This window comes from Maylandia zebra, linkage group LG18 (assembly GCF_041146795.1).
Source record: "Maylandia zebra isolate NMK-2024a linkage group LG18, Mzebra_GT3a, whole genome shotgun sequence".
NCBI lineage: Eukaryota > Metazoa > Chordata > Actinopteri > Cichliformes > Cichlidae > Maylandia > Maylandia zebra.
In genome coordinates this window covers 29,614,850-29,736,745 of record NC_135184.1, presented here as the reverse complement: position 1 = coordinate 29,736,745, position 121,896 = coordinate 29,614,850, and the positions used below count along the sequence as shown (strand labels likewise).

The 121,896-nt window shown below is 40.7% G+C and overlaps 7 protein-coding genes across 9 annotated transcripts; 2 read left to right on the top strand and 5 right to left on the bottom strand.

Annotated features, from left to right (window-relative positions):
* Positions 1 to 8,046: 8,046 nt before the first annotated feature.
* LOC101478728 (gastrotropin) lies at positions 8,047 to 29,937 on the bottom strand. Of its 2 annotated transcripts, none has more exons than XM_076876748.1 (5): positions 29,884 to 29,937; positions 9,275 to 9,390; positions 8,991 to 9,166; positions 8,797 to 8,886; positions 8,047 to 8,180 (listed from the first exon to the last, which is right to left on the bottom strand). In XM_076876748.1, the coding sequence occupies exons 2-5, from the start codon at positions 9,339 to 9,341 to the stop codon at positions 8,130 to 8,132; spliced, it is 384 nt and encodes a 127-aa protein (XP_076732863.1). In that variant the 5' UTR covers positions 9,342 to 9,390; positions 29,884 to 29,937; the 3' UTR covers positions 8,047 to 8,129. The 2 variants fall into 2 exon arrangements, with proteins under 2 accessions (XP_076732863.1, XP_004565376.2); XM_004565319.4 differs by lacking the exon at positions 29,884 to 29,937 and adding an exon at positions 22,553 to 23,189.
* Positions 27,194 to 35,352, bottom strand: elovl8a (ELOVL fatty acid elongase 8a). The gene is made up of 8 exons (XM_012923015.2): positions 35,272 to 35,352; positions 32,217 to 32,283; positions 31,932 to 32,119; positions 31,081 to 31,161; positions 30,333 to 30,389; positions 30,129 to 30,243; positions 29,884 to 30,011; positions 27,194 to 28,151 (listed from the first exon to the last, which is right to left on the bottom strand). Exons 1-8 carry the CDS (start codon positions 35,275 to 35,277, stop codon positions 27,984 to 27,986), a joined length of 810 nt encoding a protein of 269 aa, XP_012778469.2. The 5' UTR covers positions 35,278 to 35,352; the 3' UTR covers positions 27,194 to 27,983.
* A 319-nt stretch (positions 35,353 to 35,671) lies between these two features.
* selenop2 (selenoprotein P2) lies at positions 35,672 to 40,158 on the bottom strand. Of its 2 annotated transcripts, none has more exons than XM_023153304.2 (5): positions 40,048 to 40,158; positions 39,177 to 39,435; positions 38,263 to 38,475; positions 37,836 to 37,944; positions 35,672 to 36,680 (listed from the first exon to the last, which is right to left on the bottom strand). In XM_023153304.2, exons 2-5 carry the CDS (start codon positions 39,401 to 39,403, stop codon positions 36,402 to 36,404), a joined length of 828 nt encoding a protein of 275 aa, XP_023009072.1. In that variant the 5' UTR covers positions 39,404 to 39,435; positions 40,048 to 40,158; the 3' UTR covers positions 35,672 to 36,401. The 2 variants fall into 2 exon arrangements, with proteins under 2 accessions (XP_023009072.1, XP_024661944.1); XM_024806176.2 differs by having other exon boundaries at positions 39,177 to 39,431; positions 40,048 to 40,138.
* A 3,291-nt stretch (positions 40,159 to 43,449) lies between these two features.
* On the bottom strand, positions 43,450 to 46,644 carry si:ch73-382f3.1 (uncharacterized). Its single transcript, XM_004565322.5, has 4 exons — positions 46,195 to 46,644; positions 45,795 to 45,954; positions 45,179 to 45,354; positions 43,450 to 44,994 (listed from the first exon to the last, which is right to left on the bottom strand). The coding sequence occupies exons 1-4, from the start codon at positions 46,342 to 46,344 to the stop codon at positions 44,611 to 44,613; spliced, it is 870 nt and encodes a 289-aa protein (XP_004565379.1). The 5' UTR covers positions 46,345 to 46,644; the 3' UTR covers positions 43,450 to 44,610.
* A 185-nt stretch (positions 46,645 to 46,829) lies between these two features.
* Positions 46,830 to 50,631, top strand: toe1 (target of EGR1, exonuclease). Its single transcript, XM_004565324.5, has 9 exons — positions 46,830 to 46,975; positions 47,055 to 47,202; positions 47,320 to 47,360; positions 47,462 to 47,558; positions 47,781 to 47,939; positions 48,283 to 48,396; positions 48,742 to 48,890; positions 49,306 to 49,468; positions 49,664 to 50,631. The coding sequence occupies exons 2-9, from the start codon at positions 47,089 to 47,091 to the stop codon at positions 50,417 to 50,419; spliced, it is 1,593 nt and encodes a 530-aa protein (XP_004565381.1). The 5' UTR covers positions 46,830 to 46,975; positions 47,055 to 47,088; the 3' UTR covers positions 50,420 to 50,631.
* Positions 50,632 to 51,853: 1,222 nt separating this feature from the next.
* tmem53 (transmembrane protein 53) lies at positions 51,854 to 54,019 on the top strand. Its single transcript, XM_004565325.6, has 3 exons — positions 51,854 to 52,179; positions 52,408 to 52,511; positions 52,658 to 54,019. Exons 1-3 carry the CDS (start codon positions 52,125 to 52,127, stop codon positions 53,357 to 53,359), a joined length of 861 nt encoding a protein of 286 aa, XP_004565382.1. The 5' UTR covers positions 51,854 to 52,124; the 3' UTR covers positions 53,360 to 54,019.
* Positions 54,020 to 90,761: 36,742 nt separating this feature from the next.
* Positions 90,762 to 95,491, bottom strand: LOC143413643 (uncharacterized). The gene is made up of 2 exons (XM_076876946.1): positions 91,206 to 95,491; positions 90,762 to 90,884 (listed from the first exon to the last, which is right to left on the bottom strand). The coding sequence occupies exon 1, from the start codon at positions 95,339 to 95,341 to the stop codon at positions 91,439 to 91,441; it is 3,903 nt and encodes a 1,300-aa protein (XP_076733061.1). The 5' UTR covers positions 95,342 to 95,491; the 3' UTR covers positions 90,762 to 90,884; positions 91,206 to 91,438.
* Between the last annotated feature and the right edge of the window lie 26,405 nt (positions 95,492 to 121,896).

Sequence of the window (121,896 nt, the reverse complement as noted above, 5' to 3'; positions counted from 1 at the left end):
CATTGGCAGCAAACAGAAAATCTTGTTGAAGAGACTGAAAAAGAAACACAAACATATTTGGATCCACCTTGCTTTAAGTTTACTAGTTAGGGTTAATCTCAGGAATACAAAGGTCAATCAAATGGACCAATATGGCAAGGCCATGATGATCCACTTGGTAAAATAAATCCGCTTGGCATCTTTCTTGGCCTTAAGACAACAATTCTGATGGGTAAAGATCCAAACGGGACACAAAAAAGAAAAAAAAAAGGAATACAAAGGGTGCTTTATGTTCTGCCAAAAGTAGCCATGACAACAAACCATCCAATGTTGGTTTTGCTGTTTGTGATATATGCATGTGTGTGTGTGTGTGTGTGTGTAATGTAGCCTCCCTTCAAAAATTCTACACAAATCCTACAAAGAAAAAAATAAAAATTGTTTGATTCTTTGTGTCTTAGGGGATCCAAGTAAACCTTAATGTGAAGCCATTTTTATAGCAGGGATGAAATTTCGCTTCTCTGGAGTCAATGTAGAAATAATACAAAGGACAAAAACTTATGCAAAGTAGCCTGAAAGGGTTAAATCCTGTGAGGCTACCCAAATTTCAACGTGCCCAAGCTGATACCAGGTATTTATGTTCTAGAATCAATTCTCATAGAAAAGAATATCAATATTTTAGTCATTTTGGATCAATTTGTAGTTTGTCATTTCCAGGAACACAGTGGAGAGTAACTATACTACTACTATACTACTACTACTACTACTACTACTGAGACTGTCTAAATGATTGGTAGGAACTACTTCTTCTTTCGCCTGCCATGGGGATATATGAAATGTATAAATACGTCACGTGTGCTCACTCACTTAGTTGAGCTATTTCAGCTACATAAACAGCTAAGACGCAGTTTGTGACACATGCGCCAAGGCTACAAACCTTGTCAAACATAAACAAAAGTAAATCATTACACAGAATGTGATGAGTTTATGATGAGGAGTTTATGATGTGGAGCTCCTACTCTCCTTTGCCTTTATCAGTTCCTCGTTAGCTTCTCTTGTTGCTTATGGGATTTCTACTATTCCTGTTGTTGGATTTTTCTTGTAAAGAGGAGTGAGACAGGTGTCGCTCATGGAGTTCTTTGGTGCTGCATGCAGGCACTATCCTGGTACAGAGGGTGAAAATGCCAAGCTGTTAGCGACATGTAGCACTGTTGCTAAACTTTGGAAAGTTACTTGGTTTTTGTGTTGATGTTTAAAGGTCAGGAATTCCCTGCATCCTTAAAACTATGTTATCCCATTTGTTTAAATTTACATACGTAAATATGTTTATAAAATAAGTAATGAAATAAATACATGCTACGTTAAATAGTATGTATGTATGAGTTTAGCTTTAAGTAATGTGTGTGTCCCCGAGATCACCTGACAGCAATTCAGTTGGCCTGATTTAGTCAGGTAAGGTTGTACAGCAGAGCATTTGAAGTAGATTAACATAGGCTAGGAATCATTAAAATATATAGTGTACTTGCAGTACTATCTATAAAATGTTTCGCAGCTGTATTATTATTTTTAATCAGTCATATTTGTTTTGAGTGATGGTTAATAGAATATTAAAAATAAAATGTAGGTATTGACTTTTAAGGGTTTCTTTTTTATTTCTTGCATGATAATTCTTCATAATTAAGCAATTACAACAAGTAGTCTGATGTCTTGTATTCATTATGAAAGTATAATCTGAAATACACAGCTTTTAATTTAGATTTTCCAAACACGTTTTTGTACCACGTATCGCCGACACCAGCCTGAGTTTTACTTGGTTTTAGATCGGAATGGAAATCAGGGGTATCGCACGTTGCTATCAAACAGTTCCTCCACATGAATGAATTTGTTGTACAAGGTGCAGGAAAGGTAGGGCAGGGCTGGTTGTATCATGAGATTTGATTGGGCAACATGAGTGGGTCAGCCCACTGGGTATGGCAGATTACCAGTGCAGCTGTGAAGACATGTGTAGCACACGTGAACAAAGCAGAAGAAGTAGAAGTGCTTCTTGAGTCACTCATTTGCTTCTTGTTTGTAGTTCAACTGCTCCTTTCATTTTATGCCAGGTTCTTCTGTTATGGAGAAACCAAAAATTCTCTTTTTCTTTTTCCCATCCAACCAGCCATTAGTTTCCTTCTGCTTAGTCAATTCAGGGGTGAATTGGGCTAGAGGCTATCTTAGCAGTCGAAGGGCGGGAGCAAGCTCAACATCTGTATGCAAAAGATGAAATTAGGGAGTGTCTACGTCTATACTTGGTAAAAAAGAAGTAAGTGAAAATCAGGTTGTACACGTGGCTTTTTAATTACGACTCTGATGTTTAATGCCACCACAACCAGTAATAGCAGTGATAGCAAAGGGGTTTTTTTTGTTTTGTTTTTCGCCTTTGCATTTGTGCAAATGCCTCCTCCAGTTTGTCACAAGTTAATCCTACCACGTGATTTTCACAAATGCACATCCTGGGACACAACAGCACAGAATACATGTCAGCTTGTTTGGTCTCGGTGTTTTTCAGGATCCATCCATCCATTCGCTTCCGCTTATCCTTTTCAGGGTCATGGGGGGTGCTGGAGCCTATCCCAGCTGTCAAAGGGCGAGAGGCGGGGTACACGCTGGACAGGTCGCCAGTCTGTCGCAGGGCTAACACACAGGGACAGACAACCATTCGCACTCACATTCACTCCTGCATTCACACCTGTGGGCAATTAAGATTTTTCAATTAAACTATCCCCACAAAGTGCATGTCTTTGGACTGTGGGCAGAAGCCGGAGTACCCGGAGAGAACCCACGCAAACACGGGGAGAACATGCATACTCCACACAGAAAGACCCCATCCTGATGGTGGAATTGAACTCTTGCTGTGCAGCAACAGTGTTAACCGCCGTGCCACCGTGCTGACCTGTTTTTCAGGATGTTATCCAAAAACTCGCTGTTGAGAGGCTGTCCATCCGTCTGTGTGTAGAGAATAAGATGAACGTGCTCCTTAGAGACAAGTCGCAATATGTCACGATCCTTAACTAGTAAACTGTCTCTGGGCCTGAAAACTGAATATGTTTACTCTCTGCAGTATTTTTAGGGGCACAGTGCTAATTACTAACATCCACAATGCTTGGTGATGCTTGTTCATACTTGAATAACACGTTGCCAGCTTAGGTAGAAACACAACACTGTGTTGACAGTCTGCGTCACGGACATGCAAGTACATATTGCGACTTGTCTCCAAGAGCACTTGAAGGTGCAGATCACAAAAACAGAAAGAGAAACACAATATGGAGATGTTAACAAGCCATTTTCTCTCCACTTCTGGTTGCAGAGATGGAGGCCAATCAGAAAAAGGCAGAATGGCCAATCAGAAACAGTAGCCTTGGAAATAGCCAATTAGGCCTGTTTGTCTGTGAGGACAAAGGAAGCGATATTGCAGAGTGATTGCGCCAGCGCTGAGCTACACAAACACGCTCAAATGACACCTTGCTTGTTGCCTTCCAACCCTAATTTCACAGGAGTGCGAGATCTTGATTGCATCTGTGCTGGCGAGAGAGGACGTCTCATTATTACACCAAAACAATCGCCACCTCAGAGGCAAAAAACAGAGATTTTGTTTTCATTAGGGAGCTATTGAGTCACCGGCTCTCGAGTCAAGGCCATCAGACGCACACGCACTCACACACATGTACATGCACCGAGGGTGTAGTCTGGCAATTTTACTCAAAAGATTTGTACCTTACTCCAGTCCACTTAATGAAGCTGTAAATTTAGAGACGTGAGGGCCTTTACAGTGCTCCTTTGAGAGCTGCTACAATGATCCTGGGACTGAGCTGGTTAATTAACTGATTGTTTGCTTGGCTTGGAGCCACAGAGAAAATGGGTGGATGTGGAGCGAGACAAGGAGATGAAAAGAGGGTGCATGAGGGGAGAGGATGGAAAAGAATGGCTGTGAAAGGGAGAAGAGAGCACAGAAGTGGTCAGGGGGCAGTAAGAGAGAATCAAAGAATAGAACAGAAAACGGGGGGAGAGGATAGAAAAGCACAGGAAACAAGCTTCAAGGGCAGCATCTCATATTTCAACTAACATGTGGATGCTGAACAGATAAGCGCCTTGAGGCGACTTTTGTTGTGATTTGGCGCTATATAAATAAAATTGAATTGAATTGAATTGAATAACTGTCTTTTGTGCTTGCGATTGCTAATTGAAGGTACAGCTGAGGCTGAGAGAAACAACATTAATACAAATGTCTGTACCAAATTTCATGGCTGTGAATCATTTTACATTTCAATTTCATGGTGATGCTATGGGAAAAACTGGGGGATCACCAAAGTTAGGAGGGCTTACTACCAGACACCAAAAACACACGTCTGACCTCGGAAACATGTGATCCTCTTTGAAACGTTGCCTGTAGGCAAAGGTTGGGTGTTTCAAACAAGGACCTTTTCTAAAAAATTAAAAATAAATAAAATAATATTATTCATTCCAAAAAACAGACCTTCAGCGGGAGATGCTAGTATTACCTCCTTTATCAGAAGTAACTTCTTGGGTGTTTTGAGACTGAAATCTTTAAAGACGAGAACTTCTCTATAAATGAAAACTTTAAAATCATAAAAACTGGACACCCAGAAGTCCCATGTCCGTGACCTGATGGTTCAGAGCTTTTATAGTGACCTAACCTTAGATGGTTCCAGTGTTATGGCGGTTTTATTGTTGTTTGCTGGCGAGCTGTTCTTTCCAGACAGCACTCTCTTTCTAATCGTGGATATATGCATGAAGTGTCACATAAACAGTTAAAAGACCTGCAGACCCTATGTCATCATTTCTTGGTTCTTCAAGACTTTTATTTTTTTACATGAACATGTTGTGCTCAATAGCTATCTGTAACAAACCCACGACAGACCTGACCACATCTCACCACTTTTGAGCATTGTTTCTTTATTACGGTTGCTTGTTTACATGCGGCTCAGGACCCAGTTTAGCTGGCGAGGAGTGATTGCAGATGTCACTCAGGTGCGTCCCCCTCCCCCTGGACGAACCTACCCCGTCAGAATCAAACCAGACCGTCGGCATCCCCAGCCCATGGCCCAGTGGTGGGGATGTGTTGGTTCTGGGGGTTGGCCACTTGTACCGCAGTGACGATGATGCTGGTCTGCAGGCCGCAGTGGCGTAGCAGTCGAGCCCATGATCCGAGGCTCCCAGGCGGCTTGGTAAGCGGCCCACGGACAGGACCACACACCGGCCTCACTTCCACCTGAGGCTGGTGCGCTGTGTGGTCGGTCCGGTCCCACAGTTCTCCCCATTGGTGGCGTGCCTCCGCTGCCTGCTCCTTCTGCGTGGCCGCAAGCTCAGCCACCATTTGGGCCAGCGCCTTCCCTGGCTGGCCCGGTCCTGGGTCTGCCGTTCCCCCATACTGGGTTTTGGCACCAGTGTAGCAAACCCACGACAGACCCAACCACAGCTCACTGCTTTTCAGCATACTTTCTTTATTACCGTTGCTTGTTTACAAGCGGCTGCAGCATTTCAGCCACCAGCACACACCACCAACAACAAAGCTCAACAACAAAACCGGTGTTCTGACAAAACGTCCTACTTTGTCAAAACATCCTACCGTAGCGTAAATTTATAGTCGTGTCTATCAATCCATGCGATCTTATCAGAATATACTACCTTACTTAGTGGATGCCATCATCATACATATCTATAGGTAGGATGTTCTGATGGCCAAATCACGCTATCAAAACATGCTTCCAACACACATTCATCTAATGTTAACACAGAATACAAGGAGAAATGGGATCCATTATGTAAGATGCAACGCACATACAGTAAATAAAATGACCAATGTCAAGGTTCTTACAAATTAAACAATGTTATCACTCAGTTAACAAGTATGTAGTGCAATATTACTTTCTTTAACATAACAACGGAGCGTGGTGTCCACTAACTTCAGGAGGACTAAAATTAATTGACAAGGTTTACGCTGTACGCCAGTTAACGGATGTTTATGAGTACTAAATCAAGACTTGAAATATGACTTTAATTGAGACACCAAATTGGAGTATCTTTGCACAAAAAAACAAAACGCATGTTAGCTTGAAAAGTTAACAAATTGACAACAGCTTAAGGAAAAAAGTATCAACTGTAATAAAGAAGTAAAACATATAATACTAACCTTTTTTCGCACGCACAAGATCGGGGTAGGATCAAATAATATGCGTGTACTATTCACACCGAAAACACACCATTTTGAGTTGTGCGCATGCGCAGTAACAACATGTAGGACAGTTTTGTCAGAACGCCGGCAAGGCGTGATTGCAGATGCTGCTCAGCTGCGGCGCCAACCACGCCCTGCCACACTATCCTAAAAAAATATGCAGTTATTTGGAAACAATGGAATTCTTACAATGAAATGGGCCACTTGTGGAGAACCTTATATATACCACACCAGACTCAGAGGCATCCTTCATCATTTTTGATGGGTGAGCTCTTTAATCTTAGATTGATGGCACCGCACACTTAGATAACAAAAAGAAAAGCAAACCTGAGATGTCAGAGATTTAAATCTGATATACAGGACAAACTTGCCCCTGCCTTGGGAAGTCAATAATCATCATCTAATCACCCAATTACCTCCGCACAGGTAATGGATAAATTCTGATAAAACGATGTACTTTGTCACAAACTATATTTACATCTGCACCATGAGCACATCACAGATTTAAGGTGTAATGTTAACAATCCATTCAAATTTGCTTCAAGGTCAGGGTTTAATGATTTATAGATCGAGAATTGACAAAAAGCCTGATTCATACAAGCATGATGTGTATTGCTAACATGTACCAAAAACCTATAAATAGAAAATAATTAAAGGTAGTCAAGACAAAGCGAATGAGTTGCCTAGTTAGACATACACCTACATACTGTTTGTATAATCAAAGTAAATATGTGTCATGCTACTCTAATCTGATTTTTACTGCACTACAAACTTCCTTAAGTATGTTTTAAACGAACAAAGAAAACAAAATCAGTATAAAGAAAATACAATACTGTTCCATCCATCCAGCCATTCATCCATTCTCCTCCACTTACCCTTATCAGGATCACAGGGCAATACAATTACCTTCAAAGTAAATACTGCCCACAGAGCGACCTGCATTTGCTTTACAAATCTTGTTTACCTTGATTCTAGTTCAGTGAATTTAAAGAGGTGGGATACATGTAGGAGAGTGTTGTTTGAGTACATCATCTTCTTTTTGTAGGCCCTCTTTCAATGCTTCAGTGCTTCTCTGACTGTGCTACTGAAAAGTTGTACTTGTTACTTGTTAAATTAAAACTCAGCATCACTGTACATGAAATAATTCATCTTCTGGGAACCAAGAATTTCACAGTGATCCAATACTTATTCAAATTGTTGAGATATTTCAGTCCAGACCAGTATGACTGATCACCATGTGTATTGATAAAGTCAGCCCAGGCCATGTGTGCAGAAGATAGATGAGTGTTTACTGCACCCTGGCTTTGAGCCACCACTGGTTGCAATATAAACATTGCAGCTGAGAGGCATGGCACTTAGTCAGACTTCAGTTTTTCTTTGTCTGAGATAAAAGTTTAAATTATCCCCTTCCTCCAGTTTCTAAGAGAAATGACAGCAAGTAGGTATTTTTCTTAGAAACACTTATATGAGAGCAATTTCAATGCAAGCACTTGCAATTTACAGAAACATCTACTACCTGTAGCTGAGAAAAGTTCAGATCTTTTTTAGTGTTTTTGTCAGTCAGCTGTCAAACTGTCACTGTTCTGCTTAAACTCCCATCTCTGTCAATCTGGCAAATGCTCTTTTCTTATAGAAAACTAACAAACTAATAGATGTGTTTAAAGGTCACGCCGCTGCTATCCCCTGCAAAGTCTGAAGCCACAGTTGTGTCTTTATCGTACCCTGATTCTTTGTCATCAACTCTTGTAGTTTGAAAAAAAAAAAGCATGAGTTTAAACTTATATAATCTAGAAGTCACATCGTATCCCCAGAGTAGAAAACATAGACAGAAACACAGGTTCAAGTTGGCACAATCACCATAGTTTATTAATTAACACAAATATTGTTCCGAGGTCTCCATTGTAACTGTTAAAGATGAGAGTTAGATCTTCTTGCTGATTCTCTTCAGCACTACAGAGCCAGCTTTGGAGGTCTGCAGAAAGACAGGAAATGACTTCAATTAGCTTTTGCAGTGCTTCTTTACATCTGGTTTTATTCTGTAAAAATTTTTTTTTGAAGTGTCAGACAAATGAAAAAATACCACTGTAACAGTAACTTTATACTTGTCCGCTTCTGACCAACCCTGACACCTGAAAACTGCAGACTTTAGCAAATTAAGTAATTATAAATTAAGCAATTGTGTCAGTCAGCTGAAACAGTCTTCATTTTGAATTTTCCACTGTGTTTGGCTTCCTTTTAACTGGATACATTTTTGCTGTTTTTCTCAAAATGAAAGTGTGAAGTGTTGAAAATTTCTGAAAAGCAGACTATAAAATGGAAACCAAAAAGAGATAACCTGCAAAGAGAGAAGTGTCTCGTATAAATTCTCAGGATTAAAAGGTTAAATATGGGAATGAATTGGTTGTTAAAGTGCATTCAGTAGCAATACTCTGTGTTTCAGAGAGTTTTTTTCTTATTAGCTGTTCCTGGTCTCCAGCTGCAGAAGTATAACTTTGATGACTCTAATGATCCCTGCGGGGAGATGAGTGTAATAACTGCTGTCACTGCCCAACGTTCGCACCTCTAAAAGCCTAAGTGAGTGTGTTTACCTCGATGAGTTTGCCACCACTGATCTCAGAGGTGTGGTGGTAGTTGGGGAAGGTCACACTTAGCTTGCCTCCTTCCATTTGTACTGTAGCCTGTAAACAAAATTGTGATATAACCAGTTAGGAGAGTAGCATTCATAGCTTTATGCTTCTGCTAGCTATAGCTAAAGTGAAGCTTTGGATCATTTCCTCCCAACCTTGAATTTCTTTCCTCCAATGGTCTCCATGTCGGCCTCCTTTCCGATAGTGAACTTGTTGGTGACCTTGGCATTGGCAGGATATAAGAGGGTCCAGGTGAAATCTTTGCCATCCTGGGTGACCTCTGTGATCAACTTGTAGTCACGGCCCCTCTCGATGACATCATCTGGAATGCCTATAGTGGGACGGGAAGAGGATGCAAGGTCAAAAAAGGCCAAAGATGTGCAGAAAACAATGGAGTTCAGAAGCAGAGGAAGTGGAAAATTTGAGCCTGCGTTCTCACCTAGCACCTTGCAGAAGGCTTCGTATCCCTCCTGGGTCTCGGTTTCCCATCTTCCAGCGAATGCCATTTTGGTAATGTTGAGGGTAGAGGAGTGAGATCAGAGATGCTGAGGCAAGCTGAGGAAAGAGCAAGGTACTGAGACCAAGAATATTCCCCGTTTATATACTTTAGATCTCTTGCCACCTCCTTCATTTGCATGTGATGACACAAGAGAGCAATTACAACTGAATAGGATGAGTTCAACAGGCTACGAGGGAGAGGCCAATAAAAAGCATAAACAGGTGTTCATGGAGTTCACAGGCAGGGAGTAAAACGCTGACTGCTCTCTGGGTGAGCTGCAAGCTCACCTCTAGGTCAGTGAACTCACCTGCAATGGCTTTACGGACATACCCTCCACTTTTACTGCTGCTGATTCGAAAAGTAAATAAAAAGACAATAAAGGCTCCATTTCAAGATACGATCCATCTTTTTCAGAGTACACTGTTATGTCCAAAATGGAAACTGTCTGGGGTGTAATCAGGTCATCATTTACCTATAAAAAGGCTATAATCATTGTCTGGCACCGGGAAGGCTCGAGATGATCTAATGTAATTGGAGCCATTTCACTATTTTAAAGGTGTCATTTTTACAGAGTCATCGCATTAGTATAAAGTCTGAAGACATTAAGACAGAATTTTACACACAATCAATTATAACATCTTGCATGTAAATTCAAATGCTTTATACTGTAATCCTTTCATCTAGCAGATGAGCTCCTTTACCAAATGTAAAATGTATCAGCACATTTCCTCAGTTCCTTTCTTTGTAATTCAGACCCAAACCCAGGGCTACCAAAGTACAGACAAAACACGCAATAAACACAGTTAATGATGTAGTTATTAACCTGTTCTTGTGAATAAAACCTAGTCACCAAGTATAGCATCTTGACTTAAAGGTAAGATTTGAATCATCTTGTGTTAATAAGGAAGCTGTACAGTATGGAAGCTAATTTCCATGTAGTTATCAAATACTTTTGTGTAAATAAGTGCATTTAATTTGTTTTTATTTTTTTGATGAATTATTGATAAATATGTGATGCATCTTTGCTTTTTTGGATAAGAAAAACAAAAAGAAAAACATATTTAGTCATAAAAATGTCATCTCGTTGTCAGTGTAGGATGTGACTTAATCTCATTATAGGAGATATGTTGATTTATTAGTGGAATATTACTCCATATAGATGACTGAAAGGCTTCTGACAGATGTGTGACAGCAAAACAGATGAAAGCAGTAAACCAGTGACAAAAAACACTTCCTGAATCTTTCTTAAAGAAAAAAAAGTACATAGCCACAGTGCTAACACAATTACAGTAAAGTGTTGCTTATGCTGTTGGTGGCTGAAAATTGTCCATTATGGTGACTATATGACTGAAGCACACTGGGCTTTCAGTTCTGACAAACTGAATAGGTAAAAGCTTTTGACGCTGCACTTTGATCTCACACAATGCAGCCATTTCCACAGATCGCTGATAGCGTTTTTTAAACCATGAAAAGTCAACTTGGCCTTGGAGCTCTTTATAGATACATAAAACATCATATTGGCCAACATCCTATAAAAGACACCCACTATCTCTTTCTTTTATTTCACTGTCACTCTCTGCCCTTTCTCACACACACACACACACACACACACACACACACACACACACACACACACACACACACACACACACACACACACACACACACACACACACACACACATTAATCAGTGTGCAAAAGCAGATCAAATCCAGATAAAAAAAAAGGGAAAACACACACGTGTCGATATTTGTCATGAGAATTTAACCTGCTGAATCTTTATCATTACAAATGCATATTTATAAGTGAATAGTCATCATAAATGTATAACATCATTACACACTTTAAACACACTGAAGAGGAGGCATGATCGAGAGCTTGCTTTGACTTATAAGTGTGACATTAGAAAGAAAAAAAATATGAGTTCAGGAAACGGAGAAAGTGGCAGTTCAGTCCCTCCCTGCCCGATTGCACTAATCTGCACCCTAAGCACTGCACAATGGGACTGCACTCCATGGTCTTTGATAGGCGTTTTAATAGCCTACAATACACTTGAATTCGGGGTTTTAGTATCAGTGTGGAAGATTTTACAATATAGAATATATGGCTTGGTCATAAGCTGAACATGTACCACCATGTAACACTGTGTAAGTGCTGGTGTGGATCCAGTTCTACCCTGGTGCTTTCTGAGAACCAGCTCAAGTCTTTAAGAACCAACTATTAAGAAATATGTCTGTGTAGGTTCTCAGTCATCAAGGTCATGGTAGTCTATGGAGCTTGGAAAGAAAGCAACTGGACTTCTTTAGTAAGTTTCACCTCTCGCCGAAGAGGCTTCTTCAGTTCTAAAACCAAACGGTGAAGAGTCCCGGGGACTCTACCAATTGCTGGGACTCTCCACCATTTAGTTTTAGAACTGAAGAAGCCTCTTGGATGAGAGGTGAAACGTCTTCATGAAACTGTCGCTCTTTAGACAACTATTAAGAAACACAGAAAATCACGATGAGTTTCTCTACTTTAGCCCCTCTAATAGCCACTAGCAAGAATGGTTCCAACTTTGGTAAAGTAGTTTTTTTGATGGCGCACTGGTGATGGAAATGTGTGTAAATAGTTCCAGATTGAGAACCAGCAGCACGTTGGTGGAAAAGGACTAGAAATCTGTGAGAAGTTGTTAAGTTCTCTGATTTTGGATAACTGCTATCAGATCAAAGTCTCTGGATTTTCTTTGGATTTAAATTCACACACAAAAATTCAAATAAAGAAATAAACCATCACGATGTTCACATTATTATACTGAATACATTACATGGTGTAGCATTAGATATAGCCATTTATTATCTGCAGACGCCATGCTAGACACATAAATCTTAAATATATTTTTGAGTCATCGCAGTGATTCAGTGTGGCGAGCAGTGAGAAACTGCAATGTCAGGTACTAATTTTTCCTGCCACTAAAATCTGATGTTATGCAGAACATGCCAGACAAAACAAAGATTTCAGCCGGTTTCTGCCCGTCTGTCTCGAGGTCAAACTTATTCTCAATTCACAGTGAATAGTGAGCAAAGTGCACTTGTCTCTCGAGTTTATTGTCGGTGTTGCAATTGTGTTGGTTACATTTTAATAGTTGGCTGTAATTTCAACTTTTGCCTAAACTTTTTTTTCCACTCTCCTCCCTAATTCCCCCAAGTGCGATTCCAACTAGATAATAAGTAACTAGGATTACTGGCCATTACGTTATTATGTCCAATCACATGTCGATGAAGTCATGCTTTACTTTTTCCCTCTCCTCTTGTCTTATGAAAGGCATCTTTCGATATACACAAGAAAGGGGCACATATAAAGGCGACTTAAAGGAAATGATGAATACTAAATGCAAGAAGAGAAAAAAACAAGGATATGAACAAACGAACAAGTAGTTAATGAAGAACAAGAAGGGGGAGGGGAGGAAAGGAAGAAAAGATTCTAAAGAAAGATACATATAGATAGATTCCTTTTATCTACAGCTCTAAAGAGGGGATTTGCGATGGAGGAATTAAAGGAGGGGAGGCCTTGATATGCAAATGAAGCCCCTGCTAATCAAAGCAATAAGATTAGCCTTCCAAATTGAGATGAAGAAAGGCTCCATTATCTGGGCCGAGTGTCATGTTTAATAACGCGGAACGGCATGGTAATTCACTAGTGATGCAACTGGAGCCTATGTGCGTGAGTGTGTGCGTTTATGTGTAATGCGAGTAAAGTGGCGGTCTGCAATTGTTCGATGTGAAAATAGGAAAAATAGACAAAGATGGTTATATAGATATATATGCATATATATATATATATATATAGAGAGAGAGAGAATTAAACTTTTGAAAGACAATTCATGAACTTGTCTGCATGTCATCCAGTGTGAGATGAATAGGAAGAGTAAATGCGGCAGGCATGAGAGGAGAAAGTGTGTGAGTGCGTGCGTGTGCTTGGCTTTGATGCTAAAGTTTTGTGCTATGTTGTACAGGGAAATGAAAACTCTGTGAAAAATGCTTCTGTAGAGGAACACTGGTGTATGCTCACACATTATCAGATAACACTGAGCCACGTGGTTTGATCAGGTACACATTTACTCAAAGAAGGAGTGCAACGCTTTACCCAGAATCCCATCCCAACGTACACACTGCCAAAATAATGTCTGCTTTCTCAAACCACAGTGTGACTATAGCATAAGGTTTGCTCACTGCTGCAGCAGGAGGAATATTTGGTTATAAAATGCACATAAACAAAAATGTGAGATGTGTTTTGCAGTTACCAACCAGCAGTCTCTAACTAGTAGAGCATGTGGAAGCTTACAAGCTCTCCCAGGAGTTGGTGAAAATCAAAACAGCCCAATTGGAGAGGGAATATTGAGTTGATAGATGTGCAAATAGGATGCTGTTTGTATGATATCACATGGTAACATGTCAATATGGTATTTACACAATAAACAAGAAGCGCTGTGAGAGTGCAAAACTCCACCAATGCAGCTCACTCTCTGGGCAGTACTTGGACTGAAACCCATTTTATTATACATGAAATAATCTTGAATATTTTTTTAAATGTGTACATGGTGTAGTACATGTGGAGCATTGATTTCATCTTTTAGTTCAATTCGTCCAAATGTTTAGTGATTATAACTCGTGTTCAGGTTATCGAGGAACATTTCACACGTGTTCAAATTGTTATTTATTTAAATGGTTATAACCTGGCACTGTACTGCACTCTACAGCCCTACAAAGTTTTATCAGAATTTATGCAAAACTTTTTGAGATGTCGTGTCGTGTCGTGCAAAAACATGACCGAATTTATGTTATAGTGGGGCAAAAAAGTATTTAGTCAGCCACCGATTGTGCAAGTTCCCCCACTTAAAATGATGACAGAGGTCAGTAATTTGCACCAGAGGTACACTTCAACTGTGAGAGACAGAATGTGAAAAAAAAATCCATGAATTCACATGGTAGGATTTGTAAAGAATTTATTCGTAAATCAGGGTGGAAAATAAGTATTTGGTCACCTCAAACAAGGAAAATCTCTGGCTCTCACAGACCTGTAACGTCTCCTGTAAGAAGCTTTTCTGTCCCCCACTCGTTACCTGTATGAATGGCACCTGTTTGAACTCATCATCTGTATAAAAGACACCTGTCCACAGCCTTAAACAGTCAGACTCCAAACTCCGCCATAGCCAAGACCAAAGAGCTTTCGAAGGACACCAGGAAAAGTATTGTAGACCTGCACCAGACTGGGAAGAGTGAATCTACAATAGGCAAGCAGCTTGGTGTGAAAAAAATCAACTGTGGGAGCAATCATCAGAAAATGGAAGACATACAAGACCACTGATAATCTCCCTCGATCTGGGGCTCCACGCAAGATCTCATCCCGTGGGGTCAAAATGATCATGAGAACGGTGAGCAAAGATCCCAGAACCACACGGGGGCACCTGGTGCATGACCTGCAGAGAGCTGGGACCAAAGTAACAAAGGTCACCATCAGTAACACACTACAACGGCAGGGAATCAAATCCCGCAGTGCCAGGCGTGTTCCGCTGCTGAAGCCAGTGCATGTCCAGGCCCGTCTGAAGTTTGCCAGAGAGCACATGGATGATACAGCAGAGGATTGGGAGAATGTCATGTGGTCAGATGAAACCAAAGTAGAACTTTTTGGTATAAACTCAACTCGTCGTGTTTGGAGGAAGAAGAATACTGAGTTGCATCCCAAGAACACCATACCTACTGTGAAGCATGGGGATGGAAACATCATGCTATGGGGCTGTTTTTCTGCCAAGGGGACAGGACGACTGATCCGTGTTAAGGACAGAATGAATGGGGCCATGTATCGTGAGATTTTGAGCCAAAACCTCCTTCCATCAGTGAGAACTTTGAAGATGAAACGAGGCTGGGTCTTCCAACATGACAATGATCCAAAACAAACCGCCCGGGCAACAAAGGAGTGGCTCCGTAAGAAGCATTTGAAAGTCCTGGAGTGGCCTAGCCAGTCTCCAGACCTCAACCCCATAGAAAATCTGTGGCGGGAGTTGAAAGTCCGTGTTGCTCGGCGACAGCCCCAAAACATCACTGCTCTCGAGAAGATCTGCATGGAGGAATGGGCCAAAATACCAGCTACTGTGTGTGCAAACCTGGTAAAGACCTATAGTAAATGTTTGACCTCTGTTATTGCCAACAAAGGTTATGTTACAAAGTATTGAGTTGTATTTTTGTTATTGACCAAATACTTATTTTCCACCCTGATTTACGAATAAATTCTTTACAAATCCTACCATGTGAATTCATGGATTTTTTTTTCACATTCTGTCTCTCACAGTTGAAGTGTACCTCTGGTGCAAATTACTGACCTCTGTCATCATTTTAGGTGGGGGAACTTGCACAATCGGTGGCTGACTAAATACTTTTTTGCCCCACTGTATATAAGCCAAAAATGTAATGTCATTATGGTCTTATATGTCAATAAAAGGGTGTTAATCCACATGCACCTTGCAGACATTTCTTTCTTATTTTGGGATGTAAACAATCCTGCTCAGTGTTATCATCAAACCCGGTATCACTAAGGGTGTAGAGACAGAAAATAACACAAACACATTTGCTTACGTTGGAATTTACAAAAACTGAGGGGAAAATGCAAAACAGTTGAATTGTGAATTTATGTCTGTTTTACAGTGTTTGTTTTTGTAATCAAATTTACATAAGTGATATTTATCTCTTCAGTATCAAAAATTAACAAAATTTATGGCTTCAGCCTAAACCCACACAAAGGGGATCATCTCGTCGACTGTACAGTTTTAAAAAGGCAACCCTTTAAAAATGAAAGCTGAATGGATCAGTGAAAACTTCTGTTTGGAAATGCAAAAGCATAATAGTGGGGTTCCACTAAATTAGAAGAATTTCACCTAGCTTTAAAACATAGCCTAATAACCTGCTCCAGCCGAGGCAGAGGGCTGGCCTCAGTGAGCTTGGTTCTGTTGGAGGATTCTTCCTGTTAAAGGAACTGTTTTACTTCTTTCTATCATCCAGTCAAAATCTTTACATTACAATATAAACTAAAACTGGGGTGAATCACATACTGTTCAGTGGTTTGATCACTGCATGCTAAAATCATATATATATAATAGGGGTGCAACGATATTCGTATCGATATTGAACCGTTCGATACAGTGCTTTCGGTTCGGTACGCATATGTATCGAACAATACAAAATTTGTAATTTATTTTATCAACTTTCCTTCTGACGATGCTGTCTGTGTTGAGCGCTCAGTGAATCTGCGTTCGACTACTCCGCCTAGGCTCGACAGTGCAGGAGGAAGGAAAAATATATGTCAATGCTTTTGCATTCTTTCAGAAATGTAGCTGGGTAATTATGTCATTGGCATCGGTGAGCCACTGTCAATATGTGACATATTGAAGTCGCGTTTGAATTTGCGCTTGTTTTTTTGCTTTCACTTTGCAATCGTGCGAACTGTGTATAGAGAGCGACAGTACTGATCTGTGAGTGATGATAATTTGCGCACCAATTCCTCTGACATCGTCTTATTAATCGTTAGCTTACTATGCAAACATGACAAGTGAAATCTCCCGCAGCAAGCTTAAACATGTGAGAGGTTGATCGCAGAGAATCACTGAGCGTTATGTGAGTGCGTGTGTAAAAGCAGCAGGATATATATTTGACTACGATGACCTGGATGACTGAGAACCTTCACAGACAGATATATATTTTAGTTCTGCTGAGCCAAATAAGACAGGTCAGGGTGAAGAAGTGACAGCCAAAGAAAAGCTTACCACAAAACGGAGAAGTTATGACAAATCAGACTATAAGGCAAAAAGAAAGTGCAGCTTTATGGTTTCATGGACAAAATAATTTCTGTGGCTGCAATATGACGAGCTAAATAACCAGGGCTGCACATAAGTGGTCCGCAGGTGCGCATTCGCTGTCAAAATAAAAAACATGCACAAGGGTTAGGGTTAAATTTAAAAACTGTACTTTTGAGTTAAAATATATATTTATAATTTTAATAAATGACAAATTAAAAAAGGCATGAACATTTTTTTGTATCGAAAAAATATCGAACCGTGACACCAAAGTATCGAACCGAACCGAACCGTGAATTTTGTGTATCGTTGCAATCCTAATATATAACTATATGTAATATAGAGGGGTAAAAAGGTACAATATTTCCATTTGAAATGCATTTGTGTAGTAGTTTATATTCTAGTGTAGCACTAAATATACTTATATGTTTTCCACCTTCTACTGCTTTATATAACAGAACAGCATCTCACAAGGACACAGGGTAGATTTAGTAAGTCAATAAAGTTTTTTTATCCTCAGGAAAACAAGTGAAGCAAACAGAAGGGAGTGAGGAACAAGCAGAAACAGCTTCTCTGAAGCAAACGTGTTTGTGAGAAGCAGGACTAGCAATATCACTGGTGCGCAAGAGAGACTACCAATTGTTTATGGTAATTATACCAGTCTATCACCACTAATTTGAGCATGACCACTGATGGTTGAAAATGCTGCACATGGCACCTTTAACTCTGAAAAGCCTGAGAGGGAGAGCTGCCTCAGTAACTCAGGCAATGAGCCAATATAACCATTAAACACCAGGACAGAAATAGGCCACAGTAGCCGCCAACACTTAGCATTCTGTTGTTGTTATCTTTGCTGTTTCTCAATCCTTCCTGACAGCCTTACCATCCTTTGGGGAAGGAAACAGCAGTCACTGGTGATTATGGAGAGCCCACCACCCCCACCTCCACCCCTCACCCAGGGAGCCAAATTATGCCTGCATTAATATTTCATATTACACAAGAGAAACCACATGTGTACTCAGCCCTTTGTCTTTATGTCAAATGAAATGTGCTCGGCAATCATCAGAGGGCGAACCGACGTGGAGGGAGGAGGGGTGAGAGCAGGAGAGGAAGAGGAGGAGAAAAGGAGGAGATGAGGGAGAAGGAGGAGGACAAGAAGTGAGGCAAGTCAGGCAAGAAGCGGAGAGCCGAGGGAAAAGATGAGGCGAGACCAGGTGAGATGAGCAAAGGGATGGGGAAGGGAGGATATGTGGATGCCAACAAAGATGAGGCAGGAAGAGGAGCAAGAAGACATGAAAGTGGTGGAGAGTCTGGAGATAAGGGATTAGGAGAATAGATGAAAGTACAGGAGAGGAAGGAAAAAGTAAAGGGAAAGAGGAGAAGGGAGGAGAAGAAAGGGGGTAAGGGAAATACCTTTGTGCTTTAAATAATGCAGAGAGGTGAAGAAGTAAGCCAGGCTTTGCCAATGGACAAAGAGCCTAATTTGACATTTTGTCTCCATAGTAGAAGGAATGCCTTTGAAATACAATGTCAAGCATGCACAGAAACGAGTATTAAAAATATTAATTTGGAAGTTTACAACAGTAACTCCCCCCTCATTTGCTTCATAATAGTTTTATCCAGCAAATACCTTTCAAATGTTCAAATTTCCCAATTAGATTCTTGCAAATCTCACACAATACCACGTGATGAGGGTTGATATGGATCCAAGAAGCTAGTTTTACAATGGAAGTGTGGTTGCACGCGGGCCATTTTTCAGTACAAACCAAAAATTTCATTTTAAAATCTAATTTTGAGTAAAAACAATATTTTCATCCTAACGGTTTGATTCAGTTATTGCCATAATTACTGAAACCCTTTACACACCATTGCTGTGACAAATGCAGCAATGATGTAGCTCATTGGCTTTTGTGTCTTGCAGAATTAATGAATTATGGCTTAATGAATCATCTAACTCAAGTTTAATGCGAGAGGCCTCAGAGATGTGAACTCTTCTTTGGTTGGTGACAAACCACAGTTTGTTTTATAGTCAGTATGGTTTGTGTAAGTATGGTTTGTGTGTTGCAACTGTGTGTGACACCTGTTTCCACCTCCCCTTTTTTGAATGTGGATAGATGTGATTAAAGAATCATATCACAAGTTTGGAAGAGTAATTGGACTGGTGATTGATTCAAGGCTTTCTTCTAAAATGTCTTGCACTTCATAGTTTTCAGTGTCATATGTACTAAATTTAACTTGTTTGACCTCCAACATTTACTGAAAAAGTACAAAGAAAAAAATAAAATATGAAATGCTTCAAATACCTAATATCAAACCTCAGGCGTAAATGTAAATGTAATTTGTGCTTAAGGTGGTACACACCCTAACCTTGGCTATTGTGTTGCCCATCTTAAAATAATCAACTATGAATGAAACAGAGTAAACAGTGAAGGTGCTCAAATCAGTTTGAATTTGCAATCAAACTGCAGAGCTGAATCCCTTATCCATGATTAATGTGAGTTCACATCACCTGTCATTCATTTCACCATTATGCCTTCTGTTTGTTCTCTCCAGTTTTGAAAATGGGAAACAGCATGTAACGAGTAGACACACACACACTCAGGCATAATATTATAAACACCAGCTAATATTGTGTTGGTCCCCTTTTTGCTGCCATAACAGCCCTGACCCATCCAGGCATGGACTCCACTAGATTCCTGAAGCTGTGCTGTGTATCTGCACCAAGATGTTAGCAACAGATCCTTTAAATCCTGTAAGTTGTGAGGCGGGGCCTCCGTGAATCAGACTTGTTTGTCTGGAAATCCCACGGATGCTTGATTGAACTGAGATTTGTGTGAATCTGGAGGCCAAGTCAACACCTCTAACTCAATGTTGCACTCCTCAAACCCTTCCTGAAACATTTTTGCTTTGTGGCAGGGCTGGAAGAGACCACAGACATCAGGGAATACCATTTCCATGAAAGGATCTATATGATACTCAAATGCTTTGGTAGGTGGTACATGTCGATGCGACATCCACATGAATGGCAGGACTCAAAGTTTTGCATTCGGTTTGCATTCTTCCTATAGTGCATCAGGATGCACACACCTGGCCATCCATGCAATCCAAAAGAAAACATGATTCTGACCAGGCCACCATCTTCCTTTTCCCTGTGGTTTAGTTCTGATGCTCACTTGCCCGTTGTTGGCGCTTTCTGCAGTGGACAGAGGTTCAGCATGGGCACCCTAGCTGGTCTGCAGCTATTCAGCCCCATACACAACAAAGTGTGATGCACTGTGTGTTTTGAGACTTTTTTTTATCAGAACCAGCATTCATTTATTCCACAACTTAAGCTTCAATATCTCATCTGTTGGATCGGACCACTCAGAGCAGTCTTCACTCACCATGTGCATCAGTGATCCTCGGCCATCCATGACCTTGTCTCTGGTTCACCACTGTTCCTTCCTTGCACTGCTTTTAATAAATCCTGATCACTGCAGACCAAAATGCAGCTCTTGTGGGGTACAAGAGCTGCATTTTGGAGATGTTTTGACCCAGCCGCCTAGTTGTGTGTATATGTGTGTGTATTGCCTCATCTTAAATGTTAAAGGACTTGTATATGCATTGATTTTATAGACCAGAACTATAATACATGTATATAAAAGTCAAGATGCCCCATCCACTTGCTGTTCAAACCTTTTGTTTTTGAGGGGCAGCCAATGTGAAAGACAAAAATATGGATGGACATTAAAGCAGCTCATGTTCAACTGTGGATGAAATGAGCAGTTTCAATAAGGCCCAGTATACAAAGGAGGGTTCTTTTTGGCAGTTAGGCTTAGATAACCTGCCCAAAAGTAATGGACACACAACACAAGAGTTTACCTCCCTAAACATATAAAAAAACAGGAGAAAGTGGTTACAGAAGGAAGCGGCAACTCATCTCTACTTACTCATTCTAAATACAGATCAAAATTCAGCTAATACAAGCACTTATGTGGCTGTTTGGTTGAAAGGGAAGCAAATGATCCTCAGCAGGTATATAAGGAGCCATCTTGGCTCCTTATATAGGCTGTAGTCCTTGAGCTGGAGCCAGTCATGTGTACGCTGTAGTCTTTCCATCCAGGCGGCCACCTGCACAGTGCAATTAGCATGCTTTCTCCCCACAATACAGACGTCTTCATGGCAGGAAACACATAATGAAACAAACACGACTGTAGTCGTAACGCCACAAGTGGGGTTTCTCTTGTTGTTAAAAAAGATGTGTACACACACACAAGCTGTCCATCCAGCGCCTTTTAAAAGACAGGGTTTATTCTAGAGGTTCAAAATTTGGAGGAAAAACAGCTTCTTTTCTCAAAAATCTACTTTTTAAGATTTTCACGGTTGCTCATTACATGCACACTCTTAACACAGGGCTATTAGCTGGTTGGTTGGCTGATTAAGGCTATCTTGCTTGTAGCTGAGTGTGTTCCCATCAAGCTGAGATTGCTACAGCCTCTTGTTAACCCTCGTTGTATGAAACTACCCAGTGGCCCACCTTCAAGCACACTTACCAGCCTCCTCTTCCCAAACCACTCTTGCTACCAACAATTATGTCAGCATGTGTGTGCGTGCACAACAGTGTATTTGTGTGTCTGTGACTGTGTGTGTCTTAGTCCCTCTCACTAGCTAGGAAGTTAGCAGCAGCCACTCTGAGAGCGCTTCAATATCCTCTCACTGTAACCTGATTATTAATTACAGTCTGCCTCTAGCTGACCGCGGCCCAAACACTGTCTGGCACAGTTACCAAGGAGACAAAGTCATTCACAAACAAGATTCAGCAAAAACACATTTGAGTGCATTCACGGCAATGCGGTTTCACAGTCCTCCTGTCTATTCGCGTCTTTCTGAACGGTGGCGGTTAAAGTATTTTAATTAAGAGCCATGCCGATCAAAAGTTATGCAATCAGGCCATATATAAGTGAAAAGTGTTAACGACCAGTTGACACCTCTTATTTTAGTTTGGCATAATCTCAGAAGTGCCATAACTCCTGAAACACTCAAGATGAAACCCATCATCTGCTCGCAAAACTGCAAGTTGATCAAAGCGACTGCATGCCAGAAAGTCAGTCATGCCTGAGCTGTACAGCACTCAGCAGTAATCAACCTGGAGCTATGCCTGCAGCGAGGCCGGGGGACATCAGTCTTTAAATGGGCTGCTGGCAATCAGCTGAGTGTGTGTGTGTGTGTGTGTGTGTGTGTGTGTGTGTGTGTGTGTGTGTGTGTGTGTGTGTGTGTGTGTGTGTGTGCAGTGCTGTTGACACTCATATTCACGTGCATATGCACATCAATAACATGCTTATAGTCTGTCACACCGTAGTAGACAAAATGTGCAATGAAAATTAAATCAAACATATAACACCAAGAAGTTAGCATACCTGTGTGCAAACAGAGTTTGATCTCCAGCCTGCAACTTCATACCGCAAATATGATGCGTGTAAAATTAGGGAGCGGCGAGTAAACGTCCCTTTGGACCCTGCTAGTGGACGTTGTGGTGGTGGAGGGGCTGGAATAGCAGACAGCAATGCTGGGTAGCAGAAGTACTGGCATGTCAGAGGAAGAGATTTTGCAGCTTAAAGAAAATGCCAAATTGGGAGAGTGAGACATGTTAGTGTGCATGATGTAATGCATCTCAAATTGTCTGCCTGAACTAGCTCGCAGGCTACTCCGTCCTTTCTAAGTCACAGAACAGAGCATTTGCTACTGTATGAAATAAGAATAAAGAATCTACAGTAAAGTCTGCCAAATACAATACACAGGCTCCACAGTAACATTTCAATGCAGCAAAAGCAGCCTATTCATAGTGAGATCCAAATATGCTTTTTCTCCCAATACTTAATATGTGCAAATTTAATGATAGAATCGATCTTTGTCAGAATGGAAGAGAAATTGTGCAAATTCTTCAAAAACCTTTTATATCTGCTCTCTTTAAATTACACTGAAGGTGTTGTATGGGATTCAAATCAGCGATATACTTGGCCAGGTCATAGTTTCACTTTTTTCTTCTGTAGCTTTGGCTATGGCTCATTGTAATGTCTCACTATTCCCCTTCTTCCAGGCATCTGCTACTGGGAGTCGTCTCATCACCCAGTATTCGGTATATCCACAGGCAACAGTTATGAATGTCATTTGCCCAGAAGTTTCTGCTCTCAAGCCTCATTACACACCAGTTTCCCATTTTCATTGGTACTGTGCTCTTGACTATTCCCTTTCACTATGGACTTGTTCAGGTTCATGCTGAACATGCTGAGCTCCCTCTGACCTGGGCCCACTTCCATGAGTAAGTGATTGTATGAGACATAAGTCATATATGAAACAAAAACATTAACCACTGGAAGAAATGGGGATTTCTCTTTCCCTGATTTCTCATTTGGGTCATAAGACCCAAGAATGTGCTCCTGATATTCAACAGGCTTCTCTTCATGTTATTTTGCAAAGTTTAACCTTCAGGTTTTGTGGAGCAACCACAGGTTTTTTTTTCTTGGACATCGTCCAAATCATTGATATATTGCAATGTCCTTCAGACAATCTGAGCTCTCAGACAAACTCTGATTTCCAATGATAACCCCTGTGCCAAGTCTGCAGCACTCGTCCATCTGCAAGATTGTGCATGTAGAGAACTGCCAGTGTTGTGATTTTAAAACTGCTGTGACTCTGATTAGTGGTACTGCAGCTTTTGCCTATCCTTTTCCAGTTTTTTTAAATTCCTGTGGAGACCTTTTTCCACATGAAACCTTATTGCAGACCTCCAGCATCAAGTTTCTGTTTCACAGTCTATATTTTCAGTAGATTCATTAGTTTTTCTTAAAGCATTGGTTTGATTGTTCAGAAAACAAAACCTGCGTGTTTTATGATACTGTGGTTGTGTCACTTTACATAGGTATTTGCCTTCAGAGGGCCTACAGAGAGGGGTTTTCAGCCTACACAAACGTGCTTCTATGCAGTCGTCCAATAAATACATCAGCATGTAGCTCAACATGGATGACCCTCTGCATAGGCTGAATGCTGATTGCTTGACAAGTGGGCTGGAACAGAAAGGCAGTGACAGCAGAAGAGCATGAAAAGCACAGACTGTTGCTGCAGTGGATACTTTTCATTGTTTTTCACACTTGGCTTCACTTCAGTTCTTTGTGTGTTCTTTCTGTGGTTGTCTGAAGGACCAATGACAACACAAGCAAACGTAGCCCACAGAACGGTTGTACCATATACTTTGGACGCTGTTTCTATCTGGCAACAGATGCTCTCTGCAGTCCACTATAGTCTGCCAACTGCCAATGGAGAACCACACTCAGTTCAGTACTGTGCTTGTCAGATATTAGAAATCATACAACTGTTGAAAGGTTATACAAACTTAAAACATTTGTCATTAGAATAGTTTTGGTGATACACTCTTAAGTAGGTGAGATTAGTCTGTTATATCTTCAGATGTCTTGAAACACATTTTCTTCCCGATCAAACAATAGCAAAACCAATTTTCCATAATTTATTGTTTAAATGCAGGTGATTTATTAACAGCCATTTGCCATTAGCTCTTAGTTCTAAACTTTCCACTGACTTATTTTAACTTTCATGTTCTTGGCTAAATTAAAAGCATACCACTGCAAGACGAGTGATGGAAGTCGCCACTTGTCTTGTCACCGCTTAAGCTAGCAAAGAAGATGGAGCAACTACATCAGGGCAAAGTCTGGAGGTCCTGGTCACATCAGTCCCCGGGTGCTGAAGTTGCCCAGCTGTCTGGCAGATGCTGCAGGATGCCAGACAGCTGGGCAGCACAGGTATGGAAGACATCATGTTTAGTGCCGGTACCAAAGAAAACCACCCCACCAGTTACCTTGATGTCAAAGGTCATGAAGGTCAAGAGACTGGTTCTTGCCAGACTTAACTTACAAGTGAAACATCCTCTCGACCTGCTTCAGTTTGCATCTTGTAGGGATGAACAGCAATGTTATTTACCCTTTGCAGCATACTTACTTTCACCACTGGTGGTACTGGTGCCATTGTGAGAATTATGTTTTGTTTTTGTTTTTTTCCAGTGTCTTTAATACCACCCAATTTGAATGTGTGCTTTCTGTCTGTAGTCTTCTTTTCAGCTTCGGTCAATCAGTGTAGGAACAAATGCATTGCACGTGCATCACACAAACAATGCCCCATAAGACTTCTGCATTTTAAAAGCTCCTACCTTTGAAGCACACAATGATCGCCACTGTGATTATTTAGGATTTCTGAAACGATTATGTAGTGTTTTAATTTCATGTAAACTTATTGACATTTGAACTTGACTTATTGGGCTCTGCTTTGAACATAAGCACAGGTTTTTGACAGTTCCAGTGAAATATACAGTGGCCCTGAGAGGCCAAACGGACTGCAACTTAAGAAAACACCAGTAATAAGCAAAATGCTGCAAAAGCACACTAAACACAACACAACAACGGAAATAGGAATCCACCAGCTCGATAGCTACCCAGGAGCTCGAGGGTCACTGGAGCCGCCGAGAACGGCACAACTCCCAGCACATCATTTTCAGATCACCGCGGTCTTTCACTACTCAGGTTAAACGTAATATATAAGTCACTTAGATAACCTAAAAATGTTATTGTTTGGCTTTTTCAGTGTTTTATTTGTTCGTGAGTAAATCAGTTTGGCTGAGATTAAAATAATTAGATTATTAGATTAAATAGAACTTAATTAATCCATTGGGTGGGTTCCTCCGGGATTTTCACACAGCTGAATAAACGTCAAACAGAAAACTGATTAAACAGAAGTGTGAGAGGGTCGAGAATTTACGCCAGTGTCCTGTTATATTTTAGATAGCAAGGAGCAGACAGCCGAGTTTATTAAACCCCACCGAGACAGCGCTGACGCAAATCTGAAGGCTAGACTGTCCAATTTCACAGCCGTTTACTTCCGGTCTACCCGACCTTCTGAGGAACCCACGTAGACCGCGAAGGCTGGGTCCTCAGGAGGATGCAGCCCATGAATTTGGACACGACCTAGGTGTGTTTTATCATGATTCATATAATACTGATGACGGATTTTTAGGCTAATAGTTAGGCTAACACACTTACCTCCCATCTTTTCTTTCCTCACAAAACCGATAGATCCTCCACTTCTTTTAAGTGTCTCCCAGCGCAATTCTTAGCATATTTTGGTTCCTGCAACTGATCCGTTGGGTTATTGTCTCCCCAGAAACACTTCCCTTGTGCTCTTGGGAATCTGTTTTTTCCTATTTCCGTTGTCATTTTTCCTATTTCCGTTGTGTTTTGTGTGCTTTGGCAGCGTTTTTCTTATTGCTGGTGTTTTCTTAAGTTGCAGTCCGTTTGGCCTCTCAGAGGAACCGTAGAAATACACCATAAGAACTTCAGCAAAATGCTCCACATTAATGCACTTTACACTAATACTTTTGGCAATCTAATCATGCATTCACAATTAATGTAACAGGTGCAGGACCTTGCCAAGGAGCCACCTCTCCCCATCCTTCTAGAAATGTGTGCGTGCATGTTTAATCAGATGGAAAAGCCTGTTGTTCTTTGAAGGATCAAGGGGTTATCTGCAGCACTTACCATAATGCTGCAGCAACGTTTCAGTGGGCCAAGTGAAAAGTTTGAATTCATGCTGCTGGTGTACAGTTAAGAGTATGATCAACAGTCTGCATCACCACCTTAGTTTTTGGTAGTTTTTGTAGGAATGATACCATCATCAGATGGTAATATATGTACTGAAACTGCACCATACTTGGACATAAATAGGCGTTTAATTGTGAAAATGTAAAGCTGATAACAGAGGCATGTGGAGAAACGATGGTGCAACTAAAAGCATCATTTGTTCTTTCATTAAAGTGTTTAGAGCTGCGGCTAGATCATTTTTAAAAAGCCTGTGATCAATTGCTGCCTAATGCAATTTTGTGGCTATAATAATTTCTAATTTTTAATATTGATCGGGGATCAGCTTTGCATTTTAAAACTCTCCTTTGTAGCAAGCAATTGTTTCCCTTCTGCTTCTTTTCTGTTATATTCCTTTGAAAAACACAAAAAATGTGAGATTCTATATCACTAATAACAAGCTAAGATGTTGCCTTTGTAATGTTGATTTAGCAACTTTTTCATGTTCATTGTCATCTCTATTGAGTTTAAACATAGGAGAGTCAAAACTGATATGCTAGTCTGAGAATTTATTATAAGGTATTGCATATTTGGCTAATCTATTTCTTCCTTTAATGGTCCTTTCATTACTGTCTGCAAAGGTTACTGTCTGTCTCGCTTGTCTGCCCAGTTATATTTTTACATCATGACAGATGGGGTGGATAAGTAGGTGGTGGGTGTGGTGTCTCCCCATCGGTAAGAGAGGATTATGTGCTGGGAACTTTGGAGGCAAACACAAGTAGAATAAATATATAGAGAGCATGGAGTGCCATTCTGTATGGACAACAACTGTATGGACTGCCATCCAGTGGGTGTAAAACCTCGAATGGAGATTAAAAGTATTTTTCTAATAGCAGCTGGGGGAGGAAACACAGTTAACGTGTATTAAGTGTGTTTGGGATCTTGCTAGATGAAAAAATAGGACTATTCACTGCACATGAATGTAACCAGCACTGTTGTGAAGCAAACATCTCTTTATGGGGGTAAATATGCTTCACCTGTCTGGTGTTACATTATATTGTAAGTTTATATCCCGTTTTTCATACATAATAAGAATTACCATCCAAACAGTCGCTAAAATTAAATGATCAGGATAGCAAACAAACAGAGATGGATTTTTGTTTCTTTTTATTTACTTTTTTCCCTCTCTCATAACAGTTTTGAGTTTGAGTTAAGTTTTCTTGTTCTTTTTGACGAGGTAGCTTCTGTAGTAGAAGTTACTGAAGAGAATGATGAGGCTGAGAGAATATGCCAAAACAGTGATGTTCATATAGTCAGGGAAGTCACAGTCAGCAAACAGATTGTAGCTGGTATGGATAGTCACTATGAAAAACTGGAGCTGTAAAGAGAAACAATAGCATGATGGTAGACTTCCAGGGCACTGAGTACAAGAAAATTACAAGAGGATGGTCACGTAAGAGATGAAAGCAGTAGGGGATAACAGTTAGGCAATTTTCATACTTGCTATATGAGCTATAAGGCTTGAACACTTTCAGCAAGTTCCTCTGTATATTTGGTGTAGAGTGGTTGGAGAAATATCCACAGTCTTGTATATAGAAAATGGACAAAGCCATGTTGATGTTACCAAGTTATTTGTGAATAATGAATAATGAATTAGTGAATGGTTGTCTTGAAGGGGCTCTTTTACCTTTCTGTTTTCAAACGACAAGAAAGGAGTGAAACAGAGGGGCACTACTTGCTTATAGGGTAGTGACATGCCAGACACATGGGCAAGCTTACTCTCTCACTGGACCATAAGTTACAATTTTATATATAATATTATATTTTATATAAAAAAAAACCTGAGTTAAAATTGAGTTGTCTTCAGTGTGACTGGAAATCAGTGGTTAAGACCATAAACTGTCCCAGAAAAGACAAGCAAGAGTTATTTTCCCACTGACCTTTACAGAAACCAGAGAAGTTTGCCCTCTGCTGGCCATTAAAAAGAATGCTTACTTAAGCCCATCTTTTACATACAGTCTATGGAAATGACTCCAAAGTTATTCTTTAGTTACTCGTAAAAAGGAATGAAATTATATGTAATATTGATAATGTCATTATTAATCTTACACCCAGTGATGCTCACATGGAAACAAAAATAGTAAAGATTAGTTATCTTGCAGTATGTGGTGATTTTTTGGTCGTTTCTCAGTAACATATGTTGATATTTCTTGTGTAACCATATACATATCATTTAGATACTATGCAATATGACTGTTTTTTTCTTTCTCTTTTATAAAAACAGAGTAGGGTTGTCAGCAGAGAGTAACACGGGCAAAAGTACTCATTAAAAAAAGAAAATAAGTCACCATGTGAAGGTGTCCATTGGATTCATAAAGCTAGTCACGAGTGAACTACCTCAGCTTCAGTTAACTAAATTGTAAAGACAAGTGTTAATGATGGCTTGGGGGTCGTTTTGAAGGTCAGTGCAATTCATGTCACAGAATGGCAGTCAGGCACCATACTGACCTATATAAGCTGAAGCCATAAGGGAAAGAAAAAAATACAGGATGCATTGTCTTTTCATTAGACTATAAGTAGAAAACAGATGGTCCAGTAGTTAGCTGAGGAGCATCAGTGCTGCTAATCTGTCTCGTTTTGCCAGCAGTCAGTCAGAACAATGACAAACCAATCAGGAAGCCTACACGTTAAGCTCATCAAAACCAAATTATTAAGCCTCTGAGATCTAAGTCGTCGTTGGTGATGACTAAGCCTATCAGAATAAGGACTTTTTGGTCTTATTTAAGTGTGAGAGAACAAAGAAAATATTTCTAACTGACAAACATCCACCACTTTTTATATTTTTTCCCCATAAAGCCAGTTCTGGCTTTTTCAGGATTATCAACTTTGATGGCTTAGTAGTTGTTGTTATTGTACAAGCTTCTAAAGTACACATAGCAGAATCAGGAAGGTGACTGCCTTTATGCTACAGATAGAAATACAGACTGACGGCTTAATGAATCATAATGAACTATCCAAAAACATAAAAGGGAGCTAAAAATTAAGAGGAGATCATTTTTAAGTTAGAGGATGATCACTGTAAAATGAATGTGAATGAGATGCATACAGACCAGCTGTAGGGTGGTGAGGTAACGTTTCCACCACAAGTATTTGGTCATGCTTGGTCCCACAGCTGCCAGGCCGTAATACATGTACATCACTATATGGACGAGGGAGTTAATCAGACCTATCAGGAAAGCTGTAGACAGACACTCTGAATGAGAACCATATATTATCTTCTTGAATATTTCTGTTTGCTGCTCAAAGACTCTTATTCACAACATTTTGTAAAACTGGACTAGTGGGTTGTACTCACACTGTCCACCAGCCACATATTTAACCCCAGCCCACCAGTTGAAGATCATTGTGGCGTGGTGGTAGACATGGAGGAAGGTCAGTTGACTGTTCTTCTTCCTTAGGATAAAAAATATCTGAATCACAGAATCACACAAAGACAGTTAGGCAGAAGCATCTTGCAGCCATGAAAACACATGCTCGTATAAGCTTGCTTGAAACTCACAGTGTCACAGAGCTCTATAACTTTGGAGAAGTAGAACCACCAGCACACTCTGGCCATCTGTCCAAAATTATAAAAAGTACATTATTAACCTTCGTGCACTGCAGTTCAAACAATTTTAAATATATATATATATATATATACACAGTTCTGTAAAAAATATTGAGCCATGAGCATTCTTTACAGTTCTCTATGAAAATTGGAAATGCAGAGATTTACTGAAATATGCAAACATAAATGGAAACAATTCTGTACAATTCCAATGAGCTGCAAAGTCCAACTTTATGAACACCTTTATTCTTAAACACAGCCTCAACTCTCTTAGGATACTTTCTTATAATGTTTCCTACTTCTCAAAGACAGGACTGTCAAATGCTGTTTATCTGATGTAGACAGCATTTTAGGCCTGCCACCTCTTCTATTATGACATGATGTCAGTAACAAAGGATCCAATTTAAAATTGGCTCTTTGCTAAATTGTCTATTATGTGTAGACAAAACACTGTCTCATCAGTTGGCGTTAAGTGGGTTAAAAAAACAAAAAAACTTTCTTTTGAAAATGGTCAGGTACAAGGACTGGACTGAAAATAAGTGAAAAAGCAGCCAATGTTCAAAGATAAACTTCAGAAAGCCTGGAGAGCTATTGCTCTGCAAAACAGTCTGGCTGCTCAGAAACAAAATCCAAAGAAATGGCTCGACAGTTTTTTCACAGTAGTGTACATGTCAAAATTAATTTAGTGAAAAACATTTACCCTCATGGCCAATGGGCTGTCACTGTAGTCCACTGGCTGGCACAGCAGACTGTATCCTGCCAACCAGGAAGAGGTTGTAAACTGTAAAGAGAAAAGATGCTCTCATCACTGCTTGTTTTTTCTTTCATTTAGCAAAATGACGTTTCATTAAATAGGTAAAAATCCTTTACCAAATATTCCGTGAAGGAATAGGACACATGAACCATGCGGGACTATTTGATCTTTAAAGCATGCTGTACACGGTGAAAATGTAGCCACTGATGCGCAGCACAGACTCCCAAACAGAGCCGATGGTAACATGTCTGTTTACACTCCGACAGATGTGGTTTGCTTTAGGCGGTGTTTCTGTCCAAAATTACCTATATTAAACTATTTTATAGCTCACATTAGGATTTTACAGATTCACAAACTTTGACAGCCATTTGGACGGTTTATTTTTTTTTATGATCTATTTGCTCTGTGTGTTTTATATGCCAATAACTGTTTTAAGAGAGTTGACATGCAAGTACTAGAATCCACCAGCTACAAACTGCTACAAACTGAAACCACTGGGAAGTGAAGTGAGTTACAGTGATTATCTCAGAAGAGTGGAAGGTTCTGTTGGCATTTATGTATAACTGGACCCAGAAGAGATACAGCAGGGATTGAAGGACACCCCCAGTGGTTCTGTGTCCATCCCCCAAAACATCAGAGCTCTTTTGGTCCCATGAGTAACATCTAAACAACATTAAGCAGGTGGTTTTAGTGTCATTGGAAGTTGTATTATCCTATACTGACTTCCTTTTAGCTGCTCTGAATTCCCGCTCCCCGTTGTCTTTTCCGATAGTTCCTTCAAGCAGTATGGTATTTACCTCATAGAACATGTAGGCAGACAGGCAGACCATGGCAAAGTTGTAAACTATCAAGACAGGTCTGAGGTTGACTGGCTGCCTCCTTGCCATTAGCTTTGACCCCACCCATATAATGATCAAGTAACACAGGAAGACACAGCTAATTGGCACAGGAGAATAGACCAGAAGCCAGTTGTCTGTCCTTTTGTCTAAATGACAAGAAGGTGAGAGAAAAGCAGAAAGACCTTTAGAAAAAAATAAACTGCTAATCTCTGAGAAAAAAAATGGGTAAATTAATTTACATGCCTCCTTTTTCCAAAATCCCATGGTAAAATAACTGGACTTTCTGCCACACAGTGAGCGCTTGAAAATCCTGAAACAGAAAAAAATGAGAGAAACTTTGATTTGCAAAGCTGAAGCAAACACTAACGTTTTAAAATGAAATAATATAAGTCTCTCACAAAAAAACAGAAAACATCAAACACCTTTTTTGGTATAATGATCACACCTGCTTATATGGCATTTATAATGTTCTACATTATTGATTTTTCTAATATTGTGTTCATTCTGCAAAGGCCAAACATGATTTGTCACTGCATTAAAGTTTCATTTTGTTGTATTGGACTGGACGAGGTCTGGTTTCAAAACCCTCATCATAAGATGATGACTACACATAAAGTCATTTGCCGGTTTTTTGGTACAAACCACAAAATGTACTCATATAAACTTTTTTATATCAGTACAACTAACTGTTCCCAGCACTTTGCACGCTCATAAATAGTACTCTTCTCAAAAAGTACTTTGCAACAAACAACACCTCGCTGCAAAATTGATTAAACTACCAGGAGATAATCTGGATTACAATTTAAGGATTATGTGCACTAATCCAAACGTATCTCTTTTGATAATGGATCCTCTTGACTAATAATCCTCTTGATGACTGGCTGACTGATGTGGACGACAGGGTGACACGTGTCCTGGTGTGTATTACAGTGCTGCCATCTAGTGTCTGAAGATGAAAGTTGCGTGCACAGCAGGTGTGTTTCTCTTTACTTCACCATCAGACTCCTCTTGTGGTGTTGCGCATGTTTGCCTCAGGCTTGGGTAGAACTTAAGAAATATACAGTCTTTTTACAGATAAACTGGATCACTACTACTCTGAACTGCTATGTCTCAGAAGAGTTGATTCATTAGTTTCACTATTATATATATAAAAAAGGGAAAAAAAAAATACAAGAAGGGGGAAATCTGTATAAACCTCCTACTGGACTTTGCCATGGGATCAAAGAATGGAAATAAATTAACAACCCTTCTTTTTCCAGGCTAACACATGCTTCATCCACCATCAATGAAGCCAATGCCGAAGAGTCCGAAAGTGCAGTTCTTCTAATGACTTCCAAAGAGTATCAGTCCCATTAGACTACCATGTTAAAATGTCACTCATTAAAATAACAGGTATCCAGCCTGGCAACTATACTGGTATTGAATTTGAGCATGTATGTAGTGTTGGTGCCTTTAATAGTATTTTTACTGGAATTCTAAGCTAAATAATGTGGCTACAGCAAGTTGGTGCTCCAGTTTTCATGTCTTTGTGTTGCACCTATACTGCTGATGGATGCAGCTTGTTAGCCAAGCTTGCTAGCCTTAGCTGATGACTTTGCATGGCACTCTCATGGGAGTGGGGAGTAAGGGATTACTATTGCAAAAACGGTAATGGGTGGGCAGGTGCTTCTCCAACAGCATCACCATCAACACAGGAGCAAGGCACCATGTACATTTCAATTCCTTTAATTTTAAATATGTTTATATTGTCTATCCTGTAAAATAGTCAGATATCTATTCATATTAATGTACAGAATTCACCTGCTGCTGCTACTACTGCACATTCACCCAGTGTATATACTATATGTGTGTATATATATATATATATATATATAATGTTCTTCCTCTACACCCCCCCCCCCCAATTTTTGCACATGTCGAGGAGCGTGTCAGGCTACATTTCACTGTGTGTTATACTTGTATAACTATGCATGTGACAAATAATAAAGAACCTTGAACCTTGAACCTTAATTAGATTACCGTTACTTTCCCGTAGGAACGCTGCGTTACTGCGTTACTAAAACCGTGATTTTTTGCGAGAATGTCTCATGACAGTGACATAAGTGAGTGCAACGTTTGTGACAACAGCTGTGTGAAGATCAACAATGGATGATATATGGAGTACGGGAGAGAGTATGAGCATGCAGCGTTTAAAGTGTGGAAGTACTGACCTTACTTTGAGTTTGATTCCATAAAAAGTGACAAAACGATTAGTGTCCGTTGTGCGTGGGAAGAAAACTTATTTTTACAGTGAAAAAAACCCCTAAACAAGCACCGAGTGCACCAGGGTAAACCTCCGCCTACCCTACTCCTGCTTTACAGGTGAAAATAGAGCAAAAGGACCGCTAGTCTTTGACTTTATTTATTTTCTGCTGTGTTTTACTTGCATCTATTTGAAAGACTGAGTGTAAACACAAAAAATATTTTATTTTATGTGCTGGAATGTGCAGAAAATAGGTTTAAATGTTAAACTAATGTCTTCAAGTCAGAGAATGTTGCATATAATTAAATTTTTAGTTGATGCATAAAGTTAAAAGATTAAAACTGATAAAACAAGTTAAAAAAAGAGACTTTTCCATTTGATTACATTTTGTATGATGGATTATGCAGAAAAAGTAGAATTGGACTGAAAGATCTATCGCTTTATCACCTCTTCAGGTTGTAAATCCTGCTTTTAAAAAGTAACTAAGTAACTAAGTAAGTACTTTTGAAAATAAGTAATCAGTAAAGTAACAGGATTACTTTTTTGGGGAAGTAATCAGTAATTAGTTACTGATTACTTTTTTCAAGTAACTTGACCAACACTGTTCATCAATAACCAATAATATGCAGCGGTGAGGAGATAAATTTGTTCTTTAACAGTCTGTTAATATTAAATGCACTCTGCTACTTCATGTAAGTTAAAGCACTATTTAGAAGCAGCAGGCTGTGTGGCCAAAGCTAGGCTAAGCAGTTAAGCCTTACCTGTGTCCTCATAAGGATTTACGGAAAACAATCCCTAACAGAGCTGAACAGAACTCCTATGTGCTAAGGTTTAACGTGTAGAGTAGTACTGAAGGGAAAGTTACAAGAAGATACTTTCAAGACCAGAAATATACAGTATTTCAAAATAACAGCATGAGCCTATGCATCTTCATTTATGCAGCAGTTATCATTAAGATAACAGCTTTTAACCACAGCAGCCTCCAACAATGTGAGGAGAATCTACAGTAAACACAGCTGAAAATAACATTCACATTCAAAATAACATTCACTTTACCTTCATTGTGATGGTCTATAGCTGTGATTTCTCTCTTCAGCTCTGTCCTGTCAGAGCATGCGGCATCTCAGTCAAGTCCTAAGCAGGACTGAGTCAATCAGTGTGTGTACTACGGTGTGTAACTGCCAGCTAAATCCTATCTGAAAATGCTACTGCAAGTGTGACTGAAGAAAATTCAAAATCATATGATACAAAATGTCAAATAAATTCAATATACAGCTTGAATTTTCACTTAATAGATAAAATAATAAATCACTCGGTGTCTACATAACTAGCAACAGACCATTGGTTTAAGGGAAAAGAAGAAGTTAAACTAAATTAATTGAATCCATTTAACACTGCCTTGCTACTGCCAGGTTTTTGTAATTACTAAAGTTAAAAAGGACACATACCATAGACGTAAGACAGAAGAGTCAATTTTAATGTTAATTTTTAATAAAAATCACTTGGTCTCTATATCTGCTTTTTTAAACAAAACAATTTATAGTTTCTTTCCACACTCTGAATTCATAAGAAGAAACATGAGTCACACAGCAAACATGCAGTGAATAACAGTGTGGGCTAAGCCTGTAGTGGATAAGGTGGGTCAAACAGAAGCGAATACTATGAATGTCTTCTACATGCAACACAGTGTCTAATAATTACATATGATTAGTATACTCAGTTTTAAATAACCTCCTGTATTCCTTAAATGAAAAGTTGCAGCAAAGAACAATTAGCACACACAAATCACTACAAATATTCATCATGAATCATGCTATTAATGGTAGTAATATCCCCTTTAAACAGTAATCTGACAGAGGTTTGCTCAGCAGCATTGCACACCCTCCCCTGGCTCTGTGTGGGTGACAGTAACTCTTGATCCATCCCATCTCACCACACACATCCATCCACAGTTTTCTGCAAGCAGCTTTTACACTGCGGACTTCATTAATGTGAGGAGATGGTGGAGAATGGTTACTTTATCCACACAGAGATGTGGAGTGTGGAAATGCCAGGAGACAAACCACAGTATAATCACTGCTTAATTAGACAATACAATAAAATAAAAATGCACAAAAAACATTCAGATTCTAATCAAACTACACTAAAGCAAATTACAAATGTTAGTTATCAGTGCTGCTGCCAGATTAATGATCATGTTGGTGCTGCTGATGGGGGGAATGGTGGTGGTGGTGATGAGAAGTAGAATCACCCTGATCCTGCTGATGTAGCGACTGATTCTGGTGACTGGAATGTTGATCGTGGTGGTGTTGATGAGAGGGGGGGTCATCATGATGATGGTCGTGGTGGTGGTGGTGGTGAGTCCCTCCAGAAGCTGTGTCTGCCACTTCTGAACCTTCGTCAACAAGCTGAGCTGTGCCATTCTTTCTGATGTTGTTACCACCGACAGATGAAGTAGAATTATGCTGGAAAAGAGGAATACACAGTCACACACACCATATTCATTATTCTTGAGTTAAAGCTGCATCACACTCACAATTGTCACATTTATTTCGGCCACTTGGCGGCAGCATATTGAAGTAATGGCACAACACTGATGTAGTAAAATGTTATCAACTTGCTATTAGCTATCATTAACATTAGCTAATGTTTCTGATTAATAATCTCTACCTTGTTTTTAGTCAGCCTCATTTCTGTGAAATGCTCTGCTGTTCTTAAAACCCAATTTCTACTTTTTCCTGTTTTTTTTTTTCAATCAAACCAGTTTTATTCCCAATATTTAGGGCCAACTCAAGACAACTCAACTAACTACAAGAGGCCAATCTACCAATAAATCCCAGTCAAGTTAATGTGAAGCTGACCAACAATTCCTTGCCAGTTCCTCACTATGAAAAGGAAACATTACAGAACATAAAAATATTGTGTAGTTTATCCATTCCTCCATCCATTCATTCATTCATCCATCCATTCAGGCATCCATTCATCCACCAATCTAGTCATCCATCCATCCTTCCATCCTTTCATCCAACCATCCACCCATCTTTCCATCCATTCATCCATCCTTCCATCCATTCATCCATCCATCTAGTCATCCACCCATCCAGTCATCCATCTATCCATCCATTGATCCATCTATCTATCCTTCCATTCATTCATTCATTCCTCCATTCATCCAACGATCCATCCATCCGTCCAACCATCCATCCATTCATCCTTCAGTTCATCCATCCATCCATCCATCCATCCATCCATCCATCCATCCATCCATCCATCCATTCATTCATTAAACCATCCATCCATCCATCCATCCATCCATCCATCCATCCATCCATCCATCCATCCATCCATCCATCCTTTCATTCATACATCTATCTATCGTTCCATGAATTCATTCATCCATCCATTCATCCAACCATCTACCCATCTTTCCATCCATCCATCCTTCCATTCCTTCATCCATCTATCCTTCCATTCCTTCATCCATCCATCCTTCCATGCATCCATTCATCCCAGATGTCATAGGATAAATGACGGGGTACGCCCGGGTCTGTTGATTAGTTCTGTGAACTATAACATTGGACTTCATTCATTTCGCACACATTTTTCCACTGATCACTCACAGTGCAGTTACAGATATTTTTCTGATAAGTTGCTCTGATTGCAGCCTCTACGAATGGGTGATGCAGAAAACTGTAAGGCATCACTATATGAAAGGTGAGGAGACCACACCTGGAGAAAATGAAGCAGAAAGAGAGGGAGAATTGAAACTCAAATTCATAACGTCCACATGATGCATATAAATATGAAATGTGTGTGGAACTAAAGGAAGAACAACTTTTTCCGTCTGCATGGGGTTTTATACATGTTCTCTCCTCTACTCCTTCATGTACACATCATACCATTATCTACATTACCCTGTTTTAAGTCCTGCTATCTATGTAACCGTTCACATGCATGATTTAAAGCAAAGTTCAAACATTTAAAGTGTTTTGCCCTAAATAAAATCAAAAATATGAGGTAAATGTCATGAGGGCAGGTTCATCTCACCTGTCATAAACCAGGAAGTCATCTTTGTCTCCGTCCAGAGCCTCCCACACGTCATTTTGAAGAGGTTGCTGCTGAAACACGGGGACCCCGGTGGGAGCACTTCTCTTCAGCTCCCAATACATTGCTCTGGAATGAGCGTCACGCTCATTTACTATTATGAAAGACACCTCAGTCATGTTGCTGCGATTCAGCCTATCACGCAGGCCTCCAATTCTACGGATGAACAGATGGAAGAGAAGATAGAGAGCTGGGTATAATCTCACATCGCTGTTAATCTGGACAGTTGGAAAAGGTTTTTCTAGAATCACAGGACGTCAAAGCCTCGACTCAAGGAACACGGAGGGCTTGTCTGTCTTCAAGTTTTAAGAGAAAAAAAATAAAAGGATGATAAATCTTTACTACACTAATTGTGCAGCAGAATCATGTTCAGAGGCTTATAAGAGGAATTCTGAGCAACTGTCTCTCCACAAGAACACCTTTTGTACAAAGATCATGTTTGTTTTACATTTTTCTTAATTTTACTCTTCAAAATAAGACAAAAAAATCAGCTCGGATTATATGGTCTAATAATACATAATTCTTCTTATATTGTTAATATTGGTATACTGTAATGTTGTATCCGAGCAATTTCAGTAAACACATGAGAGATTTAAGGTCTGTATAAAGATGGTGTGGATTCCTTTTCTGTTTTTCCTTTAACAACATGCTATCTAGAAGTCTATTTAAAATGACTTTTTTTAAACTAAAATACAAATTTGAGGACTATCGGGAAATAGTGTTTCAGAAAATAACAAGACTATAGAGAAAATTGTATTATTAAGAAGCCAGTAAAAAAATACATACAACTGGTTAATGGGTTTACTCTTCAAAATAAAACTTAAACATAGGAGTTTTAACTATTACAACTTTCTTACTTGGATGCCTGCCTGAGGCAGAACTGTCAGGCAGCCTTCAGCAGCGCCACTACAGCCACGTTTCCCAACAGGTCTCGCATGGGTGCATATCCCTTAATGTCCCACTGGGGGGCAGGTTTGCAGATCCTGGAGGCATCATTGTCCCCCTCCACAATCAGAGTGCTGTGTGAGGCCCACAGCAGGCCTGGCAATGCTGCGAACAGCCACAACATCAAGAGAGAGCCCATTGTCTCTCCCTGGCAGCCTGGACTGTATCTACCTGACAAGAAAGACATTGTGCAATAATTGAAAAAACAAAAACAACAATTTTTTTGCACCTGATGTGAAGAAGTGAAGAGAAAAAATCTTTTCCAAGGCTTTGTGGCACAAAGTCAGGGAAAAGGAGATAGCACATGCAGACTAGGCAGTCTGGGGTTCAATCAGTAGCGCTCAGTCTGATCCAAAAATAATTAAAAGAGCAAAACATCATTGTGTCTGTCTTTACATGCGAAGATAATCTGCAAAAAGAGCCGGGGTAAACAGCGGGCACAGAGGTATTTTGGGGCACATGGAGAACATGCAAGCATCAAAGCAAAGACAGACAGAGACAGACTCAGAGTGTACTGTCTCTCTGTTTCAACGTGATCTGGATCACTTTTGTTAGATAATTAAAGCCTTTTCGGGTCGCCATTTCTTTTCCTCTCCTAATTTAAATGTTTAGATGTATAACAAGTATTAAAGTGTACAAGACAGGAACAGATCTCTGTGGTTAAACTGCATTAGTTGGAATTCCACAAAAAACACCCCTACAATAGTTAATATGTTTGACCTTCAGAACAAAAGACTTAAAGCCTTAAAAACAAACACTTTAAGCCCAAAAAGATGATCTTACCTTTTCTCTTTCTCTGTTCTGCGACCCACACATGCAGACAGTAAACCCCTGTTGTTTTTAAAGCCTTTGAGGCTGACTAGCACTTCCCCCAAATCAAACAGAGACAGAGACAGAAGGAGAGGGGGGAGAGAGAGAGAGTGTATGTGTGAGAGAGAGAAACTAAACAAAGGACTTTATTTGAATGCAAGTAAATTTGAGTAAAATCACACTCTTTATTAATTTAATGGACTACCACAAAATTCTGGTTACCTTGTTGACTGAACAAGCAGTTATTGATTAGGTGGTTATAACTATTGAGTGGACCGATATGAAACATGATATTCATGGTTCCTCGATTCCCTGCACATTTTTGGTAATTCGACTTCTAGGCTATAGCACGGACTCATCTAGGCTGTAGCACTATGTGAAGATCATGTGGTTTTGAGAAAAAATGTAAAAATAATATTTGGATAATTTAGATTTAGTTACGATGAGTGAGATTTAGTGCAGACTTTCCTTGAGAATGAAATCTACCCTTGGTGCTACAAGGGTATCCAAAGGTTTTTACTGAGCCCACTCTTACTCTTTAAAACCGAAAACATTACCACCCACCTCTGTTGTACTTTGTGTGTGGTGTTAAATATCAGATGTTAACTCCACATTACACTATAAAAAGCTGGTGAACACAGTAAACATGCAGTTTTTCAGCTGCTCAATCATAGTTACCTACCTATGCGAGCCAAGCTTTAGAGTGTGCAAAGGTGAATGCCACCATGACAAACAAACACAGGGAACCATTTAAGAAAGAGCTCAAAGGCCAAAAATCAGTGATAATCAACATGAAAGACTCAACTTGAAAAAATTTACTAAAAAGAGCTGTTTGATCAATAAATAGGGATGAGCACGAAGACCATGCTTTGTGTGAACTTTGCAAAGTTGATGGTTAATCTTCAAAAATGTAGAAAAATACAAGATCATCTGTTTACACTGACTTAAAGTTTTCTTGCCATTGAAGGTTAACAAATCAAATCAAATCACTTTTTATTGTCACATCACATGTGCAGGCACACTGGCACAGCACATGCGAGTGAAATTCTTGTGTGCGAGCCCCACAAGCAACAGAGATGTGCAAACACAACAACACAAACGAGCAAAATACAAGAATGGCCAACCTGAAACTAATAAATATATGTACAATATATAATAGTGTATGCATTTCTGGATGTGTATACTAAATATTTTCCTACGTGTGTGTGTGTGTGTGTGTGTGTGTGTGTGTGTGTGTATACACATTTTTACAAATTAAATAGTAAAAAAATAAAATAAAATAATAATAATAATAATAATAAAATATATAAAATATACAGAGTTGAATATGTGCAAAACAAGTGGCATTTATATACAGTGTACATTTATATACATTTATATACAAGCCAGTTGCAATGTAAATAAATATATTGGCTTTTATGTTACCGATTTGCTCAAAGTCCAACCTGGGTAGCTGTTTGTTTTATGTGGGGAAAAGTAACACACATGACCTGAGATTAAGTTACAACAGTGGGATTTAATGAGACTTGGGTTTAAGTTTTATCACTAGTAAATTAATATGCTTTCATTTTTATTCTAGCATCCAATGTTAACTGTTACTGTGAGCTGCCTGACATGGAGAACGTGTATAGCTGCAGTCAGAAGTTTCCATCCACTCATGAGCATGAATGTCATAGTCATTTGGGGCTTTTAACGACTTCTTTGAACTGTTATACGGATGATCTTACAGTTACAGCATTACCTTAATGACTTTTAGAAAAAAAAGATTCCGGTGCACAAGTTTAAATTTATTGGATTTTCTCTGATCCACACAGGATCAAAATTATACATACAGGCTCAAATAGATACATGCATTCATTTAAATCTTTTAATAAGTATTGCTCAAGGTTCTACAATGTCTTTCGACTTCTTGTTGGGGATCATAATTGAGCACAACTGGGAGTTTCTCTTTGCCGGTGTACAAAGGTAATGTTTACTGTATTGGCCAGAAGGTCTCAGGAACTCAGGTATTATAGTTATGTATTTTATAAATTAGGTTTTATTTTTATTTTAACTTTTCGCTTTTAATTTAATTGAGTTTTTATTAGTTTTTGTAGTCTTTTTTGTTATTATTGTATAAAGGGTATATATCAGAGGCAAGATTTAGGAAAATGAGTATCACAAAAAAACCCACAGACCTCCATCCAATACCTCAATAGTCGAGTTTTACCAGTAACGTACCAAAACTAAGTATTTTCCTGTTTTTTTATTTATATTTTAGCTAGTTTTCCAAATTCACAAAATCATGTTACTTTAATCTTTTTTTGCAAGTTTTTATTTCTGTTTCAGTTAATAAAATTGTTAAGTGTGTTTCCACATCTAGTTTAAGTGAACTATAATAACCTCGCAAACAACTATCAAAAGTAGAAGTTGGTCGACTGCTTTGTTAAGGTCTGATAGTAGACCTAAACTGTCCCCCTCAAATGAGAGGAAACTGGTTAAGAACCACTAATGTTCGCATTTGCTATGAACTGGGAACTGCTGGAACACCGGGGTCACTGTGCACAGAGGAGAGATTTTTACATTGCCATGGGAGTGGATGCCAACCAAGAAAGAAGCCTCTGCTTCAAAATCAGCAACTTGAGCCTCACTCATGAATGAGAAATGGAGGCTTTCTGCAGAAAGGTTTTATGGTAAGACAAGACAAAGGCTGAGCCTGTTGGCCTCAGTGACAAGAGGTATGTTTGGAGGAGTAAAGGAGAGACTTTCAACTTAAGAACATTGTACCAGTGGTGAAGTATGGTGATGGTAGCATCATCCTCTGGGTTTGTTTTACTGCCAGTGGTACTGGTACTTTGCACAAAGTGGACCGAATAATGAGAGAGGACTGCCTCCAAATGGACCCAAATGTATTGGAGTCTCAACATCACAAATTAACAGCTAGACGGTTGAAACATGGACATAATTGGTTGTTCCAACATGACATGATCTCAAACACACAAAGCAGGCCAACATTAAGCTGCCAGAATGGCCTTCCCAAAACACTCAACAGTATCGACAATTTGTGGATTAAAAGTCATGTCCGTACCAATGGAAACAGCTACCAAAGCTGTCTGGTTGAGGTACAACTTGCTAAGGGACATTTAATAAAATATTAGTTGAAGTATGTATATATTCAAGCTTCTGTATAAATTTTGAGGTTGACTTAAACTATCCAGAAAATTTGAACACTTCAAAACAGAGCAAAGGGGAAATTCTCAGAGTGAAATTTACACTGTAGTGCAAAATTAGGTTATTCACCAGTGCAGGATTTACTCTTATTTCCTTTTCCATACATCGTTTTTGGAACCTTCTTGAAAAACAGCGAGGGTCTCAGTTGTGTACATGTGACCAAAATAAGGTACAGAAATTCAGTTTTATTAATGCTTAAACTGGAGAGGTATGATTGAACAATATAGTTTGATACTAAACCCATGTTATGGTTAAAGACATAAATCATGTGCTTTACATCCCACCCAAAAAAACAAAAAACAAACCAAAACAAAAAGATTGAAAATAAATAAGAAAAAAAAAAAATCACAATGTCGAGGGAACACTCTGTAATGAGATGTGTCTATATGAAACTTAAATAAAGTTAAATATTCCAAATGCTAATTTTATTATACATGTAAACAGAGCCAGCAAATATCAGCCAAGCTCAGAGACACTTGACTTTAAAAACACAAGCATCAAACTTGTCAGGGTTTGCGCAAATGACTCCTCTAAACAATTCTCAACTACAATCAGTAACAAGCTACATGGTACACATGCTCTGCACATGTTCAAGCTCACAGTGGGTCAGCATTTTCAGAGGTCCATCCCTGTTTCCTGCTGTTCTGCCGTATCAGTGTCCTTTGCTTTTGGTGCTCGTTGCTCTCAGTTGCTTTTATATCGAGAATTGTTTAACAACTCATGACATATCAGATTTTAATGCACACTATACTCTTAGCCCCACGTCTCAATGTGTATGCTTATCATTGTTAAGGGCTCACTTGATTTTAACCCAATCTTCCCCTATGTTGAACTCATTAGTAAACATCTAGCTCCAAAGCAGGAAATGCAGTCTTCTGGTGGAAAGTCTTGTTTCACTTGTAATAAGCTTCACTGTTTCCCCTACCACCTCTGGTCTCATGATGGTAGTTGGATTTTGCCGAGCACCTATTCTGCATTTTAGTCAAGCTAAAGGAAGCTGAGATTTAAGCTGTTTCAAATAGATTCTCTTAATGCCACGCACCAACACCAAAGCTTATATTTTTATCAATACCTCTTTGGCATCAGGGACCTGAAAAAAAAAAATCTGTATCTGATTCTAGATGGGATAACAGCAGGGTGGGGAGAAAATACTACAAGTAAAACTGTAGGCTAGCCTGAGCATCTCTTATCAGCTGATCACACGCATATAAGCATTTGAGAGTGCAACCAGTTGACATAACAAAAGCAAATTCACGTCAAGTCATTCAAGGAGGAGATACAAAGCACAATAATTCAGCTTTAGTCTTTAGCAATTCACACAAACTGCTAAGAAGACAAAACACCTATCAGTTCTTCCTCATCATTATCTCCAACTTCAGGGGGACTGTCGCAGGTGGCCATGAGCCCCAGGCCTAGCTCTGCCAGCTCCTCGCAGCTCATATCAGTCGTCACCATGATCTTAGTCTCCAAACGGTTACACAGAGTCCTATAGGAGGGTAACGGGTAACCAATCTCTCTCAGGTACTCGTACCCCTTGGTGCCAACTGCACAGCGGATATTCCGGGCTTTCAGGATTGTCTCCGGAGACCAGACAGCACGTCGGGAGCGTTTGGTGAGTGACAGGGCTCGGATCTGATCCTCATACAGAAAATTCTGAAGACCCTTTTCAAGCCGGTCAAGTCGATAAAGACGCTTCTTCATCTCTTCAGCCTGACAGAAACAGGAGTGTATGGTTAGTTTGGGCCATTTTATTGCACATAACACTCATTATTTTGTAACAACTTTCATAATAATTTGCATAACGCAATAAAACCTTACAATGCTCTCCAAAAAAAAAAAAAGAAGCCCAACAGACCAGGCTTTGATTTGCAGGGGAAGTCATCAGCTGTCCTACCTCTTTCTGTAGCCTTGCAGTGTGTTGCATCTCCTGCTCCAGCTGTTTCCTAAGCAGCTGGCAATGTGTGCAGGGCTGCTGATCTTCAGATGTTCTGTCCGCATCTTCCTCCTCTAAGCCAGGCAAAGGGGTGCGTCTGGCATAGCCATGATCCCCGAAATTCAGCTCCTTCTCCACTACACCAAAACACAAGGGAAAAAAGTGCAATTAAATTTCTGAGAACTAGAGTAGAAAAACATCCAAACAAGAAGATATCTTCTTAAATATTTCTGCAGACATGGAGCAATAACTGTACATAGAACTTCTGGGTTTTTCTGTTGAGACAAACATTTCTATTTTTTCTGCAAAATGCTCATCTACATTTACGAGCAACCAGACAACACTGCTTATGTGCAATGTGTTGTTGGGCTGTTTTTACTGTATTTTCCAATAGAAATGCTTTCTACAGCAGTTCATGATGTGAAAAGTAAGAGATAACAGACAACTATACAGTAAGTGTCGTGACCTTTCATACACAGCAAGCATTTTGTAGTTCACCAAAAATCCATCCATTGAATTCAATTCTAATCAGAGTAAAAAGGATCCAGAGCAACTTTACACCTTAGATTTCCAGTACCTGGCTCAGGTTTCAAAGGGTGCAGGATGTAGGGAACCGTGAATGCGGGGTAGGGAGGTTCTCCAACATTGAACAGAGTGGGGATAGCATTAGGTTTCAGCTTCTTCCCCCCAGCTGGAGACCTGGCTATTTCCTCAAACTGGCTCTGCTCAAAATGGTCCTTAAAGAAATGAAGCAAGTGCAAAGAAGACATACACTGAATCAAAATAATGAAAAACCAAAAGACATGAATTATAGATATTATGACAAAAGGTTAAAGATTGACAATTAGCTGAACTCAGAAGATAATTATCCGGTGAATAAATATATAAATCCTAATTCTATTTATTCAATTAATCCATGATTCTAGTCTGTTTAGATTTGGTTCTACTTTTTTTCTATTACTATGTTGTAAACTTACTTGACAGAGTCTGGAGTGAGGAGTTGGTTCAAAGTCCCGTCGACAGTTCACCACCCATTTCTTCTTCCGCACAGGGTCTTTGGGGAACCGAAACAGCTGCTTGCCTATGCTGGTTGAATTGGAGCAGTTTGGAGCGGAGCAGCCACCCATTGCACACACAGTCACAACAAACAGCAACAGCACAGCTAAATGTTAAGTTAGCTTGGCTTACAGTACAGCTCAGCTGTGACTTTTAATCATTACTAACTGCGTGCACGCTCTAAAAACGAGAAAATGTTACACTTGCATCAAACGTTAACTTGTGGAAAGCAAAGTCATGCCCTGTAGATTTTTAACAGAAAAAAACCCCACGAAAACAACTTATATCATCTTAACGGGGATAAAATATAGCTGACTTTGTTTGAGCCAAAATGGCGTACTTCCCCACGGTGGTCAAGTATAGTGACGCACTGTTTGTATGCGTCTGTCGGGAATGCCTGATTGAAAATACCACGTACCGCGCAAAAAGCGAAACAGAAGCGGTCAAATGAAAACATAAAGCACACACGCTTGATAACGTTTTACGCTAACTAATTTTAATTTTTGTTTTGCAAGTATTTAGTGGCAAGTGCTCTTTATTTGGAGTCAGGAAACAGTCGAACTGCTGTGAGATATTTTGTCACAGGACCCAAAGAAGCACGTTGAAATGTTTTTGGAAGTTGTTAGCGGTTGATACATTTAAATACTCCCAAAAACAACAGTAGTTAAAGTAAACACTGCGATTTTAAAGACACTGTAACAAGTAAGCGACGAGTAATGTCTCGGAAATCCAGCAGCTGTTAATTAAAACTCTTCCTGAGATAAACTAGCTCATGTTTCAGGTAGTCGTCAGCAACTTTGCAGTTTAAGACAAGCATGGCATCTTCGCTGGTAGTTCCTGTCATTGATGTCCAGAATGAAAACTTTAAAGAGCTTTGGCCTGCTATGGTCGTGGCTATTAAAACGGCGTCCTTCGTTGCACTGGACACGGTAATTACAAGTTCTTACGTGTTGAAAGAATTTGGTTTCTTCCAGGTTTCTCGCCACTTTAGATGCACAGATGGTAATGTGGGAGTTTGCAGAAAATTCACATTCCTGTTTTTTTAGGAGCTGAGCGGTCTTGGGAACAGGAAGTCCTTGCTGGCTGAGTGAGTAAAGGTCTTTCTGAGCTGAAATAGTATTAGTAGGTTGTGCAAGAAGCCTTGGGAAGTAGATGCTTGTATTTTTTCTGGCTCTTGTAATATTTCAGATCCATTGAGGACAGATACAAAGCTATATGTCATGCAGCTCGGTCCCGCTCCATCCTCTCGTTGGGAATCGCCTGCTACAAGAAACTTGATCAAAAGGTGCAAAATGATCCTTTTAGAGTGGCTTAAATGTTGTCATGTACTACACATTAAACCAGTTATTACACCGTACTCATAAGTGTAACATGTTTGTACAGCAGTGCCAGTTAGACTGTTATACACATTTAAATAACGCTATTAGATCTGTATCAAATTACAGAAACTGCCACTGCAGATTTCACAAATGCCACAGGTGATTCATCCTTCCTTCTCTTCCCCCAGCCTGCAGACTCGTACCTGGTGCAGGTGTATAACCTCACCCTTCTATGTTCAGAGGAGTACATCATAGAGCCCCAGTCAGTGCATTTCCTGGTGCAGCACGGATTTGACTTCAACAAGCAGTACGGCCACGGAATCCCGTACTGCAAGGGCAACAATAAGGTAAAGTTTCCTGCTGCTTTGAGTTGTGTCGTCCATTCTGAGTGTTCTGTACCCGCTGTGTTCACTCTGCTGCTTTTCTCTGTTATTTACCACGACTATGTTCTGTCCAGCTCATCACATGTACAGTGACTAACACGCACTTATGCAAAAGCTCTACAAGGATGTAGAGCTTGCTCAGTCAAAAGGTGTACTTACTTTTTCAAATAATATTACATCTGCTGACCTTTTTCTTAAAAAATAAATAAATAAAATAAAAGGTGTCTAACTTATCACGCCAGGGAGGAGTAGTAGGTTTGCCTCTGATGTCAGTTCATTTTCCTCTCTGTTCTTTGTTCTTCGTAAGGGAGGTGCAGATGACCGTGGCGTTCACATCCGAGCACTGTTCACTGAGCTGCTGCGTGCTCGGAAGCCCCTGGTGCTACACAATGGTCTCATTGACATGGCTTTTCTGTACCAGGTGCAAGTTGTTGTCTTGTTTTCACTTTCCTAAGATGTGAAATCTGTTTATGACATTTTCTAAATACCCTTAACATTTATAAAGTATTTATAATAATAGAACTCTTATTTTTACTCTATAAGACTGATGTTTAGCACTGTTGTTTCACATCAAGATGGTCCTGGGTTCACAGCCAGAGCACGTCTGTGTAGTGTACATTTACAATAAAAGGAAAAACTCCAAGGTTAATGCTGCCTGTCTTGGGCCTGGATATGTTTTACAAAACTGATTCAACATTTCTAATGACGTCCTGGTCAAAGAGATGTTTGAGAAGATTGACGAATGTTTGTGTTTTTTTTCTGTTAGAGTTTCTATGCTCACCTGCCCGAGCGCCTGGCCACCTTCACTGCTGACCTGTCAGAGATGTTTCCCGCTGGGATATACGACACCAAATATGTCACAGAATTTGAGCTTCGACTCTCTGCCTCCTATCTTGAGTACGCCTACAAGAAATGGTGAGTAATTTTTATTTATTTATTTATTTTTTGTGTTTTGATTGAATTTTATAGTGGACATTAATTTGCCACTGATATAATTTGCACAACTTGACGCTAATTAAGTTCTCTAAAAGGTAAACAGGACAGTTCCACGTGTGTCCTCTGTGATGTAATGCAGCAGTTACCAGTATGTAAAACCAAAGAACAAAGCCCTTAAACACCTCTTAAAATAATTGATAACTCATTTTTTTTGTAACCTGTTGGCTAAGTCGATGATGAAGGTGCTAAGATTTGGAGTAGAGCAGAAAAGTCTGGTGTCCATAATTATGTCAGTGTACGTTGTCTTTGAAACATTAACCCTGTTTGTCCTTTAAAGCCAAACAAAATCAGCTATCTGTCCCTCTTCTTTCATATCATGTTCTCTTTTTCCCAGTAAGCTGGATAATGGTCGCAGTGTGGACTCCGGAACAAATGGACCTCATGTTCACATAGAGTTCTGTCAGTATGCTGGTCACATGTCCACCTATGTGGACTACAGGGAGTCTCCAGCTGTCGCTTCTGTTGAGGAACAGACTGACATCTGTCAGCGCTTCTCTGTAAGTTTCAACCTTGGATCTTCAGTTGTACAGTTGTGGAAAACTAAAGTGCTCTTTTCTCTCCTGTGTGTGTGTTTTATTTTTTATTTTTTATTTTTGTATGTCTGTTATAATGCAGGAGCCAAATAGATATCATGAAATTGTGTGTGTTTTTACTAATTTACCTAACTTTGTGTTTGTTTGTTTGTCTGCCAGGCATTTGGTTGGTGTCCGAATGGCACAAAGTGTCCGTTATCCCATGACACAGACCGCATCATTTTCCAGGACGAGAAAAATAAGGATGACAAGAGGAAGAAAAGGAAGAGACAGAGAGAGAAGAAGAGAAGTGAAGGAGAGGGCTCCTCCATCTTTGATGGTTCTCCGGAAAATAAAATCCCCAACATGGAAGTGGATCCAGAAGATCCGCCAGGAAACCAGCGAGGGACAGTTGCTGAGATGTGCCCAGATGGTTTGCCAGCAATGGACAGTGATGGAAACACCCCACAGAGTGAAGGAAAGAGCTTGGCGACTGACAGCAAGGGGAACAGTGTGTGTGATGAGAACATAACAACAGCCTCAATTGATGACAGCCGGAACACAAAAAACAACACAAATGATGGAAAAAGTGGCGAAGTGAGTGGGACAGGAGCAGGGAGAGAAAAGACGAATGACCGCTCAGCTGGGATTGAAACCCAGAAGAAGAATGCTGACGCAGGGACACATCGGGCAGGATTTGACGCCTTTATGACAGGATACATCTTCGCCTACTCCTGTACCGTCATCAGGAAGGAAGAAGCTGGAGAAGCAGACAAGGAGCAGGAGGAGGAGGAGCAGTCGTGGCTTCCTACCTGTCTTAACAAGGTCTATCTGAGCGGCAAGGTAGCGCCTCTCAATGTGGTAAAGAGTACCTTCTCCAAGTCGTCCAAGGCCCACATGCAGAAGATGGAGATGGTGTGGGGCAGAAGGTGTTAAATTTTGTCTCTCTTGGTTTGTAAGGAATAAATCCCACAGACTTGGACTTGAATCCAGTGACCATTGGGGATGTTTATTGTTTGAAATATATTTGCTTGTAATTGACCTTCTGTAAATGCCATGGTTCACCCAAATCACGTGGTCTCCATACTTGGTCAAAACCTTTGTCCAGATCAAATGAAACCAGTGTCAATATATTAGTTTTTCCTTCAGCCTCAGCTTAATTTGTGTTATTTCAGTGTTGGCATGCTAAGTCATTGTCAGCATTTAGGCATATGCAGTTAGCATTTAGCCCTAAACACAGCAGCACTAAGCTGTGAGTGGACGGCAGGTTGGCTCCTGACTGTGAATGAGAGGACAGTTCTGGTGTAATCATCATTTTATCCTAATGGGGAAATGTTCCTGGAGGATGGAGGAATTGATACCACTGACCAAACTCTCATAGAGCACCACCTTCTAATGCAATCATTAATCCATTTGTCAAATATTACATTTAAGATCCCTTGAGTATCGAGGAATTATAACAACAATGGTGAATGAGCACCCAGTTTCTTAAAATCAATGCAGCTTTGCGTTTGAAAAAATATCCCATATTATGCTTACAGTTGATTAAAAGATTAAATGTGTTTTTCTGCTCTTAAAATGTGAGTTGGCAATCGTCAGTAATTAAGATAAAAACAATCCATGGGTGTGTGATTTATAATTAAAAGGGAAGTTTGGAGGTACAGGGGAGGAATAGTGGATACAGTGAACAAAGGATTTTGAATATGGAGCTGCCAGGCAGGAGGAACATTGGAAGCTCACAGAGAGGATCTATGCATGCAGGGAAGGAGGACATGCAGAAGGTTGGTATGAGAAGGATAGGGTGATACGGAAGCAAACGTACTGTAGCAATCCTAAAGGAGTTGTCAGAAGAAGAAAATCTGTTGGGTTTCTTAAGTGCTATTAGCTGAGCTACAATAAGACAGGCCCCAAATCATCTAATCAGATTTTTACTACTTTAAATAATTGAAGTTATAACATCCTGTGGGTGATTATCTATGAACAATTTGAAATGTGATAAGTGAACTGATAAATTATGCATTTAGGTTCTACTTAATGATAACATATATGGACTTCGCCATTCAGTTAAACACACATAGAGAGTTAAGTTTGATAAATGAATGAATGATAATGAAATATTGAACAATCAGTAGTTAGGAACTGAACTTAGCTTAATTTAAAATTAATATTTCAAATGATTGTGTTACTTCTTAGATTTTTTTTCCTCAGAAATTATAAGGGGATTTGAAAACCTATTACAATGACAAGTTATCTGAAAAAAAAAAAAACAGTATTTTATGCACAATTGTTACTTTTTTCTTTCTTTTTCAAGTAGTTTTTCGTTGAGCTGAACGAGCAGAAGCAAAATTGTAGACGCAATTACGCCTGGCATGCAGAAGAGGGCGGTAACGGGCAGTAAGGTCATCTTGACGCTGCTGAAAAAAAAGCAACGAAGAAGAAACACTCTGTTCGGGAGGAAGGAGTGTGTGTAGTGGAGAAGCTGGTGACAGTCAGCGGACCTTTAGTGTGCGTGTCTCCTTTGGTTCACACAGGCTTCACCTCAGCGCTCTGTGGCACAGTTACAGTTATTTTTCTGTAACGGCCAAATGAGCGAGATAACGTTAACGTCAGAGAACCGCAGCTGATACTCTAGCAATCAGAAATGGCAGCCGATGAAATAGACTACAACATCGTGTTTCCAGATGCAGGGACGTCGGGTGAGCAACATTTCATTGTACTGTATGCTCATGCCTCTGTTAGCTTAGCCTACACGCTAGCTGTGAATTACAAAGCCGCGTTAAAAATGTGTTTTCCCCCCCCCAAATTAGCTCCAACTGTTTGGACAGTTGGAGCTAATTTAGCCTAGCTTTCTGTAACTGTTTGCCTGATTTATTTTCTTTATTTCTTTGTTTTGTGTGTGTTTTAATCGTGTGCCTTGTTTTCAGAGAGACACTGGCAGGGGACAAAGGAGCCAGTTGTGATACTGTTGGGCTGGGCTGGATGCAAAGACAAGCACCTCTCGAAATACAGCTCCATCTATAATGAACAGGTTCAAACTATATGACACGAGCAAATCACCTGCTCTCATCCCTTCATGAGGATTGTGCCATTATAAATGTTGCACAGGACTGGCCAGTTTTTTATACATCCACTTCTCTCATTCATGCTCATTGTCTTTGTTTTCCATGCTTGCAGGGCTGCGTCACCATCCGCTACACGGCTCCTTTGAAGACTGTCTTTATCTCTGAGTCGTTTGGATACAAGGAGCTGAGAAACACGGCTCTCAAACTGCTGGAGATCCTCTATGACTACGAGGTGGAGAACAGTCCTATTTTCTTTCACACGTTCAGCAATGGTGGCTTCATGCTTTACCGCTACATTGTAGAACTGCTACACAGTGACAAACAGTTCAGTTCGCTGTCTGTTGTCGGGGCCATCGTGGACAGTGCTCCAGGTAGCGGGAACGTCCGTGGGGCCCTGCGTGCACTGACGGCCACCTTGGGTCCAAAAATAAGTCCTGTTTTAAGGTACATCCTCCTAGTTCTCTTTGCTGTGACTGTTTTCCTTCTGAGAATCGTGCTGTACCCGTTGACCAAGTACATTCACAAGAACCACTACGATGCCGTGCAGGACAGGCCGCCCGCCTGGCCTCATTTCTTCCTGTACTCCAGGGATGACCAGGTGATTAGGCACAAAGATATTGAGGGCTTTTTGGAGACTTTGAAGCAGAAAGGTGTCCCTGTGGACAGTTTTGATTTTGTCTCCAGCTCCCATGTTGGCCATTTCCGGTATTTTCCTGAAGAGTATACTCTTAAGTGCCATGACTTCCTGGTTGCCTGCATGAAGGAGTTGGAAGGGACCGAAACAAAAAAGAGACAACACATTCAAAGTCATTGAAATTTCTGCAAAGCTGTCGTATGCAGATGACAAAGGGAAGAAAACCAGACTGCTGAGTCAGTCAGTGTGACACTAGGGTGTGAAATCCTGCCAGTTTATCAAACACTAACTCACATGCTGATGAAGTATGTGAAGCAGTTATATACCACATGAACCTGATGATGAATACAATCCAATCAGTAGCTATACACTGGAGAATTTGAACTCTATCCTTTAGGATAATTTAAATATATTTAATATTGATGTGAAATGTGATTTATTGTAGATTAGCGGTAGTGGTAAGCAGTTTTGAAAATGAAAAATCTGGTTGATCTGTATCTCCGATTTATTAAATTTAATATATACGTGGTTATATTCTAATGGTTTTATATTGAATGAGAATGCAAGGGTGCTTCAAGGAAGGCAGATTTTAAACGTGATTGAATGTTTTCTTCATTAATGGAACTTTGAAAATTGTTGCCACGTAGAGTAAATTCCTTTTATTTTCCTGTGCAAGAAAAAAAAGTAAATACCCAGCCCTAATATGTGAGTTTTAACATGAATTTAATTGAAGGACAAAGCTGATTAACAATGAATGTATATGTCCTCTGCAACTAATGTGTTCTTTTTAACTGACGTGCCTTCAATAAACCTGAATGCTCAGAACATGTTGTAAATTTATTTTGGTAAGATGCCTCGTTTATTTTTGCCAAATAATAGGTCTCATGACATAACGATGTTGTTACATGTTACAAACCATTATGAAGCCTGATTCCTCTTGAGCAACATGGTGGCCATAGTGCAGCATGTTCCATTGAACAAAAGCCGGCAATGAAACCTCTACAGTGGGGAAAATAATTTGATCCCCCTGCAGACTATTTTACTTTGCCCACGAAGAAATGAAAAGTCTCTGTTCACTTGTTTTTGTTTCATTTTAACAGTGAGAGACAAAACATCCACCAAAAGTCCAGAAAGACACATTACATAAAAGCTATTTCTCCCAATGATGCAAAGCAATGTATTTGATCCCCTACAACCAAGCCAGAATTCTTGCTACCCCAAATTGGTTGTGTCCATATGATGCACACATTAAAATCAATCAATTACACGAACTCTTAGTCTCACCTCTCTGTGTCTAAAGCACACCTGTCCACAGAATCCATTTTTAGGACCAAGGATGTCAAAGGATGTTGGAGATAAAGTTGTAGACCCTAACAAGGCCAGAATGGGCTCGAGATCATCAGCAAGAAGGTGAGAATTGCTTGTGCAATTGGAAGAAATATAAAATGACCATCAGTTAACCTCATCCTGGAGCTCCATGCAAGATCTTTTCTCATGGAGTGAGATGATGATGGAAAAAGTGGTGGATCAGCCACAATCCCAAAGAACATCATTAGGTAATTAGCCCCGATTTATTTGTCCCCATGATAGAACAGAGAAAACCCGACTAATAGTGGTCAAAACATTTTATATTTCTTTTTATTCAATCATCTTCCGGAAGAGAGAGACCCCTGCACAGCCCAAACGCCAGTTGCAGGATCTCTAACATTTGAAGCTCCACATGTGTCTTATATGGTGTTATTTCGGTACTTCACACGTCACACACAGTTTCATTACAAACGAGCTCCTTCTACTCAGTTCCTCTTTTCTGTGTCTGATTTATTAGTATGCCTGTGCACTAAAACTTCCTGTGCAGCTTGCAATAACTTCCCCTTTCTAAGGTCTGTTGCCAGGGCAACCTGTCTAGACTTAGTCTCACTCTGTTCCTCATATTCTACAAAAAACATGCAGTTTCTGGTCAGCCTGTGACCTAGTCAAGTCTGGGCCTCTCATAAAACACTCTAATGAGCAGATAAGCCTTAAAAAATATCTGTTTAATTCTTAACAGTCCTCCTTTTTCATTTTTCTCTTGAGAAATGAACTAATTCCTTATTTATCCCATTAAGTTTACTTACATGTTAAAAGCCTAGGGTATAACATAAGTGATTATGCTAAACAAAATGAAACCTTTCAATTGCCCAACCCTATCTGTCCCCTCAACGGGTTGTATGTGTTCAATGTTTCCTTATTATTTTGTCATAATTACTTCTATCCACAATTAATAAATCAAACAAATAAATCAGGGTGTGAGACAGCACCTTGCATTTACGCCGGGCTGTGAGCTGTCCTAAACCTACTTCCGACACCCCCTTTTCAACTAGAATCCCAGTTTAAATTTCTTTCAATGCCAGTTTAAAACCACTCCTGATTTCCCTCAGTGCACACTGTAAACTCCAAAAGATACAATTAGCTTTTTCTGGTAAAAGGTCCTACTTTACTTTCGTCACTGGTTTGGAAACAGCCTCTATAAAGTTAACCTGCTTCCTCTTTAAAAATTTACCTCGTTTCTTCTTTAAACTTAGGCCTGGTTTCTTCGCCCCCTTTAACGGGTAGCACCTATCCGGCCTGAACACTGTGTTTGATTGATTGATTGATTGGTAATTTATTTCAACATGTGAACAATATACAAGTACATTTAGAAAAGAAATGAGAGAAAAAAAATATACTATACAAATTACATACAAAAAAACATTCTGATTAATTTACATGTTGAAAGGGAGTGGGAAGAAGTATACACTTATTTAATCCCACCCCTGTCCCATAAATTATCAGTGAATATTTAGTCAGCTTCCTTACTGATATAATTTGTAATAAAAATAGTGAACAGATTTCTGATATACTATATACTATAATATCACATCATGAATTTTTTGTTTGTTTGTTTTTAAATAGAGACATTCACTTAATTTAAATATTTTCCTTTTCTTTATAGATCGAGAAGATCATATTTTTATAACTCTTTTTGAACAGTTTTATGTTTGGACATTGCTTTAATTCCATATTCAGTTTGTTCCATAGTTTCACTCCTTGAACAGAAACACAAAAGCCTTTTCTTGTAGTACGTACCTTCATTGTTTTGAAGTTACAAAAACCCCTTAAATTATAACTTCCTTCTTTCAAAAAAAACATACTCTGAATATTACCTGGCAGTTCTTTATTTTTTGCTTTGAATAGAATTTGTGCTGTTTGGAATTTCACTATATCGTCAATTTTCAATATTTCAGACTGCAAAAATAGTGAGTTTGTATGTTCCCTATAACCTGCATTGTGGATGATTCGAATTGCTTTCTTTTGAAGAGTAAAAAGTGAATGTAATGTGGTTTTATAGTTATTGCCCCAGACCTCTGCACAATAGCTTAAGTATGGTGAAACCAGTGAACAGTAGAGAATATGAAGTGATGTTCTGTCGAATACCTGTTTTGCCTTGTTTGGGCAATTTACATAATATAAAAATCCTGCAACAATTCCTAGAGTCCCTCTCATTACTTTTATGCTCCCATTATAACCTGTGTCTAACAAGCTTTTGATCTTCTTTGCAATGTAAACAACTAGGTGTCTTTGTGCTCTGTTCTTCTTTTTGGGGTTCCCCTTTCTCTGGTTGGTTCCGTTCGGTCTCGGGCTTCCAGGATTCTCGCCACCCCTGTGTCGCTGTGGTCCTGAAATCTTCTCCTGTAAAGTATAGAAAACAAAACGCCTCTCTCTGCTACACCTCACTAATCTACTGTGTTCATCTAAGGTCCTTTAATTATTCAAAGTTGGTTCACAATATCATGTTCTGGGCTCTATCCTTTATATTAACTTTACTTAATCTTAATTTACTTAATCTCAATGCTCTTTATGTGTGTGAGCAACACTTTTAATTTTATTAAACACACCTAGGGTAAAATATACACCATCCTCATATCAGCATAAATCTCCGCTAGAAAGCACACTCCAAAATTTTGTCTATCAGGATTTACGCCTCTTTTTGCTTCCAGCAGATACATAACGTGCAAAAGTTACAGTTAAGACAGTTAGACAAGTTTCTGCAACATTTTTGTTTCAGCCGTCTCACCCCCACACGTTTGCTGTTGACTTATTCATGGCATGCTTATCTTTAACACCTTCTACATCACTAGTTGCTAAGCAAAGACAAAGCAAGATGTGTTCCACCTTTACCCTAGAAAATAAACCTATGTGATGTTTGTGTATGTAAGCCTGTTATGCATTCATTCACTACACTCCACGCCATACCTGCAAGTTAAAAGCTGTACAGTTAAAAGCTTAATGAATTCCAGGCCTTTGGCCTGGCCTATGTTTAAATCGTGTGTTTGTAAGCGTGTACGCAGTTTATCCTTCTATGCTCCAAGTCACTTACACAATATATCGACTGAGACATCGCGCTCATTGAAGCTTATGACCTTAAATGGACTGAACATCAACTCTGTTAATGAGCACAATCATGCAATGTATGTATACAATGATTATAAATGCTTAATCTACTAAAATACATCCAACCCAAGTCAGAGATTTTCAATCAGTTAAGCTTAAGCATATAAGCAATCACTTATGGATAAGTTTTACCACACCTGAATCATAAAAACCCATTATTTCAAATTAAACCTGAAATTCCCCCCTTTTGACACCTCTTATGTGTCACAAACTGAAAATGCTTCACCAGAGCTTAGGAAATTAAAAGAAAAAAGGTTAGTCATATTATTTGACTAAACACATCAGCGATCCTCCTCTCAGGTATATCTGCTCCAGGCCTGCAAACATGTGTTTAAGGGATGAAATCAATTTAATCATCATGTCAAATCTTTTCGAACTCCTGGCTCCATCCAGAGCCAGCATCCTTGGAACTTCCTAGAAACAAAACCTGTGTGTTAACCTGATCTTCACATTTCATACTCAGTTTTCCCCACTTATGATCCAATCTGTGTTATAAGAAAGAAAACCTAAAACAGGACAGTTATCAGTCATGTGTTTCTTCAGTTAATGGTAACATGAGTTATATTCAAAAAATGTTTCCCCTTTAGCATTTGGCATTCTCCCAACAATATAATGTAATACCATAATCTAACCCCAGAAATTTTCTCAAAGCAAACACCAGCATCCCCAGAATTAAGTCTTCCACTCCTCATGGCAAAAGCAAAACAAAGCAAAGCATCCCCTTTCTCTTGCTGGCATGGTAAATTGTTTGTCCACATTTATTCATCCTAACCTTGGTCCAGTCACACACATTCACTCACACGCATTCACACGAGATATTGCTGATAGTGGAGACTCCCGCGCAAATAATCAGATTCTCCACCCTCAGCAACATGAGCTCATTCATTTGTTTTATTTTGTTTTTTAGGAAAAGAGTTCTTTATGCTCTTGGACTGGATTGACCGCAATCCTTTTAGACAAGGACTTACAACCTGATCAGGTTCCCACAGGTAGCCTTCTCCTCAGCCAGTTGTAATCTGGAAAAGGTCACCTTATATTTGTTCTCCCGGAAATTTTTACAGCGCTGTTAATTCAATCTTGTAGGCCTGCTTAGAACAAAAATGAGAAAAAAGAGAGCTGATTATTAGCTCATCAAAGCACAAAACAAAATCACCTGCCACATGTTCACCTGCTCAATACACAGAAAATCTTGTTAAACGCCACACAGTCACAGTGTCTCTTCCAGTGCAAGCTTCACGCCTACAGTCAGACAGGAAACTCAAGTTCCTCTTTTTCTTTTCCTGTCCCGAGTCATTCAACTACTTTGCATACTAAGTCATCTCTCAAGAAGTTGCCGTGTCAAAAGAAATGCATGTTTAAACATTACCACCTTATTAAATTATTTTTATTTCTCACGTGCTAAAGATGCTGTCTAATCTTCATGAGCTTCATGAGGTTAATGCACTTTCTGTTTGTGTGTGATTGTGTATATGTTTCTTTTCGCAGTGTTTCAGACTAAACAGTCAGTTTTCTCTTTCCCAAATTTGCTAACCCAAATTTTGATTTCCCACATTAAATAACAGCATTCCTCTGTGTTCAGCCAGGAGTTAGAGCTCACTGGTGAGGTTTAGTGACACACTGCGCTGTAAACACTTCAACCAGAAACTTGCCTGAACGTTTCCAGTGATGTTAACCTATAACTTTCTTCCGACTGCTGCATGTGGAAAATTGATCCAGGTCTGCTTTGCACCGAGAAGTATTCTCATTCCTAAGTGTAAGCGTGTTCTTCATTGCATTTATGTTATGTGGTCATATTAATGTCGAGTGTAAGCTGCTTCTTCATTGCATGTGTATTTTCTAATCAGGTTTAATTCATGCCTCTTTGCACTGAGCTGTGGATTCAAACTGTCTCACTTCTGATTATTTCCAAAAATAATTTCACATGTAACAATTTGTGTATGTGTGTTTTCTATTCATTCACGTAATTGTTAATTCATGTATTTATTTTTCTCGGTCTTTTCTTTTTTCTTTTCTTTTTTTTTGTTGTGATGTGGTGGACATTTCTAAACCTCCATGATTTCAGCTTCCATTTTCAATCCAATTATATCCTGTACTCTCTCACTCGAACTCGTCCGGGCTTGACCTCTCACTGGTCCCTGTCCCTCTTCTCACAGTGTCCTGTGTGGCCTTCAAATCTCCAGCAAACACAGTCCCACTCAGCTGTTTCTTCTTCTCTGTTTCTTCTCTGTTGATCTTTCAGTCTTTTCTTGTAGGTTAACTCCCAGCATGGCAAATATCACGTCCAGTGCCTTCAAACAGTCATGTCACTCGTCAAGTTTCCAGCTTGTAATTCAAAGCTCATTTTCCATCAGTGGTATTCATACATGCTGCTGCTTGACCCTTCAGTGTTATAGGTCTTGAAGGAGAGCCTTCAAGAAAGTGAACACCAGGAAAGCAGCAGGACCAGACGGCATCCCAGGTCGTATCCTCAGAGACTGCTCATACCAGCTAGCTCCTGTGTTCACTGAGATATTCAACATCTCTTTATCTCAGTCGGTGATCCCCACATGCTTCAAAGAGTCCATCATTGTTCCTGTCCCGAAGAAACCCCACCCTGCTTCTCTCAATGACTATCGCCCTGTAGCCCTCACCTCAGTAGTGATGAAGTGCTTTGAACGCCTGGTCAGAGACTTCATCATTTCTTCACTACCAGACACACTGGACCCACTACAGTTCGCTTACCGTCCAAATCGTTCCACAGACGATGCCATCTCTCATCTCCTCCACACATCACTCACTCACTTGGACACTAGAAGGGGGAATTATGTTAAAATGCTCTTCATAGACTACAGCTCTGCATTTAATACCATAATTCCCTCCACACTCACCACCAAGCTGGAGCATCTGGGACTCAGCTCATCTATGTGTCAGTGGATCTCCAACTTCCTAACTGGCAGACCACAGGCAGTAAGGATGGGCGGACATGTCTCAGCCTCCACCACTCTCAGCACTAGAGCCCCCCAGGGGTTTGTTCTGAGCCCCCTGCTGTACTTTTTGTACACATATGACTGTGTGGCCACTACCAGCTCCACCACCATCATCAAGTTTGCTGACGACACCGTCGTGGTGGGCCTGATCTCTGATAACAACGAGACGGCCTACCTGAAGGAGATTAGGAATCTGGAGAACTGGTGCCAGAGGAACAACCTCCTTCTAAACGTCAGTAAGACAAAGGAGCTGATAGTGGACTTCAGCACTAAGCAGGAGAGGAACTACCAGACCCCCGTCATCAATGAGTGCCCAGTGGAGAGAGTGGACAGCTTCAAATACCTCGGAGTTCACATCACGCAGGACCTGTCATGGTCCTGTCACATCAACACCGTGGTGAAAAAGGCCCGACAGCGTCTCTACCACCTCAGACGCTTGAGAGACTTCCAACTGCCTTCCAAGGTGCTCAGGAACTTTTACTCGTGCACCATAGAGAGCATCCTGGCGGGAAACATCTTAACCTGGTTCGGGAACAGCACCATGCAGGACAGACGAGCTCTACAGAGGGTTGTGCAGTCAGCTGAGCGCACCATCCGCTCCGAGCTCCCTGACCTGCACTCAATCTACAGCAGGCGGTGCTGGACCAAGGCCAGGAAGATCGTGAAGGACCTCAGCCATCCCAACAACGGACTGTTCTCTCTGTTGAGGTCAGGAAAGCGATTCCGCTCCCTGAAGACCAACACAGAGAGACTGAGGAGGAGCTTCTTCCCGCAGGCGATACGGTCTCTCAATCACACCACCACACAGTACTGACCCACACATATAGTTCTTACACACACACTGGACATTCTAGACATTGTTTTCACTTCATCACTTAAATCACTTTAAGCATATTTGCACTGCACAAGACATAATGTGGATTGCACAACACTGGTAACTGTATTCTTCATTTCCAGTTAATACTTGTACAGCTGCTGTTATTGTGTATATATATATATTTATATTTCTTCATACATTCTTATATATTTCTATGCTGTGTATTGTGTATTTTGTTGTACAGTTATTTTATTTTCAACTTTAATTTATATATTTTATCTTATTCTTTCCCAGTTAAATTTACCCTTCATTCTAATTTGTGTTGTACAGTTATTTCATTTTTAACTTTAACTTTAATTTTTATATTTTATTTTATTCCTTCCTAGTTAAATTTACCCTTTTTAATTTTCATATTTATTTCCTATCTTATTCATAGCCCTTTCTTTTTTCTTTAGGTCACGAGCAGTTGTCTAAGCATTTCACTGCATATCGTACTGTGTATGACTGTGTATGTGACAAATAAAATTTGAATTTGAAATTTTAGGTCAGTTGCCAACTCTTCAAGTCCACGATGTTCTGTCTGTCTTCTGTCTTCATCAGGAGATCGACTGTCCTTTAAGCTTCTTCTCAGGATAAGGACAGAACGAGAGGTCAAGCTGTAAAATTTCAAGCCAAAGCCTGGCCTGTTTCTCCTCCCAATTCTGTTAATCTATCCTTTTGCCACTGCACTCATGTTTTTAGGTTGAGAAGAGTCCACCTGTATTGACACACTAAAACATGTAATTAATATCATTTTGTTACTTTCTAAGACATTCAGTCTCTAATTCCTCTGTTTTCATGTTGCAACGTCTGTCACCAGCTCACCAGCTGTATTCAGACTTCCTGTTTGACACACACACACACACACACACACACACACACACACACACACACACACACACACACACACACACACACACACACACACACACACTCTCTCTCTCTCTCTCTCTCTCTCTCTCTCTCTCTTCTATAATAATAATTTGAATTTGAATCAATAATTTGAATCTGGGCAGTGAGCACAGGGCCTACTAGAGGATGTTGGGCCCTGAGGCCCCCCTCATGACTGTTACTAATTGTTTGGTCAGAGACATTAACACCAGTGTCCTGCTGGAGGTCATTTTGTAGCTCTGACAGTGCTCATCCAGTTCCTCTTTGCACAAAGGAGCAGATAATGGTTCTGCTGATGGGTTAACGACGTTCAATGTTGGCCCTCTAGAGCACCAGCCCAAATTGAGGAATATAAATCCAATTTAAATGTACAGAAATTCACCACCAGCCTGAATACTTCTCTGTGGCATGGCCACTTTTTAGGAAAGCATTGAATAAAGAGAAGGCACTGGGCAAGAAAAGTGGCTGAATATAAAACAAAGAGATCCAAAGAATCTGCAAGGCCCCTAACTGGAAACATGAAATGGCTACACACACCACAGCTGCATGGTCAGTGGTCATTTTACACTCTGTGTTTTAGTCCTCTACAGGAAGGTGGTCGGCTTTTTTGTCTGCACCCAGGCCCTCGATGAGTCCTTCCTGTCACCTATAAATCACATCCTCTGATTGAATTATTCATGTAAAATGTTATCCTAATCGCAGTGTTATCAAAACTGATTATTATAGGGGATTTTAATTTGGAGAAACCGTTCAGTGGTTCAGATGGCTGTCTTATGTCAGTTGCAGATTCCTTCACCTCTTGTACTTGGTGAAGAACAGATAACCTACTTTAATAAACTTTATCAGCAGGGCTTACTGAAGGGAGGACATCAGATGCAATCCAACCATTTCACCTGCACTGCTGTCACGAGACATCAGGGCCTGTTTGAAGAGCACGGCTCTGAAATGGTCCGGCAGGGATGGTTATTGAATGTCTACGACATGTCAGATTTGACATTTGAAAGAGCAAGTGGCTGGCATTTGTCTCTGCGCCAGGCCAGGCTCTGGCACTTCATGTATCATGAAGAACTGCTTGGAGGAAAGGGAGAAAGAGGAAAGTTTACATATCGGCACAGACAGATGAACATCGCTTACTGGAGTGCACGTTGTGAGACAGGCCGCTCTAATCCGCTGTTAGTCTCTCTCTGATGTCCTGCAATGGCTGCCTCGATAACTCTGAGTCAAAATGCTGTGATATTTAATTTTCACTTTCTCTTTCTCAAAGTTACATCAACACCAGTCGTAGACTGTATTTCTATGACCTCAGAAACATTGACAAGAAGATTTGAGAATGGTAGAGCTATTCTGATAGTACCGATTCCAAAAAGAATGCAACCATGTGCATTAAACTGGCAATCTCGTTGCCTTTAAATTGGTTGTCTTAAAGACAGAGACCTGGTCCACAACCACTCACAGTCAGTCGCCACCTTTAAACAACTTTGATGCATCAAGACTGCAATAAGACACAATTAGTCGACTATCAGTTCGCAACTGACCTGGGTTAAGGTGGACATTACTTATAATCTGTTTGTGATAATATAGCATTTAAATATAATAAATCTGCAAAAACTGCAAATTGAATTACATCTACATTGATAAAAATTAACATGAACTATTTACATTCAGCGTTCAGCCAAAATCTTATAGATGTGAAAAGATAATCCTTCCAAAATAGTGATGTAGTTGCTGCAGGCCAGCAATTTAACTGCAAAATGAAACTGGGGCTCAGCAGCAATGCTTTTATATAAAAGTATAGAAGACAACCAGTCGAGTCCGATATTACAAAGAGACATAGCGCAGATGAGTTGCGCTCAGTGGTGCAGACTGACTCAAACTGATTGCAACCTATTGGCAATCTGCCTGCCTTCAAAAATTAGACAGCATGTATTTGCAAATGAGTCTGTCTGAGAGTGATTGAAGTCAGTTGGAGTCAAACCACAGTTGTTTGGAAACAGGTGGCCTCTCACCAGGAAATTGAAAGTGCTTGCTTGAGGTTGAGGGTCTTGCATGCTTAACCTCTACTCTGATGACAAGTTGCAAGGAGGATGCTGTCTTATTATTACTCTTTTTTTTAAACTTTTTTTTAGCCATTTAGCAACAATATACTATAAGATTAGTTTGAGATACTTTCTTGAGAATGTCAGGATAATGTGGACCATTTTTTTCTGTTATGTAATTGTGAGGATATGACTTGACACGTTAAAAAATGTCCCAGTTTTTTAATGGTAAAGAATCCACAATTGAACCCACAAACCCACTCATAACTTTTTGAGCCATCTGTGACATAACCTTCTTACTGGATGGCATAAAAATATAAGAAAAAATAATTTTCATGGCATGCTTATACCCCCTTTGGTTTAAGAAAAAAAAAAACCAAGGGAGTATTTGCCTTTATTTCCAACTCTTCTGTGCTATCATAGCAGTCTAAACCTTCCTAACATGAATAACCACAGCTGCTGTCAGCCACCACATTGGCAGTTAAGAATCTTCATACCAATTTTAAAATGACATTTACCAACATAAACCACCACTGCTTGGTATTAGTAGAACAATTTAATAAAAGGAAACATGGCATATACTGATTAGCTGAGGTTAAGATTAGCATTTGTTTTAGTATAAAAATAAAAACTAACAAAAAAAAATATCAACAGTATGTAAATGATGCATTAATGACAATTGGAAACTCGCAATATTCATAAGGCAAACCTGCAAGCCTTTTGTTCCATGGAGTGACACAGATATTCCTGAAGAGGGCAGCATTGTCTCACAATTTCCATGCTGCAGCTTCTCAGTAAAGCCTGAATTTTGCACTAAGCCAACTAGAGTACAGTGGATATATTATTCTTGGTTCCTGAGGGGAACATTATCTTCAGAAGCTACTTCAGTTCATGTTGGGACTGCTTTGAGTTGAATAAAAGTGGATACTGTTGGTGCTGGAATGACCTCTGCAGGTGAACGGCAACATCAGATCCCTGAAACACTACTACCCCCTTTCTTTTCTAAATTTTTTCAGAGATTACAATTGACTCTCAAGAGAAATCGCTTGTGGTAAGGGTGGAAGATAAAAGCAAGAAAAGAGAATAGCTAGAGGGTGAGAGGAAAACGTCATGCTACCCTTTCAGAAACGCACTGAAAGACGAAATTACCCCAAGGAAGTTAATGAAGTCTCACAAGTTGATGAGGGGAAAATTGCAGTGAAGAGGGGTCAGCGCTTTCTCTTTAGCCTTTCCTTCTTCCGAGGAAAATGGCTGCGGTCAAGATCCATACTTTTAGAGGACGTCGAGCACTCCAACGCAGAAATGAAGTGAGAGATGAGGGGGAGAGCACCAAGATTAATGGTATTAAGTGGTAGCACTTGGCAATGCGGTAACATATCGTCTGTGTTCTCTATTCTGGGCTGATAGTTTCATAGACCTTGGCTTTACACGTTGACTTTTAGCTGTGATTTACAGGATTCAAATAATCCTAGCGGCTTTTCATCATTGGAAAAAAACCTGCGAGCATCTCCGGTATGGAGTCACATTAGTGCCGGTTTTATCAGAAAATGCAATCGAATGCTTCCCTTCTGCACTTTGGATTGCTGGTTATCATGCAAAGCCAAACATTGAACTTTGTCTCGGTGATTCGGTTTATTCTCGGCAACAATTTCCCATCCGTTTAATGTCACTCTGAATCGAAAGGAAATGTTTGTATTTATGTACATGTTGACATTTTGGATGCAACCCTGTGAACCCGCTTTCTAGATCATTGGATGGGGATGTGCAGTATTTTATCTGACAGGAACACGTACACCCACAGATACACGTTGTTTGAGATATCATCTAATGGCAAATCTTTGTGGCTTCCTCTCTGGTGATTTGGACTGATTTTATATAATGTTTGACATTTTGATTTTACGTCTGACATACTATCTTTCCAGTTGATAACAGTGATTTTTATTCTCTGGGGTGGGGGTGGTGTTCCCTTTTAGTGAAGCAGCACAAAGAGAAAGTTAAATGTTTCCACTAATAGGAGCTTGTGCCAGATTTTGTATTAATTTGATCAGTGATTATTGCATCTTCCTCACACCGTGCTCCGCTGGGTTGTGCTGTCTTCGCCGTGTAACGCATGTGGTGCTGAAACCTTGCTTTTTTCTCTCGCTCCGCGGGACCAGCCTTGTGATCAAGTTGAGCGGGGGAGCCGAATAGAAGTCACTCAAGTCACCCTCTCTTCCCTCTAATGAGCAAAGCATCCTGTGGACGCCAAGTCCGAGACAGCATGGGAGCTCCCACACATACACACGCAAGAAGGAGTGCGTCATGTGTGCGAACAAACACCTTCAATAGGATGAAATCCAGAGGATCAGGACCAAAGTCCCATCTGCCTTTGAGTAACTTTAAAAGGTCTCATGGTGTTTGGATTGAAGAATGAAGAGAATATTGTGTGTGTCTGTGTGTAAGTGCGTGTGTGTGGTTAAAGAAGGGAAGCGGTTGTTGGACCATACGGGGAGCCGTCATCAAAATCTCCCCTGGTCTATCTCAGCTCCTCAGCCCTCTACTTAAGACCTAAAGAGTAAAAAAAAAAAAAAGAACGATGGAATGTTAGATAAAGAGGGAAAAAAAGGACAGGGAGACATAGAGGGAGAGGAAGATGGAGAGTGAGAGGAACAGCAGTGTAGAAACCCCTCAGCGTGTGTGCAGCCTCTCTCCCATCACGCCGTACAGCGGGCTGCCTCTCTCAGCCTATTCAAAGCGAGTGTGTGCTACTGAAGGAGTGTGTGTGCTTCTTCACAGATGTCCTTGAACAGAAACCCCTCGGCTTTGCGCATCCCTGCTGCCACTGGAGAACATTTGACAAGCAGCAGGCTCTTGTTAGAGCGCTGTCAAATTAAAGGTGTGTGTGTGTAGGTCTGTGTGTGCAAGCGTTAGTGTGTGTTTCAGAGGCTCTATTCAGAGCCCTGTCAAATTAAAACTACCAAACAAACTGTGCGTCTCACACAGACAGGCCAAGTCCCATGTATGATGACAGTGGTAGGCCTAGGGCTGCTTTGTCTGTGTTTGTCTGTGTGGTGGGTGAAAGTCTGTGTGTGTGTGTGTGTGTGTGTGTGTTCATATACATGAGAAAGAAAGACTGGGATTTTGCAGTAGTTTTTTTTTTTTTTTTTTTTTACATAAATATTTTGCTTGTTTGCAGTAAACAAATACATACATACTTTACTGCGGTTGAGGATGCTGATGTATCTAAAAAGAAAAATATATACGATACTATGAAACTAGAGTGTAAAATACGTGTACACATTTTGACCTCAGGCTGCTAAAGGATGATGTTTTGCATAAATAACCAGCAGTTTATTTTTGATACCCCATGTGGAAAAGAAATAGAAAAAAATGATAAAAGACTTGCATAAGATTTGGCCTACTTCATATCATATAAGGCTTTTACGATTTACTCATCTGAATCCAAAACATACAAGTTTCATTTATGTAATTTTTCAAGGGATCTTATATCTGTTCTCACTCTTGTATGCTTTTCATACAAGTTTCACACAAGACAGATACAAACTTTATAAGATTTATATTTATATTTTTTTCCATATGGGACATAAGCAGTAATGCTTACATTACAGTCTGTAAATTTTGCCCAACTGAAAAACATAAGAAAGCAAAAGTATGAACTCAAAACTCTCCTACTGAAGTCTAAAAGAGTATCTGATGATAAATCATGAGAAAAAGGAAACCTCTCTCCTGTGGGCAGTCGACATAGATGTATATATATACCGCCGTCATATGGGGAATCTTCATCATTTATCGGATGTCCAGCTGTGTGTGTGTGTGTGTTTGTGTTGGGAGTATTAAATACTGTTTAACCCCACAAAGACTAAACATAATCAAAAGAAGAAAAAAAAATCCTCCAAAATTAGACTATTTATTTAAGATAATCAACTGAAATGAATTTGACCAATTCACTATAGTGAATCGTAGTGTTCCTGTTTCTCTTTATTCTTATTCTAGTTTTGATAGTGCTTTTTCATATCAAGAGTTACATTAGTGCATTTTATGTTGTAGCATCCCTGCTTAGAATAATTCAGGAACCAGAGTCGTCCTACAGGCTCTCAAGCCTGAATTCCTGCTGTGTATCATTAATAGATTTATCAGAAACATCAGCTAAACAAGCTCAAAAGTTAAACATGTGATCACAACATTTACAAGAATATTGTATTTTTTTTCTTTTCTTTGATTCTAATATGTGTAATATTGCCATAGTCATGTTTTTCCCCTGAAACACAGGCGATCCCCCTCAAAAGACAAACACAACACAAGGTGCCAGAATTAAACCCCCTGTTAGCTTAGTACTATTTTGCCAGTTGTGCCATTTAATCTTAAGATTTTATATTTTCAATGCACAAAATGCTGTCAATTTAAAAAAAAGAATTAAAAAAATTCCGTTACAGTAGATTCCTATGAAGGAAAAACAGAGGATAGTGTAAGGCTAGCTATTTCTCCTTGGTGAAGTCTTACTGCTAAACCTTGACCTACGGTATATTAATTGTACAGATATCAAATTAATATGCATCTTCTGAGCATCAAAGTGGAAAAATATGTATAGCTAAAAATATCAAATTATTCATTTCAGAGTTTATAATTACAGTTGTGGAGTGAAGGCTAGATTCTGGAGAGATTTTCACCTGGAAGGTCAGTGAGAGCTTAAGAGAGAGATTACAGTTTAAAACCAGCATTGCTGCTATATTTAACTTGAGACTGTATATAAGGGCAGAACTCTATGGTTGGGAAATACCTAAATTCCCATATTGTATTGCTTGTACACTACAAAAGCTATGTAAGAGTTTTAACTTTGTCTGCATTAGCAAAATGTTATGATTTATGCAGTTGCTGGCAGACTAATATCTTTAGAATTTTTTTTTTTCCTTAATCTTGTAGCCAGGAAGCCGATTCATCTTAAAGAGTGATGAGGGAAGGTTGCTCTCTATGCAAAACGCATTAAAGCTAAATGAGGAGTCTATTACTCAAATCTGGCTGATAATCCGTTAGCTAAAGACCCCTGGCCGCTAACTAAGTAGATTAAGATATGTCATTGCCACCGCGACCAGGATGACAATAGTACATCTCCTTATGTTCTCAGACACACACACAGTCACAGACCGAACGTAACATATTGCCGAATATATCGTCCACAGCCACAGTTCTGCTTGGCATTCTCCCCACTCGCACACAGACACACACTCAGAGCTCAGTTAATCCCTTACTTTCTTTGCATTTGAACACACATATAGAAGCGTATACACGCAGTCTACACTCCTGCCACTTATCTACATACACTGTCTCTTTGCCAGTTCACTTCATAGAATTAATTCTGTCCTCTCCGCCCACTCTGTTGTACTGGTTACGTGTGTGTGTGAAGAATGCACAGGGGACTCATGAAGAGGCTGTGTTTGTACGAACATGGACAATTCATCATGGCTTGATTAACACGCAAGATTTTATCTCCCTCTCTTTCTCTCTCGGCACGATGCTCCTGTGGTGATAATTACAAATAATTTATTCTCACTGGTAAATGAACCCACGTTCTTTGTAGAGAATAAAGGAAACACTTTCTGTAGCCCAGAGTAGAGATATGTTTGTTAAATTTGGGGTAAAAACTTAAGACCTGTGCTTGCATGTATGAACGTTAAGTTTTGTTATATATGGTAATTTAGATATTTATGGCAGCTCAGTGATTTAACCTGAGCCATTAAAAAATTTAAAAGAAAAGAAACGGTCTTTTAAAAAAGACGGAGGCATTGACTCAATCAAAGAACCAATCAGAGGTTAATTTAGCCAAAGATGGTCAGCCTACACAGGCCAAAATAAATAGTAGACCCCAAGGCCAGAAAACATCTAATGTGCCACTATATACCATAAGGCGCACTTAAAATCCTTTAATTTACTCAAAAATTGACAGTGCATCCGGTGTGCCTTATGTATGAATTCTGGTTGTGCTTACTGACCTCAAATTGATTTTATGTGGTACACAGCGCTCAAAAATCTGTCAAAAAACATCTTAGTATGACTTTGGTAAACTACTCTTGATGGATTGTCGGAGCATTATGGCTGCTGTAGTCAGGAGCCTCGCAGAGTAACCTGGGGCCAAAACTGTCCGCTTCAGGTCCCAAAGTCAAACGAACACTGCGGCGTCACTGAGAGTTAAAAACTGTCTAAATTCTTTCATTTTTAATAAAATGATCAGCGTTGCTGCTTTACCAGGTGTAACAATTAAGTTTAACATCCAGGCATCCATGAAAACAGAATTTATTAAATTTAACAGAGAAGTTAGCAGGAAGTTAGCTCGCTAGTTTCCAACTAAACATGATATACCATGTTCTGACTTAGAGATTTCTGAAAAAATTTAAACATACAGCTCTGCTATCACTTCTGACATAAATGAAGTCAGGAAACTAAACAGCAGTGACGTTTGTAAGGTTACTGAAGTTGGGCTAGCTGGCATATAATGATGTGCTACGTGATCGTTAGCGACACAGCTATGTTAGCATAACATAAACACAGTGGAGCTGGAGGATGAACGCTAACTTTTTTCCACACAATAAAAGTTAACGCGAGGGTTCCCAAGGGTGAGGGACAAATGCAATCGCATGGCAGGATGCTGTAAACGGACCAAATGTCAGTCAGGAGAACAACTGAGATAATCCATACAAGGTTAGTCATTAATATACTGCAACAACATGGGAATAGAGCAGCTGCAAGAGAATTCAACATTAATGAATCAGTGGTACAGAAGTGGAGGAAGCAAGAAGAATGAGTTGAGCAAAGTTTGACTTATCTGACTGTTTTTTGTTTTTTTTTTTCAGTTAATGCGCCTGCGCCTCATGTATGAAAATGGACCGGTTCATCGACAGTGCGCCTTATAATCCGGTGGGCCTAATGGCCCGAAAAATACGGTATGTGTAATATGTGTTATAGTGAAATATGGAGGCAGCAGTGTTATGGTAGGCATGTGTGACTGTCACCGCAATCAGGTGAATAGTGTGTTTTGTTGATATGACTGCTGATAGATAGAAGCAGCCAAATGAATACTGAAGTCTACATTCTGCTCAAATTTAGCTAAATGTTGCAAAACTGATCCAAAGCATACTGCAAAAACAACCCAAGAGTTTCTCAAGACAAAGAAATGTTTTTCAAAGTCCACGTCAGTCACATGATCTCATCTTGACCCTGCGTTTCGGTTATTGTAGACAATACTGAATAAAGGAATCTTTCCCTTCTCTATTCAAGTGGGTGAATAAGGATTTTGCCAAAAGAAAAAGCTTTTAATTGTAACAGCCCAGATCCTAACGGCCATTTCAAATTGAAACAGAAAAGAAATTTTAAAAATTCGAAAATGACTACATAAACCATATTTAAGCAGAGGTTTGATCACTTGATTTTATTAGTCCTGCTCTTTGTATGTAGATGGAAGTCATTTTCATCACATCCCTCCATTTCACCTAATCTACATTTTCATGTGTATGTTGTGTATGTGTAGCCTAGTTGGTATTTTACTTAATTGTTTTCGGTTTACACACAGCAGATTATCGTCTCTTCAACCGTTCGCTGCGTGTAAACATGCGCAAATGAATACAGCACCAGTAAGTTATTGAGTTAAGGAGTTGCTATGAAGCACAGCTGCAGACAGTGGATGGCCCAGGGCGGACATCAGTGTCCACATCCTTCCAGACCTTGGAGCTGGTTGACCTGTGCTGGGCCTGTCTTGTTTCCAACAGCCGTTTGTTACTAATTAATGGACTGGAGCCCATTCTCCAGCACTGAGTGCAACACAAACTACATGCATTAAACATGACCGTGCCTCCCCTGTGCTGCCAAAGCCAGGAAGACAGAGAGATAGAGGGAGTAAGGGAGACCAAGAGCAAGAGAGAGCAGCAACATTACAGAACTACATGAACCTGTTACGTTTCCAGTAAAAGAGGGAATACAAATGCCAACAACTGATTCTGAATATCAGAAGTGCATAATGATTTTAGGTATTTTCTCTCCAGGCAACTGTACTGTGCAGACTGAGTGCGTAAAAGAAGCAGCAGAAATGATCATATTTAGAGGGTGGAGTAATAAGCTATCAGCTGACATAGTTGGCAAACCGCATCTAAAAGCTGAACGGATATAATACAAAGATGCAAATGCTAAATAACAGACTCCTAAAATTTCACTTACCAACACTGAAACTTCTTGGACAAGTTGTACCACACAGCAAGAAATTAAATGACAAAAAATTCCACTGCAGTGGTCTCTGGTGACCACACCTCAAACTTTAAACTTTAAGCAGAATCTAAATAAGTGAAGTATAAACGTATACCATCTGTGTCATAGAGAGGCAAACATGTTATTTGCTTGGCTTAGGTTGGACGTTTTAACATGCGAGTCCATGGTGATTAGCTTGCTTTGCAGCCACTGAAGAACTGCAGTTTTTGGCTTCACATTTTAGCCACAGAGGTTACAGCTGGTTTTATAGTTGGCTTAAAGCTGGCTTAAGTTAAGTTGCAGGCATGAGTCCATGTCGGCTTACGATTCATATTCACAAAATGTGGCAATGCAAGAGCTGGCTTGTAACTGGTGCTGTAAGGTAACATAAATAATTCACAAGGCATTTTAGTGCTGAGAGCACGAAGGGAGGTAACATATTTAAACTTAAAAAAGCCCCCTTAGGAATACTGATATTATAAAATGGGAACTAACAGAGTGGAAAATACTTAGAGAATTAGAAACTCTCGTGAAAACATTTAGGGTGTCTGAGAAGGGCCTTTGAAAAGATTGGACTTGCCCTTTAAGACTGAAAGCGTCCTTGGTGGCCGTCACCACACACACCTACACATACGCGCACACACTATAACACACATTAATGCATAAATTGCCATTATCCGAGCTGCCGCCGGTGGCAGAAGTGCCCCCACCAAGATCACCTCAGCTGACAAAAGTTAATTTGCACTAATGATGTTTTACTCCTCTCATTACCTTAAATCATCTCCTTCCCTTCCCCACCCACCGCCTCTTTGCTGCAGAGCGGGAGGGAGATGCAAATAGAAAGGTGCCGAAAGAGTCATGTCCACAGAGAACCAAAGAGCGAGAGAACCAGAGCTGAATAAGTGAGACACAGTGAGATGCACAGCGGCTAAGAGAGAGCAGTCAGCAGTTTGTAATTATTATTGTTCTGGATGAAGTTGATGTTCATCCTAGCTCTCCTAAACAGCTCTCCCACCACTCGCTGTTAAATATTTTACGCCCTTGTATAATTATCAAAGCTACTCAAATAAATTTTTGATGGAAGGCATATGCACTCAAGTGTCTACTGTACAGCCCGCTGTAGTTGTATTTATGTTGTAGGCTTAAGTGGTGGACTTTGTAATGATAACAGAGTCCAAGCTTAACAAGTGTAGAGTGTTTAATGTGTAAATGAGCTTTTTTCAAATTCAAGTTAGAGTATTATGGTTTTATGAGTGAAACAGACTAATGAGTGTTTTGTTGTGCTTTGCCAAACTTTTTCTGCCTCATTTGCTGTTCCTGCACTAGGCTGTGAATCACTGGTCTAGTCAAAGCAAAGATCATGTTCAATTCAACTGAAAGCAATTGAATTCAATTCAATCACCTCTAGGTGCTTTTCAATATAAGGTAGAGCCCCTACAATAGAGAAAACAGACTAACTAAGAGAGGATTCAGAGTCACTGGATTCAGCCCTAACCATGAGCTGTATTAAAAAGGAAAGTTTTAAGTCTAATCTTAAAAGTAGAGGGTGTCTGTCTGCGAATTACAAACTGGGAGTTGGTTCCACAGAAGAGGGACCACAAAGTTGAAGACTCTGCCTCCCATTCTACTTTTTAATATGCTCAGAACCACAAGTAAGCCAGCAGTCTGACATTAAAATGCTCTATTTGGTTTCTATGGTCCTATGAGGTTTTTAAGATGTGATGGGGCCTGATCGTTCAAGAACTTGTATGTGAAGTGCTGAGAGAGAAAAACCAAGCATCTTGTAATTTATTGAATTTTGCAGGGATGACTGGTTCGGTGAAGCCATCGTTTCAGGTTATGACCATACTAAGGCCTCAGTTGCACAGGTCTAGAGAACAGTCTGCTAGGCAATCTTCTAGCAACTAAAGCAATCACAAGGAGATTTTGGGGACATCTGTCATGAAACGCTGTGTGGCAGGCAGGAGATGAGGACTCAAAGTGCAGGACTCAGACTCAGGGGATGAACTCAAAATCACAGCTTTATTTGCTGGCAGGAAAAGACATACAAACTAAACTAAACTAAACTGGGAAACAACAAACTAAAACTCACAGTAAGATACAGGGAGATCCACGCAGCATGAGGGACGACGCGACACTGACTCAGAGAAACACAGGGTTTAAATACACTGGGAAGTAATGAGGGGCATGAGACACAGAAGGAGAGCACAGCTGGAGGAAATCAGAACTGACGAGACAAGGAAGAGTAATCTGAACACATTCACATAAGACACAGACCTTCAAAGTAAAACAGGAAGTATCACACAGAGACGCGAACTTGACACGGTGGAGACAGCAACTAAGAAACACAGAGACATCACCAGTAAGGCAGAGGACTCGATGAACCAAAAGACACAGAGGGAAACTCAAACATGCAGACACAGACTTACACAGAACAGAGGGGACACAGAGAGACATGAAGGGCAAGGGATCAAAACTAGAAACCATAGAATAAATCACACACAAGTACAATAATACAAAAATCACAAAGAACTAAAAACGCTGGGTCAGGGGACCCAGGACCCTGACAACATCACCTTCTGTGACCAGTTTCATATGTACTCATTTTTTCCACACATAACCTTAGCTAGAATTTTGTGTCCTATTATGGTGTCCTATTGAAGGACATAATAAACTGACACTCGTTGAAGTGATGCCGACACTGTTTTGGAAAACCTTTAACATGAACGCATTTTAGCCTGTATTGGCAGAAACCGGAGATGGTGGTGTGGACACACACGTTGGCTTCATGGTTTGGTCTTTCATAAGTGACTCATGATATCTTGGATTTCTGTCACCATGAGAAGCTTTCACCTTCTGTCACTTTACACATTAAACACATTAAATAAGCATAGTTTCTACTATAAAATGTTACCCTTTAAATCAACCGCCTTAAATGTAGTTTGGCCTTAAATTTCTTCAGTCTTAAGATTGTCCGTTGGACTTGCAAAATAGGTCAAAGGCCCTTGTAAAAGCCTAGATGTGACCTGAAAGCAAATGGCACTCTTTACTGTCACTTCTCAATGTGCATTGTTAACATTTTAACCAAACCCTTTTCCTAAACTTAACCAACTAATTGTAGTGCCTAAGCACGAACAAAACAGCAAGTAAAGCGATGCACGGTCAGTCATCTCAGGGGCCCTGTAAATGTAATTATCCCAGCTGGACATTTGTCAAAGCAGGGAAGACTCCTAAGTAATGCTCCAGATGATCCAAGAGAGAAGAAGGACAACCGCTGCCTAAACAAAAAACACTGGTAATCCTGTATGTGGCATGTGACCACTACACTAGAAACTGGTCCTGACACAAACAGAGCAAAATAGTGTACAGAGTTGACTGTCAAGGGGATTACTGTGAATTTTAAACTGGGGAAACCAAACGACCTCTGGCTAAGTGGATGGGAGAAAATAGAGGACGTAACTGTCCAGGACTGCCATCTATTTATACCTAGAGGCCACTCTTTCAGTGATGAGGATCTACACCTCTTGGACTGGGAGTAAAGGTAGATTGTGCGAAGAGTCAAGGAGTCCATTTAGGCAAAAATGAAACAGCTATCTCTGAATTGAGGAAAGGGTCTAACAGTTTTAATGTCTTACAATACAGTGATTGCACTCCCCACTCCCCAGTTGGTATCTTCCATACAAACTATGGGTCATGGCAATTTGCATATCAGTGATCATGAAACTGATCTTTTGGCTCATTGTTATGAAATGGTATCTGTTTGGATCGTTATCCAACTGAAGAAACCTGCAGTGAGCTGAGATTAAAGAAGTCAGTTGGATGAGTGATGAATTTCTCCCACTGGAAATGCAACCTCCAGATGATGTGAATCAAATTTTTGGGATGTCTAAAACAAAGCTCCCACACAAGACATCAACGGTGGCCTCATGGTTGACAATCTTGTGCCACCGACCCAGTATTGTAGTTATGGTGCCAAAGCCACAGAACACCTTAGTGACAGTATTTGATGGCCTGGAAATGAAATTACATTGTCAAAATCTGGTTGTCAAAATCTAGCCTTACTTTTTATTGTTGTTCTTCTTTCAAAGTAATTTCTAAAACAAAGCAACCAATTCTCTACTGCCATTTACACCAACACACACTGTGTGAATGTTCATATACATTTTTAAGTGTGGACAGATTTTTTTTTTTCAGAAATGGTGATAAAATGTTCCCCTACATCTGAATCAGGTTGGTTTGAAGAGATAGGTTTTAATCGTTTTATTTGTCCAAAAGGACTCGGCGCCCTTTAACCTGCTAAGCCCCAAGCGGTTTCTGATCTCCACGATCTCCTCGCTTTTTCCGCCCATCTTTGGGTGCGTGTGTGCTTAAGAGGTTAAGCTAGAAAACAAAAATGTTCACTGTGATTGTTTATCAGAGCTTTTTGAAAATGATACATACTGTAGGGCTTACATGAGATCAAACTACTTGCAATTTCCCCGTTAAATAAAACTGTCACATGGCTACTTATGGCTTGCAGTATTAGTGACTGGTTAAAAACATGTCCAGCTGACCAGCAAAGTACATGGACCTTCAAATGATACCAAAAAGACAGTTTTGCATGTCAAATGTGCTGGGATACACATGTGTGTATTTGTACTTAGAGACAAAAGGAAAGATGTGATGAAGACACAGACAGACAGACTGACCTGAGATGAAGAAAACACATCATTCCAGATACTGGACTCTGTCTATTTTAGGGGCTGATCTGTTTCTCTCACATGCACACACATCATGTCTGATTTGTTGTGATGTCCATTTGAAAAATGTTCCCGTGAAGCAGAAAGTCCTTGCCTGGTTGTCATGTAACCCTTTGATCCATCACACAAGACAGTTCCTTATACCTCATCCCTTCATGCCTGGTGATCATCACTCACGTGACATTGTACCTACCTTAAACTGGACATATGTATGTGTGTGGTACACAATACATGTGTTTGTGTCACGAATGAACAGATAAGGTTTATATATTTAGGTTGACATTTGTTGCACTCCGGGCCACTAACAGAATGATGATGGAGATGAAACCGATACGTGCAGACATCAAAGCGGAAACCTTTTCAAGGCCTTTTACGCACAGTGAGTAACATAAAAGAAGCCAGATGCTGATGAGCATTACCGAAGACAACAGTTATTATGTAAAACATCATTATCCCTATGTTCAGTGGTTGATTTAATTATATTTGGATTTTTTTTTGTTGTATATGCATATATTTGTTATTTTATCTTGTTAATTAGTAAAAAAGAACTGGGCTTTTCTTGTTCTTTTTTTTAAAGAAAAAGAGCACGAGAAAGAAAGAAAGCAGATAGTGGATTATAATAGAATCTTTACTCATCTCTCACTAAAAGCCTCCTACAGAAACAATTACAGATAAAAAATGAATATTGCCTATTTCAAACAGAACATGTGCACATTCATAACCCCCTAAACCAATTGTAAAAATGGCTCCTTCTCAGGATGAGCTGCAAATGTTTCCAGACTAATACCATTTCCCTCATCAATCGGCTGCTAATGACTGTGAGGTTTCAGAGTTGATGTGAGGGAAGGGTCGGTGGCACATAACTTTGTCTAGAGAACATAGTCTGCAAACTCTGGGGAGCAATGCTTGAGAACAAAAGGTCCACAAAATCCACAGAGACTGCACATGTGGCTGCCATGATCCAGGATCCATTCATTCATTTATATCAATTAACTTTCTATGTGAGTGTGAGAAAAGATGGCAGGTCACGTTAGTATTTAAAGAAAAAATTGTTGGATGAAATGGAATTTTTTAATGTGAAATTTGGTGAATGGAGGATTCTTTTCAAATTAGTCTTGGGATAGCAAGTGCTAATATATGATAAAGCAGATCCAATGGAAGTTGGCAGCTTTGTTAAACAGCATTTAAAACATTAGGTATATAATTAACCTATAGCCTATACGTTATTACTGATGAAACACTTTCAAGCAAATGTTTTGGGCAAACTGTGTGGCTTTTTATCAGGGAGTTACTTTAACTGTTTTAATAATAATTTGGAATTCCAATCAAACATCCATCTCCTATGCTAAGATGACATCAGGCCCACAGACTAACAATTGTAGCATGAAGAAATGAAGCCAAAGCTTCCTTAAACATCCATTCTATGCAGGGAGCAACTTCTTGGGTTGCAAAATGAAGACTCAATCTATAGAAGCCTATGAGAAAAGAAAACTCCTTCTCACTTGATTTAAATTCACAGCAAGCAATGCCCTCATGAGTTTATGCTTTTGATCTAGTTAAAAATCTTAGTTAATAGAGCAGGGTGTTCCAAAAAACAAAACAAATAGACAGTATTCCTGTTTAACATGAATGAATGATAAAGCAGGGAATTATTGGGTTAAAAATAGTAGTCTACAAACCAGTGATGGCTACACCTATCTTCTATATAGTCTATGGTCCACATCGATCTCTGTTGAAAGTTTCCATCTTTGGAGTTTTCCCGGAGTGATGTCATATAATTAGCTGCTACATTTACAATACTAAATTGTTGTCAACTTGTTGATTGTAATTATTAGTGAAAGAATATATTTCAATTAGTGTGTCGTAAGCCACTGTGTATCACCACTCTAAACACAAGCTCGGGTTTTGTTGTGAAGTCTTTCTTTGGGGTTTTGATGAAAACTGCAGCCATGTAACTCATCTCCATGTATCGCCACATCCACAGCCCTACGGCCTTTGGGAGGGTATAGAATCACACGGACCAAACATAATAAAGGTAATTTACTGCCAAGGCAAATTCCATAGCTCTGGGCCTCCATCCCATGTTAAACAGCCTGCTGACCTTTAGCGTCTGATTTCATAAAGAGGGACACAATCTGATTAGGGCTGGAAGGATAAAGGTCAAATGCACTCTGAGTTGCGGCAAAAGCGTCGCCGCTAGCTGGCTGGAGACAGAATGACCATCACTGTGAGGGCTGCAGGCAGCCCTGAGCATGCCTCAGTGTGTGAGTGTGCATTGGACAATGGGATTGAGGCTATGCGCGGTTGTGGGTGACAGAGGTGGGGGCAGTAACGGCAGTTAGCCTCTTTGGCCTCTGGAGCCGTTACCAAAAAGGGCAACATATCTGACATGGGTGGCATACTTCCTTTTGATGTCAAAGTAATCATAGTTTCCTATGCACACAAGCATACACACACCAGGTGGTGCTGGACCAGCTTTACCTGATAGCATCTTCCGCTCAGCTGGGCCTTGAAGTGCATCACTGGTGCTGACTTTCTGTCCTTCCTGCGCCTTTTAATTTTGGCTTGTGGGAAAGCGAATGTCACAACACATTTTAAAAGTGTACTTTTTACTAGTTGATAATCATCATTTTTGCCTGTCTCAAAATGCTCTGCTGTGGTCCATGAAAACAAAACTTATTATTTTGATTATAAAATAAAAGAGGCTTCATAATGCCTGCCTTGTCACAATAAAAATAATCTAAAAAAATAAGTACTAACTGCCGGATCAACCACTTCTCTCCAAAATTATTACTGAGATTTGGGAACATTGGCAACACTACCTGTCACTGCCACTGATGGTGGTCCTTTCGAGTACCTTTCACACAGTGAAAAGAGATAAGATGAGAAGAACATATGGCTATCGAAAGGTTTTAAATTCGGTTAACAACGTAGTAGTGTAACTACAGTACAACAATGATAGCCAAAACACACATACAGAAATATACACACAGTTGTGCTGCATGTGTGTGTGTGTGTCAGCACAGGTAGTTTGTCTCTCCTGTGGATGTTCTTGGTAGCAGAGCTGTCGTGTGTTTTACGAGGTGCCCATTAAAGAGCTCACATGGATAATGCTGATTGCATGGGGTCTGCCATATATGCAGTTCTGTGTGTGTGTGTGAATATTTGTGTGTAAATTTATCACAGTATACATGGACAAATTTGCTGCTGGGAGTGTGTGTGTGTGTGTGTGTGTGTGTGTGTGTAAATTTGAATGCATTGTTGTATCAACGTACATAGTCAGTGTGTCTGTGCAAGTATGTGTGTGTGTCATAGTTAATGTTGATTGTGTCGGGGCACAGCAAGGTGCTGACAGTGCTGCGTCTGCTGAATGACGGAGATGATGTTAACAAGCACAGGGAGGCGGTCACCACCCCTCTGTTTACAATATGGGGGTGCTAAAGCTGTCGAGACCATAACTACCGCTCACTGCTGTATGTGTGTGCGTGTGTGTGTGTGCATTAAAACCTCCTTGTCCTCCACCTCTTTGTTGTCACACTCCTCATCTCTGGGTCGCTGCAGAGCAGCCTGCCTGGCACTCCAGCTGAGAGAGACAGAGGAGGAAAGAGACCTTTTCAGCCTGTAAACCTACATGTTAGTGGTTCCTCTAAAATGTAGATATACAGGCACACATAGTACACATTGTAAGATAGACATTAGATAATATACATACACAATAAAAATGATCATAAGAAGCTAAGAAAGTCTGGATATATTTTGTGTATTAGAACAGGGGCTTAGTTGACTTTATCAATACATCTTTTTACTTTTTTTTTTTTTTTACAAATAGAGAAAATGCCAATGACAAGTTTCAATAACCTAAAAAAGGTGCTCCATTATCATAAGGGGTCACCAAAGCTGGGAGCTCCAGATGTTTTATTTGGCATCAGATACAATTCTTGACACAACCCCAAAGGGAGTTTATGTCTGGAATCAAACCTGTGACATTCTGTTTGCCACACGAGTGTTTTTAGCACTACAATCTGCATGCACTAATGTAACATGTCCAAATTAGTTCGTTTTTGTTACATACCTGATTGGCTGAGTATCAACAAAACAGCAAAAGAGCCATATATCTACAATGCCAATTAAACAATATAAGTATTTGCATGCTGGAAATGGAAACTTGGCTTTTGCCATTTGTTACTGACAGTAGCGCCAAGCGCTGCCTTTTAACCTGGACTATCAGAAGACATTCCATTTAGCCTTTCTCCAAAAATATCAGGGTTATGGTAGAGTAGGATTAGGGCAATTCCTACCTGTACTCTACCTATGATGAATTCCATTCACCCATCAATCCATTCATCTGTCCATCCTGTACCCTTATCCAATTTATGGTCACAGTGGATTTATGAAGCCTATTCGCGCTACAATACTGCGAGAGGCCAGTGATGACTTACAGGGTCAAAATCTAATCAAATCAGAAATGTTGAGGAGTTTCTTATGAATTAATGAAATATTTTTCATCACAACTGGATTGCAAATTGAGGGGCAGTTTCATGAAAAATTACTCTTTAATTATAAATTTGTGTCTGATGTAATATAACTGCCTGCTTTAAACATTTTGGATTTACTCATCCACGTGATAAAAAGAATGCAATAAACCTGACCATGTATGTCTTCATGCTAGGTTCAAGAGGCACTTTCCTTCTTCCATGGATGAACAGCTAAAGTAAATTTTTATATGAAGTAACAATACTGGAAAGAGGAAGGAGCATGATGATACGCCTTAATCAAGACAATGGGGCTTATTCGTTTCATGTACAGCAATAAAATAATCTGACAGGACTCATGTGTATGAAAAATTAAGTATACCTCATCATTCAATTGTAGAACCACCTTTAACATTAAGTGACTGTTTTCTGTATAACTTTTTCAGTCTCTGACATTACTGTAGAGGAATGTTTTTCAGATAGATGGCTTCATATTCATGTTTTCTTAGGTATAAAGAACAACTTAATGTTAACCTAAGGACTTTAACTTTTAACATGCTCACTGAGGCCTGTAGAGTCTAAGACAAGGGCGGGGAACTCCAGGCCTCAAGGGGCGGTGTCATGCAGGTTTTAGATGTGTTCTCTATCCAACACAGCTGATTTAAAATGCTAAATTAAGTTCTCAATATGTCTTGAAGTTCTCCAGAGGCCTGGTATCGAACTAATTATTTGATTCTGGTGTGTTGACCCAGGGTCATATCTAAAACCTGCAGGACACTGGCCCTTGAGGCCTGGAGTTCCCACCACTGGTCTAAGAAGTAGGTCTTAGGGGTTTTTTTTGTTTTTATTCTTGCAAGTTTTCTGAGCGTTGCATGGTCCAACTTTGGGGTAAATCCGTGAGATGTTAATTTTCTGGGAAGACTCTGTCATTTGTGTTAATACACACCTGAATGCTTCAGACCAGCAAACTGCTAAAATGTCTGCTTTCATAAAGGTGATCACACTCGGTGGTGATCAATTGAGTTCATTTGATTATCAATATCTCGCTGCTACTTACCCTCTTAGTGCAAAAGCAGAACCCCATGACACAGTGCTAAAAACTACTGCCATAATATGGGATTATTTTGGTCTTCATCCTATTTTCAAGCATACGATTATTAAAGTCCTTTTTAGTATACCATTTTGAATGGAAACAAATCACTGACAGATGTCACAGAAGAGTTCTGCTGGGCTGTCATGAATGCTGGCAGGTAGCAAATGGACAGCATCATTTTGTTGTGAAGGACTTCAGTAATCTATTGGAGAGGTTTTTTGTAGCAGTCTAATGAGATTTAACACCAGAGTATTTGATTTGAAACAGTCTAAGTTAACATATTTGCACTCTGCTTGTTTTCTGTGCAGAACTGAGGAAGTCATACAACGTCCCCACTTTGATTTATCAAAATATTAGCATAATGGCTTCCTGTTCTGGCTCGTCTTTCAGCTTTTTGGATTCAATAGTTGTTACTGGGGGTGAAACAGCAAGATACAAGGCCCTTAATGGGTCCAAGTTAAAAGCTTGGCTCTTGTAGAGCACCAGAAGTTAAAAGCTTACACAGAGTTATCATAAAAGGCCATGCTCAACGTCAGCCAAGTCGTCTTTTTGAAGCAAGCCTAATTTCCCATGATGATGATGATGATCGGCCGGACAACATGCTCAGAAACAATTAGCGCTGGTCGCTGAAGTGGACACTTTTCCCCCAGTCAGGCATTGAGGGCCAGGGCATAAATAAGTCCCCTTGTCAGCTATTGCCAAGCGACATCTAATGACTGTCATTAATATGCAAAATAGCAGCAATTTTCTCTCCTATGTGTGTATGTGTCCTTCTTCATTTTGTGCACTTGGTCCGTCCAGTGCAAAGTGACCAGCTCAAGAAAATTTTTAATTGCGAGTCAATTATGTCATTGAGCCCGTTTAGATGTTCATTTGTATGCAAATTTGTAGACTGCTGGAAGATGAGAAGGCAGCTGGCATCAGACAACATGGAGGGCAGAAATACTGAAAGATGACCCACACACAGAGCAGACTGCATGACATGATTCATCATTATTTTGGCTGTGCAAATAATGAAAACTTAAGATAAGATAAGATAAGATAAGATAAGATAGAACTTTATTAATCCCTCGGGTGGGTTCCTCTGGGAAATTCGACTTCCAAAAAGCACAGCAACGACCGAAGTTACAGTTACAGAATTGTTATATATATATATATATATATATATATATATATATACATATATACATACACACACACACACACACACACATATATAAATACAGAGACAAATATAAATAAAATATACAAAGGGGATAAATAGAATAAATAGGAATAAAAAATAAAAATACAAGTGAATTGCACATTTCAAGTATTGAGTCTATTGCACTGTTGACTATTTACAAAAAGTATTGCACAAGGTATTGTACAGTGAGGTGAAGAGGCACTACAGCTTAGTTGTTCCCCCCTCCTTTGTCCTCCTGTTTCCCCTCCCTTCAAGCCCTTTTGGTAATGTAGTTAAGAGTCTTTGCTCTTCAAAGGTATTAAAGTTTAAACAAAAATATCTGAAGCTTTAAAAAAAAAAACCAATATATATATATATATATATATACACCTATCTCTTAAACCTATGTATACCCTGGGCCAAGTCTAGACAGACATACAGTGGCTTGCAAAAGTATTTGCCCCCTTGAACTCTTCCACAGTTTGTCACATTACAGCCACAAACATGAATCAATTTTATTGGAATTCCACGTGAAAGACCAACACAAAGTGGTGTACACGTGAGAAGTGGATCAAAAAATCATACATGATTCCAAACATTTTTTACAAATAAATAACTGCAAAGTGGGGTGTGCGTAATTATTCAGCCCCCTGAGTCAATACTTTGTAGAACCACCTTTTGCTGCAATTGCAGCTGCCAGTCTTTTAGGGTCTGTCTCTACCAGCTTTGCACATCTAGAGACTGAAATCTTTGCCCATTCTTCTTTGCAAAACAGCTCCAGCTCAGTCAGATTAGATGGACAGCGTTTGTGAACAGTAGTTTTCAGATCTTGCCACAGATTCTTGATTGGATTTAGATCTGGACTTTGACTGGGCCATTCTAACACATGGATATGTTTTGTTTTAAACCGTTCCATTGTTGCCCTGGCTTTATGTTTAGGGTTGTTGTCCTGCTGGAAGGTGAACCTCCGCCCCAGTCTCAAGTCTTTTGCAGACTCCAAGAGGTTTTCTCCAAGATTGCCCTGTATTTGGCTCCATCCATCTTCCCATCAACTCTGACCAGCCTCCCTGTCCCTGCTGAAGAGAAGCACCCCCAGAGCATGATGCTGCCACCACCATATTTGACAGTGGGGATGGTGTGTTCAGAGTGATGTGCAATGTTAGTTTTCCGCCACACATAGCGTTTTACATTTTGGCCAAAAAGTTCCATTTTGGTCTCGTCTGACCAGAGCAGCTTCTTCCACATGTTTGCTGTGTCCCCCACATGGCTTGTGGCAAACTGCAAACGGGACTTCTTATGGTTTTCTGTTAACAATGGCTTTCTTCTTGCCACTCTTCCATAAAGGCCAACTTTGTGCAGTGCACGACTAGTTGTCCTATGGACAGAACCTCTAGATCTCTGCAGCTCGTCCAGAGTCACCATGGGCCTCTCGGCTGCATTTCTGATCAGCGCTCTCCTTGTTTGGCCTGCGAGTTTAGGTGGACGGCCTTGTCTTGGTAGGTTTACAGTTGTGCCATACTCCTTCCATTTCTGAATGATCACTTGAACAGTGCTCTGTGGGATGTTCAAGGCTTAGGAAATCTTTTTGTAGCCTAAGCCTGCTTTAAATTTCTCAATAACTTTATCCCTGACCTGTCTGGTGTGTTCTTTGGACTTCATGGTGTTGTCGCTCCCAATATTCTCTTAGACAACCTCTGAGGCCGTCACAGAGCAGCTGTATTTGTACTGACATTAGATTACACACAGGTGCACTCTATTTAGTCATTAGCACTCATCAGGCAATGTCTATGGGCAACTGACTGCACTCAGACCAAAGGGGGCTGAATAATTACGCACACCCCACTTTGCAGTTATTTATTTGGTTTTTTTTTTTGGTTTTTTTTTTGTTTTTTGTTGCAGTTATTTATTTGTAAAAAATGTTTGGAATCCATCCATCCATCCATCCATTTGCTTCCGCTTATCCTTTTCAGGGTCGCGGGGGGCGCTGGAGCCTATCCCAGCTGTCATAGGGCGAAAGGCGGGGTACACCCTGGACAGGTCGCCAGTCTGTCGCAGGGCTAACACATAGGGACTGACAACCATTCACACTCACATTCTCTCGCACATTCACACCTAGTGACAATTTGGATTAATCAATTAACCTATCCCCACAAGCTGCATGTCTTTGGACGGTGGGAGGAAGCCGGAGTACCCGGAGAGAACCCACGCAAACACGGGGAGAACATGCAAACTCCACACAGAAAGACCCCGGCCTGATGGTGGAATTGAACTCAGGACCTTCTTGCTGTGCGGCAACAGTACTAACCACCGTGCCACCGTGCTGCCTATGTTTGGAATCATTTATGATTTTCGTTCCACTTCTTACGTGTACACCACTTTGTTTTGGTCTTTCACGTGGAATTCTGCAATGTGACAAAATGTGGGAAAGTTCAAGGGGGGCGAATACTTTTGCTAGCCACTGTATATGAAGGGCCAGGCAGAAATGTAACACAGACACATGGTGGCAATGGAGGCGGAAAAGGGGTGGGGGTGCTCTGGATAACTGTTTTTGCCATGTAATTGGATTGCACTTTGTCAGGCCTCTGCCCTAAGACCTGACCAACTTGGGTGCCCCACCTGAAGGCTAAGCTTCTGCTGATCTAGCTTTTAGGGCCACTGGGGCATGCAAACCCCCTGACCACATTAAGGTGGCAATCCCTCAGGGGGAAAACTGAAAAACAAAACAACAAACAATAAAATAAAATATTGCTCATCAGATTCTAACAACTAAAAACACGACATTTACCTTAATTGGATGGCCTATATTAAGTTTATTCGAACCCAGCAATAGTGCAACAATAGTACTTCTCAATATTGCCAATATTAACAAAACTATAAAGGGTAGGCCAAGTTATAACAAAAGACAATCCACAAAATCTTGAGAAATAAAACTGAAAAATAGAAATAAAAAATAAAATAAAATAAGTAAAATGTATTATTATTATTATTATTATTATTATTATTATTATTATTATTATTATTATTATTATCATTAGTATATGAAACAAGGAAACTGTTGAGTGCGGAGTTGAGAGCTGGGGCGGGGATTTGTGTCGGGGTCTGACAGACACATGTCCTCCAGTCGGCTCTATGCAGCAGGCAGACTCTCAGTGGTGCTTGTGGGATCAAGAAAGAAACACTTCTCTACCCGATTGAAGAACAATGGACTAGTCCCCCATTGACTGTTCAAATATAGATGTATTTTTTAGTTGTTAATTATCTCACGAGTCGCTTTTACTCCCGTCAGTCACCACACTGACAAGTTCTGAAATTAAATAACTTAAACCATCATGTGACATGGTTTGCAATAACACTGCAATTAAAATAAATCCAGCAAATAAAAGTGTAGAAACATAAATACCTGTTTATCACGGTTTCATGAAACTCAAATTGACAGAGACACAGTAAGCGCACCTCATTGCCTGCTGGAGCCAAATGGGAGAAAGTACGTTCTTTGCATCTTCATCTCAAAAAAACCCCTCAAAGGCACGTGCGGGGGGGCTTGAGCACCTGCCCCTTTCCTCATGAGTGCCCCAAGTGCCATTTTCTTCAGGCAAATTTTTGTTTTTATTTAATTTTTTTTATGTGTGTGTGCGTGTGAAGTCGTGCCTGTGTCCCTCAACAATAATATTTCACTATTAATCACAGTTTCAATAAAAGAATCTGGCGTGCATCAGTCACATGACTACCATTAACCAATGATCTCCCTTTCCGTCAGAGCGCGCTGGTTACGAGCCGGGAACGAGCTCGGAAAGAGCATGCGCGTTTATTTTGCCGTCTGAGCGGTGCGGAGCTGTAGGATAAACACAATTGGGAGACGCAGACTGATGAAACAAAAACCAGTAAGTAGGTGTACAGAGTACACTGTAGTCTATAGCACACAGGAGTATTAGCTTATTATGTACACGTTGGTAAGTTGTCTTGTGACAACTGACGAATTGAAACAACTGAGCGTGCTGTGTGTGCAACAGATCGACAAACATTACTTTTATTAACTTCACAAGTAGTTCTGGTCCTAGCTGCTAGAACTGGGTAAGGGTGCCGTGGGTCTGTAGCTCTGTCCACCGTTTTAGGGAACATATTTTGTTTTAAAGTAAGTTACAGGTTTCAAGTTTCTCCAAGCATGACATCCCAGTGTATTTCAGACCCAGCAACACGCTCAGACAGAAACTGGTTCACCCGAAAGACAAAACGCCAAAACACAAACTTAACAATGTGGTGTATGCTGTACAGTGCAGCGAGGAATGCTCAGACCTCTACATTGGAGAGACCAAACAGCCACTTCACAAGCGCATGGCACAACACAGAAGAGCCACCTCCACAGGACAAGACTCAGCAGTCCATCTGCATCTGGATGCCAATGTTCACATTTTGGACAGAGAGGACAGATGGTTTGATAGAGGAGTGAAAGAAGCCATCTATGTCCACTGTGAGCGACCATCTTTGAACAGAGGCGGGGGTTTACGACACCAACTCTCTGCCATCTATAATCCAGTTTTGAGATCCCTTCCCAGACGCCTTAACGCCCACTCACATCCTGGGCCATCTGACCTCAGGAATTCGCATGATAAGGTGGGGCCAGGTTTCACAATGAACACACCCGAAACTCTGGCTGATTGGGACCCACGCCCAGTTTCCCACCTTGGCTCAGGCGATTAGAGGATCATCAGGGGGTCCTTTTGTCCCTCTGTGGGGGGTCTCTCCCACTAGGTTTATATCTGGGACTCTCCACCATTTGACCTTAGAACTGAAGAAGCTTCTCGGATGAGAGGTGAAACGTCTTCAAGCAACTTAAAGAAGTCCAGACGCTTTTCTTTGCAAGCTCCTTTGACTACGATGACCTGGATGACTGAGAACCTTCACAGACATAAGTTACAGGGCTTTTCTTTGCCTTTCTGGAGGTAAAAACTATCTGATTTGCATACCCACATAATTATGGATTATTATAATTACGATATTATGAAAAAAACACTGTATTTAAAAAAAATCATTAAGAAGCAGAATAACAAATTGAATCATCATAAATACATTATTTTATATTTATTACTTAATTTTCTTTTATTTGAATTACTTTATTATTACAGCACTATGAATAAATAATAAGGGAAGGATTCTGGATCAGCACCATGATGCAAACTTGCGGCCATATTATATACAGTATTCTGGAGAAGGTATAAAATGTCACTGTGTGTACGTGTGTGCGTGTTTTATGTGTATAGATTTTTTTAATTATTACTCATGATATAACATATTCCAGACATGCCTTGTAAGGACATGAGGAGGAACAGTGACAAAAGGAGCTGTGTGAGGCAGTGGATCCCTCAGCAGCTGGATTAAAAAGTGGCACAGGTAACAATAACACATGTACCAGTTTGTGCATTGCAGAGGTATTCAAGTATAAAAACAAAAATAAACACAATGTTTTAGTTCTATAACATTTTTCTATTATTACTTTATTATGGATTAGGTGCAAGAGTTTTTAAGTGTGGATAATTAAATAATAGATTAATGCAATAGCAAATTGTACTTTGTTCTCAGATGGACGCCATGTGGAGAGTGATAGATGAGATGAAGAGATGGAAGGAGGAAGAGAGGCAAAGAGTGGCTCACAGGCAGAGCTTAGTTTATTTCTCACAGTTTTGTTGCCTTATGGTTCCAAGCGCTGTCACCAATCTTTGTGTTTTATTATTATCTCATAACACATGTTTAATCAGCTACCATCTCTCCTATGGACTTTTTACAGTCTACAATCTCAGATCACCACAGCCCTGCCTTTCAGCTCTATCAGTAACAGGAGCAGCAGCAACCCCTCAACTGCAACATTGTACCCCATCAGGTAAAACATAGGCTACATTTGGTTTGCATTGTCCCCACCAGTGATATAGTTTGATGTGATTTTAGATTTTTGATGAATGTGGGTTGTTCTTCTTCAGCTAGGTTCTATGTGCCCCCTTTTTAACTTTAAGCACTGGCCCCTTTAAACATCTCTGCACGGCCCTGGTTTGGACCAAATGAACCGCTCCATGTTGTGTAGCTTTCTGGATTCTATACTACCTAAATACTTATTTATTTTACAGGCTATACAGTACATACATCAAAATTCACATGTTTTATGTAACTGAATTGTTTAATTATCTGGGCTAAAGAAAATAAAGTTACAGGCTATATTTAAATGAAACATGTGTATACTTACTGTATTTGGTTGTATTTTAACCATATAAAATGGACATTACAGGAGGTAACACCAGCATGGGTAAAAAATGGCTTTGACTTTTCCACCCCATTTGATTTCCATGCCACTTTCATGCCAGCCTAGGAAAATTTCTCTAGATCTGCCCCTGGTTGGCACATGGATGCTGGACCATTCCCTATAGGCCTATGTGATTGGGGACTTATCTCTTGATCCTCCATTGTCACAAAAATTTTCACACATCCAAAACTGTGAATAAGTTAAGTGATTAGTGGTCACATATGTGCAAAACTTCAATGGCCTAGCAACCACCTAGCAACAGGATATAGTTCTCTATTTCTTTTCACATTTAAGCACCAAAAATAACTTATATTGAACTGGACATGTGTGTGCTTAATAGACTGGCAAATTACAGCAGGATTTTCCTATTCTCGGTCAGAAGGCACAGGTGACTTATATGATGAAAGAGAGGGTCCACAGCAATGATAATTAGGGTTCTTTTAATCCAAACATCTCCAGAAGTGAATTCGTGTGAGTATATGTATATGTGTGTGTGGTTCTGTAAAATAACAGAAATTACAATTAGCAAACAATTAAAGTCAACCAAACTGGTCTAAATAATACAGAAAGGGTTGAACAGAAATGACTAAACACCACCCCCTGGTGGACACAAATGGGCTGCTGCACAGGGATAGACTCCATCTTTACTTTGGGCAGCTCAGTTCACAAGGGTACCGCCATTTTGGTCAAATCAGCGTGAATATACAGTGTCTCGTGGCTACACAAACCGCTGGAAAACTCTATAAAGGCATCACACAATGTAGATAGGCAAGTCTATGATAAGTTACAACCATAGAACAAACAAATACAAGGCACTTACTTATCATTCACGCACACGCACGACACATGTTCAGTACAACAGCCCAGCTCCACCAGCGCTATCACGGTGAACCAGCGCAAACACAAACAAAGGATGGGAGGAATGTACCATCTTAGCAGTGGTTAGAGGGGGTCCGTGGAACAGTCTATATACACAAATCACAGGGGTTTTCTACAGCCGCCCCCTAATGTGTATAGCACATTAGTAAACATCAAAAACCCATGTGAATATAACTAAGGACGTTCAGCTGACAGTTCAGGTAACGTGATACGTTTTGACACAGGCCGTTGGTATTTATGTTCCCCAATGGCGACTTCAGCTACTCGCACCTGTCCATCCAGGCTGGGAAATACCTGTGTTACCCGTCCTACGGACCAGGAAGCCCGTGGGAGCTGATAGTCCACCACCATGACAGTCTGTCCCACTTTCAAAGGTGGAGTAGTCTGGTTCCACTTCTGGCGAGGCTGCAGTCCAGGCAGGTAGCGCTGAATGAACTGAGTCCAGAACCGGTCCGCTATGACTTGGCTGTGACGCCATTTTCGCCTTCCAAGTTCTTCTCTGGTGCCATATACTGCCTGGGGAAGGGAAGCATCGCGCCGCCCCATGAGCAACATATTTGGCGTGATCGGGTCAACATCTGCAATATCCGAGGAAACGTATCCCAGTGGCTTGGAATTAAGTATGCCCTCTACTTCAATAAGAACAGTAAGCAACAAATCCTCTGGCACCGCTTGACCTTTGAGGGCAACTTGAAGTGCAGATTTGACTGAACGGATCTCCCGCTCCCAGGCTCCCCCAAAATGTGGAGCATGCGGAGGGTTGAAGTGGAAAGTGATGCTCTGTTCACTGAGCTTCTCCTGCAGTCGTGGCTCCATCACTTTGAATGCCTCCTGCAGCTCTCTGTCTCCTCCTCTGAAATTGGTGCCCTGATCACTCAGTATTTCAAAGGGTTTTCCTCTTCGAGCAATAAATCTGCGCAGAGCCATGAGAAAGGAGTCAGTGTCCATACCAGTGAGAAGGTCGAGGTGAATGCAGCGGGTCGTAAGGCATTTAAATATAATGCCCCACCGTTTTTCTTGTCTCCTGCCTATCTTTATAGTGAAAGGGCCAAAACAGTCAATTCCTGTGGACCAGAATGGCGGCTGATTTAATCGCAAGCGGGTAGCAGGGAGATCAGACATCTTCGGTGAAACAGGCTTGGCTCTCCACTTCTTACACTCCAAACAGCGATACTGATGCTTCCTTATGGCCTGTCTGCCTCTTAAAATCCAATACCTGCGTCTCAATTCGGCAAAGACACGTTCTGGGCCAGGATGCAGGAGACATGTATCATAGTCTTTGATGATGAGCTGAGTAGTAGGATGGTCTGGTGACAACACGATAGGATGCAGAGTGTCAACATCCATCTGCTCTGCTCGCCGGAGACGTCCACCTACTCGTATGAGGCCAAGCTGACTGTCATATTCGGGAGAAAGGTTGCTCAGTCTGCTGTCTTTGTACACCTCTTTCCCAGATTTAAGGGTGTGTACTTCAACAGGGAAGCTTTCTTGTTGCGCCTGTTTGAGAATTTGAACTTCTGTCTCTAGTCGTTGTGCTGCTGACATAGGGAGGCCAGCCGCCCCGTGAGAAGACAGGTGGGTGGCCTGCACCAAATCAGCCCAGGTGTTGTATGCAGGATCAGACTGTGCCAAATCTGTAGTGACATAGGCACAGAAAGCTGATTTCTTTAACTCAGTATTATCTTCAGTGTCTGTACTCACAGTAGGTCGTGCTGGCCACTGCTCAGATGCTTGTCTCAGGAAGGGGGGCCCATCCATCCACTGGCTAGGTTTTGACAGCTCACGTAATGGTTTTCCCCGGGTGATGTCATCTGCTGGGTTCAAAGCCGAGGGGACATACCTCCAGCTGGCGGCCTCAGTCAGCTCCTGTATTTCGGCAATACGAGTACCTACAAACACTTTATAGTGACAGGACTCGGACTGGATCCAGTTCAACACAGTGGTAGAATCGGTCCATAAAGTAGTCTCACTAATGGGCAGAGTAAGCTCACTGAGGAGGAGTCTAGACAGTTGTGCCCCAGCCAGTACGGCACACAGCTCTAAACGGGGAATTGACAGTTTCTTGCGGGGAGCTACACGTGATCTGGCCATGATAAAGGCAGTGTGGACCTCATGTTCTGCCGATTTAAATCTCAAATATGCCACTGCTCCGTAAGCACTCTCTGACGCATCACAGAATACATGCAGCTGGAAAGTTCCCTCTTGGGTTGCTGGGGCTATGTAGCATCTAGGCAGACAGATTTCTTGTAGATACTGTAGCTCACTCACCCACTCTTGCCACCGCTGGAGTAACTCGCCCTCGATGGGATCATCCCAGTTCCTGTCATTCTGCCACAGACGTTGAACAATAACCTTTGCCCGGGTCGTGAAGGGGATGATGAAGCCCAGTGGGTCGTATTGAGAGGCGAGGATGCTGTAGATATTTCTCATGGTTGACTCCTGAGGAACCACTGGCCGACATCTGTAGGCAATCTGGTCTGTGGAGCAGTGCCATGCCAAGCCTAAGGTTGGTTCTTGGGGATCTGGTTGGTGTTCAGTCAACCACAGCTCGCAGGTAGGGGACTTTGCTTCAGAGGGGAGATGAGCAATGGCCTCTGGGTAGTTACTTGCCCACTGTCGGATTTCGAAACCACCAGTAGATAGCAACTCTCTGATGTTATCGACAAGTGGTCGTGCCTGCAAAGCAAAGGGCAGAGATTGCAAACAGTTATCGACATAAAATGAGAGCAGCACTGAGTCTAGTACTTGTTCATTGCCATCTTTATGATCCTGCACATGGCGCTGAAGGGCATACGTGGCACAACAGGGGCTGCATGTGGTTCCAAAGGGCAGGACACACCACTCATAAATGTCCGGGCTCCGATCTCTTTCCATATCTCTCCACACGAATCTCAGCAGGGGCCGGTCATGCGGAAGAAGCCGCACCTGATGGAACATACCTTGTATGTCCCCACTCACAGCAACAGGGTGCTCCCTAAATCTCAACAGGACACCTATTAAGGATGGACCGAGAGTTGGACCTGGTAGCAGCTGATCGTTAAGGCAGTCTTGCCTGTATTGGAAGGAACAGTTGAAAACTATCCTAGGCTTATTGTTATGATGCACAATATGATGGGGAATGAACCAGGATTCATCTGTGAGGTTTGCCTCTTCAGGAGTGAGTTTTCTTACATAACCTGCTTGTTCCAGTTTGTGTATTTCTGCATTGTACACAGCCGCTAGATCAGGATCTTTAATCAGGCGCTTCTCTGTGGACCGAAGGAGAGCCATCACTGCGTCATGGTCAGTTCGTAGTTTAGTGGAGTCTCTGCGGCGGAGCAGAGGAGTAGCATAACGAGCTACTCCATCCACCTGTACACGTTCTGTGGTTTTCTGCAGTAACTCCAGTGCCTCTTTGTCTTGTTTAGAGCGAGTTACCTCTTTCTCTGATCGAAAGGGGAGCACATCTAACTGCCACAGCTTCTCAACGTTCTGTCTTAACGCTTGAGAAGGAGATGGTAACAGGGATGTGTGCAGACATGAAGCTTCAGTAGGTAGATGTAGAAAGGTAGCCGGTCCCTGGATGGCCCAACCGAGGTTAGTGTTGACAGCAACAGGGCTGCCTAGTGGACCGACTTTGACAGGTGACAGAGGGGTGATGAGCTGGACATTATCTGAGCCTATAAGAAGCATAGGCTGCACATCCTTAAATGCTTTGATGGGAACGTCGGCCAGATGTGGATATCTCTGACGGAGTATGTCCACTGGGCAGGATTGTTTTGCCAGATTAAGTTCTTTAGCAGTGAAGACACGTCTGATGTGATGTTTGATTTGGGGAGAGCTGGGTGCACTTAGTTCAAAAGAAACCGATGCGCCTTGTAACTGTGACACCTCCTGCCTGATGGTTCGTAGTTTGAGGGACTCCTCTGTGATATTTAATTGCAGGTAATGAACCGCTGCAGATAAAACAATAGTCCGCTCTGATCCATCGTCAAGAATGGCATAGGTGGACAGAGATCGCCCATTGTTGTGGAGGGTAACTGGGACCACTTTAAGCATGACTCTGCCTGAATGAGTGACTTGGTCCAAATACACCATGCTGGAGGCTGTACTCAATGTCAGGATACTCTTGTTTGAGCGAGAGGCAGCTTCATGAAGGATCTGCAGGTGTTGTTCTCCACAGGTGGCACAAGGTTTCTTCAGATTGCAACTGTCAGGCTGGTGACTCCGACCACATCTCCAGCATCTCTTATTGTCATTAATCCATGTAATAATCTGTGTAGTAGTCAGCTTACTTAAGTCAGAACAGGAACTCAAGTAATGTTCTGTACTGCTACAGAAGGGGCAAGTAGGGCTTAAATTTCTCTCTTTTCTTCCCTTTCATAGGTTCTTTACTGTCAGTAGTGGCTGAAGTGGTATTAGCCGTCGGTGTTGTAGGCTTGTCAGTGCCATAGTAGACTGATGAGGATGTCTTTAATGGTCGTGATGACTTGTCTCTACGATCTGAGCGGGGTTTATCAGATATGTAGCTTTCTGTAGCCCTTCGTGATATCTGTATGGCCTGTGACTTCCTCTCCAACCACTGTGCAAAGTCAGGGAGAGTATAGGTGTTAGCTGAGTCACTCCGCAAGATGCCCTTTGCAAGACAATATTCAGCAAAACTGTCTTGATAGGAGAAGGGGAGTTTACTCAAAAGCCTGTCCACATGGGAGCCACACTCTAGTTCGCTCTTAGCAGCTCCTTCCATGGAGTTTAGTAGTCCCACCAAACTACTAACTGATAGAGCAAAGTCTTCAAACCCTTGTGTATCTCCAGCTTTCACTGTAGGAGCTCTCAAAATGTTGTTAATTTCACCTTGGACTAATTGGCGTGGTTGTCCATAGCGCTGCTGTAGAGCCTGCATTGCTTTAGTGAAGGGCATAGTGTCATGCACATACCTCTTTGCAAGCTGAAACGCAGGAGGAAACTTTAGATGATCCAGAAGTACTTGGAATTTGTAATCCTCAGACAGATGTGGGTGTGGGCCCAAAACTCCATCCAGACCTTTCTTCAGTAGCAGGAAATCACTTTCTTTTCCTGTGGTGAAGCGGATCAGGTTGGGTTTTGGGATGCCATAAGAAGAGGAAATAGCCATCTCCATCAAGTTCGGTCTCTGAGAGGAAAGCAGAGATGAGGAGTGTTGTGGGCTGCTCTGAATTACATCATGCTGTGAACTGACAGGTGGCGGTGCAGCTGGAGCATGATGCTGATAGGTATACTGTGAGCTAACAGCAGGTGGCAGCACTGGTGTAACGTATGGCTGACTGAGAGGTGGGCCTGAAGTCCAAGGCGGATAACCTGGAGAGGGCATGCCAGGCGGCAGCGTGACAGGGTACTGCATAGTGCCAGGGATACTAAACTGAGCAGCACTGTGTGGCACAGACCACTGTGGGGTTGATGACTGCCAATTCAGGTCTCTTTGCTGATACCAGGGAGGATGTGGCTGTTCTGTTGCTGTAGATGCAGACCGGGGTACCACTGGTGTTGGCTGAGCAGCTGATGGCATGGAAGAGTGGACGTATAGAGGGGGCTGAGGAATAGGTCGGTTAACAGGGAGAGTAGGAGCTGTTGACTGTAATATTTGAGGGTTATCAACATGATGAGCTGTGGAAGGGGAGGTCTGCTGTACAGTATGAAACTGAGGGCTAGGTATTACTGGAGATATGGGAGGGATGTTTTCTAGTCCGCCCATAGGAGGAGCTTGTGTAGGATTATTATCCACAGTTAGTAAAGGCATACTATGGCTCCGGACCTGGGTTTGTAACTGTACTTGGGGGGTTCTTTGGCCAAAGCTCAAAGACACTTGTATAGCGCTCTGTATCTCCCTCATCTGCTCCTGTACCTGAGTAACACACTGCTCCATCCTCCTTATTCTCTCCATCTCTGGTGAGCCGTCGATGCCAGCGGTTTGGTGTATTGGAGTAGCTGCATTAGTATTCGGTGGAACTGGGTTAGTCGGCTGTGGGGGATAGGTCCAGATGAAGTCATTCAGATATCTTGGAGCCCTATGTGGTCTCCTTTGCCGGGCACCTTGTTGTTCTTCATCATATCGGGATGTCGCCATGTTAGGAAATGCTGTAATTACTCCGGCTCGAAGGACCACTTGAACTGGACATGTGTGTGCTTAATAGACTGGCAAATTACAGCAGGATTTTCCTATCCTCGGTCAGAAGGCACAGGTGACTTATATGATGAAAGAGAGGGTCCACAGCAATGATAATTAGGGTTCTTTTAATCCAAACATCTCCAGAAGTGAATTCGTGTGAGTATATGTATATGTGTGTGTGGTTCTGTAAAATAACAGAAATTACAATTAGCAAACAATTAAAGTCAACCAAACTGGTCTAAATAATACAGAAAGGGTTGAACAGAAATGACTAAACACCACCCCCTGGTGGACACAAATGGGCTGCTGCACAGGGATAGACTCCATCTTTACTTTGGGCAGCTCAGTTCACAAGGGTACCGCCATTTTGGTCAAATCAGCGTGAATATACAGTGTCTCGTGGCTACACAAACCGCTGGAAAACTCTATAAAGGCATCACACAATGTAGATAGGCAAGTGTATGATAAGTTACAACCATAGAACAAACAAATACAAGGCACTTACTTATCATTCACACACACGCACGACACATGTTCAGTACAACAGCCCAGCTCCACCAGCGCTATCACAGTGAACCAGCGCAAACACAAACAAAGGATGGGAGGAATGTACCATCTTAGCAGTGGTTAGAGGGGGTCCGTGGAACAGTCTATATACACAAATCACAGGGGTTTTCTACATATATATTTATATATATAAGTGCTCATTGTTAAATTTACATTTTCATTGTTAAAAAGCTTTGGGAATGCATACCATTAAGTGAAATATGAAACTGTGTCAAACTTACAGTATTCACATTTTGATCACTTCAGGTCAGGGATACCTGCGTTAGTTTTTGGTTTACCAGTTACAGTATAAACCTAACAGTATATAATGTCAGCAGTGTATGATGGACGACTTTTAAAGAGATGGAAAATACAGTCCTATAAATTTGTAAACTTTGATTAATAACATGCCTTTTATTTTGTAGTAAAACATAATCCTAAGTTTTGCAGCTCTTATTAAGTGCAAGCAGTAGACTCATGGTGTGGAATGTACACATCATCATTTCATCAAGCTATCATCCTTAAAATATGTTCCTGTGGTTTAGAAGAGTCGGTCAGCCCCAGTAAATGATTCCCAGATTCATCAACCTGCTTTGATCTGATCTGATTCACTCTGCTGTTGATTAGACGCTTATTGGAGCGAGGAGATAAGACATCAATAAGAAGAGATGGAGGAGAGGAGGAGGAGAGAGTAAATGGTGATAAAATGAAGGAACGAAGAAAAAGGAGGACAGGGAGGGGAAATTATTTTACTTGTTTTTCTAAAAAATTTCCCATATATTTATACATATATCCTTTTGTGTGTGTGTGTGGGTGTGTGTGTGGGTGTATTTGAGTGTGTGCCCAGTGCTTCCAATAGCAGTAGATTATCCAGGTGACACTGAGCAGTCATTACAGCAGCCATCAGCAGTTAATGAACAAATGGAGTCCACAGCATTTCCACTAAATTCATTATCACTTTATTGGACTTGACAGCGCAGATTAATAATTGGTTTGTCACGTAGATATTTTTGATGATTAATTCCTGTATTGATTAAGAAGAGACGACGGGGTGATGGTGTGTGTTGACGGGGTTGACTAAAGTGTCCACACCAGCAGCAGCGACCTACAAGAAGTCAATGGATGGTCAGTGAAGAGAGAGAGTCACTGCAGCCCAATTTAATCAAAACTGCAGATTGTGTCTTATTGGACTTTTGTCATACTTACTCTCTTTTTCTCTTAATGCTTTTGGAATCCTGGAGTTCCTGTAGAGACAGATTGATTTTATCTAATCTTTAATACTTTGTCAGTAAGCATAAACATGGTTTCAACATAAAAACATCACCAGAAGTTCTTCGTGGTTACTGTCAGTTTCTGGCCAAGCCTGACGTGTACCGTCACCTCTGCTGACACTGGCCTCCAGCCAAACCACCAGAAGGTCTCTGTTGCTGGCTTCCTGCTACAGGACCACTGGCCAATCCCCTAAACCGCTCCACTGTTTTGGTGAATAGCTCTTGAACTGTTTTCTCTGCTTTTTGGACTTTTCTGCTACTTTTGCTACTAACTTGCCTCATGTGTTTGGTATTCACTGTCATGTTATCACTTTCACCTGTTTCTTATTTTCTGCCAGCAGCGTTGTTTTTTTGTTTTTGTTTTTCAGATTAGTCCCCTGCTTATTTAAAACCATGTTGGGATAGGCCCGGGGACCCTGATGAGGAAAAACACAACAGAATGGATTAATAGATGGATGCCATCCAAGTCTGCAGTTTTTGTCCCTCTGTGTGCTCGTAAGGGTCTAACCCTTTCACTGGTTTGATTTTTTTCCTCGTATCTTTTCTTTGACTTTTCATCAAGTCTGTCTTTGTACGGACCAGCATTGTTCTCCTTCGTTTTGTACATACCTTTTTGGGGGGCAAAGAAAAAGCAAGAATTTATTGGAACCGAAGAATGAACGTTTTGCGGTGCTGCAAATGCTTGCATTTGATGCAGGTACTTGGATTGTTTTGCCACAAGTTCACGGCATGCAATGCGCGAAAGTCACGTGGTCTGTCAATCTCTATAAATAAAGCTGAAGTAAATTGAACAGAATTGAATTGCTCCTGGATGTTTATGGTGTTTTCCAAATTATAGAAGAACCTTCTGGTTTGGTATTCATTTTAGCATTATTTATACTAAGTTTGTCAGAAAATATTTTTTGAACAGACTGACACTGCATGCTAAGCGTATTGTCTTTACACTACACTGTGACTTTAGATCTGACAAGAAGATACCAATAAGTGGTCGCCCCATGATCGGAAGGTCGGCGGTTCGAATCCACTTAACGGCTACCCTGAGGTACCCCTGAGCAAGGTACCGTCCCTACACACTGCTCCCCGGGCGCCTGCTTAGTGGGCTGCCCACTGCTTCACTGAGTGAATGGGTCAAATGCAGAGAAAAAACAAGTAATTTCCCCATGGGGATCAATAAAGTATCCATTATTATTATTATTATTATTATTATTATTATTATTATTATTATTATTAAATAGATGAATTTGTAACAAGTAAACTAAAGACAATCCACTAAAGCAGGGGTAGGCAACTCCAGGCCTCAAGGGCAGATGTTCTGCAGGTTTTAGATGTGTCCTTGATCCAACACAGCTGATTCAAATTGCTAAATTACCTCCTCAACATGTCATGAAGTTCTTCAGAGACCTGGTAATGAAGTAATCATTTGATTCTGGCGTGTTGACCCAGGGCGATATCTAAAACCTGCACGACCCGGCACTTGAGGCCTGGAGTTGCCCACCCCTGCACTAAAGAAACATCCTTTTTAGTGCCTTTCTGTCTCCCTTTCTTTATATATATTTTATGTGTACTTGTGCTGCTTGATGCTCTGGGTCCATACAGCTTTCTCTCAGAGGGGACATCTTGTTGTCTATCCACTGAACTCAGATTCATTAGTATTGATCAGGCATGTACTGGATATATAGATCCACCAAGTATATAGATAAGCCATTTATAAAGAGAAATCGTGGTCTACATATATAGATTCGCCATGTGTGCATATAGATTAACCACAGACAGGTTTACTGCGCATCTGTACAGATCTGCTCTTCTATGTCTCAGAAGAAATAACTCGACTGACTTCTATTTAGGTGTTAATTTTAATCGTCATGTGTGAGTCACTGAGTTAGAAGCAGCTAATCGCCATATAGAATTATGCATGAATACAAACACACAAAGCAACATAATGAAACTGATTTTCCCTTTTGAACATAGGCGTGAATAAATATGGCATTTTGAAAAATATTGTCGACCCCTCCACTGCAAGATTAATAAATAAAAAGGTGTAATGCATTCATATGATGCCGGATGTTTGAATAGACGGATTTACAAGTGTAAAACCATCACACCTTTATCACAGAGGATTGCTATCACAGAACTGGACTTCAAGAGTTGAAACTGTGAATGCTTCTTAGTCACAAATGGATTGAAGTTATCTTTCCTCTTTTGTGGGATGGATGGGGATTAAAATGATATCAACTATAGGGTTATCATTAAATTCACCATGTAGCATTATTCTATCAACAATTCTCCCACCTCTTCCCCTTTTTAATTTACACATACACAAAACAGATTACTCTGATGTATTCATCCAGACGTCAGTGGCCGCTGTTCGTCATCACAGCATCTGTGGAGATGATAAAGTGACGATGGGCTTCATTTAAACAGAGAGAGGTAGAGGAGGCCTCCCTCACAGATTAAAGAAAGCCTCGGTTTCCACAGGGACAATGGGGGAGAATTACCATATGAATATGACCACAGCACCCCGGCCTCTTAAGACCATCAATCTCCCCACGCCAAGCGCCATGATGCCAGATAACCCCCCGGATATCCCCTCTTAACCTCAATTTCTCAGGATGTATTAAGAGATGGTCGCCACACGGAGGAGGGGAGAGGAGAGGGAGTCGGGAATGAGGAAGGGGCTAGGGGTTGGACCAGCAGGCACTGCCATTTTTCTGTGCACACCCTCTACCCCAACCTGAAACAAGTCACAGCGCAATTAATCTTGTCCCAGAGGAATAAAATATGGCAGCTAAGTGAATTTTACATGAAGATCCTCCCTCTCCTTACCTGCCTTTCTCCTGTATCACAGCATCTATCAGTCTGGAGATTTGTGTAATGTAGGGGGTGGGAGATTCAACTGAATGTATGCATTAATGTGTCAAACTTGTGGTGGGGTGGAGGAGACCTGTGGTGAGATGCCAGCATTGCTGAGAAATGTGCTCCATAATATTGAACAGTGCAACATTTTAGGCGGTGCCATTGAGAACATGCAAAAAAAAACAAAGCTGCAATATTAGATGTGTTTTCACTGCCTTTAGAAAGAGCTGGAAAAAAGGACACATTGATATATCATCACCTTCTTGATCTGCACTAACAGGTTATTGCCTATTTAACAAATGTTCATTCTAGTTTTGTCGTAGTTTTAACATACGAATGCAACGACATGAATTTCTCTGAAATGCTCTAATGTAACAGATTACTGTTCCTATATTTAACAAAACACCTTGAAATGAATTTGCTGAATTATAAGAAAAGATTTTGATGGCTAATTGGAAACTGTGCTCAGGAAAGAAACAACTTCCCACCAAACATGACATTCAGTCTTTCTCAGAAGGAGAAGGTGGAGTGATACTCAACCAAGCAGCAATGGCTTAATTTTAAACAGGTAATGCAGGCAGAAATCGACAGGTTTCCAAGTGCTAATGAGCTGGTTTTCATCAATTTTTCTGCTGGCTCTTTGTTGAGATCCAAATACTTTATAAAAAAAAGTTGTATATGACCTCATGACGATAAATCTGTTCATTGTGATTTCTTTTATGGATGGATTTTGCCCTAATACTTTTGTTGTTAACTGATAATTATGTGACAGAGCTTTTAAAACAGAGTACCACATAAGTAATGCAGTGAGTAAATAAGTAAAGTAATGCAATGTAAATGGTAAAGGGACTGGTTTTTATATAGTGCTTTTCTACTCTATCTGAGCACTCAAAGCTCAAGTATCATTGACACTAGAAAAAACACTAGAAAGATTCCACAAGATATTGTATGAAATATAAATAGAAATCACAAAAAATAAAGTGTTACATGAACAGCAATATGGGTTTAGACTGAAAACAACTTCAAGCCATGCACTGAAAGTCTTTGTTGATAAGGTTTAACTTAAAAGTTTGTATAGAAATAACCTAGTGTATTAGTCCTTCCATTACACTAGGTTATTTCTATAGAAAAACAAAAAAAACCTTTTACACTGTTGATCATGAATTATTTTAATTGTAATTGATTATTTAAAAAATACACATGTATGGAATCAGAGCGGTTTCACTCTGGATGAAACATTATGTTGAAAACTGAAACCAGTTTGTTCAAATTGAGAACGTTAAGTCATAATTTTAAACTACGATATGTGGGGTTCATCAGGGATCTGTTTTAGGACCATTGTTGTTCTGTGTAATTTCCAGAACGCTACAAACAGTAGTATTTATAGATGACACCAGCCTTCTGTGCTGATGTGGAATCAGCTTCTGAATATACTGAAAAATTAATGAAGTAAATTAAAGAACTGTTTTAATTACATTAAATTAACACTCAACTTAAGCTCAGCTAAATCCATGATATTTTAAAATTATTATACTTTCACCACCAAGAAAACTATAAATGATGCTGAAATAGAAAAAGTGACTGAAATTAAATTTCTTGGGTTGATAATAAAAAGTAAACTATGCTGAAAACCACATATCAACTACATTAAAAGATTAAGATAACATTAAACGATAACATAAACCAAAACACAACTTACTCATATTCAATAAACCTGTGCATTTTGTGTTGATAAAACACGATTGAAACATGTTCAGATGAAGTAAGGTGAGCTCTTGGAATATTTTAATCCTTCACAATTTTGTCATTTTATTTCAACACTTTTCAATAACTTTTACCCCAGTACTACTTGGTCACTTAAATATTACATGTTGTCTTCATATTAGATAATGTTCAACAAAGTCTATAGTCTGGATACCATAAAAATTGAATGGATCTCAACAAGAACAAATTAAGTTGTTGAGTTTCATACAGATCCTACATGATTTAATTGCGTTCAAGATAGAAACATGAAATTTTTGTGTTCAAATTACAAGGTAGACTTTTGTAACAACCACCCAATTTACCTTTTTCGGTATACCAGTAAAAGTAGAGGCGGCCGCTTGACTTGACTGAGATGGATGCCTTCCTCAAACCACGGTCCAAAGCGTGCGAGACTAAAATCCCGAGCGGTGTCAATAACATTGCTATATTATTGACCTACTTCACTCGAACATGATATGAACAATTTAATCTACCCTCTCTGCATATCATGTAGTACTACACTATATAGTTTCACTTAACTATAAAGCACGAGGCAATTGTTTTAAATACACGCAAGATGCTTGCATAAATCCAAGAGATAGCCAATCCTAGTTTTTCAGTGTAGATTGTACAGTGTGTGACCTGTTTCACATGATGAACTGACTGAAATAGAGTTTGTGGTTATTTAATATGTCAGGCTCCTTCCATCCATCCATCCATCCATCCATCCATCTGTCATGATCCGGAGTCTGCGACTCCGTGTTTGTTTAGTTTATTAGTTCAACATATCAAAGCATTGAACCCAAATCAAAGGCGAAACAGAGGTTGTTGATTGTCTTGCTTCTACTTTTGTCAGGAAATGTGCAACCAAATCCTGGCCCTGAACTGCAATATTCCCAGACTCCTTCTGATTTTAAAATAATGTCTGGTGTCAAATATATTCATCTTAATGTGCGCAGCCTACTACCGAAGATGGACATGGTCAAAATTTGGGTTAAATCTACAGATGCAGATGTTGTTATAATTTCTGAAACTTGGTTAACTAAATCTATTACTAATGAAGACATTAACATATATGGGTACAATGTATATCGCACTGATAGGCCAAAAAAAGGAGGCGGTGTAGCTATTTATGTCAAATCAAGATTTAATGCTTCGATTGTTCTGTCCCAATCGATATGCAAACAAATGGAGTTTTTGGCCTTGAATGTAGATATTGCTAATACTTTTTCGATAACCATTGCTGGGTGTTACAGGCCCCCATCTGCTTCAAAAGAGGCATTATCTTCATTAAAGCACCTTTTGGCTAAACTAAATTATACTGAACTACTAATGGCTGGAGACTTGAACTGGGACTGGCTAAATGCAACTTCTGGTGAATTTAAAGAATTCTGCGATTCAATTAATCTTACCCAGCTAGTCTATCTTCCTACCAGGCCAAATCTTAAATGCCCTGAAAAGTCTACATTAATTGATTTGGTTTTAACAAATGTACCTCATAAATTCTCTTCACTTGGTGTTTTCTGTAATGACCTAAGTGATCACTGTGTTGTTGCTGTTTGCAGAAATGCTAAAATTCCAAAATGTAAGCCATGCATAGTGTGCAAAAGGAATCTTAAACAATTTAATGAACAGGCTTTTCATCATGATTTGTCATTAGTTAATTGGGAAAAAATCGGACTATTACCAGATGTAGAGCTAGCTTGGACATATTTTAAGGAAAGTTTTATGGGAATTGTTAATAAACATGCCCCCTTACGGAAAGTTAGAATTAAAGGTCGAGAAAATCCTCAATGATCCACAGAAATTTTGGAAAGTAATCAAGTCTTTTTCCGCCAATAAAATGACTCAAACCTTTCCTAAATCTGTTGTAAAAGATTCAGTCTCAATTAATGATAAAACTGAAATTTTGAATTGTTTTAATGAACACTTTCTATCAGTGGGTTCCTTGTTTGCTTCTGCAGAAACTTTTTTAACAAATACTTGCCCAGAACTCTCTATGTTTTCTGGAGACTGTTTTAACTTTGTACCTTTTAGTGTTTATGAAGTGCATAAAGCTTTAAAGGCTTTGGATCACAGAAAACCTCCTGGTCCAGACTTGATGGAACCTTATTTTTTGAAGTTGGCAGCTGATTTTATTGCAGAACCACTCTCAATTCTATTTAATTTTTCAATTAAAACCAAAGAAATTCCATCGGTTTGGAAATCAGCTTTCGTTTTGCCTTTATTGAAAGGAGGTGATCCATCGGTGTTGACTAATTATAGGCCAATATCAAATTTGTGTGTTTTATCCAAAATCCTGGAATCTCTAGTTTGTGACCAGTTGAAAGAGTTTTTGTACTCTAATGATATTGTTTCCAAATTTCAGTCAGGCTTCAGGAAAAAACACAGTACTAACACTGCCACTATGAAAGTGATAAATGATATTATTGTGGCACTTGATAAGAAATTGTACTGTGCGTCACTCTTTATTGACCTCTCAAAAGCTTTTGACACTGTTGATCATGCAGTCCTAAAAAACAGACTGCTCAGCCTTGGATTGTCAGAACATGCATTAGCGTGGTTCTCAAATTATCTGAAAAATAGAACCCAGTGCATTAAACTTGAAGGTCTTTGTTCTAAATTTGTTGCTGTCCACAAGGGGGTGCCACAGGGCTCAGTTTTGGGTCCCCTTCTGTTCCTTTTATATATTAATGACTTGGGTCAAAATGTCTCAGACACAAATTTGCATTTTTATGCTGACGACACAGTTATTTACTGTTATGGATCATCTCTTGCTCAGGCCATTGAAACTTTACAGAAAGCCTTTGTTGCTTTCCAGCATTCACTTATTCAGCTAAAATTAGTTCTCAATGCTGACAAGACTAAGCTAATGTTGTTTTCCAAGTCAAAGAAGGTCCCGGAGCCTATTCCAGTGGTGTCCACCCTTGAAGGAAATGTCATAGAGATAGTTCATGAATATAAATACCTTGGTGTCTGGATTGATGACTCCTTCACCTTTAAACCACATATACAGAGACTAGTAAAGAAACTGAGACTTAAACTTCGTTTTTTCTTCCGTAATAAACAGTGCTTTTCTTTTGCAGTAAAAAAACGTCTTGTCACTGCAACCTTTTTATCTGTGTTAGATTATGGTGACATTCTGTATATGAACGCTTCTTCTTCATGTCTTCTAATGTTGGACACGATGTATCATGCTTCCTTGAGGTTTATTACCAATTGTAAATACCTGACCCATCACTGTGATTTGTACTTAAGAGTAAAATGGCCTTCTTTGGCCATTAGAAGACAGAGGCATTGGTACACTTTTACTTACAAAGCTATGCTTGGATTGCTGCCTCCTTATATTTGTACTTTGGTCACAAGGACAAATAGTGGTTCTTACTCCTTGCGCTCAAATGATCAGCTGCTGTTGTCTGTTCCCCTTGTCCGCACAGAGCTGGGTAAGAAAGCCTTTGTCCACTCTGCGCCTTTTTCGTGGAACATGTTACAGAAAGACTGGAAACTAACTGAATTGTTGTCTTTAAATGTTTTTAAAACTAAACTCAAAGGCCTACAGGCTGCCTCAATAATGTGTAATTGTTTTGTGTAATTTTAACTTTGTTTGTTCGTATGTATTTGTCTTGAAATGTGCTGCCTCTTGGCCAGGACTCCCTTGAAAAAGAGGTCTTTGATCTCAACGGGACATTCCTGGTTAAATAAAGGTTAAATAAAAAAAAAAAATTAGTATTCTGTGGTTTTGGTTACCTTGGGTGTTTATACTCTTCTGTTTCATGGTTCATGTTCCTATGTTCTGTGTCCCCCAGTCTGTGTTTAGTTGGTGTGTTATGTCATTGCATGTATGTGTTTCCTGTCTTATTGTGAAGGTCTGCGTCTTATGTGAGTGTTTCAGTTTGTCTCCCTACTCTTGTCACGTGATCACTCCCAGCTGTGTTCCCACCTGTATGTAATCTCCCTGTGTTCTCTGAGTGTATTTAAGTTGTGTCTTCTGTCATAGTAATTGCTGGTTCGTCTGTGTTGTTTCCCCTCGGTCTCCCTGCGTCTTCCCGTATGTATTTCTCCAGACCTCCCTGCATCCTCGTTTCTGGTTTGTCTTATTAGTTTACCCAGTTTAGGTTTCCAGTTTCATGTTTTGTCGCCACCGTTGTTTGTACTTACCCACCTCTGTGAATAAACACTCACCTGCACCAGAGCTGCCGCCTTTTGGTCCCTTTCTACAATTCCACACGGCTTGCCCCGGCAATCCGTGACAGTACGAACCAGCCACCATGGACCCAGCGGCAGTAAATCCGTCCGAGGAGCTCCGGGACGACGTTACATATAACGTGGAGATTCTCCTCGGGCTGTGGCTTGAGGACCCTCCAGAGGAGCTTCGCCGCGCCGTGGAAAGTCGGCTACAACGGCTCTTTTCCGGCCTGCCATGGCTTCTAACTTTGCTTCCTCCGACCGTGCAGGCTTTTCTCCGGCACACACCCCACCTTCTCTCAGCCACTCCTGCCTCGCTGCCCGACTCACCGGATGTGATCTTGCCCGGCCCGTCGGAGCCGTCTGCGGGGAAGAAACGCCGATCGCGCCGCAAGCGCGCCACCCCACAGCCGGACGTTCGGGCTTCTAAATCGCCGGCTGTGGTGAGTGAGGACTCTTTTTCATTTTCGGACTGCATGACTGTTCATTCAGGGGCTGCGTTTTGTGTGGCGGATGTCAACGCGAGCTGCTTATCGCCTGTGCAGCTACCGGCAGCTCAGTTAGCTCCCCCGCAGCCACTCTCAGCTCGGTTAGCTCCCCCGCAGCCATTCTCAGCTCAGTTAGCTTCCCCGCAGCCAGTGCTCCTCTCAGCTCAGTCTCCTGTGCCTCCTTCAGTTCAGTCTCCTGTGCCTCCTTCAGTTCAGTCTCCTGTGCCTCCTTCAGTTCAGTCTCCGGTGCCCCCTTCAGTTCAGTCTCCGGTGCCCCCCTCAGTTCAGTCTCCTGTGCCCCCTTCAGTTCAGTCTCCGGTGCCCCCCTCAGTTCAGTCTCCGGTGCCCCCCTCAGTTCAGTCTCTGGTGTCCCCCTCAGTTCAGTCTCCGGTGTCCCCCTCAGTTCAGTCTCCGGTGTCCCCCGTAGCTCCAGTGCCGCCTGTAGCGCAGGCCCCAGTAGCTCCAGTGCCGCCTGTAGCGCAGGCCCCAGTAGCTCCAGTGCCCCCGCTACCCGTAGCTCTGGCTCCAGTATTACCAGTTTCACTCATTCACTCCATGCAGGGAGAAAGTCTAATTTCAACTCAAGGTGCTTTTCATAGTTTAGCCGCCATTGGCACAGTTTGCCGCTCCGGGGCTTCCCCAGAGGCTAGGTCTCAGTCCCCAGCTAATTCTGGACCCCTGAAGTTTAAGCAGCCACCTGAGAACTGCACCATGTCAGCGTTGCCTGGGCAGAGCCAGTGCTCAGTGCATTGCCAGTCGCCTTTGTGTCAGCTAGTGGCCTCCATGACTGCTGGCTTAGTGATGACTTCTGCTGGAGGGTCCGTAGGACCGCTCCGGTCTTCGTCTCTAGTCTCCGCTGGAGGGTCCGAGGGACCGCTCCGGCCTTCGTCTCCTGCCTCCGCTGGAGGGTCCGAGGGGCCCGTTCAGCCTCCTGCCTCCGCTGGAGGGTCCGAGGGGCCCGTTCAGCCCCCTGCCTCCCCTGGAGGGTCCGAGGGGCCCGTTCAGCCACCTGCTGCAGCTTCATCATCATCCTCGCCTGCTGCAGCGTCATCATCATCCTCGCCTGCTGCAGCATCATCATCATCCTCACCGGCTGCAACATCATCATCATCCTCGCCTGCTGCAGCATCATCATCATCATCATCAGCCTCGTCTGGTCCAGCCTCAGAGCCTTCAGCCTCGTCTGGTCCAGCCTCAGAGCCTTCGTCCTCGTCTGGTCCGGCTTCATCCGAGTCTTCGTCCTCGTCTGGTCCGGCTTCATCCGAGTCTTCGTCTTCGTCTGGTCCGGCCCCGGCCTGTGCTTTGCCTGGTCTGGCCCCGGCCTGTGCTTCGCCTGGTCCGGCCTCTGCCTGTGCTTCGCCTGGTCCGGCCTCTGCCTGTGCTTCGCCTGGTCCGGATCGCCATCGCCTGAGTCGCCGCCGTTGCCTTCCGCGCTGTAACATCACCTCATTGTTATCGGAGTGTTCAAGCTCTCAGAACAATAGATGTGAGATATCAGCACTTTTTTTTTTTAACTCTAATATCTCTAATTTCCTTATTTTGTCAGGTGTGGTGTTCAAAGGGCTCACTGAAATAAAAATAGTCCATCACGTCCTTTTCTCTTTAGCTCTGCAGTTCAATCAGGGAAGTTGTGGTTATTCTTCTGCTTTAAACGCGATGTGTGAAAAACTTTGATTTACAGGAAAGTTCCAGCTTATTTCAACCTTAGTGGTTAACTATATTGTTTAGTTTAACTTTACCTCACATCTAATGGGAAACCCATTCCAGGCTCACAACCTTGTTCCAATAAACAATAGTCGCACAATATATACACTAACTTTACACATTTACTAACTTTTCCAGATTCGACCTGGAATACACTTCAGTCCATCCAACTATACTGCTTTGAAAAATATGAAGGAGAACATAAAAATGTTAGACTTTTAACTGTATTTTCATAGTTTTTTTTTTTACTTTTGCTAGTGGAAAAGATTTGCCACACTCTGCAATTGTTACTGCACCAAAGTAACAAAGTAATAAATAAATAATTCAAGCAGAAATCTTTTTTTTTTTTCCCCCACTGTATTAGAGATGGCACGATACCACTTTTTTATGTCCGATACCGATACCGATATCATAAATTTGGATATCTGCCGATACCGATATGAATCCGATATAGTGTTTTTTAATCAACAAAACTGTTTTTTAAATATCTTGCTGCATTTTGTATAAGTTCATACTCAAGTTTAAAACAACAACTACACTAAAGCTATTCTGTTATACCTGTATACAAAAAAAATATTTCATAGTTCAGCAATACTGATCAATCTAATAAACTTAGACCTACACCATCCTCCCTATTCTGGTATTTTAAAGAGTACTTAGCATAAATATTAAGCAACCTAACTAATAGGGTTCCAACTCCCAGCAACAACAAAAATAAATAAATAAAAAATAGGGAACCACCCCTCACGCTCCACCTCATGATGCTTAATCAACGTAATCAACCTTAATTTGATGCAGTGTGAAAAAAAATGCACAGAAATCAATTATTTTTCAAGAAATATTAAATAGATTCAACATCTTTCTTCAACAAAATTGCAGACTGCACAGATGGTACCTTCCCAAAGGAAAAAGTACTATAGCTTACTAGGGTAAATATATTAGACTTAATAGTCACTATATACAGTAATTGACTTCTATTCATTTTACATCAAATTAAAACTTTGGGTGTCAGATAATTATTTATTAAAAGCTAGACATTTTAAATGAGAATAAGAAAGAAAAGTATGTCTTTGTGCCCCCTTTTCCCAGTTAATGCCCCCTTTTCCCAGTTAATGCCCTATCGGCCCCCCTGGCTAAACTTTGCTAGATCCGCCCCTGCACAGTTACCAGCCGTCAGCTACGTAGAAAAAGATCCTGGTGTAGAAAGTAATATTAAATAAATTGTAACAACAGCTTATCAAGCTTAAACGTGCTGCTGTTGTTCAGCCGCTGGTTTGCTCTTTCTGGCGCAAAGTGGACCAAAAACAAACAAGAGAGACTCACGACAGAAAAGCCGATCAGCTGATCATTAGCAGTTTCACGATTGAAGTAGCAGCCGGAGAGCGAGAGGCAGTCGCTCGTTAAGCTTAACGTGGGAATGCTTTACAAACATTCAGAGATGGACTTACACACTTGCTGTACTTCTCTCGGGGATAACTTTGTCGGAGATGAAATGCCAGGTTGCTAGCGAAGCTCCAAATGCTATCCAGACCACCGACAGGTCCCGCATGCCACAGCTGCTCTATCACGTGATGCATACTGCTCCGACGTTCTGAGGCGAGTTACGGCGTGTTGCAAGTTTTGTGAGGTGCTTTCGTGATATTTAATGGATCGGATTACATTTTTTATTTTTCTCCGATATCCGATCCAGTAATTTAGGTCAGTATCGGACCGATACCGATACGTAATATCGGATCGGTCCATCTCTACACTGTATACTAATTTAAAAAACAGGGTTTTTTTTTTTTGGTTTTTCTTTGTTTTTTACAAAGACACAAAAAACAAAGTAAATTAATCATGAGCTACCAAAAAAATTTCTGTGGGTCTTTATTTCTTACAATTTGACAAGACTGAGATGTACTGTTGAAATTACACTTTTTCTCATATTAAGATAACTCAGAGATTACGTGACTTTTTTTTTACACTGACAGAAAGGGGACTTTCACTCATCTGGCTCACTAAAGTTCAAAGTGGGCTGTATGTGGCTCACAATGCAATATGACTTGCAATGCAATATGCAATATGCAATTGCCCTAAAATGAAGATGGCTACTGCCCATCCTCAAATGCACCAATCCTGTCTCAAATTCACCTCCATTCTTCAGAATGCACTCATGCCTAACTGCAGTCTGCATGCTTCCTCCTATCACACACCTGTAACAGGAGTAAGCACTGGAACTGAACTGATGGCGCATCTCCTACTTGAACCTTCCACATCTGTTATCGCAACAGCAAGTTTACCTTTTTAAAACAGTATTTATGTATGATTTTATGTCCTCTTTAAATTTTAAGGTTTCTTTCTAACCTTTGAAATTTGTCTTAAAAAAAAGGTAATGGATATATTTAAAAGTGCAAAAGTTTGGGGAGATCTATTCAGGGTAATAACTGAGTTTTGCCAATATGTGACAGTGTTTTGTACAATTAAAAAAACTGCAATTATGTGGATAACTCAGACAACCACACACAAAACAAACAAAAATAAAACAAGAATAAAACAAAAGCATTTTATCTGAAACCAGAAAAAATGAAATGACGATCATTTAGTAGCTGCTTTAGTAGCCACAGTTTTGTGGACAAAAAAACAACAACCTTGAAGTCGCCCTAAAAATACTGCACTAACAGAAGCAGTAGAAATACAACAAAGGGAAAAGGTCAGATAATTATTGAATATGATCGACTTCCCCATTTGTTAAGCAGATGTACCAGCGGATAACATAATGTACATGTCAGGATGGAACAGTGGGAGATCCATGGCCTCAGAGGTAGAGTGGGAATGAGGGAGTGAGAGAGACGTGGACATGGATGCGGAGAAGAGAGCCGACAGTGATGTAGATGCATCAACCTTTGCGAGAAAGAGCGACAGAGAGCTGCAGATGGGAGAGGTGAGCGAGAACACAGGTGTAATAGATTTCTGGTGTCTATATTTCATGTTGAAAATTGGCCGGTACATCCAAGCGGTTTGATCTATGAGGGCCGTCGTCTTAAGAAAAAACCTTAGTAAATGTGTAATTTCTCCCTTGATGGAACACAGGCAAAAGGCTATTCTTCTTATTCCCCTCTCTCCAGCTTTTTCTTTCTCCCTCTCTTTCTAGGTGGTTTCCGCACTCCCTCCATCCCTCCCTCCTCCCCTCTTCATGCTCCTTGATGTCTCCATTTCATTACCGGCCCTCCATCTATCAACCTCTCCTGTTTTCCTTTTTTTAAAGAGTGACTTTCCTCACACACAGTTTTGGACGGGGGCAGTGTGACTCGGGGGGTACTCGCCCCCATGGTGACTGCGACTGTTTCCATCCATGTGCGAGCTTTGTTGTGTTTCTACAACCTTTTCCTCTATAGCTGCTGTCTGTTTATATATTTGCTTGCATGCACATGTCCACACATGCAAATATGCGCTAGTCTCTGAGTAAGTGTCTGAATCCCAGCATTTGTTTCTGTGACCCTCTCTGTGACCTCTGCGCAGTCAGAGGAGCAGTTTATGCGCCACACAGACTTGATGTCAGCAGTGAATAGAGACAGAGCAGCAGCATTATCAGAGGTGCAGATGTAAAAAAATAAAAAGGGGGGGTGGGACGGTGGAAATAAATGGGGCACGAGGCCTGAACGGTGCTGCACTACTGATGTGTAAAAGATAAAGAAGGTCTCAGCACTGATCTACGAGCATGACGAGAAGGAAAGGTGAAAAAAAAAAGTAAAATACACAAATACAAGTAGACAGAAGCAGGTGGAAAGAGGAAGACATCTCACTGGTGGGAGGGTTTAAAAAGCCACTGGAGAAATTTCAAGATCACAAGTTTTCCAGCATAGAATGTCTTTCAGTACACCCCATCGTATGAAACCAAAGCAGGCTAAAATGGATGTCTATTTATGTATCTGTGATTAAAAAAAAAACCTATTCTACCCTGCATAGCGAGTACCTTTCAGTTTTGCATTTGCAGCCTAACATTTTTATTTAAAACATCTGAGTACTAAAATAAATCACATTGCAGAAATACCATTTTGAGCGGTATGGTATGAAGTGCTTAATATTTAAATGAAAGATTAAACTAACAGAAGCGTAAACAGGGGTAAAACTTTCAAAAGTGCAATAAAAAAGAAAACAAATATGCCAATTAAGAGCTAAATCTTTTTAGTGGTGAATGATAAATGAACAAAAGCAGTCACAGATCACATTAGAATGAAGCTGCCGCCACCGCTGGTTGGTGCTGATTGTACTACTAATAATGTGAGATCAGTTGTCTCTATCAGCGGTGGGCAGGGCAGGCCTTTTAATCATGGTCTAAGGGGTGCCGAGCCTCTCTATCATCATTGAACTGTGTCCAGGGCTAATTGTGGCTATATTTCACTGTCCCTGTGGCCTGCACACCGCAACGATCTCCTGGCCTGCTGCAGAGCCGCACACACACATCCTGCACATATAGCGCTGAGAGGGCTACGAGGGCTGCAAGGGCTGGGGATGGAAAAAGAACACCAATTTACACATCTTCAGTTTACTTGTAAAAGCATAGAAAAGTTCAGGACACAGGGACTACAAGAAGGAAGTTCTCTCCGTTTTCTGAAAACAAGCTTTTTCTTTTTTCCCCTCCAGAGTTAAACTGCTGTTAATAAACGCATCCTGCAGATGTTTCACAATAAAACCTCTCTCGAGGGGAGTGGGGTGATTGCATCTCATAAACACCTGGAGAGTGTTTAATGGGGAACAGACTGAGGAACAGCAGCGAGAGCAGATTAATACAGCAAAGGGAGCTGAATGGCAAATACAATGAGCTGAGGTAAAATATCAAAAATATGAACTCCCCTTTTATTCCTGTGGTGTCAGATTCATTGGCATCAATGTCCAGGGGCACCTCAATAATTTTTTCATAGGGATGGCCTTATGGGGGCCACTAAAAGTATTGAGTTGGCACCCCAAAAATAGAATTCCAGTTTTATTATGCTGTTGTCAAATATAGGTTACTTGTTTTCCTCTCTCTTGTGCTCATGTTTATTAAAATTAGTACCAACATAGGACAGTGTTGTCAGGGGAGGCCACTGGGGGGGTCCAGCAAATTTTGGGGTTTGGCCCCCCTGGCCCCAGCTCCCCTTGGTGGCGCCCCTGTCAGTGTCTATTTCGGGGTGTCTTTTCACTCATTTGTTTTCTTTCTCACTCACTAGGTTTAGTTGCCAGAAGCACTTGGAGCTTGGTACCTGGTGTGTCAGTGTGTGATGTGTGTACTCCTGATTCCTATGTGACTGTATGTGATGATGATTTGGGATTGAGACCATGCTAAATATATACACTTAAGATACACACTGAAACAGCCCTAACCCGCTGATGCATCCACTCCTACTAGACCCCAGATGGTGTGCTGTGGTATCTGCACCAAAGTGTTTGCAACGGATCTTTGAAGTCCTGTAAATTGTACTTGTTGTGTTCTTCAAATCATTCTGGAACTGCTTTGTGGCAGCGCTTATTATCCTACTGAAAGAGGCCACAGCCATCAGGGAATGTCGTTTCCATTAAATGGTGTGCATGGTCTACAGCAATGCATAGGTAGGTGTTACAAGTCAAAGTGACAGCCACATGAATGGCAGGACCCAAGCTTTCAAAGCAGAAAATTGTCCATCGCATTCCCTTGCCAGCTTGCCAACTTCCCATAGTGTATCCTGGTGCCAGGTGTTTCCCTGGTAAGTGATACATGTGCACCAGGACATGCCCATGATGTAAAAGGAAACTTGATTCATCAGACCCGGCTACCTTCTTAAATTGCTCTGCCCAGTTCTGATGGTCACGTGGCCAGTGCTGGCATGTTTGGTGGTGCACAGGGGTCAGCATGGGCACCCTGACTAGTCTGCGACTATGCAGGCCCATACACAAGATACTGTGTATGCACTGTTTGAGCTACAGTAGTTCATTGTAGTAGTTCATCAGACCACACAGGTCAGCCTCCCCCCCCCCCCCCTGCAGATTGGGTACAACCCACAAGAGCTGCGGTTGTGGAGATGCTCTGACCCAGTAGCCTAGTCATCACAATTTTGCTCTTTCTCAAACTTGCTCAAATCCTTAAGCTTGTCCATTTTTTCCTGCTTCTAACATCAACCTTGGAAGACAAAATATTCACTTGCTCCCTGATAAATCTCATCTACTAACAGGAACCATGATTAAGAGAAATAATCAGTGTTATTCACTTCACCTGTCATTGGTCTTAATGTTATGCCTGATCAGTGTACATCATGCAGGTCTCTCCTGACAGCCTCTCAGAAATAAAGGCCTAGTTTTCAATTAATTTCGAGCTAGCTACAGACTAAAGAATTTATGGTACCTCAAAAAGTATTAATTGTGCAAATTAATAATATTTTATTACTCTCTAACAGCTGGTTTAATAGACATATACTTATGCACACGCACGTACACACACACACACACACACACACACACACATCCACACACACACAAATAGAGGCAATATTTTTCCTTGCTTTTTACTCTCCCCCTTTCTATAATCACTCCATGTTTCCTCTCTGCCTTTCCCTCACCTCGACACCAGTGGGTCACCTCTGCTGCAGAAACTTTTAATTAAAGTTAGAGCTGCCACAACTGGACAGCTGAGAGGTGTCGGTTGGGGGGATGATGAGTAGATGGATGCTACTTCACGTCTACCTCTGAGCCAATCCTTTCCTCTCTCCTTTTCTATTCATCTCATAATTTTGTTCCTTCTCGCTCTCCACGGTGGAAGCAATTTCCATGAATTTGACTTAATGGACGAGGTTGTGTCCCTAATATGCAACAATGGATTGACACCCAGACTAAAAGTGCTGCCCTGAACCTCACGTCTGTGTGTTCCATAATCATTTTCACACAGACACACATACAAACACTTACACTTCTACTCGTTGAGTGTTTGGACTTGTTTGTGGAAACCAAATCATATTTGTGGTAATGTACACCTCTTTCTGGATGTGTATTACTCTAAGTAAGGAGTGACTTCCCAGAGTCATTAAGCAACTAAAAGCACTACACCATGTTAGCTAAAACCTCTTGAATAAAGGGCTTAGCTTCTTTGTTTACACTAATGTCCAGAACGGAAATGTACACTGTATTTTTTTTCAGCGTGTAAGTAAGAGACACATGTAGAACAATTTTCTCTTTGCTTAAGAAAATGTTCAGATTAAGGAAGGAAGACAAGCCTGAAAATCAGCTTCACCTAAGGAATCAGATCTGAGTAGAACATGGCCATAACACAAAAGTACCTACAGCCTATCTGGTAGCACTCTGTCATCGCAGACGGCTTTCTGTGGTTTCCAAAGAAATTGCGGTTACTGTACACACACGCGTTTGAGTGTGTGAGTATACATGTGGACATGCTTTGTGTGTGCATGTGTGATTACATTTAAATCCCCCTTGTACTTCCCTGTAGTGGGTCTTGTTTCAAAAACATCCTCTAACACATTTGCACACTAGAGGAGCACACACTTAACACGGGCACCTGACGCCAAAAACGCTGGGCCAACATTAGTGGCCAAAGCACATTATGAAGTTTAAAAAGCCACATAACAGTGTTAGCAAACGAGAGGTGCTCGACAGCTCTCAGCAGAGAATGACATTAGGTTGTTAAGGGAAGATATAGGATATAGGGTCAGCTCAGACCTAATGCAATAGTTCCATGGTTGCATTTGATATATACGTTGAAGGATTCGTTGGTTGCTGTAATCGTTCTTCTTCCTGTAAGAGTCAGCCTTTAAATGGCGAAGGGGAATTAATCTGCAAGCTTTACAAAATCTGAAGAAAGACAAACAAAGGAAAGTTTAGCTCAAGGAAATAAGAGGCAACATACAGTTTCTAGAAATAAAAAAAAACCCTCCTCATTCAGGTAATTTAAAAAGCGTCCTGTATAAACAATAGGGCAAAAGAACATTATAAATTTGACCAGGCTAAACAACATTTTTTTCTCAGGCGACCCTCCTGACAGAGATAAAGTGAGGGAGGGGCCACATTTTATATAAATATTATACACATAGAGCTGCGCTATGCTAAACAACATGAGTTTTGGTACACTTCAAACGGGTCCTTGTTTCAAAAACCAAGAAGTTTCTCAGAAAAAGACTGTTGGCATAAACCTTCCACTTTAATGCTAAGTCCCCGTTTCATTTTTATTTTTACCATTATTTCTCTATTGTCTGCCTTCTCTCTTTTTTCTTGACAGCAACCTGGGGTTGTTTAGTTTCCCTTTAAAGACATCTAGAGATGCCTGAGTTGGTAATCAGGCCGTATTTTGGCCAGGTGTGGTCTACATCCATATTATGTATGGTTGTACTTACGCACACTAATGCTTTGAATAAGAGTGCATGATCACAATGTTAACATTTAGAAGGCAGCATCCTTACATTTAATATTTTGCACTAGATACAATTTGAAGCAAAGTCTGATGGGAATGCAATTAGTGTTGCAGATATTTGGTCATAAATCAAGTTGTGACAGATTAAAATTTTGACCTGAATGTGACACTAGATGAAAGGTGAAGGATTATAAAAAGAACCACTTAAACTGAAATTACATTTTTATATTAAGATAATGGTTTTCCCAGTAACATGAACAGAACAGCATAACAGTTTTAATTTTGGGCTGATTTAAGTTCAGGCTTGGTTATTTTGATTGAATAAAGTTCTACATAATAACACTTAAGAGATCAGGACATGGCTGAATGGCTGGTGTACAAATTACAAGATCAGGTTTTGTATACTGAGTCACATCAACAGTTAGCATAAACACAAATGTTTGAGGTCAGGGAAAACTATAATTTTAGTTAAAAGTGTCCGCTGCTGTCACATATCCCAACTTGCCTATGCCGTGCTGTGATGCTACCTCCCCGGCGAAGGCATCGGGGTAGGCGCAGTGGTCGGCTGGTTAAACTCAAGGTCTCTTTGGTGCACCATCCCTCTACCGTCAAAGCAATACATAGATTATTTCCTGGTGTTTTTGTGTACCGACGTTTCCTGGACCCTGTGGATTCCTGCCTCATCCCCGTGGTCTGCCAGGATGACGTGCCGCTCCTCCGTGACCCCTGTCCTCCTCGGCTCAACGTGCGCCGGGCGAACCTCCGCAATCTGAGGCCGCTGTGTCGGGCTTCCTGTGCCGCTGGGGCTTATACCTCATCCCCGGCTCCTGTCAGGATTGGGCTGGTAAACGCCAGATCGCTGGTGAGCAAATCTTTATTCTGAATGAGTTATTCACCTCCTGGAAACTGGACTTCATGTGTGTCACGGAGACTTGGCTCAACACTGGTGAGTCCAGTATTTCATCCGAACTTTTACCAGCGGGTTGTTCCTATTTTAACACACCGAGGACATCAGGGAGATGAGGAGGTACGGCGGTACGGATTTTAAATGTAAACAGTGTTTTTTACAGCCCTCATTTTCCAGCTTTGAGCTCACATGTATAGCACTGCACAGCACTCTTAGAGGCTTTTAATGATATCCAACTTTCCTGTGATTCTGGTAATCATGTTGTTCTTGTCCTCCTTGACCTAACAGCTGCTTTTGACACCACAACATTTTACTGACTTGCTTGCACCATCTTGCAGGCATTCGTGGCTTTGAAATGGTTTCAGTCTGATCTTTCTGACAGAACTTTTAGTGTTAAGTTTTTAGAGAATGAGTCCTCCTCTGCCACTCAACCTCTGCCAGGGCTCAATTTTAGGGCCTCTGCTTTTTTCATTATATTTACAGCCCCTGGGAACCATCCTCAGAAGGCATGGAATATTCTTCCACTGCTATGCTGACGACTGTCAGATTTATCTGCCTCTGAAGCAGAAAGAGGCCTTCTCTATTAAGCCACTTCTAGCATGTCTAGACGACATTAAATCTTGGATGTCCCTAAACTTTCTAAGATGTAATTCAAGCAAAACTGAGGTGATTCTGTTTGGTCCTAGTGGAACCCTCTGATATTGATTTGGGACCCCTGGCAGAGTATTTTAAATCTGTTGTTACAAACCTGGGTTTTAAGTGATTTTAAATTAGACAGTCAAATTGGGGCTACTGTAAAGTCCAGTTTTTAGCATTTAAGGTGCTTGGCAAAGATAAGACCCATTTTATCTCGGCCGCATTTTGAAACAGTAATCCATGCTTTTATTTCATCTCATTTAGATTACTGTAATGCACTGTATTGTGGAGTTAGTCGGTGTCTTCTCTCTCGTCTGCAGCTGGTCCAAAATGCTACTGTACGACTTTTAACCAGAACTCAAAAAAGAGAGCACATAACTCCCATCCTTGCTTCACTCCATTGGCTGCCTGTATATCTTAGAGTTCATTTTTAAATTCTCACGTTTGTTTTTAAATGTTTAAATTGTCTTGCCCCAATTTACCTCTCTGAGCTTCTGCATCCTTACTCACCCCCCCCCCCCCCCCCCCCCCCCCCCCAGGTCTCTCAGGTCAGCTGACAAGCTGCTCCTGGAGGTACCCAGGTCCAAGAGAAAGCTCAGAGGGGACAGGGCCTTCTCTATTGCTGCTCCTAATCTTTGGAACAATCTTCCCCAGCACATTAGAGAGGCCCTCTCACTGTCCACTTTTAAACCACTTCTTAAAACCCATTTTTACTCCTTGGCTTATGACACAGTCTGACCCTGATTTTATTGTTTTAATCTAATGTGATGATTTTATTGTTTTAAATGTAATTCTAATTATCATTTTATACTATTTTATTATTGTTTTTGCTATTTGTGCCAATTTTCTTATTTTAAATGTCATTTTAATTATCATCTTATTTTTTAAAATATTTTTTCTTTATTTTATATTATTTCTATTTGTTTGTTTTTTTTTAACTTGTTCAATGTCTCATTTCTGGCATGTCAAGTGTACAGCACTTTGTGTTCAGCTGGGGGCTGATCTGAAAGTGCTATATAAATAAATTGCTTGCTTGCTTACATTCCGTGACTGATTTCAGGCCGTTGCAGTGACATCACTACCTTTGATTTCAAGTCAGTTGCACAGGAGAAGCTTTTTTCCGAGGAAACATACTCTGATTCAGACAATCTCAGTCAGACTGGACAAGATTTCCAAATACCTGCCATCTAATTTATAATGCAGACCGATCGCAACACATTGCATTCAGTCTGACTCCTTCTGTAATGATGTGTGTAGCGCAGAGATTACCTCTCAGACGAAAGAGCTGTCAAAGGATGCCAGGGACAAGACTAGAAACCTATGCAAGGTTGGAATGGACTATAGGACCCTCAGAAAGAAGCTTGGTAAGGAGATGACAAGTGCTAGCACGGTGATTCAGAAAATACAGTGACCTTCAGTCTGGAGCTCCATGTAAGATCTTGCCTCATGGGATGAGGATGATCATGAGAAAGGAGGTGGTTCCGCCAAAAGCCACATGGGAGGAGCTTTTTAATGATTTGAAGCCAGTTGGAACCGCAGTCATGAAGAACACCACTGATAACACACTATGCTGTAATGGACTGAAACTGCAGTATCTGCAAGGTCCCCCCCTGCTCAAGAAGCTGCATGTACAGGCCCATATTAAGTTTGCCATTGAACATCTAAATGATTCAGAGAAGGCTTGGGAGAAAGTGCTGGTGTCAGATAAAACCTAAATCAAGCTCTTTGCCATCAACTCAACCGGCTGTGTTTGGAAGAAGAGAAATGCTGAGTATTACTCAAAGAACACCATCCCCACAGTCAGGCAGGGAGGTGGAAACACTAT

Coding starts and splice junctions, on each gene's coding strand:
- LOC143413643 (XM_076876946.1), bottom strand. CDS start 95,341: ATGGTGTATTTGGACCAAGTCACTCATTCAGGCAGAGTCATGCTTAAA.
- si:ch73-382f3.1 (XM_004565322.5), bottom strand. CDS start 46,344: ATGGGTGGCTGCTCCGCTCCAAACTGCTCCAATTCAACCAGCATAGGC. Junction 45,955..46,194: donor CTCACTCCAGACTCTGTCAA/GTAAGTTTACAA, acceptor CATTTCTTTAAG/GACCATTTTGAGCAGAGCCA. Junction 45,355..45,794: donor CCCTTTGAAACCTGAGCCAG/GTACTGGAAATC, acceptor GTTTTGGTGTAG/TGGAGAAGGAGCTGAATTTC.
- toe1 (XM_004565324.5), top strand. CDS start 47,089: ATGGCATCTTCGCTGGTAGTTCCTGTCATTGATGTCCAGAATGAAAAC. Junction 48,397..48,741: donor ACATGGCTTTTCTGTACCAG/GTGCAAGTTGTT, acceptor TTTTTCTGTTAG/AGTTTCTATGCTCACCTGCC. Junction 49,469..49,663: donor ACATCTGTCAGCGCTTCTCT/GTAAGTTTCAAC, acceptor TTTGTCTGCCAG/GCATTTGGTTGGTGTCCGAA.
- tmem53 (XM_004565325.6), top strand. CDS start 52,125: ATGGCAGCCGATGAAATAGACTACAACATCGTGTTTCCAGATGCAGGG. Junction 52,180..52,407: donor TCCAGATGCAGGGACGTCGG/GTGAGCAACATT, acceptor CCTTGTTTTCAG/AGAGACACTGGCAGGGGACA. Junction 52,512..52,657: donor GCTCCATCTATAATGAACAG/GTTCAAACTATA, acceptor CCATGCTTGCAG/GGCTGCGTCACCATCCGCTA.
- LOC101478728 (XM_076876748.1), bottom strand. CDS start 9,341: ATGGCATTCGCTGGAAGATGGGAAACCGAGACCCAGGAGGGATACGAA. Junction 9,167..9,274: donor AGCCTTCTGCAAGGTGCTAG/GTGAGAACGCAG, acceptor GTCCCACTATAG/GCATTCCAGATGATGTCATC. Junction 8,181..8,796: donor GTGGTGGCAAACTCATCGAG/GTAAACACACTC, acceptor GTCTTTCTGCAG/ACCTCCAAAGCTGGCTCTGT.
- elovl8a (XM_012923015.2), bottom strand. Junction 32,120..32,216: donor TGGGATTTTGGAAAAAGGAG/GCATGTAAATTA, acceptor CTTGTCATTTAG/ACAAAAGGACAGACAACTGG. Junction 31,162..31,931: donor CTGCCTACATGTTCTATGAG/GTAAATACCATA, acceptor TTCTCTTTACAG/TTTACAACCTCTTCCTGGTT.